The sequence below is a fragment of the Gopherus flavomarginatus genome, chromosome 10 (assembly GCF_025201925.1).
Source record: "Gopherus flavomarginatus isolate rGopFla2 chromosome 10, rGopFla2.mat.asm, whole genome shotgun sequence".
NCBI classification, from domain to species: Eukaryota; Metazoa; Chordata; order Testudines; family Testudinidae; genus Gopherus; species Gopherus flavomarginatus.
Genome location: NC_066626.1, coordinates 40,526,741 through 40,670,919, shown reverse-complemented (window position 1 = coordinate 40,670,919; position 144,179 = coordinate 40,526,741). Strand labels below are relative to the sequence as shown.

General features: G+C 42.5%; 4 protein-coding genes across 17 annotated transcripts; 2 read left to right on the top strand and 2 right to left on the bottom strand.

The window, feature by feature from the left end:
* The first annotated feature begins 15,021 nt into the window (after positions 1-15,021).
* On the top strand, positions 15,022-18,035 carry SP9 (Sp9 transcription factor). The gene is made up of 2 exons (XM_050969035.1): positions 15,022-15,160; positions 15,953-18,035. Exons 1-2 carry the CDS (start codon positions 15,140-15,142, stop codon positions 17,303-17,305), a joined length of 1,374 nt encoding a protein of 457 aa, XP_050824992.1. The 5' UTR covers positions 15,022-15,139; the 3' UTR covers positions 17,306-18,035.
* Positions 18,036-26,189: 8,154 nt separating this feature from the next.
* Positions 26,190-75,118, bottom strand: CIR1 (corepressor interacting with RBPJ, CIR1). The gene is made up of 10 exons (XM_050969034.1): positions 74,958-75,118; positions 64,601-64,695; positions 63,879-63,952; positions 60,946-60,959; positions 60,787-60,842; positions 60,317-60,365; positions 60,011-60,128; positions 31,037-31,143; positions 29,420-29,505; positions 26,190-27,790 (listed from the first exon to the last, which is right to left on the bottom strand). The coding sequence occupies exons 1-10, from the start codon at positions 75,027-75,029 to the stop codon at positions 27,076-27,078; spliced, it is 1,386 nt and encodes a 461-aa protein (XP_050824991.1). The 5' UTR covers positions 75,030-75,118; the 3' UTR covers positions 26,190-27,075.
* Positions 75,119-75,123: 5 nt separating this feature from the next.
* SCRN3 (secernin 3) lies at positions 75,124-88,306 on the top strand. Of its 2 annotated transcripts, XM_050969040.1 has the most exons (8): positions 75,124-75,195; positions 75,714-75,885; positions 78,106-78,287; positions 79,176-79,375; positions 80,148-80,360; positions 83,321-83,483; positions 83,864-84,044; positions 86,423-88,306. In XM_050969040.1, the coding sequence occupies exons 2-8, from the start codon at positions 75,715-75,717 to the stop codon at positions 86,585-86,587; spliced, it is 1,275 nt and encodes a 424-aa protein (XP_050824997.1). In that variant the 5' UTR covers positions 75,124-75,195; position 75,714; the 3' UTR covers positions 86,588-88,306. The 2 variants fall into 2 exon arrangements, with proteins under 2 accessions (XP_050824997.1, XP_050824999.1); XM_050969042.1 differs by lacking the exons at positions 75,124-75,195; positions 75,714-75,885 and adding an exon at positions 78,846-79,002 and having other exon boundaries at positions 78,192-78,287.
* Positions 88,307-90,950: 2,644 nt separating this feature from the next.
* Positions 90,951-142,622, bottom strand: GPR155 (G protein-coupled receptor 155). Of its 13 annotated transcripts, none has more exons than XM_050968995.1 (19): positions 142,539-142,622; positions 138,926-138,988; positions 137,714-137,783; positions 129,615-129,763; positions 127,869-128,380; positions 116,397-116,796; positions 113,336-113,501; positions 111,591-111,746; positions 110,904-110,987; positions 109,132-109,252; positions 106,515-106,599; positions 106,338-106,428; positions 104,397-104,610; positions 103,582-103,689; positions 101,425-101,558; positions 99,433-99,528; positions 97,584-97,648; positions 96,360-96,497; positions 90,951-93,012 (listed from the first exon to the last, which is right to left on the bottom strand). In XM_050968995.1, exons 5-19 carry the CDS (start codon positions 128,332-128,334, stop codon positions 92,790-92,792), a joined length of 2,547 nt encoding a protein of 848 aa, XP_050824952.1. In that variant the 5' UTR covers positions 128,335-128,380; positions 129,615-129,763; positions 137,714-137,783; positions 138,926-138,988; positions 142,539-142,622; the 3' UTR covers positions 90,951-92,789. The 13 variants fall into 13 exon arrangements, with proteins under 13 accessions (XP_050824952.1, XP_050824953.1, XP_050824955.1 ...); XM_050968996.1 differs by lacking the exon at positions 142,539-142,622 and adding an exon at positions 140,710-140,955; XM_050968998.1 differs by lacking the exon at positions 137,714-137,783 and having other exon boundaries at positions 138,901-138,988.
* Between the last annotated feature and the right edge of the window lie 1,557 nt (positions 142,623-144,179).

Genomic DNA, 144,179 nt, shown 5'->3' with positions numbered 1-144,179 from the left:
GAAGCTTTATAATTGGCTCTGAGGTTGTGGTTTAGATATTAGACAATAGTTTGGCTTCAGTATTAAAATACTTAACCATTCAAGCCCTAAATTGGATAGACTTTGACAACAGTTTTAGTTGGGATTTACAGTCGACCTTTTTAGACTTATTCTTATAATTGAAAAGTCTTGATTATTTTTGGTATTCATTTGATTATTTAAATCCAATCCAATTTTGAGACTAATTTGTTTGATTTTATCTTGATGTGATAGTAGTTTTCTTTCCTTTTAAGTTTAGTTTACTATTAATAGCTTAGTTTTGGTGATATGTATATTTTGTTTCAGTTTAATAAAAATGTATAAAAAGATAAACAGTCACATTTATTTCAATAAGCAATGTGGGTCTAGAACCTTTGAAGACTTAGATGGCTAGTAGCTAGTCAGCATAGAAGACTGAGCAGCTCCACGTAATCGGTCTTTGGTTCTCTTTGGCTTCAATCCCATTTAAAGCAATATGAGTTGGAGGCCATTTTTAATACAGGAAAATTTGTGAATTTGATGCCAGCAATTGTGATATTCTGGGAAAATTAAAAAAGAAAAAATCCTCCCAAAATCATGAGTCATGAGATCAAATTATAAGAGTTGGTAATACTGCTCCAGAAATAGATGTAAAGCTAAGAAGAATATACATAATTAGTATGTTTTACTAAGCACTTTTTTTTACTAAACATCCATCCATCCAATTCCCTCTTTTGGAGCTTAAGTATGAGCTCCACCTGAATTTGGAATCAAGCATATTTGGGGATTATCTCACAGATCCTCAGTTAAACATTTTGGTTCACCTCAAAGATGCAGGTCTAGATCTGAAAGCAGAATGATCCAAATATGGATGTATATTTCAGATAGCAGCATACTGTAGAAGGAACTTTTGTATTTTAACCAAGACCGTGCCACTGTTTTTAGCTCTGTCTTCACCAACGGAGAGGATATGTAGATCTGCAGTTCTGTATTTTTTGAAGGATTGTGTAAAATTAGCAGTTCAAAAGTTAAACATGGAAACTGCCACATATACATGCTGTGAACCACTTCACTACACACGTATTTGGCAATATACTATTCCCAGTCTACATGCACAACCAAAACTGATGCCAATAAGAAATTCCTGTGCAGATGGTATAAAGGCAGCATATCATCCTTTGTTTCAAGCCCTTATGCTGTCTCTGGTTAATAAGAACAGTGCAGTTGAACATCATTAATGACAACATATTGTGAATTCACAATGGCCCATTTTTATCAACTGTAATAATTAGCCTAAATTTTGTTTCTGTAATAGAAAAAGCTATTTGTAAAATCCAAATTTGATTCCTGAGTTATTCCAACACAAAAAATGCAACTTACACTTTCCTCTTTGCTAGAACTTAAAAGTGTTTGAAAAGTGACCAAACTATGTAATGAGGGGCAAAGGAGCAGCACTCCTGAATTCCATACCCTCCTGGGTGGCAATGCATGGGATTTTCATCCCCTCCATCCAAAAATGCAGAGGAGATGTTCTGGCCCAATCGGAGATAATAGCTGAATATACTCTAAAAAAAATATTTTATTGGCTTAATGTAACTACTATTTTCCTCCTGCTCAAATAATGGGAGTGCTCCTGTTCCCATTTTTTTCCAAACATGTGGAATACGTACCCTTTTGGCCACATGTTAAAGTTAAACTTCATATTTTATATTATGTAAATTACATGGCACTGTATGTTATTAATCAAACTTTAAATATTTTTCAGACTGTTTATTAAAGTGTTCCATCATCAAAAACTTATAAAACCACAACCTGAAGACACTCAAATGCCTTAAAGCTCTAGAGAACATTTCAAAGAGTAACCCTTTTGTAGAGTTGACCAATGAACATTCAACTCTATTAACATAATGCAACAGTTTTTATTTAAAAAGTTAGCAAGAAGCATTTTGTGTAATTATTTTAAATCATGAGCCTATTAAAAAGTCATGTTAAAGTAGTTAAGATCTACACTGAGACACTTCTCATAACTTTTGAGATGAGTAAGCTGTAAGGAACATGTGTATTATTGATTTAAGAAATATTTTTGGATACCTACAGTAAATTAAACTGTCCCATTTGATGTATGCAGTGTTGTTGTAGCCATGTTGGTCCCAGGATATTAGAGAGACAAGGTGAGTGAAGTAATATATTTTATTGGACAAGCTACTGTTGGAGACAGAGACAAGCTTTTGAGCTGAAGAAGAGCTCTGTGTAAGCTCGAAAGTTTGTCTCTCTCACCAACAGAAGTTGGTCCAATAAAAGATATTACCTCACACACATTTGCTATAATCATTATCAAATATCACAGTAAATGTACAGAAATTAAAACAGTGCCAATAGCTCTACATTTGAAAGGTTTCTTATGGATTTTTACACCTCCTAGAGCAACTTCTGATGACACAATAAAATAGGACTATATTATTAAAGCATATAACAAAATATTTTAAATTGTTAGCTAAATATAATACAGCTCACCCATATTTCTTCATATGCTCATTCAAAAAATATGCAGTATTACAAAGGAACGTATATTACTTGTCATTTTTTTTCAATACAGCAAACTCGTTGCAGGTATCATAGGATCTTGAACTGGGTAACAAAGATGATGCAAATAAAAACTAGTGGGCCAGATGTGAAAATAAAAATTCTTAATATTGTCAGTCATTCTAACTTGCATTAGTTTGAAATGCCACTTCCACTTTTTATTTTAAAGTGACCTGAGTGATCAAAGAGTATTAGATCAGACTACTTACAGCAGTGTTTCTAAACCAAAAAGAGAAACCACAATTCTGGACCGGCTGTTGCTTCTCTACAGCTCAATGTTCTGAAAAGCTGCCATATATTTACATGTGTGTATATTTTTGTAACACTTTGCAAGGATGGGGAGAAAAATCAATTACAGAAAGTTTTATCCCTTCAGTTACACAATAATAAAAACCACCATGCAAAGGAAGAGATTGCTATCCCCCATGAAATTTTAATCTAAATATATAGTTGTGATTATTTCTGCCAGACAGCAGGAACTAAATTATAAAATGTTGCTTTAAAGGCAGACCTTTCACTAAAGTTCTTAATGACCACACCAACAAACCAATGGGCTAGATCTCTGACCTTTACTTATTTGAGTAATCCTACTGAAATCAATGGGCAGATTTTTATCTCTGTTATACTTGTGTAAATCTGTAGTATCTCCACTGGAGTTAATAAGCTTTACTTATATGAATAAGGATTGCATGCTCAGCTGCTAAAAGTGATGGATGGAAAGAAAGTATTCCATATGATATGTAGCGATATATTCTTAAATCAATAATGTAGAAGGCCTAAAAAATTAGCATTTGACTAAAAAGACACACACCCCAAGAAAAATAATATGCCCACACTAGATGGCTATTGTTTATTAGTTTTCCATTCACTAAATCTTAAGACTACCACACATAGCTTACACACCCTTATTTTGTTCTAAGGCAGGGGTTCTTAAACTTGAGGTTAGAACCTTAAAAGTCATTCAGCTCTTTTTTTTGGATGCCATGTCATTTGCAACAAAATTACTTTTAAAAAAATAATAGTTTTTCTAGTACAAAGAGGACTCTCTGAATGTAAATAGATACAATAAGTAGGTTTATTGAATGTGTACCTTTAAGAAAAGTGCAGCTCCTGAAATGTGCAATATGAATGGATAAATTGTGTTTTCTACTTTAAAAAGGTGAAATGGTCAAGTTTGTAGACATAGAATGTAAATGTGAAATCTAATGTGATATTGATCATGTGCGTAATCTGGAGTAAGTAATTTACACCCTGCCTCAGTTTCCCCATCTATAAAATGGAGATAATATTTCAGGGAGCTGTTGTGAGACTTTATTAACTGATGCGTATATAATGTGCTTTGAGATTTTTCAGAAGGGAACTGCTGTGGAAGGGCAAGTTAATTATTATAATAAAATTAATTATTAGGAGTTTAAACAAAAACTGACAATATTTGTCACTCTAGAGTTTGTGTGCCTGTAACAATGCAGTTATCGTGGTGATTATTCCTTATTCAAGTCAATGACTGAACCCTAAAACCCCTGTGAAAATTTTCCAGATCGTATCAGGCAGCCACACTGCACATGTTATTCTTTATTTATTTATTTGGGTTTTTTTTTTTTTGCTGTGACTAAATATACTAGGTGCATTCCATTTTACAACACTTGGTGTTCAGTTGTACCAAATTGCTCTCTTTTACAGCTACATTTATTTCAAGAGTTTAACAGAAATATATTAAATGATAAAGCCTGAGATTACTAGCTACTCTTTCAGTAAAGAGCTCTCCCTCATCTTTTTTTGGCACTCCAGTATATAAGACTCTTATGGGAAAGCATGGGTCTGACTGTTGGGCCTTTGTTTTGGGATTATTTTATTTTGTTGAAATAACTAGGACTCAGATATTTTTAGCTTCCGCCTGCTATCATGGTGGGTATCAAGTGCTTTCGCTGCTATCAAATTAGCAGAATCCCATCCTTATTGGTATTTGCTCCTTGGAGGTGGAAAAAATACATGTTTTATAAAGCTTAAACTGGCTTTAGCAAACAAAATATCTGCTAGATTTGAGAATGACGTGATAGCAGGAGACATCAGTGCTGGCCTCACCAATAAAAGTCACTGCAGTTAATGGAAGCTATTATGAAAGAATTCTGGCAATAATTTTTTTTCAAGCAGATTAAAAAAATTTAAAGAAAAATATATTTGGTTGCTATGGCAACTGTGGTTTGAAAAATATTGTAACAAAAGGGGAGTTGCAGATCGAACTACCAAACTGTTAATCTGACTGGATTTTCTTGAAGAGTAACTAATTTAAAGAGATTTCCCCCCTCCTGATCTAATCATACTTTGTGTCTGTGCATGTGAGGGCGACATTGAGAGAGAGAGAGCGAGCGCTCAATAGCAAATAATTTTCATTTGGAAAGGTTCACTTACAGAGCTTCAAAGCCCTGGGTATCATACCCTTCTCCTACCCCTCACAAGTTCCTATACATACTATCTTGGAATAATATCTAGGTTTATATGATTAGGTACTCTCACACATACAAATAAACATTGGCCCATGGATTCCACTGGCCAACGTAAGCACATGTTAAAGTAAATAGGGTGTGTTGTATTCCCAGTCTGCACTTTTGGCACACTGAAAACTGAATATTTTGAAGGTTTTATTACTTCCCAGAAGATCCTCATTTATTTGCAAATGTTTTATCTAGTTAATGAAATGGTTTTACTTTTGTGTAAACTGAAGAACAAACTGTTGTGTGATAAATATGGTTCCCAAATTATCACAATTGAGCATTAGTACTAAAGAAAATGTGATTGTATACTTTTCCATACCGTCACAATATTTAGTAATTGATGACTATTTAAACTTCTCTCACCCTTTCAAACATTGCTCATGTCTACTCTTGATCCTCCCCTCATTTCAAAAGTTAATCACTGGATTGCAAATTTTAGTGTAGGCCCTAAACAGATATTTGGCCAAGACACTTAAAAAGGTGCGTTGCTCTTAGGTTGCCACCTAGGGATAGCAAACATTTGTGTCTTCTCCCCACTTAGAATTTATAATCATTTTAGTCAACTCCATTAAAACAGGACTAAAATTCAAGTATAGATTGTGTTGAGCACTCTAAATAAGAGCACGCTCCAGGGAACTGAAAGCAGTGGAAACTAAAGTGTCATTTAAAGACCTAAAGTCATATCATTCTACAGAAGGAAACATCTGATGTTTACAGCATCAGTAATGTTATTCTCAACCCCAATTATGTAGCTCGGAGTAAAATTTGGCATTCCTTCTTAGGCTAGTTCAGATGGAGACAGCAAGTTACAAATAACCACAAAAAAAGGACATTTTTGACAAGACATTTCACAAAAATAGTTCCATACAGGAGGATTAGCTGTTTCGTGTTATCCACTGGGTAACAACAACAAATGGCCAGATTTTGCCATCCTTATCCAAATAAAACTCCAATTGTCTTCAATGGGACTTTTACCTGGGTAAGGATGACAGGATCCAACTCTCAGTAATAAAGTAGGACCACCATAGACATGACATCCCCTCCTGTCCATTCCACAAGCCTTGTTTGAAAAGCCTATTTTACTTCATTTTGCAAAAAGTGAAGACCAGCTAGTTCCCATCTGACTTCCTGACTCAATCTCATCTCGCAGTTAGGATCTGCCGACACTACAGTATAACCAAAAAGAACTAGGAGTACTTGTGGCATCTTAGAGACTTACACATTTATTTGGGCATAAGCTTCATGGGCTAAAACCCACTTCATTTTCTGAATTTGGAAACTGAGTGCAAAGGGTGGAATTTCTCAAAAGCGCCCAAGAACACATCTCACTAAAAGTCCATAGGACTCGTGCTCCTAAATCACTTAGAAGTTTGAGAAATCCCACTCAAAGTGATCCTTTAAGGGGGAACCCACTAACCCCATCTGTCTTATGTTACATAATGTTCTATTGATTGTTTAAATCTGAAATAGCCAGTGGGGAGACATTTATGTAAATAACCTGAAAGAAGGGTTGCACTGATAGAGAACAGAGAGAAGTTTATAATATTTCCAAAGCAAATATAGTTAAGAGTTGACAATCAGCATTCATGCCTCAAGTTCTGTCCTAAAAAGGACCAATTCTCCCTCAATACTGTTTCAGCTAGGTTTTCAGCTGCAGTGGGAAATTCTTCAGTTCACCGCTTTCTTAAGCATATCAAACAAAAAAGATGATTTCCTGGATGGTCCCAGACCAAGTTCAGCTATGTAGAGAACTGAAACTGTTAGCGAACGCCTAAAAGCCCAGACATGTTCAATATCTGGTGTAGCTGTAAATTATCACCTTTTCCAGGTCAGAAAGGCCAAAATAATTTCCAGCTCTATTTTTCTAAAAGCCATTTTCATTTAATCTGTCCTTTGCAAATGGTAAATTTAATGAGAACTTCAGGCATAACTCAGACTAAAATGTTTTTTTAAAACCTCAGTGTATATTCAAATATATTTCTGTAAGCAACAACCTGCCCTATTGAAACAGTTCTTGAGTACTGTTGAAATAATAGGTGTATTCGCAAAGGAAACCTGCTTTCTTTTAAAATGACTGTATGCATTATTTCAGCTTCTTCTGATAAAAGCACATTTAATGCCAGGGCAAGATGCAGTCAATCTTTTGTGTGGGAAGAAAGTGTTGAGTTGCACCCCGACGCTTACACTCACCTAGCTGTTTCGATCTGTTAAGCAACCTGAAAGTTCAGCTGGGCTGCTGCTTGGCCTCTGTGGCTTTTTCTTTTTTCCTTTTCTCCTCCCTACCCCTCCCCTTCCCGTCCTTCCCCCCACCCCCCAGTACAGAGACATTGAATTAGAGTGAAGTGAATAGTTGACGTCCTCTGTAATTATACACACATTGAACTCTTTACAGTTGACTTAAGTTACTTGGAGTTGCATTGGTGTGGCCCTCCATATTGATTAAAAGCAGCATCTATTTACCTAAACAATAAATGTGGAGATTAGTAAAAGTTCACTTGATCACAATAAGAAGACTGATCATTACAGGGCAATGCAACCCAGATGTAATATAACTGCCTCAAGCAGCACTTTATGAAGGCATAGGTTGTTTTTTCGCAAGCGAGCATTCAAGTCTGGGTTTAGGCTTGAGCAAAGCACTTTAAGGAGCTATACTTTTTGCAGAGACAAAGTAAGGGAACGATAGGACCTGTCCGGAGAAGTTGGCACAGTAACTCTCCCGGGAGAGGTGTCCAGTACAAAGCTTTGGAGGAAAAAGGAGAGAGAGAGAAAGCGCGAGGGGAAAAAAACAAACATTAAAGCTAAATGACTAAATGGACGGTGTGTGGAAAGTCTTTGAACAGGGCCTCCATGTCCTTTATTCTTCTTTCTCCTCTTCTCTAGAAGAAAGGACAACTTTAAGGTAAGCAGGACACACTGCGGCTTGTGTGTGTTAAGGTCTTGATGGTGTAGGCTCTGTAAGAAAGGGGAAGAACCTAGTTTGGTATTTGTCAGACTCAGCAGAAACACTCCCTCTCTCATTATAGGATCTCCTATTGAGAAGGACAGTTCGCGTCGTCCTATTGCCTCTATTGCTCGGTTTACATGGTAGATGATGCATTTTACTGATCTTTTCTTAAATCAAGAAGAGAAGCCAGTTGATAACTAGATTGGTAAATAAATAGGCTTGAATCTTATAGGAACAAATTGGAAAAACAGATTCTAAATTGATGGTATACAGTCCCTGATTTAAAAAAAAAAAAGGCTCACATCTCTTGATGGGATTTGACACTCTGTCTCTTTGTACCGATGCTGTTGCACTGTGCTTACCTCCTGCTCTTTCTCATCCAATGATGTGATAAAGGGTTACTTTTGACAAGCTCTGAAGGAATTGCTAGCGATTAGAATGTAGAAAACAACAGACCAGACGGTAACTGGCACATGACAAATTAATGCTTAGAATCTCGTGCTAGTTAACATCGTCACTCCTGTGAGATGTTGGATTAAATGTCCAGCCGAAGGGCACATACATTGCCATTGCAATTCTTGTGCACACTTTAACAAATATTTCCACTGGTTACGTTGTCCCCAGCGGGGATAACTTGGGATATTTAAAAGAAAAGCTTAGTTAGTTTGTGTGGGTTTTTTTCTTCTTCCCAGTGTTTTAAATTCAAAGCACTTCATTCAGAGAACTGTGAAAACAACTCATCCAATCACGGTGTGATTAAAATAGAAACATGTCCCCTTGCACTGAGTTCAGAAGCTAGTTCCGTAAACCAGCTTCTGGTCGTTTCGACCTGAATGTAGGCAAAGCCTAACCAGAAGTGTGTTAGCAAGTGTGAAGTGGGTCAGTCCTTTCTCTCAGCCCCCTGGTTTGCAGGCTGTCAGAAACTGGAATGAATTTCCTTGTCGTGAGAAGTTCAATGTGTCTTGTGTTGAACTGCAAACAGACTCAGGCCTATGGGGGGAGGGGGGCTGGGCTGGGCTGGCTGGCTTTGATCGCCGCAGATATTTAGTTATTTCTTCGTTTTAGGTTAGTTGGAATATTTAGCCATTGTAGGGAACGCTGTGGCATAGCCCTTCCTTCATCCGGTTGGGTCTCAGCTCCTTTACCGTTTTAGAACTTCAATGGCTAATGGGTCTGTGTCCCCGCTGTAATTAAAAGGCTACAAAGCTACCCAAACACTTCGTTAAACAAACATGTAACCCAGTGCTTTTCTCGTTGCATTGCCTCTACACAGCAGATGAGGGGATTGCTTAGGAAGCAGTCAGGAATCTCTTTGTTTCCTTCTTTCAGGTACAAGGTGAATTAATCCGTCTGGAACCCAGCATATCTCTTCCTCCCACCCACCAATTCTTCTAGCCTACGTCTCTTTACCAATAAAGAGAAAAACAGACAACGCTTGAATACCTCTCAAGACGAACGAACCGAGCCTGTTTCTTTGCATGTAAGTTTTCTAAATAAATAGCTTTTCTTGTTTAAAGCTATGATGGATAGACTCACGGGGCCAGGTTGGTCTCTGGAACAGTACAATGGATGTAAGAAGGTTTTTTCTTCGCCATATAAATCATTCACATTGTTTAAGGTACATTGATCAATCTAATGGCTTGTAATAGGCTCCTAATTGCCACTAGGAAAGTACTGCAAGCTTGCATTTGAACGTGAAATGGTTCATGATCTCAGCTGAAATTCACCTTAAGCTTGAGATCCAATAATTATAGCACACATAGGAGCACAATGAACGGCTCTCCGTCTTTCATAGTCCTAATACCAGGACAAGGGGAAAGGAGAAAAGGGGAATATCGAGATGGGAGAGAGTCAGTGTATTTTTCCAGATCGAAATCAGCAATTAATTAATGGGCAAAACCTCCTGTAGGATGTATTGGTCTTTGTGGACTGAAGAGCACTTGGTAATGCCAGTCATCTTGCTTATTACATTCCCATATACCTATCGCTACAGCTAGTTTCCTTAGTCACAACCCAACATACTGAGTCATACCTTGCCATAGATGTTAATAAAAAACTAGTCCAATATCAGAAAAACTGTACATGAAAAGATCAGAGATAAAAAAAAGAAACCTTCCCTTTTCACGTGCACTGTTTGAGCAAACGTGTCTAAATGTCGCGTTTACCTGCCTACTTGTGCAAATGCTTGCCCTCACATCTAATGAGCCCTACTAAAGGAAGAAGTGGAAGTTAAGAAATCTGAAAGTAAAGTAATGCTACCGCTGGTATTTAGGCTTGTATATTTAGAAAGCAAAACTAATAAACATGGCCCATCTTTCTCAACTTCGGAAATTTGGTAGCATTTTAAGTAATCAGAGCTTCTTCTTTAACCGACTTATATGCAAAAGGTAGCTATATGCTCTGTAAATATGGGTCCAATCGTTTGCTAATTCAATTCCCTTTACTTAGAAACCCATTAATTTCAATACAGATAGCGCTAAGAACGCTAGCATTGGCTGAGTTTCAAACCTGCTGCGGTCTGATCTTGTCACGTCTAACCTATATACCATAACAGTATAGTAAGGAATGTGAATCAAGAAGATAAAATCCTCATAAAATGTTCCTGAAGCTTTTCTATCGATGCAGTAAACAAATCTATGAAGCTTGTTGAATAATCTTCCAATAATTGTAGTAATTAAAATCATCATACAGTCTACAGTCACCTTCCTTCCTTTGACACTGCAGTCTTCCCTTTAATTGTTAAGGTGTCTTCGTTTGAGATAAACAGAACGGGGAAGGGGCTTAAAATATATGGGTCAAATAAATTTCGCGGAAGAAAATTAGTTTTATAGGCAAATATTTGGAGAGCACTTAACAGACAAATGATTTTTTTCAATGTATCCTGCAGATTTCACAACTGCAGAGTGTATGTGTGTCCCGTTACCTCTAAATAGTGGCACCTGAAAGATAGAGGAAAGATTAAAGCTTCGTCCATCAATTGCTCCATCTTGGGATCTTTATTTATCTGGGTAAGGGTGGGAGTGGGAGTGAGTGAGTTATGTAACAAATATAAAATGAAAGCTCAAGTACAAACTGTCGGAGAGTTCCATAATTTTCACTTAATTTCCATGATCTATTTGATCCCTGTGCTCATTCCCTTTTTATGAACTACAAAAGATGTTCTTCTAATTAAAAGCTACACTTCATCTTTGCCCACGAATGGAAAACTCTACAGCGGAAATAATTCAGGGACTCAACAGGCACCATGGGCTCTCTAGATAGCCTCCCTCCCTTGTTTTAATATCTACTCTTGCATAGAATAGTGGGGAAGCCTTTTCTTAACTAAAGTTATTAATTTATCACCTGATCCCCCTCGGCGCTGCTCTCATAATCAGTAATGGAGTCTGTATCATATAAATGGAAAGCATAATTGAGAGATAGATGTTCCTATGGAAGCACTGATGCTAAAAAATGGCAGCAAGCAATTATTTGTATAAGCGATGGGCATTTTTGCGGGTTTCCCCCCACATGTTTCTTGTTTGGCAGAGAATCTGATTGCTTCTCCTGAACTTGGAAAGGTTTACACCTTCCTCCCTCCCCGCCTCCGTAACATCCGTGTGTAAATTCCGTGTCCGTCCTAGGGTTCCCGGGAAATTGTCCAGCAACCTCACATTTAACTGCTGTTAAATCGATGTATTTGGAAAAATATTTGGCAGCTCTTTCCCAGAGCCCTGTTTGAACAGAAGAACCATTTCATCTGACGCTCTTGAATGTGAACCCATGAGCCTTCCAATCAGCTTTAATGAACGAATTGTTTCCTAGCTTTACCTCCTGAAGACAGCAACTTTAGTAGTCGCAGAGATCAAAAGATCTATGTTAAAGGGAAGGTGGGAAACAATATTTGTTCAAAGGAAGTGAACTGTTTCATTTAATTAGACCATTCTTCTTTATTAGTACTCACACTGAGACTTAAAAAAGATTTATGTTGATTTAGCCATAGTGTATTTATGATGTAAATATATTCCGAGATGAAAACGTCACGGATCAATTGTAAAGGACCCGGATACATAATTCAAAAAAATCAGTTTCAGTTTATATGAGGTTCTCACCCCACTTTCGCTTCTTAGTCAGATTTGTTTATGCAGAATCGACATTTAATAGTGCTAATTGCACTTCAGTTAAATTGCCCTGATTGCAGAAAGGGAAGCAATTTTCGTGCTCTCTGTCTGGGTTTGGAAGAAATTGTTTTATATTCACCTCTTTATAAAGAAGTGGAGATAAGGCACCGAGCCTTTGCACAAATTGCACTTATGGGCTGACTGGCAGCATTCAGGCGCTATAATAGAGCATTATTTGGCCGTTTTGAATAATGTAAAGCGTTTGCTGAAAGCTATTCTCCTGAAAATTGCTCTAACTTTTAAAAGGGTGGTGATTCACTCCAAACCAGGCCTTTGTTACATTGTCATTATCCCCCCAAATGTTTTAACAGTCAGCTCAACACTTTAGCATAACACATTGATCTTTGTTTAAAAACTAGATTTTTGGCGTATTAAAAAAATCTGACAGAAAATTCTTGACCCCTTACAGATTTTAGGAGCGTTTCCCATTTCACTGCAATTCGTTTATTTTCTTAAGTGTGTCTTCTTTTAGTAGATTTCAGTTAGTTTTGTCATTATCAAATTGATTAAAAACTATATGTAACACTCAACCCATGCGTGTATAAAAACAGGGTAAAAAATGTGACTGGATTTGGACACACAAAATGTGAAAAGGCCAGTCGTATGCAGGTGCCTTTACCCTCTGGGTTAAATGGCTGGGTTTTGAACATAATCCCTTTGCAGATTATTTTATTCATTACTTTGTCAGCTTTCCTTACGGAGGGGGGGAAGCCTCGCCAGTTCTCCTCCCTGTGCTGCCCCGGGGTTGCTCAGAAACGCCTCGCTGCCACTGAACAATCCCCCCTATTAGTAAATCAACGGCAGATCCTCTAAACAAACAGGAGCGCCGGCTCCCCCCGTAGGAAAGAGTCACCTGTTGGGCGATTGCTCCCGGGTGCCCCTGTCGGACTCCCAGTCTTTCCTGTGCTCCAGGGCTCCCTCCCAGCCCCACCATCGCTTTTCAATCGCCTCCACCCGAGGAGCGCTACAGCCCCCCCCCCCCCCCCGGTAAAACTGCCGTTTATGATCTGCTCCAGGCAGACCTCTTGGAGATAAGGATTGCAATTCACTCGCTGGCTCTCTGTGTTCAGCGTAAGTCAACGTGCAAAGTATTAGGGGCAGAGCAGTATTTCCCCTGACTTCCACTATTTTAAATATTCACAACGCTAAAAAGGCAAACACCCTTTGAAAATAACCGTACATGTTTAAATGAAAGAAAATCTGCACTGACATCCCTGCCCGTTGTGGTATAGTTATTGCAGACTGGATCATGCTTACAATGTACAGCAACGTGCTATCTTGTCTCGTTGGAACATTTAGAAATGAAATAAAGACAAGCGAAAAAGAACCTTAATCCAGCGTTTTCTCCACCTCGTCCTTTCACAATGTGTATTTTTGCATCTAGTGCTGGGGTTTGAGGAAAAGAATATTACTGCAATCCGGAACAAGTAGCTAGGGTTGCCTGAATGCACTCAGATTTCTGGTTCAGAACCGTAACTTAGCTGCACCCAGGAAGACAGAGAAAGAGGACACCGTAATAATCTCAGCGCTACAGATACAATCGCAATATTTAAAAAGTTGTCCGTCTACTGATCTTTCGCTACACAGTGCGGGTGAGTTCAATGCAATTACTTAAGACGCTTCTAATAATTACAATCAAAGGGACTAGCCTGCAATACATTTAGGAGCCAAGGTTTGGACTTACATTTCGCACATGCAGAGAGCAGGTAAAGTCTGTCGCTCACTGGGCGTGTGGAGTGTGCACAGCGCAGAGGCCACAGGCGAGTGCTGGGGAGGCTTATTTCAGCGGCGCCCTAGCACTGCTAGGAGGAAGCACGGTTGCTGCCATTAGCAGCTCTTAGTTTTCATGCCTTTCTATAAAGCTTGAAAAAATGTGCTCCAGGTTGCAAACTTGACATTCAAAGTCTTTAACCAGGGATTGTTATTAAGATAAAAACCCTTCCTCTCCAGCAAAAAAATAAAATAAAATTAATAATAAAAAAATTGCTCATTGGGCTTCTTTTGGCAGCTATCTGAATATAAAAAGAAAGATACATGTCAGTTTAAAATCTGTTTTTTTGGGGGGGGATATGTAACTAAAAAGCCTCATGTTCTTTCCCCAAAGAAACTAGCAAATATATGTTGCCTCAACATGACGAATCACTTAGTACTTTGACAAAAATATAGCGGAGTAAAATACACTTTGGAATGTGGTTCCTGTTCTCAGACAGAAATTTGTGTAATCACTTTTGGGCATGCATGATGTGCACTGTCTGTGCCTCACCTGCCCAATTTGCCTGATGGGCCAGATTCTAGAATGGCAGTGAAAGGAAGGGCCTGTTGAGCAAATAAACCCTCTCTTTACAAGAAACAGAAATACATATTTCCTGGATCCAGCTAGTATGTTGGATTGGCTAAGTAATTATGGAGGCTATATAATACAGTCGAATAATTTGAATCTAGGGTTAAGCTGGCAAAAGTCAAAGTGAATGCTGACATTCAGCTCCTGCCCTTTTGTGGCTTTCCCCCCTTTTCCCACAACCCGTTAGTTACGGAGGAAGTGTCAACCCTAACTTGGAATTTCCTGGCTTTTGTTGGTTTATGTCACAACCTTAAGGATATTTAAACCCAGGTTTTTTAAAGTTAATTACAGTATAATTTCTTTAGTCCAAAGCACGGAGTTTATCCCTGTGCCTTTGACTGGCACGCGCCCCGAGCCCTGGTTCTTGCACCTCCAAGTGTCTGATTGGCTGTAGGGCAGCTCCTGCCTGCTCTTTCTCCGCCCTCATTGGGTGAGAGACCCAACCAGCGGTACTTCAAAGCAGGCGCGCCCCACACTTAGGCTGAGTTTAGCCCTCCAGAGCCAGGAGTGTACTTAGTGCAACTGGAGTAAAGCGGGGAGCTAGGAGGAAACTGAGCAATCTCTCCGGGCTGAGCGCAACGCAGAGCCCCCCATTCGACCCCATCACCCAGCCAAGGGACGTGCTATGGCTACGTCTATACTTGGGGTAAGTCAGAGAAACATCTCTATACAAACGGCACGTTTTTCGTTGTGGTTTCTCGGTGGCAGGTTTGTTACCCTGAAAAACTGTTGCTGTTGTAGTGCAGTTTCTCGTTATATAAATGACGATGTGCTGCAATTGAAGGACAAACTCGATTAATGTTTCGGAGGCGTGGGGGGCTGATTTTTCAATCGTACCGTTCACATGCAAGACGACATTAATATCAAGTTTATTTTGTTGTGAAAGAAATTAAGTTTTTTTTAAATAAACTTGAGGAGGGTTACGCCTAATTGGAATGGATTTTCTCGAACCAGCCTAGTGCGTGATGCTTGCACCAAAGCCATGTAGCAATATAATTGTTTATGTTTCTGCTGGCTCATTTTGTAAGCTGTAACCCTTGTGCCTTTAGAGCACATCGTTTTTTCGTTTCCCTGGGGATTTTTGCCTTTACAGTCGCACGTTGAAAGAGGAAAGCATTGCCATAAAGTCTCAAACCGCTACAGAACTCTTTTAAGAAATGACGTCTGTGCCATTTTAGAACATCATTGTCGGTCGTCCCCATTATGACTATGGAGAAGTGTATCATTAAATTAAATCGGTTTGTAGCGTTTATTCAAGCACTATAGGTCCCTGAAAACAAGATAGAAATTGCATCAAGTTGGGCAGGGTGGCGTTTTCATCCAAAACGAAGGACAGTGTTACTTTTCGGGCAGAGAGTATTTAGCCACGTTGCTGTGTTTGCGTGTGCGCCTCTCCTGGGCTCTCCGAGGCTCACGGCTTGCTTTGTGTCTCCCTTAGGAAGAACCAAGATTTGGAACAACTCCCCTGGCCATGCTGGCTGCGACCTGCAATAAGATCGGGAACACCAGCCCTCTGACCACTTTACCCGAGTCCAGCGCCTTTGCCAAGGGAGGCTTTCACCCCTGGAAACGCTCCACCTCCAGCTGTAACCTGGGCTCCAGTCTCTCGGGCTTCACAGTGGCCACTAGCCGGGGCTCCAGCGGACTGGCCAGTGGCACGGGCACCGCCAACAGTGCCTTCTGCCTGGCCTCCACCTCGCCCACCTCCTCGGCCTTCAGCAGCGACTACAGCGGCCTCTTCTCCAACTCGGCGGCGGCGGGCGTGTCCCCGCAGGAGCCCGGCGGCCAGTCGGCCTTCATCTCCAAAGTGCACAGCTCTGCGGCCGAGAGCCTGTACCCGCGGGTGGGCATGGCGCACCCCTACGAATCGTGGTACAAGTCGGGCTTCCACTCTACCCTGGCCGCGGGGGAGGTGGCCAACGGAGCGGCCTCTTCGTGGTGGGACGTGCACACCAACCCGGGCTCCTGGCTGGAGGTGCAGAACCCCGCCGGGGGGCTCCAGAGCTCGCTGCACTCGGGCGCCCCCCAGGCCTCGCTGCACTCCCAGCTGGGCACCTACAACCCCGATTTCAGCTCGCTCACCCACTCCGCCTTCAGCTCCACGGGCCTGGGCTCCACGGCCGCCTCGCATCTGCTCTCCACCAGCCAGCATCTGCTGACCCAGGAGGGCTTCAAGCCCGTGCTGCCCTCCTACACTGACTCCAGCGCGGCGGTGGCCGCAGCCAGCGCCATGATCACGGGCGCCGCGGCCGCCGCGGCCGGGGGAGGCTCAGCCCGCTCCGCCCGCAGGTACTCGGGCCGAGCCACCTGCGACTGCCCCAACTGCCAAGAGGCGGAGAGGCTGGGGCCGGCTGGGGCCAGCCTGCGGCGCAAGGGGCTACACAGCTGCCACATCCCGGGCTGCGGCAAGGTCTACGGCAAGACCTCGCACCTGAAGGCGCATCTGCGCTGGCACACGGGCGAGCGGCCCTTCGTCTGCAACTGGCTCTTCTGCGGGAAGCGCTTCACGCGCTCGGACGAGCTGCAGCGGCACCTGCGGACTCACACGGGCGAGAAGCGCTTCGCCTGCCCCGTGTGCAACAAGCGCTTCATGCGCAGCGACCACCTGAGCAAACACATTAAAACGCACAACGGGGGCGGCGGGGGCAAAAAGGGCAGCGACAGCGACACGGACGCCAGCAACCTGGAGACCCCCCGCTCTGAGTCCCCCGATCTCATCCTGCACGAGGGGGTGACCGCTACCCGGGGAGGCGGCGGCAAGGAATCCACCGCGGGGCCAAACGACTCGTAGGGAGCTCGGACGGAACAGCCGCCCTCTTCCCCTGCAAATCCCAGGCCGGGGAGAGGCGAAGGAGCCGCCCCCCCCCCACTGCGCTCAGACTGCAGGAGCGACTGGACTAAAGCGCAGGGTCCAGGGCCAAGCCCCAGAGACACAGCCCAACCCCTCAGCCCCGCAGGACACTGACACTGATCCAGCTTCCTGATGCAGAGCAATAGCGAGACCCAAGCCCGCACAGACTGAGCAGTGGAAACCAACAGGACCTAAAATCGCCCTTGGTGTGGATTACTAGTCTCTAGCTACAGCAGGTCTTGCCTGACGAAATCTAGTTACAGTGACGCTTTTTTTATTTAAAAAAAAAAGAGCATCCTAAAAGAGGCTTAAGGTGAGACATTAAAGTGGAAGTCTGAGACAGTTCCTCTGTAGTCCATAAACATCTGTATAAATAGGGTTCAAAAAAGATTGTGTTCTTATTTTTCTTGTAAGCGTTGATTCTCATAGGGGGTTTATTTTTGTCTCTCTTTTGTCCTTTTTGGTGAATTCCTGAAATTCAGGAAGGTTTTTTTTTTTTTAAATTTCTGATGCACTTTGTGGAAGTCGGTATATATGTAAAAGCTATTTAAAATGTTGAGTTAACATTTCACTCAAACACACGTAAGTTAAGGTCATTTAAAGAAATTAAATGCGTTTATCTGTATGAAAAAATCTTGGCTTAATATTTTCATTTTGGTATTATTAAAGAATTCTGAACACTATACTTACGGTTTTTGTTCTTTTCTTCCCAGCCCTTATATGGAGCAGCTTTTAATGCAAACCCTTAGTTCCTCTCCCAACGCTAGTACAGTAATACAAGTGAATGGGATTTAAAAACAAGAAATGCATTTGATGTCAGGGATCCAAATTAATCAAATATTTTAACGCAAATTTCAGTCGGCTTGTGTCCTATAACTGTGTTTCCTCATTCAAACCCTCATTCCCCGGCCCCCAAGATCTGACCCCACATAAAGAATGTTTAAAACCTATCCACATTTGGAAACGCATTTATGAAAATGCCCCCCAAATAGATTTAACAAACTGTGCAAAGAAACTGTTTTTAAAAAAGCCTTTAGCCCCACAAGGCTTCCTAGGTTGGGAGATGATCTCAGGGGAATAAACAGCTAGAGTCAATACTCCGGAAAAGACATTTCATGCCTAAATGAAAATCTTGTTAAATGTTATTAATTTTGACTTCGAGCACATAGCAGCCCCCAGTGCCTTGTATTCCCTTATTAGGGATTCATGTCTTATCAAATATCTAATTAATCTCCTAGACATCATTTGTTCTGGCCAACTTTATCTCAGCTGGTCCACGGGGACAACTCCGAATATTCTCGGTGACAAAGCTCCCTTGAAGATCCTTTTAATTGTCTAAATTAACTGCACCAAATTTGCATGTCAAACGGTAAAGGGCAACCTGAGATAAAATGTAAACGTTTTAAAAGCCCCAAACTAAGCACTTGATTTGATAACTAGGCTTTTTAATGTTATGGAAGGCAACTGCTCCTTTCCTTTTCAAAGACAGTTGATCTATGCAAATAGTGAATTGGAAATGCTTATGTCCCCATGCAGTCAAATGGTCCTTGCATGTTATTTGAATATCAGTGGCTCTGCTATTGAAAAGGTTCAAGGATGCTCTCTGACTTCTTTGTGATTACTCAGTGCAGCGTCTTATTCTGAAGAAAAAAAACCTCAGGAATAATTAAAGGCTGGGCTAAGGCCTGGGAACACATTTGGGACAGGAATCTCATTTAGACAGGCTCTTTCAAAATAAGGCACAGTTAAATTGACCAGAAGGCAATTATTGAAATGAAAATTATTTTCACTCCCTTTGTCTCCTGACCACCAACTTAACAGCCACAGTGTTGTTTTTTTTTAAAGAAAATGGTTAAATGAGATAATTGTGCTATTTAAAAAGAAAAAGTTAATTTAGTGTAGAGTGGAGGAATAACATTCTAAACCAGTACAAGCTAGAGAGTGCAAATAAAATCAGAAAAAGGATTGTGCTGTCAGTCACAAATCAAAGATTTGTTTTAATTAAAAAAATCTGTGAATATTAATAGACAGTATTTCACTTTCCCCAACACTGCTACAAAACACTAGCAGAACGTGTTCCTACATCGGTTGTTTAAAATGCACACAAGTGTAGCTCAGCGGCGGCGCTGACAGAAGGAATCTTTCTGCACTTTCAATTCCTTTTAAAGACAATCTTGAGTTGATTTTTTTTTCCGGCTTAAATTATTCAAAAGCATCGACTATCTCCACTTTCTTTTCTCCTTTCCTGACCTATTTTTGTCTTCCTTATCCCCATGTTTTAAACTGAGACCGCTCTGTAAGATGAAGGAAAATCCTCTTGCTTTTCCACACCACTCTTTCCCCGGAGTGGCTAGAGGATCTGTACTAGATGTATTTTATTCTAGGGCAGGCGGGGAGAGAGACAATGGGAGCTGGCGAGGATGACACTGGCGGGCAGATGTAAAATAAACAGTGCGCTTGCTGGGCTGCAGGACATGAGTCCCCTGCTTGTCAGTTGTTGGGGTTTCCGAGGAATGCATTCTCCCTGGGTGTTGGGCAGAAGTCAGCTTTGTTTTCAATCCATAATAAAACATCAAAGGAAGTCATCCAGGTCCAGTTTCTGCCAGGCCAGGGTTACAATTCTCAGCTCAATGATCAAGGACCTCTTTGCATTGCCTTTGCCCCTTGGGGTCAGAAAACGTCCATCATTTACAGACTCCCCAGAAATGAAGAAGGGAGCAACGCTGGGCCGCAGAGCCGGTTCGTTTAACCAAGAAAATAGAAAGCATGTAACCTTTTAAAAAATAAATGGCACCATTCTTTAGTACTTGTTGGTGATAATTATATGGTCTGGGGACTACAGAACTTTTGTAGGACTGGATAAAGAATAGACAGTGTGAGAACCGAAAAATAATTCTGATTCACTCTTTTCAATTACAGTTAAATGGCATTTCTATAGTGGGAGCCTGCAAACCCGGGAGCAAAAATAACATTGGGACATAGAGAAACGGTTTTGTTTTTTTTTACGTGTGTCACCGTCTAATGGGAAGGGAGCCAGAGAAGTCGAATGATTATTTAGATTCGTTGCTGTTGCGGCCCCGTTCAAACGCGACTTTTATGACTATAAAGTAATTTACATTTTGCCTGCACGCTTACTTCCAACCAGTACACGTTGCGGGACTTAGCTTCCATACACGATCTTGTAGCTAACCCCACGAAACGAGATTTAAAGAAGATTAAAGATAAAATATCAGAGAAAACTATTGCTAAATGTCATTTGATCACTCTGCTCCTGATTCACCGGAGATGTGGCTCCTGCCCCCCGCCCCCGGGTGTATGATAGTCCTTTAAATAAAATAATAACAACAGGAGTAAAGGTAGCATGAATATTTTTGTTTAAGGAGATAACTCCATTTTTGCGTATGAACAGTTATTTTTTACCCTTGTTTAAATATTTCAATTGAGAAGGAAACTTTATTTATTGAAGCTCTAATTTATTTGCAGCCATTAGCTGATGTAAAAAGATTTTCTGCCACACTCCCAAAATGCAGATGAAGGAAATCTTACAGAAATCCCGCCCATTTGGGTAATTGGTACACTAAGTGTTTATTTTAAGTGAGAATAATTTAGCTACAAATTTTCTTAAGGAATAACATTCTTAACACATTAACAAAAAAAAGGAAAACTCTGATTTGCGTTTATGTTTGACAGTCGCTCTTGATGCCTTTGAAGGACGCTTATAACTGTGGCTCTTTGGCGCCATCTAGAGCTTCAGGAGCACAGGGCGGCACTTGCTTCGCTTCCTATGGCACAAGCCCAGAACCGCTAAGACTTTTGTGCCGGTGCAAGAAAGATCCCTGCTCATTTCGCTTGCCAGAAGGACTCAGCGCCTCGCTACGTGGCGTTCGGGTGAGCCTGGCTGGAGTCAGTTTTTACCTGTGCAAGGCTGGAAATGTTAGACAGGTAAAGCTAAAATAGGCGGCCCTCTGGCAGATAGCTGGATTTAAAATGTATTGGAACTTCCTACAAGGCAGATGGAGGTACCGCAGCAACCCTCCTGGCCCTTCATCCCCGAGAGCAAGGGTGAACCACCCCCAGCAGCCTTGGTTGCGGGCGCAGGTCCCTCAAGGCACACGCCCAGTCTTTCTTTAGCAGCCAGGGGAGACACAAACGACGCGTGTTCAAGTTAGTCCTATTGTTTCATGAGCAAACTTACCAGATGCGGAGGAAAAAAATCGAGCTAGGCTGCAGAGATCACCCACCTGAAAAAGGGACCTGGCTCGGGTCTGGGTCATCGCTCCCGCACCCTTCCACCCCCGAACTGGCCCGGCGCCCAAGCTAGGCAACCAACCGGCTAGGGAACACAATAGAGCCGCTTGCTCTGATCTGTAGCCCTCCCTAATTCAGTGCAATTACTTTATGGACAGGAGCGGCCCTTTCCAATTAGTTCTAGCCTCAAGTCCATACATGTGCGGTTTTTAAACGTCCACCTAATGTGCGGTTTGGGGCCTTAATCCCCAATGGGATCTGCACCTTGGTGCCACTCAGCCTTTGACTCAAGTGCAGAGCTAGGCTGGAGTTAGTATCTGGGAACTCGGTCATCCGTGACCAGGCAAGGAGCAAAATATGCTCCTCAGTAGCAGGCAACTACCTTTGCACTGGGTAATGCGGCTGAATTTGTGTTGGTGTTTTAATACAAATCCCCAGCCCTGCCTGTTTCAGAGATGTGCTAATTACTACTTGGATAGCAGGGCGCAAAGTCCTTGTCCATTTCCTAGTACAAAGTAGGTTGCTAGAAAATTTGAAATTGCCTTTCAGCCTAAAGCTGCCTTACCTGAATGTCATAATTACAGTAATTATGTACATCCAAATTACATGCTAATTAAATTAGAATCAAATCGTTCTAAATCGAAATCAAATGAGGTAGCGAGAATTAATCAATGACAACATAAATAGAGAGCTTCCTTCAGGGATATTTATTGTAACGATCCAAGCAGGAATTTGATCTGAGTCACCTGTTTATTTACTTTCCAATTAGTAATAATTTCTTTTCGTTCGCCATAAATTTCAGCGATCAGTTTTCCAAGCGCCAAGAGCTAAAGGAAAATTTGAGCAGCGTGAAAAATATGATCTAGGTGTCGGTACTCTGAGTTACTCGAACACCAACAATGCGAACTCGATCGTCATCCTAAAATTACAACAAAAATCGACCCATACTAGAGGCTGCGGAGTAGCGCCCTTGCGCCTGTGGCTACTTCCCAGGGGCGAGGGCCAATGCTCCATTTTGACCATAATGTACATTGGCTAATGGGAGCACAATGGAAAACGCCCTGTTTTCCTGCTGATCACTGGTATTCCGCACCTAATTAACACGTTTCCATGACAAGTTAAGCTCTCCCTTGTTACAGCACAAACAGGAGGAGACGTGCCGAAATTAAAGCGGAAGGCGCCTTTCACCTGTGGAATCCGCCGGGCCGCTCACCTGTTCGCCACGCCCCGCGTGCGGCGCTACCTCTCCAGAATCAGGCCGCACCCCAGAGGGGTCCCCCGGCAAGGACTCGCCTGTTTACAGCAGCGCCCCGCGGCCGAACTTCCCACAACTTTTCCCTGAGGCGTGTCAAGGCGCCGTCTGCTCGCAGCCTGCAGGGAGGGGCCCGGGCTCACCCCGCCCCAGAGACGGGATTTCGGGGGGAGCTCCCAGACATGGCGGGCCACGGGTAACACCCCGCCCCAGAAATGGGGCTGAGGGGCCTCCCGACATGACTGGCCCAGGTAACACCCCTCTCCAGAGACGTGATTTCGGAGGGGGGGGTCCCAGGCATGACGGGCCCGGCTAACACCCCGCCCCAGAGATGGGATTTCGGAGGGGGGGTCCCAGGCAGGACGGGCCCGGCTAACACCCCGCCCCAGAGACGGGATTTCGGAGCGGGGGGGTCCCAAGCATGACGGGCCCGTCTAACACCCCGCCCCAGAGATGGGATTTCGGAGCGGGGGGGTCCCAGATATGAGGGGCCCGGCTAACACCCCGCCCCAGAGATGGGATTTCGGAGCGGGGGGGTCCCAGGCATGACGGGCCCGGCTAACACCCCGCCCCAGAGATGGGATTTCGGAGGGGGGGTCCCAGGCATGACGGGCCCGGCTAACACCCCGCCCCAGAGATGGGATTTCGGAGGGGGGGTCCCAGGCAGGACGGGCCCGGCTAACACCCCGCCCAGTCAGGGGCTGCAGAACGCGGGGCGGGGAGACAGCGGGAGACTCGCCCTTTGGCCCACTGCCTTTGCAGCGCCAGTGCCATGATGACCTCGGGGCTGGCGAGCCCCCCGGAGCCCTGCTCCTACCACGGAGCCGAGTTACTTCCAGCCCATAGCGCACGTGCAGCGGGAGCGGCCCGCAGGCTGCCTAGCCCCTGCCTTTCATGGGGCGGGTTAAGCGAATTCGCTGCGGGCTTCTGCACGGGTGGTTCCCGAGGGCTGGGGACTTACCGACCAGCCAGTCATCCGGCGCCAGGGTTAATCCTGTCCCGCGGCAAACGGGAGCTGACATCTCCGGCCATTCGTGAGCCAACAGCACCTCCTCCCGGAGCTGACTCGCTAGTGGCAAATCGCGCCGCTTCCACCATCCCCTGCGCGCGCAGTAGCCGGGGCCCCCGCGCGGGCCGATGCGCTGCCGCGTTAGGGGCCCCGCGCGCGGTGTCTGTCCGGAGCCCCGGGGCGGGAGCAGAAGCAGAAGGTGCCCAGGGCAGCCGCACAAGCCCGCTCCCTCCTCCCTCAGCACGAACAATGAAGGTCTCCTCGTGCCCCGCAGGGGTTGGAGGCCAAGCACAAGCTGCTGCCTCCAGGCTTTCGGCAACAGGCTGCTCTGGAATCCTGGCCCCTTTGCGCTAGGTTTGAGGCACCCTGGCTGCCCTCCTGGAAAAGCTCCATATCCAGGGGTAAGCAAATCAGGCCCTTCCAAAGAGCAGCCCTGCCGAAGGGAGCTGGGGCTGCTCCCAGACCCTCCCTTGGGTTTTCAGTTTGGACTGGGCAACAAGGCTCTTCCCCTGACCCAGTGTGAATCCTTCCCCACTGCCTCTGCTCGCTGCTGAAGGCAGAAGAGCCCTTTAACTAACAAAAATACCGGATTTATCAGCCTGCCCTATGCTGCCTCTTACCCAGATATTTCCAAGATTGCATTGCTTGTTTCTGTCCCTTCCAGGTTGCAGACAAAACAGCCAGCCAGCAGAACAGATACACACCACTTAACCACAAACTAATACCTGCTCCATGCATGGACAAAGACAGTGTCAGATGCTCAGGATACACTTTACCAACTGCCTCCAAACAGAAATCAAACACACATAGCATACACAAATGCCTACTCCAAAGAGTGGCTGAGCCCTTCCTTCTTCTATCTTCACCAGAAAGTTAGTAGCTGTATTATAGCCAAGCTGCAAGGCTGGTAAGCCACTAGTACAGATCCAAGGCACTGTCTGTCATGTGCAACAAAATACACTGTGCATTCATGGAGAGACAGACTGAGCTCTTCATCCTGCTCTTTGTTATTCCTTGTGCCCTTTCAAATTGGGTTCAAAACACACCATTTAAATGATGAATATGTGGGATATCAAAACAGGCCATTTCCACAACCACCCAAACATTGGAGAGAGCGTCCTTGGCTTCTACCTTGTATACAGGCGGCCATGTTTTTTTTTTTCCAGTCTGGTGATCAGTGTTTTACACACCTTTTGAAACAAAGTAAATGCCACTTGGTAGCAAAGGTGCCCGGTTCTGTTGGTGCCTCACCCCCAATATTTAGGTGGATGTGCTTGAGAGTACTTTGTTAATATGCTGTGAGTCAAATGGAATATGCTTTAAAAGGTTACAACCAGGGCCGGCTTCAGGCCAATTCCACCAATTCCCCCGAATCGGGCTCCGCGCCTAAGAGGGCCCCGCGCCCAGTGGCAGAGCCGCTGGGGGGTGGGGCAAGTGGTCGAGAATCCCTTCCCTGGCTAGAGGCTCCTTTTTAATTTTTACTCACCCGGCAGCACTCTGGGTCTTTGCCAGTGGGTCCTTCACTCTCTCCGGGTCTTCAACAGCAGTTCAGCGGCAGGTCTTTCAATGCCACCGAAGATCCGGAGCAAGTGAAGGACCCGCCACCAAAGACTAGGAGTGCTGCCCGGTGAGTACAAGCCCCATGTGTTTTTTGGTTTTTTTTTTAGTCATCCCTGCCGGGACCCCGTCAAAACTGTTTGAATCGGACCCCGCACTTCCTAAAGCCGGCCCTGGTTACAACCTACCACTGGGCAGTCAGACTGATTACAAACATTTCTCCCAACAGTTTGTTTGGTTTATTTGTTAAAGATTCTCCCCTAAATTTATCAAATCTTGCCTCTTGTCCCTTTTAAATGACAACTTTTACAAGCTAATACTATGGATTAATTTAGGGCCCAATTCTTCCACGTGGCGAGTGCCCTCAATTCCCATTTATATCAGCACTGCCAAGGGCCTAAGGGGCAAGCTGGTTGAAAGTATTTAAAGAAGAAAAGCCTGACATGTTTTAAAGGGTGAAAACCCCTGTGTTTAAAGGTCAAATCATTTTTATAGCATTTTAACTCCATATGATATTAAAAACTTCTGCCTGGCAGTTTTAAGATGTGCAGGTGAGACAGTTAAAGAACTACAACCCTCCATTTGTAGTCAAGAGGGGAAAAACTTGCTTGCCTGAGTCTGATTGCATCATTTTACCATTTCACTGCTAACTAAAGCATTTTCCATGTTCTTAAAAACCGTAAAGACACCATTCTCTTTGCAGCAAAAAAGCGTGTGATTTTTTTCCTGCCTATGAAATGACTTAGGACTCTGGAAAATTAGGCGATTCATACTGTTTATAGAAAGTAAGTTTATTAAGGTATAATAATTAATCCTCATGGCATATGACGGGGAAAATCCCACAACTGTTAAGAAAAAATAAAAGTCAAACTGACAACATAAGAATGAGCATTTGCCTTAACTTTCTATTGCACATGAGATATCTTGGAAACAGCTGAAAGGGTGAATATTCTTTTCATCTCTTGAGAAATTCTTGAACAATAACAACACTGTACTGGCACATACCTACAGGGGTTCAAGATGCTTAGATAGCCCTGATTAAGTTAGACACTGCAGGAGGTCAAAAAATGTTGGCTATACACTTATGTGGAACTATATCTGTGTTGTTTTAACACGTGAAATTGCCCTCTTATGTGAAACCTCTGAAAAAGTTTCAGTACAAAAATAGTCTAATCTGAGGTCTGAAGCAGTGATTTTTATCCTGAACTATGTCAAATAATGTTTGGCATCATTATAGAAATCCTGGGACTCTTCCAAAATTACCCCCTGCCCCTCCAAAATTGTTACATTTCATAAGGAAGAAGAAATAATACTCCACAGAATGGTAACACATCATGTACTGGTATTTTACAAATATTTCTGAACAAAGGAAGTATAATTTACAAATGGTCTAGGGCTTGTTACACAAATACAAGAAAAGTTCACCAACAAAAATATTTCTACAAAAATACCATAATATTTATATCTAACATACAAATATCCCCAAATCATGAATGGAGTTGATGCTGTTTTGTAGGACATGACAATTTATAAGAAATGGAAAATAAAAAGTGACTTCTTAGAAAGAAAGCAATGCACGACTGAGCCTTGGTTAAAAGGTATTCAACGAAAAGGAAGATGTGTTTGCACCTGTCACCCACCACACTATCTATATTTTCTGTCTCTCTCTCTGCTTCTACTTCTGCTGTTTCTGCCTCTTTCCTTATGGTCCACTTTACTGCACTTGTCTCCACAGCTCTCTCTGCATTTCTTCTCTCTGTATACATCTGTGCTGTGGCTTCTGGTTTCATTTTTCCTGTGCCACTCTTCACTGGGGCTTCGACTTGGTTGTCTTCTTATCTGCCTTTGCCTGTAATTGCTGTGACTTGTGCAAGAGCTTCTCCCACTCCTCTCATCCTTGCTTTGGCTTCTGCTATCCCTCTCATTTCTTTCAGTTTCTTTCTTGTCTGTGCTCTGGTTTCTGCTTTGGGACTTTCTTTCACTCTTACAGGAGCTCCATTTGTTGTTCTCCCCAGAACTATCTTGTTTTAAAAGTCTACGCTTCTCCCTGTCTTTGTCCTTGTTACCGTGACTACTGGAGGGTACATCATAAAGTTTTTCTTTCTTAGTCTTTGCCTTCCCTTCTGAATCACTGCTGTTAGCCTCTGAAAACTTGTCTTTTTTTCCTTTCTTAGAATACATTTTCTTTTGTATGGATTTGCTGTCAGTCTCACTATCACTGCTGCTTACTGAAGTCTCACTGGAGGAGGAGGAAGAGGAGCTGATCTTATGTTTCTTGTGTTTACGTTTGCTTTTCTTCTTTTGCTGCTTTTTCTTCTTTCTATCTTTCTTCTTTTTCTTCTCCAGACGATCCAATTTCCTTTTATTTTGAAAATAAAAATGAATAATCAAGAATTTAAAAATGTAGCACCACTGCCTTTGTGGGCGGTCAATACTTAAGATGATATTACGCAGTAAACATGCAACAGTTTCTTACAAAGTGTGTTGAACTTTTAATTTTTAAATTTCTGATCTTAAACTAACTAAACTGAGTATTTAAAATGTAGTTCCCCTGTAGCCCTCCCTCAGAATTACTGAACAAAGAAGTAATTTCTAATGGACCAAATTTAGGAAGGCGAGGGTAAGAAATGCGAACTGGGCCTTACAACTGGTAGTGCAACCAGTCTGATTCTGTAATATAACAAGAAAAATTTTCAGTGGCAGAAATAGCAGTTAGTGTCCAACTGCCAATGACCCTCAATGGAAGTTAGGAGCCTATCTGCTATATGTGCCTTTAAAAATCTCCCCCAATGTTAACAGCTTTCTAGAGAACTCTATCATCTATTCAGTCATCAATGGAGGGGTAAAATGTCTAGTCAACAGTACACTGTTCTATCAGGCAAGCAAACACACTCATTTTCATTTCAACTGCTTTTGCCCAGTTCTGTAATTTTAAGCCCTTGGTCACTCTTTATTTTGCTAATTCTTATCCATGAGTCAGCCACTAAATTTTGACATGCTACCTAGACTGCCTTCATTGGATTTAAAACAGATTAAGAAGTTTAAAATCACTGAGGACCTAAACACTTAGCTAAATTGGAGCATTTAAAAATATACGGTAATTTAAACAGTATGCTTGGGACATTAGAAAACCAAACAAAATTATCCAAGGTTAAATTATTGAATCTCTCTCTCTCTCTCTCTCTCTATATATATATATTTACACACACATACAATTATCCTTCATAAATAGCGTAAACTGTTTTCCTTCCTTAAAGTTAATTACATTTTTGGACCTCACAATGCTCACAGAGTGCTCTTTTAACTTTTCTTTAGGTTATTATATTTAAATATGTGTGGTTTATCAGCCAGTGATTCAAAATTGGTTAATAAGGACAGAGAAAATTAGAGAAGAAATGTAAAACCTCCTTTTCCCTTAAGCATATGAAAGCAACAAGGCAGCAGCAGAGAAAATACAGACTTTGTCTGGGAACCACAAAAATATCCTGCGCTCCCTCTGCTGGCTAACCCTAATCCTAGGGCTATGGTAAAATGTAACACCACCATTGATGCTGATGCACAGAAGACAGGTTAAGTGTAGCTCCCTTAGGAACAAAGAAAATATGTCAAGCTTTGCCAAGTGCAAAATCAACAAGGAAATAATTTTAATTTTCAATCTTGGAAGAGGGCATGGTAAACTATGGAATGTAAAATAATATTTTAAAATAGCAACTGACATTGTCCTCTATGATCCAATGCATATACAATGTTAGTGTGTGTGTCACAGCATTCACAGTTAAGTAAAATGAAAATGAAAACAAAGCCATTAAAACTGCATTACAATTGGATTACAAAACGATGGATAAACATGCTGCATAATACAAAGTGTAGTAGTCAAGTGTAGATTAATCTAAATTGATTTTTAGTAGATGGAAAACTCTAGTTAAAAGCTATTGGCTATATTGCTAAACTCATAGGAGTAGGTGCCATGCAACTGCAATAAAATTACCTCAGAAGTTTCTGTTTTTGTTTAGTTGACAGTGATTTTAAAAATTCAACTTCTGGGTCATCATCTCCTTCACTTGCAACAAATTCCTATGAAGAGAAAAAGTAATAAGATACCAGATCCTTACATAAAAATAAGGTGACATTTCAAATTCATGATTCCTGTATTAAAATATTATGAACATTAAAAGGTGTGTAAGAATTTGATTTTATGTATATAAACACACACACATACACCCCCTATATAGCAACCTTGGGAAGATAAGCAGTTAGCTTGCTACAGAAAGGGAATCTATACTGGGTTTAAAAGGAGTTGGGTGCCAGAGTACAGGAACCATATAGCACCATAACGTGAACACTATAATGTTTCCACAGGCTAAGTCATTTAGGGAAAGCTTTCCTGAGTTCTGTCTAGTGTAAGAGATGGAAGCATTGGTTGGTGGATGGGAGACTGCAAGTCCCACTGAGTCACAAAGAAATTTAGGCAAGTGACTTAGCCTTTTTCTACATTAGCTTACTCATTAACTTACTATCTTGCTTATACCCATCCACCTCACAAGTGTGTCATGATGCTTAAATTATCGTCTGTAAAGTGCTATACAAGTACAATATGTTGCAATTGTATTTTCTACCCACAACAACAACAACAATATTAAAAATCAGGTCAGATTTAAATTAAGGAATTTTAAGACCCCCCTTCCTTTCAAATTATATGCATCTGGAATACCCAATTTCTCACTCTTCACATTTTTAATTTTAATAATACATGAGCAATGACAGGGCAGAAACTACGACAGAAGTTCTCCATATGTGACTTTTCTTAAAAAACTAGTGAGAACTTTGCAACACATTTAACACTAATCCCATAAACTAGACTGTCTCCTGAGCACATAATTTCCTGTAAAGGCAAAGAATGCTGCTTATGTGCATAAAAAAGGACATAAGCAATTGTCTGTTTACTCAGGCTTTTTAGGAAGGATTGCGAGGTAGGCTCCAGTCCCTGCCCTGCAAGTCCCGATCCCCAACCCCTCGTGGTCCAGTTATCTTGCTATATGAGTGACGTTGCCTTATGGTGGGCTTGCTATTTTGGATAGTGTATATAAATTGCGTATTTCATATTTTTGTTAAACCACCTACAAATCTGGAATAGGCACTATGTGAAAGTCTAAATAAATACAATTATATATTTAAAGTCTTGTAAATAAAATTATATAATACAAATAAATTAAGATAAAAAGCTTTAAACAGAGAGTTATTTTTTGCATGCTTTCCTCTGGTTTCATCCAAAGCCAGTTCCGGGGTAAGGCTGCAGGCAGCAAGTATCACATCAGACGTATGTTGCAGGTGTCCAAATCATCCCCTCTGGGAGATATTCAATTTCTAGTCATCCGGGGAAGATATTTAATTTATTAAACTGTGGCCTTAAAAAAAATAATTTCAGATTTGTCACTTTGGCTAAAACTAAGCAGCAAAACACAATAAGTTTCAAGATATTTTCCACTGCTGGATCTATCCAGCTTTCCTATGGATATGCATATTGGAAAAATGTTAAGTCGCAATTCACAAGCAATCACATTTAGATTTACAGACATTTTCAGCTTACTGATAAAAAGATCATTACCTGTGATGGATCATTTGCGGTCAAGTTTCTCCCCAGTACATTTTGTTTCAGTGCAAACCCACTGTTTCTCATCTCCGCTATTAGCTCTGAGGGGTGCATTGATGGCCCTGTTCACAAAAATCACAGTTTGAATGTATCATTTATATCTCTCTACCTTTTTTGGACTCCACAGTAGGAATTCAGTTGAAGCTTTGTTAAGTAAAATCACAGCTAAATCAACTCAATAATCTTCTGCTGAGCAAATAATCAGATAGGATTTTCTAAAACAGCAGTCTGGAGATTCAGAATAGAAAATAATTGCATTTTTCTTTAAGTGCAAGGGGATTCTCTTCTTATGTAACTTTGTCATGTTGAAAATAATATATTTAGGTATTGTCTGGTTGTATGCTTTTGATTGTAGAACAAAAAATATAGGAAGCCTAGAACACCCATATTAACTTCAAGATTTTTTAATGCTTCCTCTCTCCAAAAGCAATAAGAAACCACACTTTTAAGAGGACATTGTAGCATTTTTCATAATCGTACAATACACGTTTTAAAACTTTCCCATATATTTTTATGATTTAGTAATTGGACTTCTCTGAAATAATTTTTAAAGAACGCCCTGTACCAAAGACTGTTTTTCTTCTAAAATATAATCAAGACCAGAGTTACATAATATGCATGTACTGATCACCTTGTTTACATTTTCTTTGTTTTGTTTTTTAGTTTTAAATACTGACTGTGGAGAGGTGGGAAACATCAATGTAAATTCTAACTCCTCAGCATTTCTGTGCATACTTGTCACTGTACAGATCAGAGCCAGGGCAACTATGCAATACCAAAAAGGCTATGTACATCCGCAAACAAAACATATAACTATTGCCTGTGAAAGAGCTGTTATAATTTATTTAGGTAAAAGGTAGGTGAATCATACTGATACAGGCCATTCACCAGTAATTCAACATATGTAGCATCTCAGTATGCCATCAAACCTTAAAGAAATTTACTAATAATGTAATATATTTTAATTATACAATCTATAATGCCAGATTAACGATTGGATGCAAAGAGGAAAGATATTACTCTTCAGTTTTGTCTGAAACGCTGTCTATGCTGGATACCTTTTGACTGGCATTTTCAGAGAGATGTAATACCTGAAATGGCAGACATACTCTGCAGCATAATTAGGTGCCAGTGAGACAAATGGGCCAGCAGATGATGACCTCAGAGCCAGCCCTAGGAGGGGTAGATGTGAGCAGACCAGAAAGAGCATAATCTGGTCAAGATTCAGAAGGGATTTATAGGTCAAGAGCAGCATCTTGAGTCTAATTCTGAATGTGACAGGCAGAGAGAGTGTTACAGAGTCAGAACTGCTGCTGTAACCTTGCTCCGCTTATCCATATCTGCTTCTCATGCATTGTCCTGGTACCTGCTTATACCAGATGGAAACCTAGCAACAGAATTTGGTACCAGCTGAAGTTTTAATGATGCATACAGGGAAACAAACAAAAAAGGCACTACAATAGCCTAAACGGGGCGAAACAGTGACCTCAGAATGGGGGAGAGAAAGGCAGACACACCAGGGCAATGGATGTGAAAAGACAGATGGCAAATTTCACCATAGCAGAGAAATCAAAATGTTTAATCAGACTAAAGCCCAGAAGGATACTTCTAAGCTAGCAAATATGAAATGTGGCTATGGAAGAGATACACCAAGTGACAGAATAAAATAGTAAATCTAGAACTCCTGCCTTCTTCAGGATCTCACAACATTTTACACACATTAACGAATTAAAACTAGTTATCCCCAGATGGGAGAAACTGAGGCACAGCAAATATAGATAACGTGTCCAAATTTTCCCCAAAGGGGGGGTGGGGAGAGAATATATGCACGTGCTATTTTGTTTTTTATTATATAAAAAAGTCTGAAAGATTCTTAAGATTTTTTTCCGTTTCTCTTCTTTTGCTGTAGAAATATCAGCAATTTCAAATCTTTGTCTTTCCTATTTTTGCTGGAGAACTAATGAGCTAGAGTGGGAGCTCTCTGAGCCATCCATTCATTCACAGGCTACATAGGGCTATTCAGCCTCTTGCAAAGAGCTCTCTTCTCTCAATTCCTCACCTGGTATTTGAAGTTAAACAGGTGTTAAGGGAAAAAAGAAAAAGGGCAAAAAATCCAGTTTTGAACAATCTGACTAAATATCACCGTAATTCTTTTGGTGCTTGTGATATCATGATTTTTTAGTTACCTAGCCATCCATAAAGCAGCCCACTATAGCTCTCTTTTTGTTGGCTCAGTTGCTGTGAAGTGGCCATAGAACTGGTTTACCTGACTCCTCCAAGGAATATCCTTCTTAAGCGGCTTTTCTGGCAGCAGAGACCTGGTAGCATGATGCCTATGGCACAGGGGCATGTCAGAGATGGGGGGCAGAGATGTGGCTGAGCTCAAAGCACTCCAACTATTCTCTAGACTGGCAGAGTGGCCCATAGGAGGTAGTTCAAAATTGTCATTAATCAGAGTAGTCTTTCGGGGGTAGCTGTCTTATGCTACAGATATGTTCAGGATCTGAGAAGTGCAACAGAGAATTACAGCCCCCTTTCCCTCTCATCTCCTTGATCTCTTTGCGTAGGTTGTGCCTTCTAAGTACTCCTCCTGGGGGACCTTTGCACCACTGCACACATGCAGAATTCATGTCTGGTGCAAAAAAAAAAATTTCCAGCAAAAAATACATTGTGCCCAAGAAGTGCTGAAGTTCTACCTTTCACCCACCACAGGTCGCTGTGGCCCCAGAAGAGCCAGCAGCTGGCTGCATTCATCACAGCATCCTGCCTGCGGAGCCAAGTTAGGATAGACAGAGTGGGGCACACAGGGCTGCTGGGGGATCCGAGGCTGGGTTTCAGAAGGACTACTGGGGGGAACAGATGGGGAATGCACTCATGAGCTAATGGGGTGACAGCATTGAGTCAGGCACTGAATGGGAGGGTTGCTACAGGGCCACAAGAGGGTGCGGGGGTTCAGGGACATGTGCAGATGTGCCTGACTGAATGGGAGAGGCTTGGGATGGTGGGAGGCTCCCCAACTACCTAATAATTCCTCCCTTCTCCCCCCCAAAAATCCTGTTCCATACTTCTCCCACTCACACCAAGCAACTCTCCGGGTTCACTCCCACAGTCCTTCCCGCTCCCTCAGCTCCTTCATTACCCCTGACTCCTCCAAGCCTTTGCACTGCTTCTGAGGAGTGCAGGAAATATGTTTCTGTATTATAGTTCAAATGAATTACTCAAAGTCCTGTATTAATATGCCAAGCAAGGAATCTATTTGTCAAAAAACATTACTTGCATCTTTTTTGTCTGTACTATAACAGACATACATGCTGACAGGTATTTTGAAATAAATTACCAAAATATTTGAAACCAGTGTGATTATATTGTGTTATTTTGCAAATAAAAGTGGCAGAATTTTGCAGAGTTTTTCAAATATTGTGCACAGAATTTTGAGTGTTTTGGTGCAGAATTCCCCAGGGCGTAGAGAGGTACAGCTGAGAACTGGGGCCAGGGTCTTCCAGGAATAAACTTCTTTAGTTTTAAAATATCTCTCTGGCCTTCTTTGCATATAATAATTGAAAAGAAAGCACACTATTTTCTTCTTCTTTCCATAAAAAGCTTATGGGAATATATCTTACTACTGATTTTTGTACAAAGCTCCAATTGACTTTGGTTGAAATTTAAGGCCAGATTTGTTACTTCAGTGACTGCTCAGAATCAGACAAACCCCAAACTGTATTTGAACATCTCTGTTCTCCAAAAGCATGAGAAAACTAGTTGTATTCAGCAAGTTATGAAGTTTGCTGGGAAAAATAAGAACCAGCGGAAGGCAAACCTGAAAAGAAAATGAATTAAACTAGTAAGAGATTTAGACAATTTCTTTTTTTGGTTTTTAAAAAAAATTATGGAGACATGCTTATAGCTCCACCAATCTGTAATACTTTAGGTTGGAACCAGGTTCTACTATAATTATAAGTGCTTAAAGGAGGTAAGCAACATTAGACCTATAGGTATGTTACATTGAAGTTACATCAAAGGTGCCTACAGCATACGGAAAGGTTCCCTTTTTTAGTCTGTATATATTGAAACATATAAAATAAACATGATCCTTATTTCGAGACTCCACATAATTCTGGTGAGCGAAACTGGTTTGACCTGAAATTGACATGTTTGCTCTGAAGACAAAGGAGAATCTTCTGCAAACTTTGAAGAAAACTGGTCAAACAGTTATAAGTCTGTAAAAAAACTATTCATTTGGAATTTTGACAAGCGTAACAGTGTTCTAGATCCCATTAGCTCAGAAATGTCTGGTTAGTACTCCTTGAAATTTCCCATATATTTAAATCTACTGCAAACTTGTGCTCAGCCTATATTTGAAGAAATTGCTTTAAAACTACAAAATGTTACTAACGATGGTTGTATTTCTAATGAAAGGTTACACAGTATGTGTATGACAGAGTGAAACAGGATGCCAGATGTTATGACCTTGGATGGAAATGCAGAACTATTTTGCTGATTTAGCCATGTAGCTAGATGAGGTGAATTTCATTAGAACCAACTAAGGAAGAAAAAAAGAAAGCTGAGTTATTCTTAAAAATGACAGAGCTATGAAGAGGACAGGAAATCTTGTAGAGAGAAACCCTGGGGATAAAACAGTGAAAAGAAGCTTGAGTGAGGGTTAATGGAAAACTGTAAATAGCGTCCAGCCTTGAAGTTTTCTTACATCTGTTATGTTTCTAAAGTTGCAGAATAAAAGCATACCCCAGGAACAGGCATAAATTCTCAACAAGCCCCTACTGTGCATGTGTACTGTGTTGTGTGGGGGAATGGTGTAGGTACCTCACCCATTCACAGTGAGTATGTCACCCAATAATGGCTGGTTAGAGTGAGTATAAGAATCCTCTCTGCAGTTGCCAGGTAATGGAGAGATTTTTCTGTCTTAAAAAAAGGTAGAGACCTATGTTTTTTGGATCTGTAGACTTGGTTCTAGTTCAGGTGCTGGTGGTGTATTTATTTAGTAATTTGTAGCTGTGAGAACCAAAGGCTAATTAAGTGGAGCTTGTCAGGCTTTTGGGTTGACTGACAGGTATCCAGCCAGGTCCTCAAAGGTTCTGGACACATGTTGCTAATTGAAAGAATTGAGAGACTCAGTATCAGTTTTATAAATTTTATTGAAACATAAAAATAAAATGTAACCAAAACTAAACTACTATTAATAATATTAAATGAATTAGGACCTATGTTTTTACAGTGCCTAGCACAACGGAGTCCTGGTCCATGACTAGGGGGTTCCTGGGAGCTACAATAATACGTAAGAAAAAAAAAAAGGCAACACAACTATCAAATCAATATCAAAATCAACAAATTGGCCTCAATAATGGACTGCAATTAAACCATCAATCCTTACAAATTCTAAGACAGAATCTGAGAAGGTGGCTGTTTATAGTTATAAATCCCAACTAAATAATTTAACCAATGTCTATCAGGTTTATAATTTGAATGGTTAAGCAGCTTAATGCTGAAAGCAAATTATTCTCTAGTGTCTGGAACACAATCCCAGAGTTAATTAAAAAGCTTCCTCCTTAGATTTTAAATTTCTGTGAGCTGGCTAACCCTTTCTGCCCTTCCCCCTCACACACTCCTGCCTGGAGATATTAGAATACAGACTTTAACAACACACTCTTGATAAGGAAAAGTTTGAAACTACCAGAAGTTACCAGTGACAATCTCAAGTCTCAGGATTTTTAAACTTCAACCACACTTTAATGAGTAATTTCATGAGACAAAAAGTTACGGCTGTTTCCAGACACCTTCCCCATGTGGACTTTATGGGATATCTGACTCTCTGAGTAGGAGCTGAATCTACAGTTAAGGAGCCAAGCAGTGATATTTTGCTAGCACAGTGCTTCTCGCTAGGAGACCTTCTTTGGGTGCAGGGAGACTGATCAAAGGCTGGAGTGGCCTCTTTGTTGGTGCTTGTGACTTCCTCTCGTCAAAGTTGCTGGCCTTATAGGATCTGGAACATCACTCTTATCCCTCAGGTAGTTTGCTGACCTGAAAGACTAGGGGTGTCAGCTTTACCCTTGATTCTTATGGTTGGCGAGCTTCGCTCACTCCTCCTTGCAACATCTTCCCCCAAGATCTTTGGACAAGTCCAGTGTAAAAGCTATTTTGGAGTCATGCAACTTGATCTAATTACATCTGAATTAGGCCATCCTTAGTGATCATCAACTTGGAAAAGTTCCATTTAAATCAGCAATTTAAAATATATTTGATGTTTGTGTACCAGAGACTGACATCAGCAACTCCTCAAACCACATAAAACAATCTGGATACAAATGAGCACTTTGGAGGAAGTTGGCATGGAAGTTGGGTGTAAAAGGTCCTGTGTCACCAGTTTATGGAAAGTTAGACATAAAAATCCTTTTAAAACAGCTGCTTGCTAGGACCCTTTTTCAACAGTCACTCAACATTCATTCATCAGCAAAACTGAAAATAACATCAAACAATGATCTGTTTCATCATTGCCACTTTCTATTCTTCTTGAAACAAGGCAATTAAAGTACCTAAACTATTACTGAACTGGGCAAACAGCTTGTTGTCTGGAATCTATATCTTAACAGAGATAAGTTACATACAAACTTTTGAAGACATCCATTTAAGGAATAAAAATTGCAAATTTCTATAAAGGTCTGTATAGCCATAAAGGCGGTTGTCCTCATATAGCAGCAGGTCATTGCAGAAGGGTACCAGACTTTTTTCCCCTATATGATGACAATTGGCTAAACTGTTTAGCTTTATGCATAATTAAAATTACATTATGGAATCACACAGAAGAACCTCCATAGTTAAGGATGCATCCAGGGATCCAACACAAGACCCTTATTTTCATGGTCCTAATAACTGTGCAAGGAGAAGCTATTTCCAGCCAAGTCTCCTGTGGTGTGTCAGAGTGACCATGGACTCAGGTATCCAACAACTCTTCAGCGCAAGTCCGACTTATCTCCCATAAAACACCTGCTCTCTATTGCCCTTCTTCCACGCACATCTATTATCCCTCCATTGAATGTCACTGTCCACTTCTGGGCTCCCCCCAATGCTATTGTATAAAGCAAAGGGAGACCAGAATAGGTAAAGGGTTACTTAGAGGGGGGGGCCTAGATTGTGAGCATGTCCTTAGATGGGCTCCAAAGCTACATTGACCCCGATAGCTCTGCTTCGCTCTCTGCCCCCGCCAGCCTACCTTAGAATACTTCCCTGGTTGCTCAGCCTGCCTAACTGGTGAATCACGGAGTCAGGCTAGCAGCATCAAAGAATGGAAATAGCTGGTGGAACTCGACAGTTCTATCAGCTTTTTCTTGTAGGGAATCAAGCAATCGGTTATGGCAAATAATAGAAATAATTCTAACATTTTAAATTAAAACATACAGTGTGGCCTACATCTGAGCTGTCAAGTGAATGAATGTGCTAAGTTTGGGGCAATTGTGATAAAGTTAGTGCAGCCTGAAAACATTTCAGGTGAAATTTCAAAATGGGCTTATTCAGAAATGTTTCTTCTGCTAAAGTTACTATTTGAGAAAAAAAAAAATACAGACATTCAGCTGGCCCAGAAAAAGTTAGAGTATTAAATATGGAAACTGAACTCACTTAATAAAGTGTGAAATGAGGGATTTTAGTCCTGTTTGAAGTACAATCTGAGTGCAACCGTAACAGAGCACTCAGATTTCTCAGGATATTTAATTGCATCAATCTGATGATCTCTATTAAACAAAGGTAAAAAAAAAAAATCCTATATTTTACTTGCTACAGGTCTAATTTACAAGTTCTCTCATTCCTCTTTTAGGCCCCTCCCTTCTCATACACAAGATGACTGGAAGTTATGTCTGAAACTATTTCCTTTTAGGTCCTGTCCACACTCTGGCTGAAGTCACACAGCCAACAACTGTATTTAGCTATCATGGTTTCCACTAACAAATGTGGGCAGGGATTTCTTTTTTATTAGAATAATGCTGACTAAAGTGTAGGCCTACATTAAAGTGGTCTAAAGCATGGTTTTCAAATTATCCCCAATGGCGGTGGAAAATTAAATTAAATATAGCTGTTGCTAGAGTAGTTCAAACTGTAGCATGGACAGAATCAATCTTATGGTCACTAGTGACCACCAAAACGGCACTTTGTTATTTCTCCTATCTGCTCCTGATGCATTGTCTTGATAATGCCTAGTTGGTTGATTGACAAAAGCTTTCATTCTATCAGCACTGCAGAAGACCAAGCTGAGTTATTCTGCTGCATGCAATCAATTAAGTTACCAACTAAGTTTTGATTCTAGACTCCTATGGAAAGTGTTGAGGTAAGAGGCAGTGAAACCACAACTCATTCCCACCAGAGGCAGATTACAGTAACTGATTTTCAGACATCATGTTATGCTTGCATAGTAGCGGCATTTACTGAATCTTCTTTTGAATCATAACAGACAATTTGACAGAGAAGTCACTGATCATAGGCTAACAGGTGTCATTTTTACAGTCACTTTTCTAACATTAGCCACATTTTAGTGCACCCCAGTTGTTTGCATACATTGCAGATTTTACCAAAGCACAAATTGTTTAGATTAGAGATGGACCATGAAATTCAAGTTTGGGAACGGAAGTTGCACAGATCCAGAGTGCTGAACTAGAAACAGACCGGTGTGGCAATGCTGACTTCACACAGGTGAAGGGAGCTGGAATGGGGGTTCTGGTTTGGGACAGTTTCTAGTTTAAATGTGTGTTATTTTTACTCTAAAAGGAACAACTCTAAGATCCATCATTATAGAGCCTTCATAGATGTATGCTGATAGATCTGATTAAGAACTAATCACCTGCGAGATGGTATTCTTTGAATAATCCACTGTTTTGGCAATAATGCTTGGCAAAAGCAAGCAGTCTACTCTCTCCTATCCAAAGAGTACCTGAGACTACATGCTACTGTAATATTTCCAAATTTGCATTTTTCAGATGGAATAAACCTACAGCACTGTTCTACTTTGCTTCCTATGCAGCAATGATTCTAGGAATATGTTCTTATATTTCACAGAGGGAAACAGATGACTATCATCAGTCAAGCTTTAGACCTAGTCCCTCTAGCAACTTCTACAGAAAAGAGAAGGATTTACTAGATTACCTATTCAATGTGAACTCTGCAACCTATGTTTACAAACTAGACAATCCTATTGGTCAAAAACTACATAGGCAAGTATAGGAGTCCCTGAACTGGATTGCAAAGGGAAGAAGTGTTGAGCTGTGGAGGTCACCTGGATGAGTTGTTCATATTATCGTCAGATCTGAAGTCACAAAGTCTTGCTGTTCTGGGTGACTTCATTGACTATGAAGACAAACTCTTCTAGATTGATTCAAGAGCTCTTAACAACTAAGGGCTGTCTCTCTGGTGGGCTTTTGCTGAGTTAGCCCCACACTGGATTTATTTTGGAGTTTGAATAAGAGATCCAGAACACTGCTTCCTATGGTTGGAGGTCAGGGCTCACGGTTTGAGGTGCAAGACCTGTTTTAATTGGTCTGTCCTTGGAGACTAAAGAAAACTAGCTAGACTTTAAAATTCTTGGAGGGAGTATACCGTAAAAACCAATGAATTATTCTACCCAGCAGCTTCTTGGAACACACTTTTTCAGTTTCTACCATTAAATACTCTCAAATGTCCCCCTCCCTTTGTGTCATTGGAGAAAAAAGAAAAATTATCACCAGTGGTGGAAATTACAATCTGAGCTTGATCACAGGACAGAATTTTTGAATTTAGATCATGGCTGTGATGGAGATAAAAGCCGAGCTCTTTTTCACTCCACCGCAAGGACAATGAAGTTCCAGTCAGCAGAAACGTTCCAGGTCAAAACAATCTAATGAATCTGGGCTACCTCCACTAATACAGAGTTGAGCATTTCTCACTCAGAATTTTTCTACTACTTCACAGGGAAGACTGATTGAGTTCAGATGAGATATGCACTTTGATGGAGTAATTTTTATACCCACTGTGGGGGAAAATAGTAAGTGCAACATCTTCTATCCTTGACTTTAAATTAGTTTTATCTTTTGTGGTCCTGGAAGTGCTTCATGAACTTCAGTTTACAGCCTCTATTTGGGTCAGTGTCTCTCATGGGTTGTTAAACTGAGTGGGATGATACTCACTCTATTATTGGTCAGTGCTTCTTTGGGGGAGAGCAGAAAGCCAAAAATTTCTTCAATAAGCAGTTATTAGATGGCTATTGTTTAAGAAACTGGCTCTTGATGCAGAGAATCTTGACAATAATTGCCCTGTATCTAACCTTCTTGTTTTGGGGAAGGTTACTGTGAAGGTTTTAGCCAAACAGCTTTGCCAATACCTTGAGTATTCTGATAACCAAATCTAAAACCAGTTTGAAAGGATTCCAGGGTAAGTTATGGAGGAAACTCTGAGGATTTTCCTCCTGGCAATGGACAAAGATGAAATATCTGTGGGGTCAAGTAGGGACAAGTCAATGGGACATATGTTTCTAACTCACTTCTGAAAATCCCATCCTCTATTCCATTCTCTCAGAGAAGACCCAGACAATACATCGGGCAATAGCTCCTCTGTCCTAAGCATTCTCTTGCATGTGGTGCTGAAGGTTCTAACCTGTTAGGTTTCCAGTTCAATGTGCAAGTAAAATCCCTCATATAGCAAGGACGTTTGGGCTGCGATGACACCAATCTGCTGATTATGCTCAGTTCTTCTTTTTAATATCAGACCTGGACAGGGGAGCGGCTGAGCTCTCCCAGTGTACATCTGAGATTGGGTCCTAGATGAGGCTCAATCCACAGAAGATGGCAGTTGACTGGGGGAAACATCCAGGAGATGATAGAGTTGATTTCTTGAAAGAGGAGATTTGCTCACCTTTTGTCATAAAGACACACAAACTAGGCAGGTGAAGCCCCGCTGGATCTCTGACTGCTTTTACAAGGCCAGGTAACAGCAATGGCCAGAAGTGCTAATTTTCATCTACTTTCTGAGACAGATTTTTCCATTCTGATGCAGACCTTTCCATGATGATCCATGTGTATATCATCTCTAGAATCGATTACTTATCAGCAAAGCTTCCCTTAACTCCCTCTCTCAGATTTCATCCAATATGAAACATGGCTGCCCACTTAGTGGTGCTTCTCACTGGCTTCAAATTTGCTTCTGGATGCAATAAACAGCAATAGTTTGGCTACGAGGATCAATATTTGGTTGTTTTCAAACTGCGATCAGTGTATCACCAGTTATCCAGGGGGCTGACAAATGAAACAGTAACAGAATCAAGCAGTAGAGAATTGTTGGGCTTGGGGAGAGAGAACATTTGCTCTCTTACAAAACAGTAATGAAGATAATGAGAAAGTTAAACCAGTGGTCACGCTTGGCTTGGGTCTGAGTCCTGGTTACCTGAGTGACTACCCATCCTTACTTTATATTATGGCAACTGAGATCAGTTGAGGCACTTGAGCTAACAACCCCCTTGATTTAAATATGAGACAGCTAAAGACGTGGTATTTTCAATGAGGGAACCTCTACATTGCTCACTTCTCCCCCAAGTTGGTTTGACAAGACACAAGGCCAATATAATCAGTTGTGCTTTTGCCAAAGACTATATTTGGGAGGATATTCAAGGTTTCTCTTTTTTGAGGGGCAAGGAAGTGGTCTTACTGACATAAAGATAAACATGTCTTCAGTGAATTAATCCATGCTTTCATAAAACCTAAGTGTATTTAATGCCCATAAACCAAAATATTGAGAATTTTGAAGCATGAATTTGGGATTAATCTAAAATCTGACTGGTGCCGAGGCTAAGTGAAGATTCTGCTGGGATCCTACTGTTTACAATCAAAGTGCTCAACTCCAGATCTTTAAGGAGGGTTTTATTTTCTATGCATTTTCTGATGGTACCTAAATACAGATGACTATTTACACATGGTAGTCACATTAAACAACTTTTTCTTAATAAAAGACTATTCTAGATTAAGTAGAGCACAGAATTAAATTCTGCTTTCCTATTGCATGCTGATTTTTATCTGCTAGGAAACAAAAATTGGTATTAAAAGTACCATATTGTTCACTGTTTTCTGAAGCAATCAGAGTTTCACTTCTCTAGTGATGCTTCTAAGTTTTTAGAAGATATTGAGCCAGTTGTGATTCTTCTGACTATTGCTAACAATTTTCATTCCAAATTTAATATTATTACACTGTCGCAGGTGTGTGAAGGCATCCATTTTCTCCAATGGAATTAAATGCTCATTTATTTTACATGCCATGACCACAGCCTTGAAGTCATCCAAATATGAAACTAACTCTGGTGTTTTATTATAACCTCTTGTTCCTCTAAAAGTAAATTCCATTACCGAACTTATATGGCATATTTTAAATCTGTGTGTACCACTTTCTGTAAGTGACATTTTGGAATGAACAAATATCAAAACATTATGAAATAGTTCCAGGATTATGAACAGATCATTGATGTATTCAGAAATTAAAAGCTGCTGTTTGAACTCCATAAAGCATCAAAAGAACAAATAATTGACAGATGCTGGTAGCTAATTAGAAAAATAAGGGTTGTATAAAATCAAGCAAACTTTTGGCGGCTAGCTGTACTTTTGGGTATAATTATTAAATATAAATACGTATACACACAGAATACCAATTTGTAATCACAACTGATGTATAGTATTGCATATAATTTTTACCTTGATTATGAACCTTAGAAGTTATGCTTGTATCAGTAAAAAACCTTTTAAATCAGCCTAGCCTGAAGAAGCATTTTGATTGCCTAATTTAACTTTGTAAAGGAGTAGTAAATCTTATAGTTGGTCCCTGTAAACCTCACAGCTGGAACATTCTAACACTACCTTGCAGTTTCCAGTGATCAAAGTAAGTTATTTTATATATCAAACTAAGAATTTCATAATGGAAATAATGCAACATCAGGGGGTGCAGTTATCATGAAATAATTACACTCCTGGGAGATTACAGATAAGGCTGTACCCCAGGGGTGTGATTATCCCATGATAACCAACCACATCCACTGAAATTGCCTTATTGCAAAAATAACCTCTATTCACTGGTGAAATATTATTCAATAGGTGATTTTTTTTTAAAGGTTTTTTTTGTTTTTTTTTTAATCTTGAATCACCAACTGAATAAGTATAATGGTCTGCATGCAAAGAAAAATAAAACGAAACTAACTCTGTACTGGGTTGTTATTGTTTTCCTGTTTGCTGCAGCGTAGCCCTACATTTTGGATCTTGAGAAACAGTTGTCTCCTCTCACAGAACAGGACTCTGATTAGGAGACGTGCTTTAATCTGTAGAGGTCTAATCCTGCAGCAATTCCACATGTGGAATTCTCACTGAAGTCAATGGAAGGTCTGTACGTGGAGCAGATACAGTATCCAGCCCTGTCATGGCATAATTCCCCAATCTGAACCGTAGAGTCCAAAAGATGGGGTACTAGCATGAATTCCTCTAAACTTAATTACTAGCTTAGATCTGATAGGCTGCCACCACCCAAAAATATAGTGTTCTGGGGCACTCTGGTCCCCCCAACAACCTTCCCTGGGGACCTCAAGACCCAAATTCCTTGAGTCTCACAACAAAGGGGAATAAACCGTTTCCCTTCCCCCTCCTTTCTTCCTCCCAGATCTTTCCCGCCCTAGGTTCACTAGGAGATCACCGTGATTCAAACTCCTTGAATCACAACACAGAGAAATCAGGTTTCTTCTCCCCCTTCTCTCCCCCTCCCAGGCTTTCCCTCCCTGGGCTATCCTGGAGAGATAGACAGGTTCAAGCTCCGTGAATCTAGAACACAGAGGAAATTCACCTTTCCTCCTCTACTCCTCCTTCCCTTCTCCCACCAATTTTCTGGTGAGTACAGACTCAGTTCCTTTGAGCCTTAATAAGGGGAACAAATTAATCAGGTCTTTTAAAAAGAAAAGCTTTTAATAAAAGAAAGAAAAAAGTAAGAAATCTCTGTAAAATCAAGATGGAATATTACAGGGTCTTCCAGCTTATAAACACTAGAAAGAAGTCTCCTCCCAGCACAAATATCAATCAAAATCCATCCAGCAAAATACACATTTGCAAATACAGAAAACAACCAAAAGACTATAACCGCCTTTTCTACTTAATACTCACTATTCTGAATATATAAGAGACTGTAGCAGGGAGATTGGCAAGAAACCTGGTTGCACGTCTGGTCCCTTTCAGGATCCCGAGAGAACAAAGCAAAACCCAAAAAACACAAACAAAGGCTTCCCTCCACTGAGATTTGAAAGTATTTTGTTTCCTGATTGGTCCTCTGGTCAGGTGTTTCAGGTTCACTGTTTGTTAACCCTTTACAGGTAAGAGACACATTAACCCTTAACTATCTGTTTATGACAAGCCCGAAAGGGCAATGCAAGTCTGTTTGTATGTAAAGAGGAAGATAATTCCAATGCAGGTTCCTTAACATATCACTACCAAAAGGCCCAAATGCTTTTTTGTTAACTATTAAAACAATTTCAGTTTTTACAGGAACGATAGTTATTGTTGTTGAATTGCAACTTAATGTGTCACACTTGCACAGTGCTTTTTATGTACAAAATGTTTTCCAAACATTATTGAATCAGTCCACACAACAACCCTATGAGCTAGGTAATAGGATCACAGTTTTATATAGATGGGGAAACTGAAACAGATTTTAAATGACTTGACCACACAGTCATAATCTCCTTCTCATTCACTTGCAACTCTTCGAGGCTGAAAATAGTTTCAGCCTAGAGGAGCTGCATTTTGGGGTTTTACTGTGAAGGGGCAGCTGGGGTGAAGGATTGGGGATGAGATGTGAAATTCCCATTCACCTATTTTGGGAATGGGGCTGAGGAAACAACTTTTCTTTTTTTTTTTCTCCTTTTTAAACCCCCCTCCCCGAAATTTCTCATTAGTCTGTTTAGACATAAGAATATAAGAATGGCCACACTGGGTCAGACCAGTGGTCCATCTAGCTCAGCCTCTTGTCTTCTAACAGTGGCCGGCACCAGATGCTTTGGAGGGAATGAACGGAACATGGCAATCATCGAGTGATCCATCCCATCATACAGTCCCATCTAGTGCTCAACAAAAAGCAACATTCTAGAAGAGTTATTTATACACACACACACACACACACACACACACAATTCAATACAGGCAATTAAAAGTTAAGTGCACTGTTCTTAAACATCTAAAGAACAAAGTGAGTAGAATTTAAAAAAAAACTTCTAGCAGTAGGCTACCCTAAAACTGTCAACGAGACATCAGAAATAGCTAAAATGTGAGAAATTATGCTTGACAGCAGATCATCATGAAGTATAGCATTTATAGTTCTGCTCATTCCCTGCCTTAGTCTCTTCAACAAGATCCACCCAGCACCGCCTGAATGAAAACTTTTGCCGTATTTAAATTGTAAATAAATAATTTTGGCTTTCAGTGAGATTTAGGAGCCTTAGGAACTTTTAAAAATTTTACCTTTAGACTTTATCAGACGTAGAACTAACATTTCAAATAACATGATATTTGAAACAAAAACAGACAGTCCTCCATTAATGCTATGGGGCATCTTAACATGGTAGTCTAGTCATCAAAGATTTGTCCTTATTGGGAAACAAAATAGAGAGGAATATTTGACTAAGTGCAATGTTCAAAATTTCTCTTAAATAAGGCAAGCACCTTCCCTATGTCCATATAGTAAAAGTTTGGTAGTGATAGGTTGCTACCACTTTATTTGACACAGTTGGCCTGGAAAGGAAATATTTGTCCTGTGTTCAAGAGCCCTTCTACTCTACAGAACTTTAAAGAAAGACTTTAGGACTAGGTTATAATGGATTGATTCCATACACAGCAACATGGTTATCACATGGTTGCTAACTATGTGGATGTAATATGTTTCAATCCTTCTTCGGAGCAGGCTGCAAACAGGTTAACACTACTGATCTACTCTATAGACAGGACAAGGCAGGGCATTGCTTGTCTTCCCATGAACCCAACGTATGTTTACATTTGAGCTGGGAGGTGCATTTCCCAGCTCATGTAGATTTACCCAACCTAGCTCTGCTCAAGCTGCTGGAGAGAGGACTTAAACTGGGAGTTTCCTGCCTCCCATGTAACTGCAAAACCACCAGGCTACAGAGTCACTCTGGTATTTTCTCTTTTGCCCAATGATTCTTTCATTATTCATTCAAAGTGGAACAGCTTCAACATGGGGCCAGATAGCCAGCATGACAGTAACTCTAGCTTTGTGGTTAGAGCACTCAGTTGGGAGGTAGGCAACCCAGAATCCACTTTCCCTGCTCCAAATACTTATTTTATGTTTTTAATTATTTACCCAGAAGGGAACAGCTTCTCCAGAAGAGACTGAGAACACCTTATACCCCAGTGGTTAGGACACTCACCTGAGAGGCGGCAGATCCTTGTTCAAATCTCTCCTACCCTTCAGATGGAGGGCAAACTTACACTGGGAGTCTCCCCTTTCCAAGTGTGCACCCTAACCACTAAAAGTTGCGAAGGAGGTCCTCCAACTTCTCCTTCCCTGGCATTTTGTATAAGCTTCTCTGTAGGATCCAATCAGATAGACAAGGTCCGAGCACATTTACTGGATCAGGAATCGCAAGCACGTTAGGAAAAGCAATACGTATCTTTCCCTGGTTCACGTATCACTCCGAGTCCTAGGCACCTGGCATAGGGCTGCAGCGTGCATGCTCAGAGGCAGATGCACAGGTACTGAGGGAACTTTTACAGTAAAAATTTGGGCACCGGGTGAGTTCAGGTGCCTACAGAATTTGAAGGTAGGTAAGTGGAGGCTTTGTGAATCCAAATGGGGTCTGATTCTAGGATTTCGGCACCTAAAGCAGCGGTTAGGTGTTTAAGTCCTTCTGTGAATCTAGTCCCTAGTGTCTAGAACAGTGGTCCTCATCCTATTTACCACTGTGGGCCGCACATGCAGCTCTCTGTGTGTTATGCGGGCTGCATCCACACAATATGATATCTATATCTGTATACACACACAACCTGTACGGCCCTGAGGCTACCACATGTGCCGCAGCTGTGTGCGGATTGGGTCGCAAGCAGCCCATGGGTTGAGGACCACTCATCTAGAACGTTACAAAATCTTGGAATTAATCCACTCACCCACCCCCAACCCCCAAAAAAACCCCCACACTCCCATAATTCTCATTTAGGGCTTGGGTTAGCAGCCAAAACAAATGGAAGTGCTTTGGACTATTTGTGTTTAATATGGATTTCTGCCAGCTTTCTAAAATTAAAGGGAGATAACATTTATTTGCTATGTACTGAAAAGTCACAAGCTCTCACTTGGATTTTTAACTAGTACTCTCTTCATTAATTGTTCAGGTATTATAAAGAAAGTAGTGACAGGATTTATTGAGCACCTGGATTTTGGAGAAGAGGAGTCAAAAATAACACCAAAGTTATGTGCCTGAGCAGCGGGAAAGACAGTACAATTGTCAATGGATGAGCCAGGACTAGCAAAGGGAAAAAAGCAAGCAAGCCAATGGGGAAAAACAGCAACTGTCATGGATTCCAGTTTAGCCCATGTGCGTACACTAATAATTAACCATTTAGAGTCTGTATAAAAGCTACAGAGCATATAACTAGTGATATCAAATAAAAAGACAAGAACTCAAGAATCAAGAAATTCACTGATGCTCACGCACATCAACTAACTTAAGCCCCATTTTTGCATATGTAGGTGTAAAGCTTTCCTTCTCTATTATGGACAAGGAAAGCCCAGAATGCAGTAGAAACCAGGTGTATTCGTCTGTGGATAGGAGACGGACAAATGTTTCGGACACAGGGAAAAATGCAGGGAACCAATCAGGGGATCTGCAACCTGTGTGTTGCAAAAAATTATGGCTGTCAATTATTCACAGTTAACTCATGCGATTAATTTTTTGAGTTAATCACAATTAATTGCAGTTTTAATTGCACTGTTAAACAATAGAATACCAATTGAAATTTGTTAAATATTTTGGATGTTTTTGCTACATTTTCATATATATTGAATTCTGTGTTGTAATTGAAATCAAAGTGTATATTACACTGGTCTACAATTTTTGAGAAGTCGTCTGCTTCAGAGATAAAATGTGATATTTATTATGCATTTTGATGTGCTGAATTCAAATATGACAATTAAAACAACTGATTGACTACTGTTTCTAAGATATTTAAGTTTTTACATTTTATGTCTATGTATATTGTGTAGATAGTAGAGTTCTAATCATAAATTGTAAACCTAGGTCTTTTCATGTGTTTATGGTTGCTTTACATGATAATATTTCACCTGTCCTGTTTATGTAACACTTTAAAAATCAGCAAAAGGGTTACATAAATAAAATGTATTATGAAACAAAAGGCAAAAAACTATTCTGTACATAGTTTAGTCCTATTCAGTGTCTACTCGGCGCTTCTTGGCTTGTCTCTTGTATTCATTAAATGGAGCATCTCTTGTCACTGTCCAGCAACAGTCTGCAAGCCCTGATGGGCTCCATTTGCCCTGATAGCCTGCCAGGAGATTCCACTGCTGTAGTCTGGAGCCCAACAGCTCTGCCTTACTCTTGGGTAGTTCCAAATCCTTGACAAGGTCATTCAGTTCACCTTATGTTATGTGGTGTGCTTCAGAGGAGGAGGATGAGAGAAAATGTGGGTCCTGTGACATTGATGGTTCAGGACCAGAAGTTTCATCCTCTTCCTCGTCTGACTCAAGTGAGAATGATTCTGGTACATCAGGAACCGGCAGTCCTTCTCCATGGGGTACTGGGCGTGTAGCTGATGGAATGTTTGGATAATGCACAGTCCACTTTTTCTTCTTTGACACACCTTTCCCAACTGGAGGCACCATGCAGAAGTAACAATTGCTGGTATGATCTGTTGGCTCTCTCCAAATCATTGGCACTGCAAAAGGCATAGATTTCCATTTCCTGTTCAACCACTGGCAAAGATCTGTTGCACAAGTGTTGCAGCATACGTGTGGGGCCCACTTCTTGTCCTGATCTCCAATTTTGCAGCCAAAAGAAAGGTGATAGGCTTTCTTAACCATAGTGGTTATACTGTGCTTTTGTGATGCAAAAGTCACTTCACCACAAACATAGCAGAAGTTATCTGCACTGTTCACACAAGTATGAGGCATCTCTGCTCACTTTGGCTAAACAGAAATGTGTCCCTTTGCAAAATCAAACACTGACAAATAAGAGAGCACGACACTGTATGATTTCTAGAGCTGATATACGGCAATTTGTTCAGCAGAGTGATGTAAGCTTCGTTATGATTGCATCATCCATGACTTCTAGGAATAACATGATGCAATTCATATCATGTATGACACAATACCAGCTTCAGATTGCATCATTCATTGTTTTGCCTAAAAAGCAAGTACTGTCCAAACCCAGTCATAGATTTATTCATAGATCCAGTCAAAGATGTATTTTAGTCATTTCTGGTTTAAACTGAGATCCTTTCCCTTTATAACTCACTTATCCTTCGCCATTCCCAAGTCAAGGGTCGTATATACTGACCCAATAGCATATTTTGAAAACTAGAGCCAATCAACAATTTTAAGCATCATTTTTGTTCTCAGTGACCCAGAATTAGTAAAGTTGGACTACATTTATTTCAGAAGCATTTTGGCTGTAGAGCAGTGTTATTTTTGATTAAATATTTGCACTGTAAAAATTATGAACAAAAGAAATAGTATTTTTCAATTCACCTCATACAAGTACTGTAGTGCAATCTGTCATGAAAGTGCAACTTACAAATGTAGATTTTTTTTGTTACACTCAAAAACAAAACAATGTGAAACTTCAAAGCCTACAAGTCTACTCAGCCCTACTTCTTGTTCAGCCAATCGCTAAGACAAACAAGTTCTTATTAACAATGTCACCAGAAAGTGAGGACAGGTATTTGCATGGCACTTTTGTAGGTGGCACTGCAATGTATTTGCATGCCAGATATGCTAAACATTCATATGCCCCCCTTTATGCTTCGGCCACCATTTCAGAGAACATGCTTCCATGTTATAGCATGTGCAGATACAGGAAGCAATTCATGATGAAATTCACTGGGCAAGACTGGAAGGCCTTTCATCCTATCTACTCAGCTGTTTCTAGCCATTGCAAACATTTGAAAAGTCCCTTCTATGTAAAAGGCTAATTCATGCCTACCATCCAGACAGTAGAGAGTCTCTGTTCCTCCTTGTTACCATGTGGTTTTGGATAGAAGACTGGTAGGAAGATATCCTGGTTACTAGGGAATTGCGAGACCACCTTTGGCAGAAAGGCTGGGTGTGGTCACAATTGAAAGTTGTCCTTGAAGACGACTGTGTAAGGTGGCTCCAAAGTAAGGGCTCAAACCTCTGAGACCCTTCTGGCAGAAGCGGCCACTAAGAAGGCCACTTTCCAGGATAAGTAGAGCAGCGAGCATATTGCCAGCAGTTGAAATGGAGGTCTTACTAGACTTGCAAACACCAAAATGACGGAGAAGCTGATGTACCTGGGGATTATACCTGGGGGTATAACTGCACTAAGGCCCTTAAGGAAACGACCACAGATCAATTTTGAGAAGACAGACCGGCCACTCATCCATGAGTGAAAAGCCGAGATTGCAACTAGATGGACCCTAACAGATGAAACTGTTAGGCAAGGGTTCTCAAACTGGAGGTTGGGACCCCTCAGGGGGGTCACAAGGTTATTACATGGGGGGTTGCGAGCTGTCAACCTTCATCCCAAACCTTGCTTTGCCTCCAGCATTTATAATGGCGTTAAATATATCAAAAAAGTGGTTTTATTTTATGAGAGGAGGCACACTCAGAGACTTGCTATGTGAAAGGGGTCACCAGTAAAAAAGTTTGAGAGCCACTGCTGTTAGGCCTTGCAGTTTCAAGTGGACTAAACAATCTAGAATGAAAGGTAGTGTTGACTGTGTAGGCGAAACCCCTTTCTGTGCAGACTAGATTGAGAATCTCTTCCACTTTGCCAGGTAAGTGGCTCTAGTGGATGGTTTTCTGCTCCCTAACAGCACCTTGCAAACAAGCCTGGAGCATACTAGTTGTGCAAGGTTCAGCCATGGAGCTTCCAGACTGTGAGTGAAAGGGACTGTAGGTTCTGTTGATATAGGTGGCTGTGGTCCTGGGAGATCAGTTCTGGAAACACAGACAGGTGGATTGGCAGTTCCACTGAGAGGTCCAGGAGGGTAGTGAACCAGTGCTGACAGGGCCAAGCCTATCAGGTTAAGACGCAACCCATCCCTTCTGACCTTCACCAGGACCTTGTGTATGAGGGGAAAGGGAGGGAATGCATAGAAGAGATGATCCGTCCAAGGGAGGAGAAAGGCATCTGCAAGTGAGCCCAGGCTGTGACCAAGGAAGGAGCAGAACTGAAGACACTCCTTGTTGTGCTTCATCACACAGAGATCTATCTGGAGAATCCCTCACTTCTGGAAAATGCCTTTCACGACATCTGGATGAATGGACCCCTCGTGGTGGTTGGAGAAGGATCTGCTGAGATGATCTGTTACTTTGTTCTGCAACCCTGGGAGATAGGAAGCTTCGAGGTGGAGTGAGTGGGCTATGCAGAATTGCCACAGGCAAAGAGCTTCCTGGCATAGGAGAGAGGAGTGTGCTCCACCCTGCCTGTTTATATAAAACATTGCTGTCGTGTTGTCTGTAAGGACTGACACAGGATATGTCTACACTATGGGATTATTCTGATTTTACATAAACCGGTTTTGTAAAACAGATTGTATAAAGTCGAGTGCACGCGGCCACACTAAGCACATTAATTCAGCGGTGTGCGTCCATGTACCGAGGCTAGCATCGATTTCCGGAGCATTGCACTGTGGGTAGCTATCCCGTAGGTCCCACAGTCTCCCTCGCCCATTGGAATTCTGAGTTGAGATCCCAATGCAAAAACAGTGTCGCGGGTGATTCTGGGTAAAAGTCATCACTCAATCCTTCCTCCGTGAAAGCAAAGGCAGACAATCATTTCGCGCCCTTTTTCCCTGGATTGCCCTGGCAGACGCCATAGCATAGCAACCAAGGAGCCCGTTTTGCTTTTTGTCACTGTCACCATATGTGTACTGGATGCTGCTGACAGACGTGGTACTGCAGTGCTACACAGCATAATTCATTTGCCTTTGCAAGGTAGCAGAGATGGTTATCATCCCTATTGCACCGTCTGCCATGCCACTGTAAATTGGCGATGAGATGAGGGTTATCAGTCGTTCTGTACCATCTGCTGCTGTCATAGGTGCTTCTGGCTGGCCTCGCTGAGGTCGGCCGGGGGACGCATGGACAAAAATGGGAATGACTCCCCAGGTCACTCCCTTCTTTATGTGTTGTCTAAAAATAGAGTCAGTCCTGCCTAGAATATGGGGCAAGTGTACTAGAGAACCAGAGAGCACAGCCGCTCTGTGTCAAAGCCCCAGAGATCCCGCAGAAATGATGAGCTGCATGCCATTCTAGGGGGTGCCCCTGCAACAACCCCACTTGTTGCTTCCCTCCTCCCCCAATCCTCCTGGGCTACCATGGCAGTGTCCCCCCATTTGTGTGATGAAGTAATAAAGAATGCAGGAATAAGAAACACTGACTTGTTAGTGAGATAAAATGAGAGGGAGGAAGCCTCCAACTGCTATGATAGTCCAGGCAGGACATTAAAGGGTGGCCGGGCAGAGGAGCCCAGCCTCCCGCTGCTATGATAGTCCAAGCAGTACAGAATCTTTTCTTTAGACAAGGGGGGGGCGGGCGGCTGATGGAGCTCAGCCTCCAGTTGCTATGATGAAGATGGTTACCAGCCGTTCTGTACCATCTGCCGGGAATGACCAGAAGTCATTCCCATTTTTACCCAGGCGCCCCCGGCCGACCTCACCGAGGCCAGACAGGAGCACTCATGGGCTGCTGCTGATGATGATGGATAGCAGTCTGCCACCAGGAAGGGGATACTGGTATTCAGCGCTACAGCACCCCGTCTACCAACAGCATGCAGTAGACATAGGGTGACAATGAAAAAAGTAGAGAAACGTTTTTTTCCCCCCTTTTCTTTCAGGGGAGGGGAAAGGTGTAAATTGACGACATATACCCTGAAACACCCAGGAAAATGTTTTTGACCCTACAGGCATTGGGAGCTCAGCCAAGAATGCAAATACTTTTCAGAGACTGCGGGGACTGTGGGATAGCTGGAGTCCTCAGTACCCCCTCCCTCCCTCCATGACCGTCCATTTGATTCTTTGGCTTTCCGTTACGCTTGTCACACAGCACTGTGCTGTGGCCTCTGTCTATCATAGCCTGGAGATTTTTTCAAATGCTTTGTCATTTCGTCTTCTGTTATGGAGCTCTGATAGAACAGATTTGTCTCCCCATACAGCAGTCAGAACCAGTATCTCCCGTACGGTCCACGCTGGAGCTCTTTTTGGATTTGGGACTGCATTGTCACTCGTGCTGATCAGAGCTCCACGCTGGGCAAACAGGAAATGAAATTCAAAAGTTCATGGGGCTTTTCCTGTCTACCTGGCCAGTGCATCCAAGTTCAGATTGCTTTCCAGAGCGGTCACAATGGTGCACTGTGGGATACCGCCCGGAGGCCAATACCATCGATTTGCGGCCACACTAACCCTAATTCGACACGGCAATACCGATTTCAGCGCTACTCCTCTCGTCGGGGAGGATTACAGAAATTGGTTTAAAGAGCCCTTTATATCGATATAAAGGGCCTCATTGTGTGGACGGGTGCAGGGTTAAATCGGTTTAACGCTGTTAAATTTGGTTTAAACATGTAGCGTAGACCAGGCCACACACATGCCCTGCAAGTGGGGTTGGAACACCTGGCAGGCGAGGTGCAATGATCTGAGTTTCCTCACGCTGATGTATTGTGAGAGCTCTTCTAGAGACCAGAGGACCTGAAGAACCTCAAGTGAGCCCCCCAATCCCATCGCTGACACGTCTGTAATGAGACATTGATGGTTGGCGCCTCGAGAATGGGACTCCTGCATATATTGCCCACAGGTCCAGCCACCAAAGAAGGGTGGTGATCACCAAAGGGAGAAGTGAGACCACCATGTCCAAATGGTGTTGGCCCGGCGCATATACTGATGCCAGCCAAGTCTGAAGAGCTCTGAACCGTAGTCTCTTGTTTTTCATTACATAGGAACACGATGCCACAAATCCCAGTGCTTCAGGAGGTTTCTTCCCATGATAATGGGGTGATTTTCAGGCTCTCTTTGTGCATCCCTAGAGCTTAGGATTGGGTTTCTGTGAAGAAGGCTCTGGCCTGGACCGAGTCGAAGATCAACCCAATGAATTCTATCCTTTGAACCAGGGAGAAGGTAGACTTCTGCATATTTATCAACAGCCCCAGGTCCTGGAAAGTTGATTAACTTTACAGTTGCCTCCACCTAGCCCTTGATCTGACCTCTGATCAGCTAGTCATCGAGGTAAACCCCCTACCTCCTCCGGAAGGCTGTGACGACTGCCATTCACTTTCTGAACATACAAGGGACCGCTGACAGGCCAAATGGGAGGATAGTAAATTGGTAGTGCATATGGGTCACGATGAATCATAGGAACCTTCTGTGAACCCGAAATACGAAAATGTGAGAATAAGTATCCTTCAAATCAAGGGTAGGATACCAGTTCCCTGGATTCAGAGAAGGGATAATGGAGGCCAAAGAGACCATGCGGAACTTCAGCTTCTTCATGAGTCTGTTGAAGTTCTGCATGTCCAGGTTCAGTCTGAGATCGCCATTAGCTTTCAGGATTAGGAAATAATGGGAACAGAACCCCTGGCCCCTTAACTCCAGCAGAACCTTCTCCACTGCTCCCGCCCTTAGGAGCAACTGTACCTCCTGGGCTAGAAGCTGCTCTTGGGAAGGGTGCCTAAAGAGGGACAGGGAAGGAAGGTGGAAAGGAGGGGAACAACTGAATTGAGTATGCCAGTGCTATCATGCATAGCACCAAGTAATCTGAGGTAATGCAAGCCCTCGCCTAATAGAAGTGGGACAGCTGGTCCACAAAAATTAGGGAAATTGGATCCGTACATCCTGGAACATCATCACCAAGCATCTCATCAAAAGGCCTGCTTAGACCTTGTCAATTACCCTAGGGGGTGCAGGCACGGAGGCTGACAAGGACTGAGATGGAGGCCTCCTTTTATAGCCTCTACTCTTTCTTCTACTGTAGTCTCATCTTGATTGTGGCAGGTAGAAGCAAGCCGCCAGTTGGGATTTATAAAGAAGGAGCCAGAGTATGTAAACTAGGGATTTCAGGGTGGCTTGAGACTTCAGACTATGCAGCTTGGCATCTGTTTATGCCGAGAAGAGTGATGTGCCTTCAAAGTGAAGATCCTGCAATGTCAGCTGCACTTCTTAGAGTAACAGAGGACTGAAGCCACAAGTTTCTCTTCTTAACTACAGCTGAAACCACGGATCAGGTTGCAGAGTCAGCTGTGTCCAAGGCTGCCTGAAGAGACACCCTTGCCACTGATTTTCCCTTCTCAACTAGGGCCGAGCATCCACCCCTGGACTCCTGTGGCAACAGTTCCTTAAATTTTGCCATTGCGTTTCAGGAATTAAAATCATAATGGTTCAGGAACATTTGTTAGTTCACGATCCTGAGCTGGAGGCCACCAGCTGAATAGATCCTTGCTGCCAAAAAGGTCTAGATTTTTGCGCCTTGGGATTTGGCCCCTGCTGCTCCCACTCACTGGCTGCTGAAACCACCAGCAAATCCGGTGAGGGGGTACTTAGGGGTGGGGGTTCCAGGAGGGGGTGGTCAGGGAACAGGGAGGGGGGGGTTGGATAGGGGGTGGGGTTCCAGGGAGCAGGAAGGGTTGGATGGGGTGGGGGGGTCCCAAGAGGGGGTGGTCTGGGGACAAGGAGCAGGCAGAGTTGGATGGGTCGGGGGTGTCTTCCCTACCCGGCCCTCCATACCGTTTCGCAACCTCAATGTGGCCCTCGGGCCAAAAAGTTTGCCCACCCCTGTGCTAGGAGGTGCTTGGCTTCAGAGCACACGAACTGTGGAATTTATAGTGCTTATGTTTAAATGGAAAGTATGTCAGATGTACTAAATCCCTTTCACTATGCTCTTAGCAGTTGCTTGGGAAGAAGCCCTGGGGACAGGTACCTGACTAGGAAAAGGCCTGGCACACTCGGAGATTACTTAGGGTTGATGACAAACTAGTCAGGTTTTCAAGACACTGAAACGTGGCCTTGGTGCAGTTATAAATGGGAAGACAAATAAGCACAATACGGTGTGAACACTTATTTACAAGTGTTTTTAAATTCCACAAGAGTATTTGATGATTATATATGTCAAGATTGACTTCAGCACAAAAATTGAATTTTCTGAGTATAAAAGCATGTCTCACTAGCAATAGCTATAAAGTATATTTCCCCATCCCCCTACCCACACACATATACCAGTAAAACTTTCCAATCAAAATTTCTTCTAAGCTGTAAACAACATTATAAGCCACTGAATACAGAGGCTCAGAAAGACTGCCATCTCATCTACAACTATACTCATAGACACATAGACTCTAGGACTGGAAGGGACCTCGAGAGGTCATCGAGTCCAGTCCCCTGCCCTCGTGGCAGGACCAAATACTGTCTAGACCATCCCTAATAGACATTTATCTAACCTACTCTTAAATATCTCCAGAGATGGAGATTCCACAACTTCCCTAGACAATTTATTCCAGTGTTTAACTATCCTGACAGTTAGGAACTTTTTCCTAATGTCCAACCTAAATCTCCCTTGCTGCAGTTTAAGCCCATTGCTTCTTGTTCTATCATTGGAGGCTAAAGTGAACAAGTTTTCTCCCTCCTCCTGATGACACCCTTTTAGATACCTGAAAACTGCTATCATGTATATATGGTTGCTTTTATGATGGTATGATCTTCTGACAATGCTTAAAAGCAAAGCAGCATGATATACTGTTTCTTGAAGTAAAGCTTTATGGCACTTTTCAATAAAGGAACACCAAATAACTTTTTGAATTAGTCCCTTTAGATAAGACAGATCGTCAACAAGTTGACTATGCAAAAAGAACTAATAGTTATTACATGAAAGCAACATAGTTTAGCTTCTATCCTTGGCCTCTCTGCTCAGAAAGTTAACCAGGGTGCCAATTGTAATAGCGTTCCTGAAGAAATGACTTGAGAATACATTTCATTCTCACACTATAAGATTTGCTATAGTCTGCAGTGGAATGTGCCAGAGCATGAAGACTCCTTTATGTTTTTGTAACACACCTCTTCAGTACAGCTAGAATCACTCTTAGATACTTCATTATGACTGTGAAATTATCACAATCTTGGGTCAAATTACTGAAGACAAAAATTGAATTCCCATTCAAGCATTCAAAGTAAACATAGCATGCTATGTATTAAATCACATGTGCATCTGCTTAAAGGATGGTATGATCTAAAAATAAAATGCAGTGTAAGTGTTTCTAGTCAACAAGAAAGATGACAGAGCAAAATCACTGTTCTTGAAGTAGTGGTAACCTAACACAAGGGGAAAATGTGGCATTTAGAAAACTAAGCCTCAATTACTTGTCTATTAATTTATTTAGGCACTTTAGAGATCTAAGAAATTAAGACAAACTACCCTATGTACTTGATCATAAGCCGGTTTGATTATAAGCCAACCCCCCCCCCAAGATAGATAAGTAAAAATGGAAAATTTTTATAACTCGTTCATAAACCGACCCTATAATTCAGGGGTCAGCAAACTTTGGCGCCTGTGCCACCAGGATAAGCCGCTGGTGGGCCAAGATGGTTTCTTTACCTCAAGCTTCCACAGGCACAGAGGTAAACCTAGGTAAACAAAGTATCCTGGCGCACCAGCTGCTTACCCTGATGGGCCGGGACAGCAACTGGTGGGGAAAGTTTTGGGGGGTGGGGGGGAGAAGCTGGGAGTCAGGGGAGTAACACCTGTGACCACCCCCCACATGACTCCACCCCTAGCCCAGGACCCCCACACACTCCCCATCCCATCCCTTCCTACCTTATCTGGGGAGGGCCAGGGGAGGATGTCTCTGGCCTGGCTGGAGCTGCTCCGGCAGGCTGGGCAGTGCGGCCACAGCCTGCTCCGGCGGGCCAGACCGGGCAGCATGGCCACAGCGTGCTCCACCAGGCTGGGCAGTGTGGCCACAGCCTGCTCTGAGGGGCGGGGCCGAATGGCATGGCTGCAGCCTGCCAGCCCCGGAGCTGCAGTTGCTTCAGAAGCTGGGGGGACAGCAGCCTGGCCAAAAGCAGAGACTCTGGCCCCGCCTCCTCCCTTCTGGCTCTGCTGCCTCTCCTTGCTCCTTCTGTTGTAGGGAGGGGCTGTGTCCACCTCTCCCTCTCTATACCCGTTCATAAGCCAACCCCCTTTTCTGGTGCTTCCCTTTTTTACTAAAAAAAATTCAGCTTATGAACGAGTATATACGGTATGTCACCAGTATGAACTGGTGTTCCCTACTTCCCATGCCCTTATGGTTTGAGTCTGAATTGTGGTTACACAATTTTGATGGTCCATTTAACTCATTAGTTTATCAACACAGAAGAATCTTTTTTCCATTCAGAAAGTAGATGTGAAGTAGACATCACAAGGCCGTATCAGAACTAGATGCCTACATAAAGAGGCAAAGCAATGTCACCAGGACAATGTTCATGGGATTTCTTTTTCACGTATTACTAATTAGATAATTAGATCTTTGGAATCTAAGATATGATCTAGAAATTACAATAGGTACAACATTTAGAATCAAGGATTCTTGTTTCCTATTTCATCTACCATTTGAAACATGATGTTCCTGTACATTCAATATTTAGATCTAAGAAATGCCTTCAAGATTTATAGTCAGTCCTTTCTGAGATAGAACATTTTAAATGCATTTCTAGTGCCTACCTGATCCATCATTGGAAACTGAACTTGCATTAATTCCAGAAAGACCAAACAAAGGACATTCTCGGTCAGTGTTTACATGACCCCACTTGTGGCATTTAATACACCTTACATTCCGCACCTGATGAATAAACAGCATAGACATAATTGAGTTAACAATATAATTTCACGTCTTCTAGTAATTTGCTATGTTCTTAAGTCTAAGGAGGTGTTTTATCTTACTGAATAAGATATAATTAATGTGAATGTCATGTAGTTAGACAAACATTTGAAATACACCTAAGACACTCAAAGGTAAATGTAACTTGCCTGGATACCAAATGGCTGATCTCTGATGTTCATGTCATCCTTAGCATATCTGTTACATGCAGAAAGAAACAGATTAAAGTCTTAAGATTAATACAATCAAATAATCAGAGAAGTTTTTCAAACGATCATATACAAAACTACCAAAGAACATCTCATTGTTAGATGTATAGGATTCATATCTATCTCAAACAATACACACAAGTGGGAGGAATTTCAAATAACTTAAAAGCGTACTTAAGTGTGCAGTACTAAAACAGGTGTTTTCAAATATGCACCCAGAACAAAACCAAGAGAAAAACAGCTGATTGAGGAGTTTTGTGTGTTCTAGTTTTTAAAAGCTTGATTAACCAGACATGACAGAATAAGAGAAACCACCTGCTTGAAAAGTAACAGAAGGAAAGAAAGCACAACAAAATGGAAACTAACTCCAAAAAGAGTGGATTTTATCCAGATAAATAAATAGTTCTTACTTTTCTCGTGGGGCTACTTTCTGCCATTCAAATTTGTACTCAGTTTCTCCCTCTTGCTGTAAAACATAAAATACAAGAATGTTGAAAATCTCATATCAGGTTTGAAAGTTATATTAAGTAATTGTAAAGAAAGTGTTAAGAATTGATGTGCTGGATTACCTCTTTGGTTTCTTCTTTGAAGTACAGAAAAGCATGAAAAAAAATAAGACAGGACATTAATCACGGACATAGCCTGTTGTGGAGATCTACATTGGAGGCAAAACATTTTAAAGATTTATAATATTGTAATACTGCCTTGAAACATAGGTATAAAACTTCCTCCCCTCAGACTTTTTAAATTAACACAACAAAGGAGAAGGAGGACATAGCTGAAGTTATATAGCATTTTTGCACCTTGGTGTTGAGCTCTGCATTCATTAGTAGTAAATACAAATGAAGTTCAGAGTAACAAAACAACCTAATGGGCCAGTATCTAGGGTCTTGATCCTCCTAACACTTATGCACAAGCTTAACTTCACTACTGTGAGTAGTCTCAGATTTCCACAGGGCTACTTATGCCAGTGAAGTCATACATGTGCTTAAATGCTTACAGGATTGGGGCCTACGTTTTCAATTCTTGAGAAAATACTTAAAATAAGATTTCTTAGTGAAACATTATTACACAAAATGAAATTAATGTTTATCATACAAAGATTTTGATTTAAGGAAAAGTCCAGTGATACATTACAGTGAGTTAGATACAACAGTAATATAGGCACAGATCCTTTAAGACTTAAAGTTTAAGTCAGAGACTCTCAACCTTTCCAGACTACTGTACCCCTTTCAGGAGTCTGATTTGTCTTGCGTACCCACAAGTATCCCAAGTTTCACCTCACTTAAAAACTACTTGCTTACAAAATCAGACATAAAAATATAAGTGTCATAGCATACTAGGACTGAAAAATTGCATACTTTATTACCATATAATTATAAAATAAATCAAATTGAACATAAATATTGTACTTATATTTCAGTGTACAGTATATAGAGCATCTGTATGCCATTTTAGTTTGTATTTACTTCGCTAGTGCTTTTTATGTAGCCTGTTGCTAAACTTGGCAACATCTAGATCAGTTGATGTACCCCTTGGAAAACCTCTGCGTACTTCCAGGGGTACGCATACCCCTGGTTGAGAACCACTGCGTTAAGTAATTATCTGCAAATGCTATAACATTAAGAATTTTTTAGGTTTTTCTAAATACAGTCACTATTCCTGGATAACTATTCACCATCTCTCTACAGGGATGCTTTCTTATGGATACAGTAGAACCTCATTAATTTTCACTTAGCTAACCACAAATCTGATTATTCTTACATAAACTCTACCAGCCTCACTCGACATTGTAGCAATTGAACAATAATGCTGTAGTAGGATCTCATATTACTGGTTATCATTACTTTTCCGCTAAACCCAGGGCTGTGAGTTCAATCCTTGAGGGGGCCATTTAGGGATTTGGGGCAAAATCTATGATACTCACCTACATTTACTACTGGACTATGAAATGAAATAAATAATTAAACCTAAACTGTACTTGTCACAAAATTTGTTCATTTATCTTGACAAAGGACTATTCTTACTTGCTAATTTATAAAATGTGGTAATTCACAATCTGTTTCATTAGTAAGGTTCTACTCTACTTCCTAGCAGGGACATAGGTTGCTGACATGAAGAGGAACTCAATCAACCAGTTTTCTCATTAGAAACCATTGGAAATCCATTTCATTGTTACTGTAAGGCAAGTTCTAGTTATAGTAATGTCTTTGGTTAAAAGTACCATAAAAACCAAAACAAAAAAAAACAAAAAAAACATTAATTCAGGTACTATGCCTGTCCCTCAGTCCCTTGCTAATTTTTGTGGTTTTACAATAATTGTAACTTAAAAAAAAATGTTTCTCACTTCAAGGGAAACTGGAACACAGGGAAAACCTATTGACTATACCAGGAAAGAGACAATCCAACTATACACAAAATGCTGTCAGACACACAAAGTAAACTAACACAAAAACTAGAGGAAAACAATATTCCTGTATTTCAGAGATAGTCATTTTAAGGGTTACTTGTAACAACAGTAAAGTTAAAAGATTACATTTGTGTCTAAGATTGTTTAAATTGACAGTCTTTTTAAAAACTCGGTTTAAGAACCTTTAAGTTAAATTATAGAACTTACTTTACAACAAAGAAGCTGTCTCATTTCCAAGGGCTTCTAATGCGGATTCAGATTCTCTCTGGTCATACTGACAAGATGTGGGTTATTTAATTATTCTGATTAAACGTTATACGCTTTTTAGCGATGTACTCTCTTGTAATTAGAAGAAATCTTAGCACGTTACATTAGATTCGTTAAAGTACTACCTTATTCATACTACAAACTCACTTAGAAATAGAAAAAAAATCTGCTAGTGTTCTATATATCTACAAAACACTATTGCAGGCAGGTCCTACTATAGAAAGATTGCCTGACACTTCTCATTATAAGACCCTGTTTCAGTCACTTATAACAACTTTCCCAAACTTCAATCATTTGGGTTAACATTTCCCATGCAAGGTTTCTGCCTCAGGCTGAGATTTTTTTAAGTTTCAGCAAAAAAGCTTAGGGTATTTCAGAGAACACTATTAGGGTAAAAAATGTTGTTTTGCCCAGGATTTAAAATAGAAAAAAAATCTTTACAACCATTTCAGTGAGAAGCTCTAGCACCACCATGCTTTGGAGCAAAGGCTTGAAATTTGGCAGGGGAAACAGGGATCACCATTGTTGGGGATCAGCAGAAGGTACATCTTGTAAAAATATTTATACTTAAAAAAAAAAAGTTTCTCATTCCAGAGAACATTGGGAAACAGTTTTCTTGTGGAAACAATAGTATGTGATCATGTCATAAAAGATTGCACATCTCATAATGCAAGTGCACAAAGGTTGCCTGGGCAACATTAAGTATGTCATTTCCTAACTTTTGAGCACCTGACTTTACAACCTTAAGGTTAACAACATTTTTTGTGCAAGCGCACAACATAGTTAGATCAAATTTCTCACAAGATGGTAAGAAATCAGAAGTACCTTTCTTTGCTCCTGGTGGGGCCTCATACATAAAATTAAGACCATTCTTCACACGTTCATCACCCATAAGCAATCTAAATTAAAAGAACAGTTTAGGACATATCACAGGAAATACACAAATTTACGTTATTTACTAAAAGAGCTATTTTAAAATAGACATGAAAAGCACATAAGAGAATTGTGACAATAATTCACAATTTCCCATTTGTTAGGATAACATTACAGATTAAATATTAAAAGAATATAGAGATTAGTCAATGGCTTTGCAGGCACTGCTACATAACATAATACATGAACGTTTCAGAAGACACCTGTTTCCCTTCTGTGCTAGCAGCATTATGAAAAGCAGACTTAGCCTAGTGCACTTGTACCACACATATTTGCAGCAATCTCTGGTAACTTGTTGCTCCAAGCAGAGACTGCAGTATTGCATTTATATGAATCAGATAAATACTCATAAAACTTTTGAAGTATTAGTGGAGCAAACAGAAAAATGATGGTCCAAAACAAAAGGAGGGACCAAAATCTATATGACCCCTGCTTAAGTAGACTCAAATTTATGAATCACTGTTAAAAATGATGAGAAACATTTAGGACTATGGGACTTATGGAACCAGGTGGTGATGCAACCTCAAGCACCTGAATATGGTCTGTTTCTTAATACCATAGAATACAGAGAGGAAGGAAAATTGAGCTTTTATTAATACTGCGGAAGTTCTCACCTATTATCATAAGATTCCTGTTCTTTAAGGTATTGTTGCATTAGTTCTTCTTGTTTCTTCTTATCATACGATATTTTCTGTTCTGCCATCCATACCTATTTAAAATACACACTAGTTAAAAATTAATCTTAAATGTTCATTACCTATAAGTAAAATCCTGTTATAGCAGAGATGCACATAAAACAATATAGTCTCACAGTCTACTTATATATTAACCAAGGCTGTAAAGCAATTAAAAAAATTAATCACGGTTAATCACACTGTTGAACAATAATAGAATACTATTTATTTAAATATTTTTGGATGTTTTCTACATTTTCAAATATATTGATTTCATTTACAACACTGAATACAAAGTGAGCAGTGTTCACTTCATATTTATTTTTTATTACAAACATTTGCACTGTAAAAAAACAAAAGAAATAGTATTTTTCAATTCACCTAATACAAGTACTGTAGTGCAGTCTCTATCATGAAAGTTGAACTTGAAAGTGAGCAGAGATATTTGCATGGCACTGATCTGGCCAGCATTACAAGATATTTATGTGCCAGATGCGCTAAAGATTCATAAGTCTCTTGATGCTTCAATCACTATTCCAGAGAACATGCATCCATGCTGATGATGGGTTCTGCTCAATAACGAGCCAAAGCAGTGCAGACCGATGCATGCTCATTTTCATCATCATGAGTCAGATGCCACCAACAGAAGGTTGATTTCCTTTTTGGTGGTTTGGGTTCTGTAGTTTCCACATCGGAGTGTTGCTCTTTTAAGACTTCTGAAAGCATGCTCCACGCCTCGTCCCTCTCAGATTTTGGAAGACACTTCAGATTCTTAAACCTTGGGTCAAGTGCTGTAGCTATCTTTAGAAATTTCACATTGGTATCATATTTGCATTTTGTCAAATTTGCACTGAAAGTGTTCTTAAAATGAACTACATGTGCTGGGTCATCATTCGAGACTGCTGTAACATGAACTATATGGCAGAATGCGGGTAAAACAGAGCAGGAGACATACAATTCTCCCCCAAAGAGTTCAGTCACTAATTTAATTAATGCATTATTTTTTTAACATGTGTCATCAGCATGGAAGCACGTCCTCTGGAATGATGGCCAAAGCATGAAGAGGCATATGAATATTTAGCACATCTGGCATGTAAATATCTTGCGATGCCAGCTACAACAGTGCCATGCAAATGCCTGTTCTCACTTTCAGGTGCCATTGTAATTAAGAAGTGCGCAGCATTATCTCCTGTAAATGTAAAAAAAACTTGTTTGTCTGAGTGATTTATTGAACAGAAGTAGGACTGAGTGGACTTGTGGGCTCTAAGGTTTTGTTTGAGTGCAGTTATGTAACAACTGCATATTTGTATATATTTGTAAGTTGCACTTTCATGATAAAGAGATTTCACTACAGTACTTGTATGAAGTAAATTGAAAAATACTATTTCTTTTATCATTTTTACAGTGCAAATATTTGTAATAAAAAATAATATGAAGTGAACACTGTACACTTTGTATTGTGTTGTAATTGATATATTTAAAAATGAAGAAAAAACATCCAAAATATTTAATAAATTGCAATTGGTATTCTATTGTTAGTGTGATTAATTGTGATTAATTTTTTATCACAATTTTTGAGTTAATAGTGTGAGTTAACTGTGATTAATTGACAGCCCTATTATTAACATGATTAGAATTGTGATTTGCTGCTTATGATCAAACATCATCTACAAATTCTTCATATAAACAAAACAGAATAAAAGGATGCCTGTGTACAAAATTATATCCTATAAAATAATGTCCAACTAGGTCTGTATGTGCAGCAAACAATCATTGCACTGCAAAATGATGCAGATAAAAGAGGTCATTTTTCTATAGATGTGCACATCATCAAAAATAGCTGAAAGCAAAAGTTGGACTGTAATAAGAGAAGACTTAAGGCGTTTTAACCCACAGAAATGAAGCAAATAATATTAAATAAACCGTATAAGAGGATAATAAGATGAAGCAATACTACCATCATGCAACTTTAGGTTATTTTACTCTATAGAGATGCCACAGAAATTATAAAAAATGAATTGTCAAATTATAGCTTTATCATCTCACATGTGGCAGGAGGAAGAATGTCACCTGGATTGGGATGGGCTGCTGGAAATAAGCATCTCAGCAGGGTAGGAAAAAGAGCTGGCTGCAATGCTACATCAGCTCTGTGTAGGGGTACTGCTATGCCCTCCCACTTTTCACCAGCCACAAGTGTGAGCAATGGGAAGAGGTGTTGGAGAGGGGCGGCTCGAGGGGGCAGGGCCTTGGGGAATGGGGGCAATGTGAGGGAGCGGGGCCATGGTTTGGATGCCCATGGCCCTGTCAATTTTAGGGACCTTCCATCGTCCCTGACTCTGTGGATCAAGACTGCAGCCTAAAAGTGGGTTTCTGAACAGCAGAATAAATCACACCCATCCTGGATAAGGATAATCGTGTGATAATCACCTAGCAGCACTTGGATCCTTTACAAACTATTAAGTTACTTAATAACAAAAACTGCACATATGCATTTACATGTACAGATATGCACAATGCTGAACTCAAAGCAGTTACTAAATAACAGTCATTGCCTGAGCTCAGTGTTATATTTTCAATGGACACTACCAGGAACACACTTCAACGCTATGGTAAGGAGGGCAGTACAAAAACCTATATAGAATAGAATAAAGCCAAAGTACCCCCCTCTGCACCATTCTGGCCCCAGGGAAGGTCAGATAGTGTTTCCACCCTTTCCCCCGGACTTCTGCCAGTCAGGTAGTGGGGCAGCTCTGACTGAAGCTGATTAAGGGATATAATGAAGCCACATTTTGCCCAACTGCTTTGGCCATACACCCTCTCTCCAGTCAGCACTGCTCACCACTGGGACAGGAGGTCAGGGCTGCCTTGTACTGCCCTGATCCTCTAAACAAACTTTTGCCTGAACAGGCACCTTCTGTCAAGGTCTATGCTCACTTTTATCAATGAATTTGTTCCAGAGTCCTCATTTGTTATTGGTGCAATTTTCTATCTTGTGGCTGTAAGCTTTAGTATACAATTGTCTCATCTTTATGGCTTATGTTGTATATTAGAGGCAAAGTAAGAGGTCACACCTCAGATGGGCTGTTAAATGCAGTTATTTTATACTCATCATACATTGATTTTTAGGTGCAGATTAATCAATCTCACAGCACAATCTTGCGTACAGTCCTTCTCTCAATGAAGCAATAATTAGCTAGCTATAATTTGTTAACAGAAAATGCAGTTAAGTCACAATCTCACATTTAAAAATGCAGAAATAAAGAACATATTTCCAACTTCTACATGTCAATGCAAGTGACTCTTAAAATAAGGGACCTGATCATGCAAACAGATGTGCTAATGTGGCCATATCATATCCGTTTCCCGATTACAGCCAAGATTAGGACCTAACCCTTATGTGCTATAACCAGCCACTCAGGTTCGTCTGCCCTAGTGATTCCCCCCCACACACACCCCATTAACTCAAGGTACTTAACACATTAACTACTCTGATACATGTAAAAGTTAGTCTGGATTCTCCCCAAATGTTTATTACAAATATGTTAACTACCTGGAGTTAATTAGCAAACAAGGTAAGGGTTTGTCTACACATGAATTTATTCTGGAATAGCTAGCTATGCCATGTGTGATAACTCTTATGGATTGTCTACACTTAAAAGGCAACGGCAGCTGCATCGTTGTAGTTCAACAGTGAAGACACTACCTATGCTGACTGGAGGGGTTCTCCCATTGGTATAGATAATCCACCTCCCCAAGAGGCGGTAGCTAGGTTGACAGAATTCTCCTGTTGACCTAGCACTGTCTACACCAAAGGTTAGGTTGGATTAACTGCATTGCTCAAGGGTGTGGATTTTTCGCATCCCTGAACGATTTAGTTATGTTGACCTAATTTCCTAGTGTAGACCAGACCTTACTGTGGATTAAGCTAAATCAGGAAAAGGCATTCTTATTCCAAAATACAAGTGGCCATACTGGAGTCATTCTGCAATATTCTGCTTTAAATTCAAACCCTACCTCAACCCTGAGTAATTTTCATGTACAGAGGAGGCCTAAAAAGCTCTACCATAGACAAAGCTGGGAAAGGTCTACACTCCAGACTTCTGTCAGCACAACCAAGTCGGTGAGCGGTGTATATTGTAGACACAGCTACACTGGCAAAGCTGTTTTTAGCAGTGTAATTTGTTTCAATCATGAGAGGGTGGTTTTACTAAACACATACAAAGCACAGCTTTGTCAGTATAAGCTGCATTCACCCTAGGAGCACTTTGCCAATTTAGTATACTGGTATCCTCTACTGGTAAAGTGTGCCTACTGTTGACATAGCTGCAGTGTGAAAATCCATCCTGGGCAGCTGCTTGATGTATTGTACCTGCCTCTGATAGCCAGGATGGCTCTCCTTCCTTTTTTAATTTTTTTAAAATACTTTGACAATACACTCACTTCTCATGACAATCAAATAATGTGAATCTGGAAAAGTTGAGCAAGAAATTACCCACTTCCTGTCTTTTTAAGAACCAGCCTTAGGGAAAATGGTGCCCTGGGCGAACTTGTATTTTGATATCCTGTCCTCCCAGGTGCTACCTCCCCCATTGCCTGGCCCTCGTGGGCTCCCCAACCCCTGCACCCCCATCCTGCACCCCAACCCCTGCATTGTGCCCCCTCTTTCACCTACATAGGGAAATTGACCTGGATGCATGGAGCAGCTGGCTTTGTTGCTCACTCCCCACTCCAATGCTGCTTCTCCAACACACCCCTAGGAGATTGTGACGGGAGAAGCAAGGTCAGGGCTTCCTGCATCCTGGTCACTTCTGCCACCCGGGGCTGTGTAAGGGGAAGACAACAGAGCAGCAAATCTTGATGCTCACCTCACAGCACAGTTCAGGTGAGGTAAGTGATCTGGATGCACAGAGTGATTGGTGTTGCTCCTCGCTCCCCCCACAGTCCCCTGGGCTCATGGAGGAATGTTGGGGAGTGAGCAGCATCTGTGCATCACTGCTCACCCCTCCCCCATGTTCCTCCACTGGGAGGAAGCAGGGAGAAAACTGGGCACTCCACCACCCAGCGCTTCCCTGCTAACCAGGAAAAGCTTCTGAATCCATCCTGACAAGGAGCACCTCTGCACTGCCGCCCAGTGTCCTCTTGACCACGGTGCCCCTGGGCGGCTGCCCGGGTGACCCACCCCTAAGGCCAGCCCTCTTTAGAGGTACTATTATCTAATATTTTACTGTGCCCAAAGTGTGGTTTGCATCTCATAATACAGACTGAAACCCATTTCTGCCAATGAATCCATGCTGATGGTCCCTAAATCCAGCAACTGGATCAGCATGGAGTTGCATTCAAATACAGGGCACCAGCTCCAAAATGTTTACAATTTAATTTCAGAATTGATGCAAAGCAAAACAAAGCAGTAGACAGGGTATGTGGTGGAATGGCAGAGGTGACATCAGTAAGATTACATGGTTACTTAGGGCAAGCACAAGGAACGTTTAATAAATATTCCGCTGAGTCATGCATCATCCCCTGACTAGTCCCCAAGCTCTCCTGAATGCTGTCTCACCACTCTCTACAAGTCATAGCATGTATGACAGCCAGTTTTAGACATTTTGTTTTCTAGAACAAAGTTGTTACACTCTAAAACTGTCAAACCCAAGTTGCTTCAGGTCAATAACCAGCATGATATGGCCAAGCCCCATCAAAATTAGGACTCCTTTTGGAGGAAAAAAATATATGGCCCAAATTTACCAGAGCGGTTACCCAGGGGGTGGGAAGGAATGTACTGGGGGTCAGCGGCTCTGGCCAGGGTGGTATCAGGGCGTAGTACCAGGGGTCAGTGGCTCCACCCTGTGCAGTACCAAGGGGTTGTACGGGGGGTCAGTGTCTCCAGCCGGGGCCATACCGGGCTGCGGTGTACCAGGGGTCAGTAGCTCCGGCTGGGGCTGTACCAAGGGTTAGTATCTTTGGTTGGGGTGGTATCAGGGAGTTCTGCTGGAGATCAGTGTCTCCGGTAGAGGCTGTACTGAGGGTCAGTGTCTCTGGCCAGGGTGGTAGCTGCGGGTTGTACCAGGGGTTAGTGGCTGTACCGGGGCGGAAGGGGCTGTGGCCGGGGCAGTATCGGGGGGATGTACCGGAGGTCAGTGTCTCCGGCCGCGGGGGTATCGGAAGCCTGTACCGGGGGGAGGGGGCTGTGGCCAGGGCAGTGTCGGGGGGCTGTACCGGGGGGGAGAGGGCTGTGGCCGGGGCAGTGTCGGGGGGCTGTACCGGGGGGAGAGGGCTGTGGCCGGGGCAGTGTCGGGGGCGGCTGTTCCGGGGGGAGAGGGCTGTGGCCGGGGCAGTGTCGGGGGGGGCTGTTCCGGGGGGGAGAGGGCTGTGGTCGAGGCAGTGTCGGGGGGGGGGGGCTGTTCCGGGGGGGAGAGGGCTGTGGTCGAGGCAGTGTCGGGGGGGGGGGGGCTGTTCCGGGGGGGAGAGGGCTGTGGTCGAGGCAGTATCGGGGGGGGCTGTTCCGGGGGAGGGGGCTGTGGCCGGGGCGGTGTCGGGGGGCCGTACCGGGGGGAGGGGGCTGTGGCCGGGGCGGTGTCGGGGGGCCGTACCGGAGGAGGGGGCTGTGGCCGGGGCGGTGTCGGGGGGCCGTACCGGAGGAGGGGGCTGTGGCCGGGGCGGTGTCGGGGGGCCGTACCGGAGGAGGGGGCTGTGGCCGGGGCGGTGTCGGGGGGGCCGTACCGGAGGAGGGGGCTGTGGCCGGGGCGGTGTCGGGGGGCCGTACCGGAGGAGGGGGCTGTGGCCGGGGCGGTGTCGGGGGGCCGTACCGGAGGAGGGGGCTGTGGCCGGGGCGGTGTCGGGGGGCCGTACCGGGGGGAGGGGGCTGTGGCCGGGGCGGTGTCGGGGGGCTCTACCGGAGGAGGGGGCTGTGGCCGGGGCGGTGTCGGGGGGCTCTACCGGAGGAGGGGGCTGTGGCCGGGGCGGTGTCGGGGAGCTCTTCCGGGGGGAGGGGGCTGTGGCCGGGGCAGTGTCGGGGGGGGGCTGTTCCGGGGGATGGGGCTGAGGCCGGGGCAGTGTCGGGGGGGAGCTGTTCCGGAGGAGGGGGCTGTGGCCGGGGCAGTGTCGGGGGGCTGTACCGGGGGGAGGGGGCTGTGGCCGGGGCAGTGTCGGGGGGGGCTGTTCCGGGGGAGGGGGCTGTGGCCGGGGCAGTGTCGGGGGGGGCTGTTCCGGGGGAGGGGGCTGTGGCCGGGGCAGTGTCAGGGGGCTGTACCGGGGGGAGGGGGCTGTGGCCGAGGCAATATCGGGGGGCTGTTCCGGGGGGGAGAGGGCTGTGGCCGAGGCAATATTGAGGGGGGGGCTGTTCCGGGGGGAGAGGGCTGTGGCCGAGGCAGTATCGGGGGGGCTGTACCGGAGGTCAGTGTCTCCGGCCGCGGGAGTATCGGGGGGCTGTACCAGAGGAGGGGGCTGTGGCCGGGGCAGTGTCTGGGGGCTGTACCGGGGGAGGGGGCTGTGGTCGGGGCGGTGTCGGGGGGGCGTACCGGAGGAGGGGGCTGTGGCCGGGGCGGTGTCGGGGGGGCGTACCGGAGGAGGGGGCTGTGGCCGGGGCGGTGTCGGGGGGCCGTACCGGAGGAGGGGGCTGTGGCCGGGGCGGTGTCGGGGGGCCGTACCGGAGGAGGGGGCTGTGGCCGGGGCGGTGTCGGGGGGCCGTACCGGAGGAGGGGGCTGTGGCCGGGGCGGTGTCGGGGGGCCGTACCGGAGGAGGGGGCTGTGGCCGGGGCGGTGTCGGGGAGCTCTTCCGGGGGGAGGGGGCTGTGGCCGGGGCGGTGTCGGGGGGGGCTGTTCCGGGGGATGGGGCTGAGGCCGGGGCGGTGTCGGGGGGGAGCTGTTCCGGAGGAGGGGGCTGTGGCCGGGGCAGTGTCGGGGGGCCGTACCGGGGGGAGGGGGCTGTGGCCGGGGCAGTGTCGGGGGGCTCTACCGGAGGAGGGGGCTGTGGCCGGGGCAGTGTCGGGGAGCTCTTCCGGGGGGAGGGGGCTGTGGCCGGGGCAGTGTCGGGGGGGGCTGTTCCGGGGGATGGGGCTGAGGCCGCGGCAGTGTCGGGGGGGGGAAGCTGTTCCGGAGGAGGGGGCTGTGGCCGGGGCAGTGTCGGGGGGCTGTACCGGAGGAGGGGGCTGTGGCCGGGGCAGTATCGGGGGGGGGGCTGTTCCGGAGGAGGAGGCTGTGGCCGGGGCAGTATCGGGGGGGGGGCTGTTCCGGAGGTCAGTGTCTCCGGCCGCGGGAGTATCGGGGGGCCGTACCGGAGGAGGGGGCTGTGGCCGGGGCGGTGTCGGGGGGCCGTACCGGAGGAGGGGGCTGTGGCCGGGGCGGTGTCGGGGGGCCGTACCGGAGGAGGGGGCTGTGGCCGGGGCGGTGTCGGGGGGCCGTACCGGAGGAGGGGGCTGTGGCCGGGGCGGTGTCGGGGGGCCGTACCGGAAGTCAGTGTCTCCAGCCGCGAGGGTATCGGGGGGCCGTACCGGGGGCGGGGGCTGTGGCCGGGGCGGTGTCGGGGGGCCGTACCGGGGGGAGGGGGCTGTGGCCGGGGCAGTGTCGGGGGGGGCTGTTCCGGGGGATGGGGCTGAGGCCGCGGCAGTGTCGGGGGGGAAGCTGTTCCGGAGGAGGGGGCTGTGGCCGGGGCAGTGTCGGGGGGCTGTACCGGAGGAGGGGGCTGTGGCCGGGGCAGTGTCGGGGGGGGCTGTTCCGGAGGAGGAGGCTGTGGCCGGGGCAGTGTCGGGGGGGGCTGTTCCGGAGGAGGAGGCTGTGGCCGGGGCAGTGTCGGGGGGGCTGTACCGGAGGTCAGTGTCTCCGGCCGCGGGAGTATCGGGGGGGCCGTACCGGAGGAGGGGGCTGTGGCCGGGGCGGTGTCGGGGGGCCGTACCGGAGAAGGGGGCTGTGGCCGGGGCGGTGTCGGGGGGCCGTACCGGAGGAGGGGGCTGTGGCCGGGGCGGTGTCGGGGGGCCGTACCGGAGGAGGGAGCTGTGGCCGGGGCGGTGTCGGGGGGCCGTACCGGAAGTCAGTGTCTCCGGCCGCGAGGGTATCGGGGGGCCGTACCGGGGGCGGGGGCTGTGGCCGGGGCGGTGTCGGGGGGCCGTACCGGGGGGAGGGGGCTGTGGCCGGGGCGGTGTCGGGGGGCCGTACCGGGGGGAGGGGGCTGTGGCCGGGGCGGTGTCGGGGGGCCGTACCGGGGGGAGGGGGCTGTGGCCGGGGCAGTGTCGGGGGGGGGCTGTTCCGGGGGATGGGGCTGAGGCCGCGGCAGTGTCGGGGGGGGGGGGCTGTTCCGGAGGAGGGGGCTGTGGCCGGGGCAGTGTCGGGGGGGGGGGCTGTTCCGGAGGAGGGGGCTGTGGCCGGGGCAGTGTCGGGGGGGCTGTACCGGAGGTCAGTGTCTCCGGCCGGGGCGGTGTCGGGGGGCCGTACCGGAGGAGGGGGCTGTGGCCGGGGCGGTGTCGGGGGGCCGTACCGGGGGGAGGGGGCCGTGGCCGGGGCGGTGTCGGGGGGAGGGGGCCGTGGCCGGGGCGGTGTCGGGGGGAGGGGGCCGTGGCCGGGGCGGTGTCGGGGGGCCGTGCCGGGGGGGAGGGGGCGGTGTCGGGGGGCCGTGCCGGGGGGGGAGGGGGCGGTGTCGGGGGGGCCGTGCCGGGGGGGAGGGGGCTGTGGCCGGGGCGGTGCCGGGGGGGAGGGGGCTGTGGCCGGGGCGGTGTCGGGGGGAGGGGGCCGTACCGGGGGGAGGGGGCTGTGGTCGGGGCCGTGTCGGGGGGAGGGGGCCGTACCGGGGGGAGGGGGCTGTGGCCGGGGCCGTGTCGGGGGGAGGGGGCTGTGGCCGGGGCCGTGTCGGGGGGAGGGGGCTGTGGCCGGGGCCGTGTCGGGGGGCCGTACCGGGGGAGGGGGCTGTGGCCGGGGCGGTGTCGGGGGGCCGTACCGGGGGAGAGGGCTGTGGCCGGGGCGGTGTCGGGGGGCCGTTCCGGGGGGAGGGGGCTGTGGCCGGGGCGGTGTCGGGGGGCCGTTCCGGGGGGAGGGGGCTGTGGCCGGGGCGGTGTCGGGGGGCCGTTCCGGGGGGAGGGGGCTGTGGCCGGGGCGGTGTCGGGGGGCCGTTCCGGGGGGAGGGGGCTGTGGCCGGGGCGGTGTCGGGGGGCCGTACCGGGGGGAGGGGGCTGTGGCCGGGGCGGTGTCGGGGGGCTGTACCGGGGGAGGGGGCTGTGGCCGGGGCGGTGTCGGGGGGCTGTACCGGAGGTCAGTGTCTCCGGCCGCGGGGGTATCGGGGGGATGCAGCGGGACGCCGGCCCCGCTCGCTCACCTTTTTGATGTTGGATTTGGAGGCGGGGTGAAAGTCTTTCTTGCACATGAAGTTGGCGAAGGATTTCCCCATGGCGGCGGCGGCGGCGCTGGGCCCGGGTCAGGCCACTCGCTCAAGTCGCTCTGCTGCGCCAGGCCGGTCCCCAGCTTCCGGGGCAGGGGGCGGGGCTTCCGGCAGGGGGCGGGGCTCGGCGACACCTGCCCCCACACGGAGTCGGGCAGCGGGCCGCGTGCGCCAGGTGAGACCTGCGCGGAGCCTGCCCGGGCCTGACAGCCCGTAGCCCCGCCCCGCCCGCGCGATCCCCATCCCCCCCCCCCGCCAACTCCAGTTCCCGGGATCACCCCTCCCCCCGCTGACAGTTCCGGGTCCCTACAGGATCCCTGTATTCCCCCGCCCCCCCCGCCGGCCCCGGGGCGCGCCTGGCCCCCACGGGATCCCGGTTCCCCGCCCCCTCTTGAGGGGAGCAGCGAGACGGGCTCGGGCTGCACTAAGGGCCCCGCTGCGGGGGCCGGGCACGGGGCCTGGAGTCCCGGCTCCCGCAGGAGAGCGGCTCCCTGGGGGCCATTGCGCACGTCAGCTCTCGGCCAGAGGCGGGTCTCTAGTCTGTGTTTCGGGGACCCCGGCCAGAAGAAAGCAGTCGTTCAGCTAGCGGTGTGATAGCCTCCAGCCCTCGGGGAAATACCTTCACTGCACTCGGCTCCTGTTCATGGCTGCGAAGCACCCCCACCTCTGAATTTTATTGTTATTTATTTCGAGGATGGCTTCGAGACCCACTGAACCGCGCTCCTGTGACACATTTGTGGCGCTGCCTCCAGCAACAGCTGGCAGCCGGGTTGTTTTTGGAAAAAATTCAGATAGACCCTGTGATGAAGTGCAAGAGATAGTCTATTTCCCTGCTGCTTCTCATAAGGCTGGAGACAAGCTTGAGGTAAGAGCAAAGTGCTCGTGAACAGAAATTAACCCTGCTTGTCCACCATATAATAAAAATAGTAAAGAATTAAACATTAGTTTAAAAAAATCTCCTATGTTTCGCCAAGCACAAGATGTAAAATAGTGGTCCTGCCATGAGAGCAGGGGACTGGACTCGATGACCTCTTGAGGTCCCTTCCAGTCCTAGTCTCTGAGTCTATGGCCATGTCTACATCTAAAATTTTGCAGCGCTGGTTGTTACAGCTGTATTAGTACAGCTGTATAGGGCCAGCGCTGCAGAGTGGCCACACTTACAGCAACCAGCGCTGCAAGTGGTGTTAGATGTGGCCACACTGCAGCGCTGTTGGGCGGCTTCAAGGGAGGTTCGGGGAACGCGAGAGCAAACCGCGGCGAAGCTGGTCTCCTTTCCCGGTTTGCTCTCTCGTTCCCCGAACCCCGAGCAAGCAGGTCTCCTTCCCTGCGGTTTGCAGGGTGGTTCGGGGAACGCGAGAGCAAACCGCGGCGAAGCTGGTCTCCTTTCCCGGTTTGCTCTCGCGTTCCGGAACCACCCTGCAAACCGCAGGGAAGAAGACCTGCTTGTTCGGGGAACGCGAGAGCAAACCGCGGCGAAGCTGGTCTCCTTCCCCGGTTTGCTCTCGCGTTCCCGAACCACCCTGCAAACCGCAGGGAAGGAGACCTGCTTGCTCGGGGTTCGGGGAACGCGAGAGCAAACCGAGAAAGGAGACCAGCTTCGCCGCGGTTTGCTCTCGCGTTCCCGGAACCACCCAGCAAACCGCGGGGAAGGAGACCTGCTTGCTTGGGGTTCGGGGAACGCGAGAGCAAACCGGGAAAGGAGACCAGCTTCGCCGCGGTTTGCTCTCGCGTTCCCCGAACCCCCGAGCAAGCAGGTCTTCTTCCCTGCGGTTTGCAGGGTGGTTCGGAGAACGCGAGAGCAAACCGCGGCAAAGCTGGTCTCCTTTCCCGGTTTGCTCTCGCGTTCCCGAACCACCCAGCAAACCGCGGGGAAGGAGACCTGCTTGCTCGGGGGTTCGGGGAACGCGAGAGCAAACCGGGGAAGGAGACCAGCTTCGCCGCGGTTTGCTCTCGCGTTCCCCGAACCCCCCTGCAAACCGCAGGGAAGGAGACCTGCTTGCTCGGGGTTCGGGGAACGCGAGAGCAAACCGGGGAAGGAGACCAGCTTGATTACCAGAGGCTTCCTCAGGTATGCTGGGATACCTGCTTATTCCACGGAGGTCAAGAAAAGCGCTGGTAAGTGTGTATATTTGATTACCAGCGCTGGATCACCAGCGCTGGATCCTCTACACCCGAGACAAAACGGGAGTACGGCCAGCGCTGCAAACAGGGAGTTGCAGCGCTGGTGGTGCCCTGCAGATGTGTACACCTCCTAAGTTGCAGCGCTGTAACTCCCTCACCAGCGCTGCAACTTTCTGATGTAGACAAGCCCTATGAGTGTAAGTTTTGTATTGCTGTGTAATAGCACAGCAGGATCGGAACCCTCCATCAGAAATACCTGCTGACTTAGTGCAGTGAGAGTCAGCTCAGTGCACCCCTTCAGATTCTGCTTTTCAGGACCCTCTTTTATTTAACTCACTCTAAACCCACTTTTTGTGGGTCCTATTCTAAGTCATGCTTGGCCTTTTGTGATGAAGATTGTTAGTAGCATGTTAGTTTATTTATAGATACCCAACATCTCCTACAGCAGATAATCTAGACTCTTATCTAGCTGCAGCATAGAAGTGAGTTTGTGGGCCTTTTGAAATATGTAGCTAACTACCTCCCTATCAGTGTTTAACAACCAATGACCTTGACTGGAGAACTATTTTAAAATAGATGGAGTTTGGGGATCTAAAGTATGTGCGGGTATCCCTTTAATCATTTGAATAGGAAACCAGATATTATTTTGTCTTCCGATGCAAATTAGGAATGGAGAACCCTTAAAGAGAGCTTGTTTCTATTAATTATACTACTTCACTTACATAGTATATACATATATTTCTATTGAATTTGGGTTTTTTAATGGTAGTTTACTATTCTATGGTTTTGTGGGATAAGCAGGGCCAGCTCCAGCGGGGATAAGGAGAAGATACGATTTTGTTGGTTATTGTTGGAAGCTCCTCTCACAAAGGAAATCAGCTGAATGAGAACTTTCAGGCCCTGCATTCATTAAGTAGCATTTTGATTTTTGATTACACTTCTCATGCCATGGTTTATGTTGCAGTGCACTTATATAGAAATTGAGCAAGCAGCAAAAACGTATGCGGTTGTTTTGAGTCGTCCATCTTGGATATGGGGTGCAGAAATGGGAGCCAATGAACATGGAGTTTGCATTGGGAATGAAGCAGTGTGGGGACGAGAAGAAGTCTGTGATAATGAAGCACTCCTAGGCATGGACCTCCTCAGGTTGGTACATACTCTAGTTGTATTTAGATAGATATACTATGTTGAATTTGGTTTTAAGTTATAACCCAGATACATGTTTTTATATAGAAACAAACATATCTCTGAAGGCAAGGACCCTGCCTTCTCTGCTGTTCTGTTCTTGGTTAAAACATGAACACTTCCAGGAAGAAAGGCCTGCTCCAACTTCTGTTAAAGTCATTGTGAATCTTTGACATGGCTGAAGCATTAATGTGGAATGTGCAAATGAAGATATTAGAAATTGTTCTATCAGTACTTCTAGAATTTTTTAAAATATATAATTATGAGTTGAAATTCTCACAAGCACACAATTGCAGTTTGAGGGGTTGGGGTTATGCCTTGTAATGTTCTTCCCCAATTTTTTTTCTGTCACAGTTTTGGCCACAGATCCCCAAATAAAACAAATGTACAAAAACAAAAAAAGTCCAGCTTCTTTTTTTGCCAATTTCTAGTTGGCCAGAAACAAGCAATTAAGAACAAAACTAGTCTTACTATGGTAGAAGTCTCTGCCAATAGTTTAACCCTTTTTTCTTAATTCAGACCAGGCAGTAATTCCCACCTGGGAATGGGGGGTGAATGAGGACACTTCCTGTGAAAGTTCTTCCTCCCTCGCACACTTCCATTTTATTGCATCCTCCCCCATGGAGGAGGCACAGCCAATCAGATATACAGTCCAGCAGCTTAACGAGGAGCTCAGGTAGGTTCCTCCTTTCTTCCCAGTGAAAGGGTCTGATCCCTTTCTGGTTTAGACAGGGACAGGGTACCCACACCCCATCACAGTATTCACTGTTCAGATTCAACTTTAATCATGTTCAAGAATTCTTCTAAAACAAGATAAATACATGAGATAACATCTTAATTTTGTTTTAGACTTGGACTCGAAAGAGCAGATACAGCTGAAAATGCCCTCACTGTCATGGTTGACTTGCTAGAAAAATATGGACAAGGAGGAAACTGTATGGAGAGTCACATGGCATTTACCTACCATAACAGTTTTCTGATAGCTGATAGAAAGGAGGCTTGGGTACTGGAGACTTCAGGAAAATACTGGGCAGCAGAGAAAATAGAAGGTATGGGTAACATTCTTCATTAGAGTTTTAAATCATTCCTCTGCAACAGCATTAGTAATTCCCCACTTTTCATATACAAACTGCTTCATTAGGATGTGGGGGATCCAGCTAGCTTCTGGGTATGTGTGTGCCACGCTGCTTTCATGTCAATAGCAGAAATGGGTCTTTAGAAGGGACTTAATTGTAGGCAGAATGGGGCTTACGGATGAGCTCAGGGAGGTTGTACCATATATAGGGGGCCACAGATGTGACCGTGAAAGCAAACACCGATGGAGGAGAGGACATAGGCAATGTAAAGCATGACAAGAGACTGGCAGAATTATGTAGAGCTTTAAGGGTAGTGACAAGATGTTTAAAAACTGATGTGATAATAGACATGGAGCCACGGGAAGGATTCAAAGAGGAGTGAGCGGATCAAATTGATGGGCAGAGAAGATAATTGTTTGGGAGGCCAGTATAGTAGTTGAGCTGGAATATAACGAGGATCTGAACAAAACACTTGGCTGTGGGAATGGAAATAAAAGTGAATATCAGAGCTGCAGAGGATGCAGCAGCAGCAGAATTTGGATATGGCCTGGATGTGTGATGAGAGGGAGAGAGAAGCCAAAAATATTCCTATGACTGCAGGGGAACTCAGCAGGTTACATGAGAACTTCAAAAAAGCTTTTAAATATAAAATATGTTTCAGTAAGCTAAATGTAAACAAATAAAATACTGGATAAATCAATGCATAAAGGAAACTAAATGATCTCTTTCCCCATTTTATAAACAGAGGGTGTGCGGAATATCTCCAATCAGCTCTCTATAACAACCAAGATCGATCGGGAACATCCCAAAATGAGAGATTATGCTAGGAGCAAAGGCTGGTGGGATGGTGAAAAAGAATTTGACTTTGCTGCTGTATATTCCTACGTAAATACTGCCAGAATGACAACTTCAAGGGGCAGATACTGTGAAGGCTATAAGCTACTGAATAAACACAAAGGTACCCATTATTATTAGACTATAGCAAATCAAATGAAGTATTTAGTATGGTGTGTGCATTTAATTCAAGCGATTAAAAAGTCTGCTGTGGTAGTAAGTACATACACTGGATTAATTCAATAATAATTCAATTGAAGACAATATTAGAGTGACTGGATTTTTAAGGGCTGTTCACTATTTTTAAGTTTTCTAATATTTTTTGCATCTTTCTCAATTGGGTGGAGAGAAATCATAAACAAATTTTATATATTAAATATTTAATACTGCAGCCGTACCTATAGGCCAGGGCTGAGCAAACTTTTTGGCCGTATCTAGGTATGGAAATTGTATGGCGGGCCATGAATGCACACGAAATTGGGTTTGGGGTATGGGAGAGGGCAAGGGCTCTGGCTGGGGGTGGAGGCTCTGGGGTGGGTCTAGAAATGAGGAGTTCAGGGTATTGGAAGGGGTTCCGGGCTCAGGCAGGTGGGTTATTTTCCATCCACCTACTTGCCAGAAAAAAAGACTTCCAAAAATTCACTGCCACCCATACAAGCTTGGGAAAGCTTTGCAGCAGGCCTCTATTAGTACAGTGCCTAACTGAACCCACCTCTGAACACTATTTTCATATGAATATGAAGACATTCTGCCTAATCTAACTTTTTTTTTTTGTTGGACTTCAAGATTCTCATATTAAAAACATAATTTAAAAAATGTTACTGTTAAAATTATATAGTCTAGTAAAACACCCTGTCTGGACACAGGATAAAGGAATTTACAGCACTATCAGAGGGAATTCTTAATTACTGACTTATTAACATAACTTTTTTCACATTTATGCAGAGAGAAACTACTACTTCTCTTCCAACTGCTTCTATGTGGCAGCTTTTAACTGTGTTACATATACGTCAAAATAGCATTTGTATTCACTGTTGCATTTGAAATGATTAAACGGAAATCAAATTCCATCCCTGGGTGCTTTTTGTTTTTTTGAGGCCTGTCACCCCAGCTTTAGCACTTATTCACTGCGTGCTAGGGAATTATCTATAGATAGCTTACTCTGGTGATCATATAAATCTTGCATCCATTTTGGGAACTGCAGGTTCTGAATACTTAATACCTGTATTATAGCAGTGTTAAGGTTCTATCAGCATTTTCACCTAAATCCCCATTTTCAGGTATTCATGTCAGCCATTTTTAAATCACCCTAGGTGATCAGCCTGATATAGTTTCATTTCCTTTAGATTTTTTTTTAAATCCATGCCTTGAAAGTGATTTAATTTAGAGCAGCAACAAAGGCATAGTTATCATACTCTACTCTTCCAAGCTTTTTCTCCCAATAGCTTAAAAAAAAAGTCTTCCAGTCTACTGATCTTTGGTGGGTGGAGAAACTTTTAAAATAGCTATGATATTTATATTTGTAAAGTAGCTACTCAGAGACTATATGGGGAACCTAGGAGAATCAAAAACCTGATCTAGACAAGAAAAATGTAATACATAGTGCCTGCTGGACAAGCTGCTGACCTGCACTTAGTCTTGGTTTGCAATGACTGACCTTGACCAAATATGAAAACTGCCTCCTCTCTTTAGTGTCCTTCATTTGCCTGTCTGGTTTACTGTGATGAATTCCTCCTGCTGGCTTCCTCCAGCCCGTTGTGCCCATACACTGGAGAAGAGTGCACATGGTTAATTAACCATGTGCAATTCTTGAAGCGCCGCATGGGTTGCAACTTGCATCATATAAAGGAAACTTGGACAAGTTAACTTAAGTTTTCTCACTGAGCAGCAGTCTTTTCTTAGAAACTAGAAATCCTAATCCACTGAGAGATGGTATGAGGGAAACATAGCAAGTGTAGGAAGTGTCAAGTTGCCAATATCCCTTTAAAATGGAAAAACAAATGAATAGATTAGCTGTTTCTCTCTTTTATATAAGCACTTGTTCACCTGTAATACCAGATTTGGAGAAAAAATGTCTGTAGATGCCCTTGTTAAAATATTGGCAGTACATCACTAGGCATTCACATAAACCACTACAGTATATATACAAAACAGAGACAGCATTTGAACACTATCTACTTTAAAATAATTTACTTTTAGAATTTTCACAAGAATAGCCTATACCAATGAAGGGGTTCCATTCACCCCATCTCAGAAAGAAAACTATTTTCACAAGGATGCTGAACTCAAGTTTGCCTTATTTAGTTTGGTGCTTGCTGATCAGTATCACATGTGGGTACGTTAGTGTGGTTCCATTCCATTCAAGATATAAAACTGATTGTTCTCTACTGCATCATTTCAGCGGGTTATCTTGAAATATAAATTACCTGGGAAGTAAAATAGTAATAGTCTAATCTCTTCAAGGTGCGTTTTCAAAGAAGTGCACAGGAAATCCACATAAAGTTGTCATTAGTTTTACATTTTCAAAGCTGTCTAGTGGGATTTGTACACAGATAATACCAGTAAGCAATACTGTGATTTGTCTGCTTAACTCCCACACAGCATTTAGGAAGTTTAGTCTTTAATCTTGAACTATGAATTTTCATCTGAAAAGTTATTTTATCTGAACTATTTGCTAGGCTTATTATTTATCATACACTTTGGAAGTCCAAAATACATTTGTTATAGCACTTGAGTCATAATTGCAATATCTCATTGTCATTTCCTTATCAGAAAAGATAAAAATAAAACAGTAATCTTATTTGCTATTTTAAACATGTGGCTTATTCCAGTATGTATGTGGGCTGAAGGATTGATTGCTTTTATGACAGAGCTAAAGTGTCTCTTTCATGTTTTTAACTACCATGTAAGAAACTAGTCTTGATATCCCTTGTTTTGCACCAGTTCGCCTTTTTGCCAACATAGCATATTAACATGAACATTATCTTTGAAAAATGTGAGGAGTAAAGCAGGCAGTTCTAGTGTAGCTGATATTTAGTTGCTACTAGTCTTGTATGTAAATTCATTGTTTTGTATTTTAAACAGGCAATATAACTTCTGAAACAATGATGGAAATTCTTCGGGATAAAGAGAGTGGCATTAATATGGAAGGAGGATTTATGACAACTGGAAGTATGGTCTCTATCCTACCTCAGGAGCCTAATCTCCCTTGTATTCATTTCTTTACGGGAACTCCAGACCCTGACAGGTGATGCAATAACTAATTAAAATGAAAAGTTAGCAAATGTTTTCTAAGTTATAAGATGGTGTCGTTTATTTGCTTATTAGCTTCATTTTTTTATTATTTTAAAACAAGTCCCAAAATGTAGTGAGAGCCAAATGCATAAGTCATAATTTAGGGGTTCATTACCCCTTTACATACATACATAACATTGATGTAAATGTGGGGAGACATCATACACATTTTATCTGAGTAATTACAACAAGGCTAAGAGTTATTTGATACCTTTCTCCAGTGGAAGTAGAGGGGATAAATGGAAGGAAAATACAATGAGGCATTGACTTCTGCTTGGTACTTTTAATAAAACTATATCAATTAAGGATCTGTGTTCTGTTTCCTCTCTCTAGGTCTGTTTTTAAGCCTTTTATTTTTGTGCCAAATATTACTCAGTTACTAAAAACCAGTTCACCAACATTTGGTCATGATGATCCAGTGAAGAAGAAACCACGATTTCTGACTAAGCCAGATCGAAGACATGAACTCTATAAGCAACATGAAAGTGCTGCTGTGGTTATGGAAACCTTCAAGGTACATTCAGTTTCACTGCAAGGTGGTGATTTGGGTAATTCACTCCACTCGTGGTTTGCAGATGTGATACTATTTAATGCTCCAGTTTGTTGGATGGTAAAGAATATTTATGTAGTGCACTTGTGTGCAATCTGTTCAGCCTCGAGTATGTACACATTACAGAAATGCCCAGAAGCCATCAATCCTTCAACTATTTCCCTAGGCTCTGGCATGGTCAGTCAAACGTCTGTCCTGCTCAGCCTAAGGTTCCCAAAGCCTGAAATGGAGCAGACCAGACTACTCTTTCCATCTCCTGTAATTGCACCAGCCAGACCTTGGTACTACTCAACAGCCCCAGCACGGAAGGAATGGCCCTGGTCAGAGCACTCCCAGCCATCACAATTGCTGCTCTTGGGTCTAAAGGGAGAGGTTGGGGTGCCCATTATCACTTCCTTGTAGTGACAGGATTGATTCAAACACTTCAGTTTAAAAGTCACAGACTTTTCTTTGTAAGTCTCCCTTCAGTGCCCCACGTTGGATACCACTGATTAAGTGCATCAATGTGCTCAGCACTGTTTTGAGTTAATATCATAATAGCTTGCGATGGTAGTGCCTGAGCTCCAGATTGCATGTTGAATTATGAGGATTTTAATTTAAATTAGCTAGTGGTACCAAGGACTTGCTGTAATAAATATTAGTGCATTCTTCTTAAGTTGCTGTGACCAATGGTGTATGTAGGCCAGTATGAGGATCACCAGTTACAAAAAGGCTGAGGTTTGGAGTCTGCGTAGACTCACCAGAAGGATTTCAGTATAAAGCCCTGTAACCAATAGGGCCAGGTCTAAAGTACACTAGGGGTTGGTGCACTCTTTGAAGCAGTGTATATGGGAGCAGCAGCAGGTAGATGGGTGGGAAGGGGGCTTTAAAATTGCAACTGCAGCAATGTAGGCAGATTATGGGAGAAGCTGTAGCTAGGTACCACAGTGGACATGGAGGGTGAAGGGGGAGTGGAGAGGAGCTGCAGGGAGCCCCAGTTTTGTGTAAATACAGGGTTAGAAAGCACCACATTCCTCTGTCCCACTGATCTTCTAATACCCCACTCACATTGAAAGCAGGGTAAGTGGGAGGGAGAACATGATTTTTGGGGTTATAGGTGGTCGATGAGTTAGTTCAGCCCCCGCTGTGGGAAGACACTGCAGGTGTTGCTACCTTAGCTAATTCAAACTATAATGATGAAAGGGGAGTAGGGATAAATATTATGGGATGTTTTGACTCTGAGGGAGATGGGGACCTCTGGTTTTCACCAAGTATTATTGGAAAATAGATGCTAAATACAGAAATCCTGGAGTATTTATTACCAAGAATAGTGTGATTGGCTTCTCTCTGGCTGGGCCCTCCCTATCACTCCTGCCAGCTCTTTTGGTCTAATTGCCAAGGATGTGGCATCAAGCCAATCATTTTTCTAGATTTCCTGACTCTTCTGTTTCCTCTCTCTGCTGTTTTTAACTCCTAAATCCAGTTGTCTTCCCTTCCTTTTCATACCATCTTTAGTCAGGCTCCAGTTGTAGCTCCTGGTGACACCGTCCCACTAATACATCCTCACAAGAAACTTGAAGCAGCGGAGCAGTAAGCACACCAGCCACAGATGAGGATATCAAAGCATGCTTACTGCATTAGTACAACGTACAGCTCTGCCACACTGTGACTATATTTACATTAGGAGTAGCGGGAGCCCTAATTTCCATCAGCACAGATAAGCTGATGACAGCAATGGGCAAGGCTGCAGCCTACGGGGGGCTCAGGCTTTTATCACTGTTTTGTTTAAGGCTGCTCAGGGCAGCTCAAGATTATATGATGTGACACAAGCCCCATTTCCTTTTTGTTACCACCTTAGAGAATTACAGGCCCCGTTTTCCTCATCAGCATAATTGCCTATTTTTTGTGGAGCAAGAAGGCTAGTTGCTGACTTCTAAAAGGTCACTGGTTTTGTTGAAGTAGAGCCTAGAATTTATTTAAACTTTCAGTCCAAAAATGGATGCCATCCAAAGACAGGGCTATTCAGAATCTAAATACCCCCCCCCCCCCATTTCTAAAAAGGCACTTCTGCACAATTAAGTTTTGCTGCTGAAAGCACTGAAGAACCTTTTATTTTTACCATTCCAGCACCTCACACTAAAAGTTTGCAAGTTGTAGGTAGATGGGACAAAATACTGTATGAGGGACAGCGCACCTGAGCAAGAACACTATGTAACCTAGACAAACTGGACAGCATTGATTGTTGTTACGGGCACAGGTACAAGAGCCTAAGTAGGAAGATGATTGACTATAGCAAGACTTTGTTTTAAACTGTACAGTGCTGTTAGAGTTTCATTGGGAAATATATTTTTTTGTTTTTGTAGGAAAAGGGTAAAGAGATGCTGGAACAGATACGGAAGTTGGAGAAAGAGAAAATTAACAAGATGGAATCAATCCTGCAAAATCAATGTCTTGATGTTAACCAAGCTGTTAACCTTTTTTCACAGTGTGTGGAAGAGGAAATCAACACATATTGCCTAAGAGTATAAATCAAATACAGGGGAGTTTGGTCTTGGTGATGATCATCCCTTGTAGTTGTATAGCTCTAGAGATCAAATCTTATTTTCCAAAAGTAATTTTTCATTGATTATTAGGCATTTAGCATCTTATACATGCTGGCCAACAGGCTTGTGATAATGATCAAACAAGAAAGATTTTCAAAGGTAGGGAATAGTTTTGCCTTTAAATGACACTTGGCTAAAGAATGACAACTAGCTGACATTCCAGTTAGAAGCAACTTGATTAACAACTAAATAGTAGGTATTGAAATGCTTGGTTATTGTATGATTAAGATTTTAATTCGGTGCATCTTTGATTTGAATAACTCACTCTGTGAATATGCATGTAGATTTTATATTCAAGAAGTGTTACTCAAGTTGGTCATCACAGCATAATTTCACTGTCTGAATTAAAATGGACAAGTGAGGACTCTCTAAAATGGAGAAGCCACTATTACGCATCATTATCCTTTGAGATTATTTTATTCCCTGCAGAACAAATGTCGCAGCACCAATACTTATTTTAACTCTGTTAATAATCCTCCAGTTGTACAGTTGCCACACTAAGAAAAATATTTTACTTGTCAGCAATAAGTTTTCATGACAGTTGTACACTAGGATAGACTATAGCTCAATCTAGTATGACTCTAATAGGATACATGTACTTTACAGTTGCATTGCCACTTCCACAATTATGGATGACAAGTTAACCTTCAAATTAACACATTGAGTATGTGTCTGTCTAAAGTAATCTGCCATTTTAAAACCAAATTACAGCTTCAACTTGACAATAAGTAAGTTGTACTGAAATATGTTAATATAGCTTAGACTTTCAAGTTGCTTTAAGGTAATGAGTGTTTGGTATCTTAGCAATACAAAATTTCCTGCCAGTTACCACAAAACATTTAAGCTTTAACATCCTTATACATTTGCTAACCTTTATTTAGAAAGAAGTGTTTTGGTTTTATGTACTACTCTATGATTACTTTGAAATGAATTTTGCTAGTGCACTTTTCAAGACAGCGCTGGATTGTTTTTCATAATCTTTACTGAATCATTGCCTATTTAACAAGAACAATGAATAATAGGTCTGAGTATTTAAAGAGCTGAAGTGTGCATACTCTTACAGCATGACAGTTTTAAATAGAGATTCTTCAAACTTTTCTTCTTTAGATGAACACCTTGTTATTTGTAACTTGTCTTGCTAAAGCTGCTAATTTATTAAAGTCTTATTTCAACAAAGCTAAATCCTTGATTCTGTATTAAAGTCATGATGAATTTGTAACATTACCTTCATATTCTTGGCAAGAGACTGGAAGTACAGATGCAGGATTCTGACTTCATTCATACAGAATCAAGCAAAAGGTATGGTAGACTTGTAAAGGAGAAAGTACTTAAAAGAATCTGAAGTATAGAATGTATAAAATAACTGGTGATATTACTGGCATACTAAAAATCAGTTTAAATGTTCTGTAACTGGTTAGTAACTGCAATCAGTATTAGCACAGATATCAGATAAATTTATACAAGAATTAAAAAAAAAACACCAGTTTTCCTGGATAAATTTGAAGAACTTTACCTATTTGTATATTTTCTCCATTTAAAACTGTTGCTTTTCTGTGCCTATAACTAAGCCTGTGTAATAGAAATAGAGTGCAGGCCACACTTTCAATTGCAATTATTCATATATATTAAAATTGTATAGAGATAGACTAACATCTGATTATTTAGCAACAAATACCTACTTTAGTCAGCAAAATACTGTGAGAAAACATTCTTGTAATATTTCTTTGTGTTAGGAGGAACACCCCCTAGCAGAGGCATGAAAAATCCAAGCAGAGGAAACCCTCGTATCCCACAGCTACTGTGAATACCACCTGCCAAGTGGGGGGGCTCTTCAACCTTCCCCCATAATGTAAAGTATTTGAAATAACACCACTTCCATGGCAAGAAGCTTTTGGAAGTGATCAACACACTTTTTATAATCCTAAAAATTAAATATACGGTTTAAAATTGTGATCACGATTCTAGCTATGACAGAGCCTCCAGAAAGCCTTACAATAGCTTTGTAGATGCTTCTCTGTGTAGGGGCTACTTCCGATGTACAATGCATACCGGTCCTGAAAGTAGGTTACCTCTCCCTCCAATGTCTCTATACTGGTTTGTTTTATCACACATTAGTAATGTTAACAGAATGAAGTATTGGGTGCATCATCTTACCCTTGTTCCCTCTTTGGTGTACGTACGTACGTACGTACGTACGTACGTACGTACGTACGTACGTACGTACGTACACACACACACACACACACACACACACACACACACACACACACACACACACACTTACTTCAAGGCCTTCTGAATTGCCTTTTGTTGAAAAAACTTAGCAGTGTAGACAGAGTCCTCACCTTTTTATATGAAATCAAGAATCCAGTATGTAGTTGTTATACAAAGAGCTACAGAATTCTAGCAACTGTGTATCACCCCTGCCCCCATCAAAGTGATAGTCATCTTTATGTAGTCCATTTCAAGAACTAAGTTATATCAGATATTCCACCTAATACATTTAGACACCTTGATGATTTGTAGTTTTACAAATCCAGGGTTACTCTTTTGTAAACTGTATCCTTTCCATCATATGTGAAAGAGCCCACAAACAAAAGATGAAATTGAAACTGAGTGGAGTATACAAAGCAAACTGAAAAGATAAGTTTTACATGCAGACTTTTAGGTTTAGTGATCAGAGGCGTTACAAATAATGCCAGTAGGTAAAACATTTTCTATAGAAGTTTGAGTAAGGTGACCGTGACTCTTCTGTGTCTGTGCTAGCAAACACTTAGCCCCCCCCCCCCAAGATTTCCTGAAGGTTCAGTAAAACAAAGAATGGTCATAAACTGTCAAAAGGATATTTTTGAATCAAGTGATTTGCTAAGTTCCATCTCAGCTCCTACAGAATGTGTTTTCGACAGCAAGCCATTTGGCAGTCATACCACTTGGCGGTGATCTTGTAACACCTTCCAGAAAGGCACTCAAATGGACAGCTTGATGTTAAAACTCAGGTAGTGAAAGAAGCTGTTGGGTCAGAACTTAGCTCAAGCCTTAGTCACCAAGACTGTGGTGGGTAGGATTGTGAAGTAAGAACTGTACTTTTCCACATGATAGTGCTTGATTCATCACTACATTAGGCCAAGTCATAAACTGGACTACCTTACTACCTGCTCATAATGAGTGGGGATGTCCCGTTATGTGTGCAGCCTAGATTCCAACATGGCAGTGACATTTTGGCTATTCCCCTGTAGTTTCTATAACGCTTTCCCTTTCCTGGGCTAAAGTGATATGTAGTGTAGATGGTGTGCGAGATTCTGGAGTGGGTGAACTGATGGATATTACTGTATTTTTCTGTCATGCACCCTGGCATTTAGTTTTCAGACAAGACTCTGGCCAAAATATAAGGGAAGGAGAGAAGGAACTATATTAAACTGAAAGCTAAAGTGTCCACTAGAGGGCAACCTCTGCACATACTTTGTTTAGAGACCCCCCCCCCAACTTTCAAACATTAGAGGAGGAAGATTATTTACAAACGATTCACTGAAAAACATTATCTAATATTTTTCTATTGTGAAACCTAATACAAATGCCCTATTTCTCCACTGCTTCCTTTGGAAAGGGCTAGAAACATACAAGAAAAAGTTAGCTATCGGGGTAGCTGTGTTAGTCTGTATCCACAAAAACAACAAGGAGTCCAGTGGCACATTAAAGACTAACATTTATTTGGGCATAAGCTTTCGTGGGTAAAAGAACCTTACTTCTTCAGATGCAAAGAAAAATTTAGAGCTCAGTGCTTCATTCTATAGAGTATTTGAATTATCCTTCTGCAATTTGGACAAACTTCTGCCAAATTATACTGCCAAAGCTGATGTTCACCCATAATTAACTAACCTTAAATACAAAAGAGTACAACAGATGCCATGTTATTAAGCTGATAATGGGCATATTCGGTACTTTAACAAGCCAATTTCTTGAATGGAGAACTCACCAAATTTAGGAAGCCAATTAACAGGACTTCAGTCACTTAAAATATTTCACAGCTAGATTGGCCGCTTCATTAACTCAGGTAGGAGAACAGAACAATAGTCTCCACTTAATTGTTTTCTTTCAACAGTCAACAGCAAGCCCTCCAGCCAATTAAAGTGCAGCATTGGGGGAACTAAAAGATGGCAAAAATTAAGATTCTCAAGGCTCTAGTGTTAGGAAGAGAAGTCCCTCACAAAGAGAGAAAAGTATTTCCTATAGTGTTTGCCCTCTTGAGGTAACCCATGAAATTACAATACATAAAAAATCAGAACCACAATTTAAAATAACTATAGATTTATTGATAAGTAGCAACATTCAGAAGCCATAGATATTTACTGCTTCTACTCTTAACACACACACACATCTATAATTCATCCAAAATAGCTTGACACAGCTGTTTTCAGCTGTTGCAGTGTAACAAACATGCCATCCATTTCACTCACGGATTATGCTAATCCACCGCCTGTTACAAATGTCAGTTTCTTTGTTGTGGAAAAAGAAAATATCAGTTTGTATAGCATACAGTAGGACACTGTCTGCATCAATGCACACGGCAGACTAACGTGCAATAAGACTATATATTTGACAGCAAAAAGGAATTGCTTTCTCAGTGTCAGTCTTGCATGCATGTGGTGCAACATCCACATTGTAGCTACTGTAAAGTCACTTCTCCTTGTATTGTGGTTTATCCTGTTAAAACGACTTTATTCTTACTACTAGCAGATAATGGCCACATAAAAAGTAAAATCTGTGTCTTTAAAAAAAAAGGAGGGTGTGGGGAGCTGAGGGAAATTGCTCTATACATGCAGCTACTCCAGATAAGGAAACAAAGCAGGATTTTGTTCTGGTTTTTTCAATTACACTAGTGATTAGAAATTTTATGGCAACAATTTAGCGCTCTTGTTGCAGTTTTAAAAGGGCAGTAAAAAGGGCTATTCCATACTCCAGGGTTCTGCTTTAGCCATTTCAAATTATTATAGATAACATGGACTCAAACTCTCTTTCAGTACATTCAAGTTAGATATGAATATAACATACAGTATTCAAGTAACTATTTGAACATTTTAGGGAGGTTACTGGGGTTTACTAGAATTTGATTATCTTGTATCCAAGAAATAAAGCTCTGATAAAGACAATTTTCAGATACTTAGATATTCTAAAACCAAATTCAGAAGTTTAACAAGGATTCTTTGGATCATGCATTTTAAAGACATTACACCTAGTTCAGAGGTTTTATGCTTTGTTCAAAGTTTTGGGTTTGATTTGGAGAGGTACTAAATATCTACCACCCCACCAAGAGTAGCAATTGCTTCTAGGGTTTGAAGATGAAGGTGTTATTTGCTAATTACTCTGTCTTTGCAGAGTTACTAACACCTAAGAGAAAATCTTTGGAAAACAAACTACTTAGAATTCATTATATTCTGTGATGTTTCTAGGGTTTTGTTTGGTTTGTTTGTTTTATTAAAAACATCTCTTTAAGACTTGGTAAACTTGTATAAAACCAGGATCTTTGTTAATTGTTCATCTGCTCATTTCTCAGTTCTAATTCCTTGACATTGTGATCATCTTCACAGCAATTATCATCACCACAAACAGAGGACTGTCTCTTCAAGGGAGGAATAAGCAGCATAAACTGAGAGGTAAAACCATGAACATAAAGTTCCTGGTTTTATGCAAGGGTCCTAAGTAACAGGGGTGGCAGGGGAGAATCGTGGTCCCATTAAGTCAAAGGAAAAACTCTCATTTAACTTAAATGGGAGCTCAGGATTTCACCAGGAGAGGGAAATATTCTTAATATAGAATGTTTTAAAGTTTTTTACGTGCCATCAGCAGCTAAGTGCAGTTTTATTGGGGTTGAGGAATCGGTTTATATTGCTTACGTTCAAATTGAAAAAATCACTGAACTGTGAGCGTCTTACTTTGTTTTCCAGTTACATTACTTAAAATAATTAAATAAAAGATTTTTTCATTAGTAAGCATTCAAAGCAGGCCATTTACTACAAATTTTCTTTAGGTGGAACAAGAACCACCAGATTTCATCTGCATTACAAGTGAGAAACACCCAATTCAATGATTTGCATAAGAAAAAAATGCTTTAGACTTCAGTGGGCCCAATTTAGTGGCTTTTGGTCACTGTGGATCTCTTACGAATAAAACGGTAGTACAAGTACTCATCCTGAAATTCAAATTCGTTGGTAATATGCTGGATGACTCCTCCTTTTGCCAGTCTGTCTCCGTACATCACAGCTTCACCACGGTCAGAAGCAAGGCCAACTTGGATAAGCCAGTTCACCAGCTCACAGCCAAAGAAGATGCCAGTCGAGGTCTTTGCACCACACCTGTATGTCAAAGGAATGATTCACCCATATGTTCTGTAAATCTGCTATCACCACTGCATGATGGGGGAAGGCAAGGAAAAAATATGGGGAAACAAGGAAAGACAGCATGATAGTTAAAAGTATGTTAGAAGAGAACCTATTAATTCTGTATGTTAAGGGCATGCACATTTCATTACCTTTTCTTAAACACCTCAATGAAAAGCAAAATGCATGCAAAGTTCTGGTATGCCTGTAAAAAAAACTTTATAGGACCCTACACAGCAATCCTACAACAACACACATACACATACAAATTATTGGATACTTACTTCAAATGTATTCATTAGCATGACCACTTCTGTAACAAAATACTTGATTTAATTAAATGTAAAATGCCAGAAGCATTAGGTACTCGGGCTGCACTTCAATGCTCACCTTTTCTTCAAGTTTAAATAGCCACTGAATAATTGTGTATATTGTAGATAAGTCATTTAATTTGACTATCTCACTGAATCTTTATTTACTAGAGGGAACAATTGAGAACAATATGACACTGATGCAAGACGGAAGTGTTTTGTTTTGCTTTTTTGACTTAGTGATGAGGCAATACTACTAATATTTTCCAGTCAGTAGTAGGGAACTATCACTCAAATTTACCTGTGGTAATGAATATTTCTGGTTATCTAAAATCTGCTCTATGGAACAGGGTTTCTGAAGTTTGAGCAAACAAAGATGATTAACAGTTACACAAGTCAGCAACAACCAAGGAACTTCTTTATATTTTAATTAAAACAAGCAGTAAAAATGAGAGCAAATATTAGCTTATATTAGTGGAGCAACTAAACAAAGAACCAAAATCGTAACAGTAGGATATTAGATACAGTATTATTAAATTAAAGAGAAATTAGATGAATATTTAAATAAGGGATAGAGGGATTGCACACATTTTCTCACAAATGGAAATAAGGTGGGAAAGAAATGCACAGTATATAATATTCAAATATAAAATGAAATACAAATATTTGATATCAGAAATTGGTATTTTTTAAGTACAGAGACCCAAAATATATGTGCAAGCTTATGTTTCACTCTTAAGTCTGATTAATTCTCAAATGAAACAAACTATAAAAGCAAAGAAATAGTAGGGGGGATAAAATGCCATGCACCACAGGCCTCGACTTTTCATTGTGCCAGGGGGTGCTCAAACCCTGGCTCTGCCCCAGACCCAGCCCCCACACCATCCCTTCCCTTAAGGCCACCCCCTTTCTACTCTTGCTCTGCGTTTTCCTGCCCCATTTCACCCCCTCCCCTGAGTGTGCTACATCCTCGCTCCTCTCCTCTCCTCCCAGAGCCTCCTGCAAGTCGCAAAACAGCTGATCGTGATGGACAGGCGGCAAGGATGGGCAGCATGGGTGCTGATCAGCTGGGCCCGCTGGCAGGCAGGAGGCACTAGGGGGAGAGGGAAATACTGATGGGGGCTGCTGGTGGGTGCTCAATACCCACTATTTTTTCCCCATGGGTGCTCCAGTCGGTGCTTATGCCAGGCACCATGTATGTACAAAGTGCACCCCGTTTACTCTGTAAAAATACTTCCTGATGTGCCATGTTTGCTTGTGTGGTAGGAAGCCTGCTACATGAACTGTGTGATGTCTGTACCCCTATGTTCACCCCTTTTACAAGATTATGATAAATTTCTTACAAAATATGCCTTGTGAGGTATCATTTGAAAACTCAATTTGCTGACCATTATTGTCCTGGTAAAATGTGTATGGCAACATTGTGTGTAAAGTTCTAAGATTCTACTGTATGATATTATTAAAACATGTTCCAAATCTGGGGGGCCGTCAGAAACCAGTTTTCCAGAGACAAAACCTAGCCAATGCCTCAGCCAGGTCTCTACAAAATCAAATGGACCATCATCTGGTTAAGTGGCCATTCTCTGGCAGGAAAAAGGATGAGAGTGAAAAGTCTACATCTTGACAAAGAAACAGCATGGAGTTCCCATACACACAGACTTTCTGTCTCCTGAACCTCAGCTGGAAATGATTCTTGAAGAAGAGAAAAAACTACAAGGGAGAGCAGACACCCCAAATGATCTCTCCCTTTCTCTCTATCCAGGGCATCGACAACACTTAAAGAACAAAGGAAGCAGCACTGGACTGGGGGAAGGATCCTGACTGAAAGGAATTCAGCCAGTAAGACTGCTGAACCATGTGGTGAGACAGACCTTTGCTTTGAATTTACTTTAGCTTGTTAAGTTAGGCATTAGTTGTGTTGTACTTTTATTTTCATGTAACCAGTTCTGTCTTTTACAAGTAATGAGGCATAGTCACTGAAAATCTATCTTTTTGTAGTTAATAAATTTGTTTTATTGTTTTACCTAAACCAATGTGTTGGACTGAAGTATTTGGGATCTCCGTTTGGGATAACAGGATTTGTGCATATAATTTTCTATTAATGAAATAAACTTTCTATGAGCCTGTATTGTCCAGAAAAGCACTGGGCAGGACAAGACGTATATTTCTAGGGTAACTCTGGGACTGGGAATTTGCTGGTGTTGCTCTGCAGTGTAATTCACAAGTGGCTGGCTATAGCACTCATACGCTATAACTGAGAGTAAGTTACATGCTGGAAGCTGTGAGAGAGCAGACCAGGAGTGGTTGCTCTCACAGCAAAGCCGTGTAAAAAGGACTCCAGGTTGGAGAACTGAGGGGACAGCGCTGTTCATTAGTCCAGATTATACCCTGGGTAAATGTCACAGATTGCCTTACTTCATCCTTCTTTAAAGAATTACTCATACATCATGGGGAAATCTGAAGCATTCTGATTAGAAAAGTCATTCCTGCCTTTTCTTTATATCATGGGTATTTGCAAAACAAATATTTTTAAGTTATTCTGCTTCTGCTGCTCCTTCTCCCCCACCTTCCACCTCAAACACAGTTTGAGGCATCGATTTGTTTCCGAAAGCTTGTGTGACATCACAAGATGATTATAACTTCATATGAAGAATAAGCAACAAGAATGAACTTGTAAGGGATAAGGATCTACAAATCCAGAATCACATGAGCAATCTTTACAGGCGTAGCCATAGCAAATGCGTGTAAGTATAGGATGCAGGATTAGACCTCCAAAGTTTTTCTCATACAAATACTTTTAGTCACAAGAAAATGAGGTTTAATGTTTCCATTGAAGACAAGTTAACTAAACAAGCTGCTAAATACTCATCTTTCACATTGATGTATACTGCAGTTTGAAGATATTTGCTATGGCTGTAAACACTAATGGAAGTGCTATCTTATTCCCAGCCTGTGATCTCTGAACAGTTAACTGCAGTTTAAATGAACCTCTGTAAAGGAACAGAGCCCCACCTTCTGTCTTTGACAATGCTTCTGACACAGACATCTCTGTGATAATGAACAAACTGTTGACATGTCATCCTGATTTCCTCAGGTACAGAAGACTCTGCATGTTCTACTGCTTCTCTACTACCCCAGAGGAATTCAAACCTGAAAAATAATTAAGCAAGAATTCAACAAAGAAACTGGCAATTTAAAATGAAAGCTGGAAAAATATTATAGAACTCGAGGAAATCCTCCACCATTTCTTTCACCAATTCTGTTATAATACAGTGCATACACTAGCTACCCATGATAGAACTTCCTAGCCCATATACTGTTGGCCTTTGAACACTCAAAAGCTTGATTCTAGCTAAGGCAGAGCGGAGGCAAGGAACTAGATATACTTCCATGATTCAGAACTGCCTGGACCCTGTGCAATTTAGGATTGCCCATGGGTGGCAGTCCTCTCCCAAGCTCCAGCCACAACCTAAGTTCTTCCCACAGCCTGGGGCAGTGTGGGACTTGGGAGACCCAACTTCTTCACATAAGAGGCATATTCAGCTTCCCTGTGGGGAAGCAGCAGTGGCTTTGGCAGTTTCACTTGTACCAGCAGCGAGAGCTCATTTGCAAGCTAAGCCTTAAATGTAATTTCAGCTGAGCTTTTATGTCCCACCAGATTTTCAGTTTGGAACCCACTGACTCTGATTAGCCAGCAGCAGTGACATTAGGGCATGGCCAGAAGATTGCAGCTCACTGCATGCGTCTGTGCCAATCTAACCATAGAATCATAGAATGTCAGGGTTGGAAGGGACCTCAGGAGGTCATCTAGTCCAACCCCCTGCTCACAGCAGGATCAATCCCCAACTAAATTCCCAAATCGCCCCTCAAGGATTGAACTCACAACCCTGGGTTTAGCAGGCCAATGCTCAAACCACAATTATGAGAGCCGGAGCATTGTAAACATGGTTGGGGAAATTAGTGCAATAATATGGTGAACTTTTAAGTTAGCTGCTGCCAGTATTGGTAGCATTCCCCCCCTACAAACCTTTGGCATGCAGTATTACACACCTACATTTTGCATGCCTATTAAATTGTAAATCAATGGGCATTCAGGAGAGGCACCCTGGAAGGTGCATGGATAGAAGAGGAGGTAGGAGCAGCGATGGAGGCAGAGGTTTAAAAGATCAATAACATTATTAATAGTTATCCTTAGCATTAAATCTGCCTAGGTAAGTTTTGAAAGATTGGATTTACCTTCTTTTGAATGGCAGAATGATTAAATGTTTATCCAAACCAAAAATACCAAAGGATATGAAGCCCTGGAAAAAAACCACAACACCGAAAAATATCAGTATTATAAACCTAGAAATGACATTATTTCAGACCCAGGAAAGAAAAGAAAATTAAAATAATCCACTGAATGTAGTGCCATCAGGATTGAATTTTGTGGCTGGGACACTATTACAAAGAATAAATAGGATTAAGGATCCTTTAAATTTTGGACCTAAAGAGACAGACAGAGGCAGGTATGCAATAGGCTGTCAAAGAACTTCTCCAGCAAGGGGTCTGGTAAATTTATTCACGTAGATCGACATCTCATCTGCTACTACAAACACAACAACATCCTTCCAGAGCTATCTGCATGATAAGACCAGCCAAAATAAAGAGGAGAATAAGTTGATAGCAATTTACTTCTGGAACACTTGTCCATCATACAAAATTTGCAAACAGGAGGCATAGCAGGAACAACCTGTGAAGCAGAAAATGCCATGGTAGGCAGCCAAAGAAAATTGGATGAGTGACCTGTTGAAATGAATCACTGCCCCTTTCTAGAAAACTTGATACACCTCACATTTTATCAACCCTCCACTGAAGGTGTCAGCATGTTCTTTCCTATCACTGCTGATTACCAAGATGTCTGTGTGCGTATACACATACACTGAGCTGACTCCTTTCTTATCAGCCTACTCCATGTTCTCAATACATTCAGTGATGCCACATTCCAGCACATGTGGCCTCAGAATCTCATCCAAGGTGATGAAGTGTGACATAAGGATATACTGATTTGTGACAGCAAATTATCAAAGATGGCTGGAAAGGGGAATTTGTCTGTCAATGGAAAATTCTTCAATTTGTGTGCTAGTAAAATGATGACACACACACAAGTGTAATGTTATTTTGATTACACATTTTAAAAAGCTTGCCAGAAGGCATCAGAGGTTTTTTTATGGCTCTGATCCTGCAAATTGCTAGCTTCTTCTGTGAAGTGCTGACCACCCTCAACTCTCATTGATGTGAAATGCTGACTGGCATCATCAATGAGAGCTGAGGACACTGCAAATCCTAGAAGGAACTAGCACCTCGTAGGATTCGGTTCCATTTTGGCTCCAGGATCACTTCATGTTATTTCAGCAATGTTTGCACCATAATATCTGTTAAACACAAGAAGAAAATATTCCCAATTCAATGCTTGGTGTTTTAGCCAAACGACACCTACTACAAAGGGGAAGATTTTCAAAGGTAGTATGGTCCCCAAGGGCTTGTCTACCTAAGAAAGGTGCATATATAACCTGATATAACCCAAACCGTCTTTTAAACCAATATGGTTACACTCATACAAAAGGCTTAGTTCAATGGATGGTGGCTTATTTCAGTTTAGTTTAAGATGACTAGGAACAGGTTTAACCAAACTGAAATAAGCCACCGTTACACTGAAATAAGAGTGTGGCTACACAGCTTTTTGCCCCATTTAACTAGACTGCTGTGAAGTCACACCTTAAGTTAAACTGGGGCAACCTTCCACTGTAGACAAGGCCTAGCCCCCTTTGACTTTCAACAGGCATTGAGAACCTCGCTGCCATTTGTGCCAGTGTAAATCACTCTCTAATGTCCATAAAACACTATGCAGTTGAAAAGACTCTCAGGTACGCAGAAGCCAAAACACTGAAAGTAAAGCATGACAGAAATTGGAGATTTTAGCATAGCAGAGGGACTTCAGCCAACACAAGAGTGCTGTCTTGCTACCAAAACATGCAAAGATGGCAGCTACCAGAGTCAGCAGCCAAGAGAAATAAGTGATTTCAAAGGAAACATTGCTAAGTACCTGACCAAAATTAAAAACAGCACAAAAGAACTGCAATTCCACGTAGAGCCTTCCAGGTTCTTGGTTGAACAACCACCACAAACAGCTGGACAGATTCTGTTAAAAATATAAATTAATTGTTAGAAAATTCTCTCTTCTTCACAGAAGATAACAAAAAAACCTCATTTATTTTCTTTATGCAATAAGTCATCTAGAACAAAAACAGTCACTGAAAAGTAACATGCTACATTCCTTGTGAGGTTCAGTAGCTGTAAATGGGACCCACATATTCTGATCGATTTTAAGGGTAAAATGTACCATCATTGCTGAGGGCCTGCACCTCTAACACCCTAAACAAAGGAGGACCTTGTTCTTTTATGTTAACCTCTATGCATACTTAGGTGATCAATAAGTAGCAAACTTGTCTGAGCCAATATTTTATAAGGCAGAAAGCAAACATTCCTACTGAGCTGAACACAAGCATTTTCTACATTGTTTTTTGCTTTTATGGAAGCTCAAGAGCAGCTGAAATGGTGCTGGTAGGCACTTCAGCGAACATAATCTGGAAAAACAAATGGTATTTTATGTGGGCATAAAAGTGAAATAATTTTTGAGTAGCAAGGGGCTAATAGTTCATTTAATAGTTTCTGCAACTAAAAATCTGACAATTGATTTATAGATAAAACTGGGGCCAAAACTTCAGGTACCTCTTTATCTTATGGGCTACCACAAAAATGTATTTATAATTATTTGAAATGTCTGATATACGATATTTGGAAAAAAGGAAAACTTGCTTCCAATGACCTAGTTCAGCGGTTCTGAAACTATGGGTCAGGACCCCAACGTGGGCTGTGACCTCATTTTAATGGGGTGCCAATGCTGGCGTTAGACTTGCTGAGGCCCAGGGCTGAAGCCCGAGTCCCACTGCCGAGGGCCAAAGCCAAAGCATGAGCCCCACTGCCTAGGGAAGTGGGGCTCAGGTTATAGGCCCCCCTGAAGCCCAGGGCGGCAGGGCTTGGACCGGCAAAGGCCTCAGTCCCCCCCCGGCATGGGGTTGTGCAGTAATTTTTGTTGTCAGAAGGGGGTCGCGGTGCAATGAACTTTGAGAACCACTAACCTAGTTAAAAAGCAGTTCTGCTCTGACTAATAATGGCACTGTGGGGTTCACTAATTCTTCTTAGTTTCTATATCAAATATACATTTGTACTTGTAAAAAGTGTGGTTTTTTGTCAGCCCTACAAACTCTACTTGGGCTCTGAAAGTCAAACTGGGTTGTTTTCTTCTTCTGCATCGCCACCAGCAATAGAGTTTCTGAAGGTCAAATGCTGACTTAGTTACACTCCAGCAAACAGTCTGGAGCCTTCAACATCTCACAGGAGTCACTGATTGGCTCTAACTGGAAGGTAGTAAATAATTCTTTTGATGATGCAGCAAAGGAATAGAGTCTAGCTTACTGGGTGGCTGTGTGGAGTCCACAGGGCTAATATAAAACAGCACGAATAGATTTTTCTGTTTTATTTTATACAGGTTCTTATACCATGTTCATCACCATCGTATTTGTCATCGATAAAGCAACCTGAATTCTGAATCCGCACAGATCTGTTCAGCAAGAAGGAGCCATTTTTAGGTTGCTCCTTTTCGAAGAACTACTGCACGTTTAAAAAGCTGACTATTGTGTAGTGAAGAAAGATATCGCTGAAAAAAGTCTGATGAATTGGCAGACCAATGAGAAGTCAAATTTTGTCCCTCCCCATCCTGTTGTCAGCCCTGACTTGTTCACTGCCATCTGCAGTGTTAATGGTACAGAGTTAGCACAATTAATTTTGTGATGTACTCTTCTGATGAGGAACAGAACGGAGACACACACATTCATTTAATACAGGGCAGACTGAATTGATGTTGACCCAGAAAAATGGGGAACTACAAGCTTTTTACTGGTCTTTCAGGAAACCTATATAGACAAAGTGTCACAAACCACTGATCTAATCAATGTCAGAAAGAGGAAATACTTACAGCAAACAGGCCCACAATGAGAAGTAAACACAGCAACACATGTCTAGCCAGTTGTTTATCTCCACTCTGCAGACGTTGTTCCTCCTGTGCCAATAGGCAGTTTTCAGAACTGCACTGACTCTCACACTGATTTGCTGCAAAACATTAACCAGAATTTATAATTAGGCCTTTTAACTTAAAACAGTGTGACCATTCTGACCCTGCTGTCAAGAAGTGTACTAGCCAGCTTGTACAACACTCAGTCAAAAGCCACAATCTTACAACAATCCTTTAGAAGCAATGAGGAGGAGGAAGTAATGGGGAGAGATGGTAGAAGGAAGTCAACAACAGGAACGTCCACACACAGCTTTCTTCATTTTTGGGACCTACACATTAGTCAGAGCTGAAATGACTGATTTAATCATTGCTGACACACACTGTAGTCTTGAACAACTCAGGAGTTCCTGGCTCCAAGTCCATGCACAAACTACATTATTACTACTTCTGGAATTTGCATGTATAATATCAATTTTAATTTCTGTGCTGAGGCTACATGCACAAAAAGGGAAATTTTAATGTTACCTTTAACTATAAATTCTTCAGACAGCTGTCCCAAAGCAGACTGCTTGATTTGTGGTGGAGATAGTTACTCTCTCCCTAAGCAAGAAAACCTTACAAAACAAAAACTTTTGCTGCCTAAATTACAGCTCTACACTAGTGAAAAGTTTAGTAGTGGTTAGCTCTGAGAAACTGTTCCTGGCAGTACTAAAGAAATTAACAGTTTTGCGGAACAAGTTTTTACTCCGACAATGAATTTCCAGTATAGTGAAAGTATTTAGAAAAACACTGTCATTTCTAACTTGCTGTATATCCCAGCCTCGTTGAGCTACAGATTAATCAGTTAATTTCTTCCTGTTTTTTCCAGTATCAAAACTCTACACAGTTGTTAGCATACAATTCTAAAGCAATGTACCATAACCCCACAGCATTAAAGACAGCTATAAATACCCTTACCGAATGGATATTCCTTTTGTTTCAAACTGCAAGTTACAGGTAGGTTATTAAAAAGTTCTCCGTACTTGCCACTAGATGGCAACAAAAGAACTGCATGAAGAGGACATTAATATGTACTACACACAAAACAGGATACGTGTCACTGCAGTTCGGTAAAACAGTGGGAAGCATGATCAACTGCTGTAATTAAGGTTACATGAGTGTTTCCATTGTAACCCCTATCAGGCTGAAATCATCTCTACTTGATTTGAGCAAATAAGGTTCAGCTATTTGGGGGTAGGAATGAAAGAGGCAACACACATTTACCAACAAAACCCACATCCCTGTGACATTTGTTCGAATGGCCCTACAGCCTAAGTGATTGGGAATAAACTGTGTGGAAATAGCCCTCACTGAAGAGACTTGATTAAGTGTTGCAGTGAGAAATGGTTTGGGTTCCAAAGAGTTCGGACCTGTTGAAAGTTAAATGTGCATGCGGTACGTATGGAATGGAGTTGCCTGTAAAGCGTGCAGCTAAGGAAGGCTGCAGTGTGCATGATCACTTTGATGGCTGTTGAGAAGTAAAGATGTGCATGGGCTGGACCAAAGGTTCTCACAGGATGCAGAAAGTTCATTGTGAACTATTCTTCAATTTCCATGGCTCTTTCAGAGCCCTCAAACACTTACTTTCCCAAACTCCAAATACTTGGAAGGGAATGTTCCATATGAGGGCAAAATACAATCTACAGGGTTAGATCCAGAGCCCACTGAAATCAACAGAAATACTTTCATGGACTTTGGATTAGGCCTTTCATGCCAACCCCAACAGTTTAGGACCAGGAATTTATGAACTGACAGAAGTGCCCGATATCTTGAAAGTTCCATCCCTTGTGTGAAGACTAGTGCTGAAAGATCTGAGGACAAATCCCCTAAAAAAGTTGCATTCTGTGCAGCTTTCTAAATTGTCTGTTACAAATTAATAGTTCTGGACAATAAAAAATGCTACAGCTGTCTCTGATGGCAGAGTGTAAACTATAAGAAGTTACATGACAGCAAAAGCCTTCTATTTTAATTAGAAGTTCAGGATATCCAAGTAGAACAGTTAAAGTCATGACATCTCCCAATTTAGTTTTTGCTACTATTGCAATAGATAGAATATTATATGAGAATACATTATTATTGTACCTGTCTCGGTGGGAGGAGTACAGCTATCATTAGTGGTGGCATTTGACACTGGCTCTTCCTCTCCAGAGCAGCATAACTCACCATTTATTGTTTGACATGAACACCAACCTATTAAAAATATTAAGCATTAAAGATAGTTAGTGTTTCCCTGATTTATAGTAATGTGATGGGAAAACAAAATTATTCTATTCTCTTCTAAAAGAAGAACATTGATTGAACATCTGCAAATATCCAAATTACTGACTGCCTAAAGGAGAAGGGTGTGACAATTCTCTTCCAGCTTCCATTCAGAGAGGGTCTTTTTCAGACTCCTAGTATACTGAAGTTTTCAAACACAACATTACATTATGGGAGCAATGTAGGTGCTCCTGGCTACGTAAACAACGTAAGGGAGCACTGGCATAACTGAGCACACTAAATCCAAATGAGTAGGACAAGGAATAGTTTGTCCTGAAAGAGATGGGTTAGTGGGCAGGGTGCAGATGAAATGGTCTGAGATGCCTGATCAATGAGATCTATCACATGGATACCACATACACACCACTATATTTTTAAATACATACACCCACAGTATTATGTATAGGGATAACTAAGAAACCTCCCTTAAATCATCATATTAAAGTAACTGAGAGAAAGTGCACTATTAAGGTTATATTTTCATGCATCACCATAGCAGCTTAGCATTTCTCAAGAACTGACAAAGACAAGCTTTTCTCCTCCTCCCGCTCCTCCTTCCAACAGGTAGAGGTTAAACTCATGCACAGAATTATGGTTTATCCCCAGCTCCCTGTTTTTTGCACAGCCAGGCACCGTACCTCTTTCTGCAGATGATTCTGCGAAAGGTGGAGAGCCACTGATTGATGTCTGATTCTCCTCATTCCCTTCCCTTTCAGAGTTCTCCATCTGGCCATTATGTGAATATGGGTTCAATACCTCATAGTCAGTCTCCTGTCCATTTCTGTTCATACACAGAAGTGAGATTCCTGATATCAGAATGCTGATGAATAGGGTCACTGCTGTGGTAACCATCTATCACAGGAAATCAACAGAAAAGATATGCCTTCTTAACATAAGAAAATGTAAAAGCGTGTTTTTTGACACATTGAATACTAGTACTTTCTAGAATCCAACCCTCCAGGAGCACCTAAATTTGAACAAACCAAAATGTATTTCTATATTTATGCCACAAGACATAATGTAGCTAAAAGTCCACTCAGCATGCTTGGCTGAGCTGATCTTCCTAGCCTGGATAACCTGCAGATGGTTCTTTTTCTTTGGCTTTTGTTCTGTAGGAACCCTTCTCTCCAGGCAATGAGAGCTCTCACTTACTTCCTGTCCTTTCCCCCCATTTCTCCTTCTGTGATTCTTATTCCAAGGACAAGTGCACTCTCTTTTCCTCCGTTTGCGGGGCTCCATTTTCCACCCCCTGTCCTTCTGCAAGTCCAATTAGCCTTTCTGTCTGACAGATCTGCCATCAACACACAGTATCAATTTGGAAATTGTTTTAGTACTTGTGACAAGTACCAGATTGACAACCCTGCAGACTCATGTCCTCTCTATCCACCAGCAAAGTAAAACTATAGCAAGGGGAGCTTCCTCACATTGCCCCAGCTGTGTACATCATGCCAGAGATGAATGGACAATTTATCAGTAAGAGTGTAGTTCAGACTCTAGGCGCTTTCAGTCCTTGGTTTCTCTGCCAAGACTCCCAACGAGGATGCTAATTATTGCCAATTGGTGTAATGCTCTAGTAGTGTGGACACCTGTCTATAGGACCTTGACTAAGACCACTGATTAGCCATTAGATGGTAACAACTTTAGCTAACTACCAAGCTGAGCTGGATTCAAACTGGTAACCTAGAGCAGTGTTTCCCGAATGGTGGGTAGCAACCCACCAGAGGGTTGCAAAGGAAAATTGTAGATGGGTTACAGGCCCCATGCAGAGAGGAGGCCTCAGGATCAGGGGTTTAGAAAGCAAGCCTGCCCTGTACGCACTGTGCAGTGGCAGCTCCTGTCCCCTGGGGTGGGGCCAGCTCCCCCATTCCAAGCATTGAGATCTGCCACATGGGGTAGCAGTGCCACTCACTCAAATTTGGCTCGACCGCCCTTCCGTCATGACAGAAGGATGGCTGTCCAAACCTGCCTGAAGTGGGGAGCCAAGTCCAGTCTCATGGGACAGGAGCCATTGCTACTGGGTGACTACAAGGTGGGTTTGGCTCATTCTCTAACTTTACCCCCCTTCTGCTTCGGGCTAAGATTAGGGTTGCAGCATCAGGGCAGAGGGTGACGCTGCCCCTTGGCAGGGTAAGGCAGCAGGGGAAGAGAAAAGGATGCTGGCCTATGAGTTTGCCCCTCCCCCCACAAATCTGGACTCCGGGTGGGTTTAAAAAAAAAATTACCAAAATGCAGTTGGTGGATTACCTTAGTAAAAACTTGGAAACCACTGACCTAGAGGACGAGGGATTTACAGCCCATTATCACTCCCAGGTTATTCAGTCTCTGCTTTCTTTTTGTCAGTGTTGCCAAAAAGGCTCCCTGTTCAAATAGTCTTTCATAATTGTTGTTACAGAAAAACAATTTACTACCACAGCCTTCAAGCTGAGTAGAGTCTATTTGATCCTTAGTATTTGCATTGCTAGAACTGTACTTGGAAGAAAGCTCTTTAGTTATATGTAAAGCAAAGAGAGAAAACAAACAGTTTCTCAATAACGTAATGTGAAAGGCAGGTGTCAGAAGGGATGAAGAGAAACACATACCTGATATTTTCCATAAAAAAATGCTGAGTCAATGCTATCAGTATTACGTTCACCAGTTATTAGTAAGATTCCCACTAGAAGTGTTGGGATGCTGCAACAGCAAAATACAAAGTGTGTCAGGAAAATAACTATTTTGCACGTTCTCATTTATTCTACAGGAAACTTTTGCCAACTTACCCCCATCCAGCTAAGATGATAAAGCCAACAGGGATCTTTATTACGTCTCTTTTCTTTAAAAGGAGTAAAGTCAGAGAGAGGAAACCTAAGAAGACAATAGAAATCTCTGCTTTATTACTTTTCATTAAAACAAAAAGTAACAATTGAAGAGTCTAGATACGCTACAACTGGTATCCAATATCACACAGCTGGTAAGATTTTTTCTTTCTTGCTCCTCAATATATTAAGTCAAAAGCTATAAGCTACAATGTTTTTTCCCTTGAGTTTTACTCTGACAAAATTATACAAAAACTACTACCTTCAAAAGTTACATTATAAATAGGTATTTAAAATTTTAAAGACACTTGGGCTCACTGTGCAGTAATGTTCAATTTACAAATGGTTTCTAATGGATTTATAAACATTTAGTAGAGGTCTTAAGAGTTTTAAATATGAGTAGTTTGTTTTTATAGTTGCTAATAAGGACATTAGTAGCAGGTGTTATAGATAGGTGTTATGTCAACGTATTGACCAGTTGGATACTATAACAATTATTGATTAATTAGTAAACTATACATAACCAGAAACTCTGCACATTTTTACATATACATAACAGTGTCTTTGAGCTGGACTTCCAAATTCTATTTTCAGTCCTTCACAACTCAGGAAGTCAGCACACTACATACTTCCATAATTTATGTGAAAAACTGTGGATAAGATTTTTTAAAATGATCAACCAAAGCTGGGGTCCCAAGTGCATAATTAGGTGTCTAAATAAGGGGCTTGATTTTCAACCAGCTACTTCCATTGGGAAATGCCTTGCCTTTATGGAGCAAACCGTATGTGGGTATGAGTGAATGAAATGCAAGTGCAAAGAGGCTGACCACTTAAAACTGGTCCTGAGACACATGTATGACTGAGTAGTACAGGAGGGGCAGGAGGCCTTTCAAGCCTGGCTAAAGTTTCCTCACAAGAAACCTTGTCTGTGCCTGTTCATGTTTTCTCATCAAAGGCCAATGAAAAGCTAAAAAACAATCCATGATGTGGAAAATTCAGATAACTACATGGTTCTACATGGTCATCCTCACTGTCATGGAGGGCCCTGCGTGTTGAGTGGGGCCATCCTCACTGACCCAGTGCGGGGTTTGTACATCCCATCACACAGTCATCGGGACTCCCTGTGGGATCAGGTAAGTACAAGGAGGGCTCGGGACCCCTGGCAGGGCCAAACAGACAACAGACTACGGCTTGTGGGCCTCCTGACTGGGGCAGGCAATAGCAGTTGGGGTTCTGACCCTCTGGGCAGGTAGAACAAATAGTCAGTCTGTAGCCCCTGGGTGGGCAGAGCAAACAAGCAGTAGCCACACCTACTGGCAGGCAGGACCGGCGCCAGGGTTTCTCGCGCCCTAGGCGCACGGCCATTTCGCCACCCCCCGCGCTGATCCTGCAGCTCAGGTGGAGATGGTCCGGTGGCAGCCGACCATCCGCAGGCATGACTGCGGCAGCTCCACCAGAGCCGCGGACCAACATACCCTCCGCAGGCATGCCTGCGGCAGGTCAACCGGAGTTGCCTGCCGCCCCCCGCCCCGGCAAAATGCTGCCCCCTCAATAATCCTGGCGCCCTAGGTGATTGCCTAAGCTGCCTAAATGGTAGCACCGGCCCTGCTGGCAGGTGGGGTGGGGGTTGGAGGGGAACCCAGGCAAATTCCCTGTTAAGAGTTTAAGCATCGGCGTCTATCACGTTCCCTGGGTCCTTTGTATCGCAAGGTGCATCTCGGGCCTCTCTCCGGCTGGCAGTGGCTAAGTGTCCCAGTCAGTCTCTGCAATTGGTTGGTCCTCCACGGTGTAGTCCAGATCCACCGTTTGGAGAGTCACAGGCGTCTCTGCAGGAGCCTGCAGCACACATCCTTCCTCCTCCCCAGCCAGCCCAGACTGAGCTGGGTTGCCTCCTTGTATCTGTCCCTTCCACCTTGAGCATGTGCAGCAGGGGCAAGGTTTGTGGTCTCTTGGGCCCACAGTGATTGGGCAGGCCCTCTTGGCCCCATGCAGGATTGGTACACCCCGTCACACTCGCATTAGGCTATACAAGTGTCCTGCCTCATTCCTTCCACCTCTTTTGGTCTGTTTTGTCCACTTTCATTGCACCCCATAGGCCTAGCAGAGCTTTGGGGAAGTTATCCTATTAAACAGCAATCTGCCACTGTCTCCATCCTTAAGAACCTACAGAAAACCCACACACTGTTTATGAAATGTTAAAAGGCTATACCCCACTGTTCACTCTGTGCTTGCTTTTGCCTTTAAGGCATATTCCTGCAATTTGTTCAGTACAAGCAGGCTGCTGCATCTATGCAGAACTGCACTCAAGTCAACGGAGCTCTGCATAGGCACAGCAATGTATCCACAAACTACAGGATCAGGGCCTTAGTCTGTAAGCTCTTCAGTGCAGGCATGTATGTTTCCGTTTGGCAATGACCTACCACTGTACAGAACTGTGAACATTTATATATTATATAAATGATTAACATACAATGTGAGGAAAGATGACTCTGCAGAGTACAATTACTCTAGAATATTAATTGTATACTACAATACTTATTTTTACCACATGAAAGCAGAAGTTATTCACATTCCAATTTACCTGTCCACAAATAAGTACTATAAAGCGAGCTGTATAACAACATGAACACCAGAATCTGCAGAGTGATGTTTCTCTCTCTAATAATGAAATTCCATATCACCATTCCAATGCACGCAACAACCTGTGAAAGGAGAGTGAAGCTGCAATCATTTTCGTATTGAAATGAAAATATTAGGGGAAAAATACACAGATGGCACAGATACAATAGTTACCAAAAATCCACTCTCCGCAGCCAGACAACTGAATTTTGTTTGAATTTATGGATGCTCAGATATTTGAGAATGAGTTTTCACAGCATTAAAGCAGTGCAATAGAGGCCTCAAGTTAAGGCTACGTCACTGACACAAGTATCTGTTTTTTTAGGGATTTTCTATTTTTGACAACAAACACACTCTAGAGTTAGGGTTCAGAAAACAAATTTTATAAAATGTATTACACACCCTTTTTGTCTAAAGTGTTTTGGGGGCACTGAATAAAACCTGAGATTGATAGAGGTTTGGATATCTGGGAGAATTACCAGGTAAATAATTCACACTTGGGGACACAACCTGTCCAAGGATAATCTTAGTAGTGAAGAGGCCCAGATAAATTACTCTAATAAAATTTTACGAAAAATAACCTTTACAGTTGAAGTTAACTTGCAGTTATAAAAAAAGAAGTGTCCGATTTAAACAAATCGGATTTGAAAAGGATGACCCCATAATAGTCAACAGAGCCTTCCTGGTTTTAATATTTTGTACTATATATTTCTATCAATATTATACTTAAGAAAAAGGTCTGCTGCATATGCACACAACAGGCGCCATCATCATCCCACTGAACTCAATGGGAGTTTTGCAGTTGACTTCCCGGGAAGAAGGTCCTATGTGGTCTTTTCTCCCAATGCTAGGCACATGTAACTCACTCCTACTTGTAACAATGGGAATTCTGTACGTGTATTGAGAGAACAGTCCCGCAACTACGTTTGAATGTATGCTGCATGTTTATGATCCTATCTATAAGTCAGGCAAGAGTAATATGTGCAAAGCATGGAAAAAAAGAAGCACACACAAAGATTCCAGTGAGTGAAGGATGGTTCAGTCTCTTCTTGTCTCACACTACATGGAGAATTCTCATGCAATTTACTCCATTTACGCAAATATTGCAGCAGAGACCTTATAAATCCAAATCTTTTCTGTCAAGTCTGGATCTTAAAGATCCCATGGCTCTTTTGTCAAATACAAGGTTTTGCTCGGTATCCTTGGCCAACATTTCCCTCTCACTGTTGGGCCATCTGCTGGGCACCAGATGTCCTCAAGCGGCTGATATCAACCAAATGAAGATGGCTTCATTTCAATGGTGCTTAATGGATATATAGATTGAGAACATTGGGGGATGAAGATATACGATCTTTAGATATATAATTAACACCACTTAGAATTACACATATAAAACTGAGAAAAGAATGTATTCCAAATCTGAGCTTTCCCTCTGAATTTCCTTTATTTCTCAGTTTGAGACACAGTTCTATCAGAAAGACTTTAATGTCATCATCAATCATTTTATTCCAACAGAATCACAAACAATTGTTCTGTACAGTAAATACTATACAGTCTACTACACAAAATTTCTGAGGCATAGTAACACTGAAGCTATTTAGAAAGTAATGTGTTAGATCTTTTTTCCCTTCATTATATATATTATATAAATAAAGTAATCTCTGTGTGGAAAGCTTTTTCAGAAAAAAATAAAAGCTTGTATCTGAAGTTTTTTATATTCTACATGGTACTGACCTGAGCAATGAGTAAGTTTGTTGTCAGCATATGAGGAAGCTGTTTATATTTCTTACTCAAAAGAATAACAGTAAGAGACCAGATCTGAAATACACAAAAGAAGTAAGAGTTCAATTTAGGACTTCTAAAAATTAAGATGAGCACTCAGGCTTACCATCCCGGAATTAAATATCCAACAAGTCATTTCCTTTTGTTTTTAGGTAACAAAGCTGGAAGAATCAGCTCTATGCCACCTGCTCCCAGCCCCTTTGCCATAGGAGGCATAACCACAGTGCATTCTGTGTGCTTGAGATGGTGTGACTTCTAGGCGGCTGTTGTTGCTGGGGCAAGTCAAGGCTGCTCTATCACGTGCTGAAGGCTGCTTGCCCCTCACAAACAAAGGGGTGGAAAAGATGCTGAAATTAGGGATGCTCAGGATAGGAGGATCTGGCACACGCCCTTCTCTCTAATGCCCTAACCACTGGACCATCCTTTTTTACTACTACTTAGTGTTCATGTTAGCTTTATGGTAGCTTTACCCTACACCAGGGAGCCTCTTTCTTCTCTCCTCCCCTCTCCTACAACAGGAGAAGAGTGATGAAATGACAATTTTGTCTTTCAATTACCTGGCCTGTTGTTTGTCACTACCTTAGTGCCACTTAATGTGTATTGGTATTTCCTTCGCCTTACTGTATTATCAATACTTACCAGGGAGACGAGACTGACAATACTTATATCAAAGCTAACGTTTTGGATTGCAGATGCCAGTGGGTTTGGATCCATAGATGGAATGGTCAATAGCCAAGCAGAAACATACATGATAGGAGCAGACACAAATGTGCTTATCACCATTCCTGAGGTAATCTGCAAACAGAAATCAAATTTGTGACAGTGGAAAAGATATCAACTCTCTAGTTAAATTATGTTTTTACGAAATATACTATGGGCAAAATTCTACCCTAGTCTTAAATACCATATGGAATTCTACTGAAGTCAATGTATTGCATGGTTAGAAGATCAACTAGAATTTGGGCTATGAATTGTAGGAAATACATCCATTTTTTGCAGACAGTTAAGAATAAGATGAATATCTTGTAATGACCATAATCAAAAACAATGTCCATTTGGGAGCCCACTCTGCAAATTCTCTTAAATTAACAGTGCATTCTCACAGGAGGAATCCCGATGACTCCAGTACAGGAATGGGCGCACGCAGTACAGTGTGGTGTGTCACAGCTTAGTCTCTCCCTCCAATGCACAGCTTTATGTTTTACATTAACAAAATTTGGTTGCGCAGATGTGCATTTTCTGTCACTCAAATTCAAGGAGGGGAGAAAAAGCCTGGAAGTGTTTATAAGTTACTTATATTTTGGTTTTCCATGGCTTCCTTGCTTTCAGAATTCACACGGTGGCAGCAGTGGAGATTCTACACACACCAGCCCTCTGACTAAAAAAGGGACATTGCCAAGGCTGGCAGACACAAAATTCAGCCTACAATGCTTTGTTATTGTATCTTTCTTGTACATTTTTGCAAAAATCTGTGTAGTTCTTCTAAAAAATAAAGACAGATGTTTTAATATTATTTTGCCTAGAAGGAACATTGAAAACAATCAAACAGTTATAGATGCACATGTATATAGGGCCAGATTCTGGAACTGTGTGAAATGCCACTCCAAAATGCTGCTAAAAAAGCAGCATCAATGTGTGCCCATGTTCAAGCCAGCAACAACTCCATATATAGTCTATTCCCCAGAGTCTCTCTCTCTCTCTCTCAGCATCTTGAATAATCTACATGGGAAGCTGTTAATAGGAGCCATTTGCTGGGTCTGGTAATAAACATGATGCACCCTGGCTACTTGGACTTTCCACCCTGAAGTGTATGGGGAATACCTGTAAGAATTTGTCTCACTTCATAAAACATCTCTTTTATTTAAGAGTTATTTGTAATAAATCCAATAGATAAGTTGGAGCAGTGTCCTTTGGATAAGAAACAAAAACTACATGTTTTTATCCTAAGGTTTAACCAGAGGGGAGAGTCACTCAAGGTGGGATTTTCAAAAGCTCATAGCAGTGACCTAACTCAGCTCCCACTGAAGCAAGTGATAAAACTTTCATTGGCTTCAACAGGAGCATGTAGAATTTTCCTTACGCTTTAAGTTATTTCAGTCCAGATAATTTTCTTAATCTAGACTCTAGGAATAGGATCTTAGGTTTAAAAAAAATTAAATCTGTTTTATGTGAACAGTTGAAACAGAAAGCAAAAAAAAACCAACAGCATGGTTTAATTGTTAATTTGAAATGTAATTCATATTTTGATCCCTAGGAAGCATAAGAGACCCAGATGTGTTTATATTATGAAAAGCTAACTTCCTCAACAGTTTGTATTAAAAATATCAGTTCAGTAAAATTAAAATCAAAATTAGTGCTGAGTTTGCTAAATGTCAGGCACATACAATCTCTACTTCCATATTGAACTGGTTTGCAAAGATAGCCACGCCAGGTGCTGCTGGAAAGACTCCATAGAGAAATGCATAGTTTGATAAACTGGTGTGGTTGACTAAGCTGTCATTCTTGTCCAACAGTTCCACCATCTCTCTACAGAAAAGTGGCATCATCAGTCTGAAAAGGAAAGAAAAAATGAGTACACATTACTCACTTAAGTGACATTTCCCTGCATTGCTTTCACCTCAAAAGGGGAAATTTCAGGCTTTTCTTTGTATATTTAATACTGTTATTCAGACAAGAGGAATCTCACTTTCAGCAACTGGATACAATGGTATGTATACACAAAATCATGTTCAAAGAAATATATAATAGAACTCCAACAGTAAGTGTAGATACCTGCTAACTATTGCAACATGAACTAATACAGACAGAAGTAGATTCCAATCTTAGAGTCACTATATAAATCCTTTAAAATAATTTACTCTGGTTTTCAGGCCAGTCAATACGAGTTTTGTACCCAGCACAACCAAGATCAGAATCCGGTCCAGAATATTGTTTGAGATAACCAAGTCAGAAAAAAATTTCCACGTCAAGCAGCCAGATGGAGCATCTGAAAACAATCTGGCTCCTGGCATTATTTTGGAGATGCTGTGTCACAGAGGCAAGATATAGTGGGAGCGCTGCTATTTTTAGCATCCTTGTCATCTTCCAAACAGCCCATAGATCAGCAAAATTGCAGTAGGCTCTGAGAAAGCAGAGCAAAGTATGTGTAGGCTAACTGAAGGAAAGATGCCATATAGTGACAACTGCTCCTGAGGGAAATCTGTATTAAAACTGGGGACATCCCACAGGCTGAAGAATAAAGCAGTGGGCAATCACACATGTTTGAACAGCTTGCTGTAAGAGTCCAGTGGTGAGCAAAGAATCTTAGCAGAGTTCTTCTTGCAAAACTGAAACAGCATTCATGGACTACACAGTAAACCTTCCTACTTAGTCACCAAACATCAGAGACAATTTAAAACTGACAAACTCTCAAAGAATTTTTTTATAAGTTGCACTGAGAACTAGAATCTCTTTAGGCCAGTGGTCACCAACCGGGTGGATCACGATCAACTGGTCAATCCTAGAGGATCTCCCAGTTGATAGCAATCTCCAGCAACAGTGCAGTGTGGCTGCCACTGAGGCAGACTCCCTGCCTACCCCAGCCCGACATCGCTCACAGAAGAGGCCACTGCAGCCCTGCGGTCTCTCTCCACATGCTGCTCCTGCCTGCAAGCACTGCCCCAACAACTCCCATTGGCCGGGAAAGCTGTGGGGATGGTGCTTGCAGAGAGGGGCAGCACACGAAGCCATGTGCCCTCCTCCTACCACCCCGCTCCAGAGGCCGCAGAGGCACACTGGCCCCTTCTGGGAGTGGTGTGGGGCCAGGGTAGGCAGGGAGCCTGCCTCAGCCTCACTGCGCCCACCACTGATCGAGAGCCACTGGAGGCAAGTGCTGCCCGGTGGGAGGCCGCACCCCAATCTCCATCTCTGAGCCTCGTCCAGGAGCCAGCACCCCAAACCCTCTCCTGCACCCTAACCCCCAGCCCTGAACTCCCGTCCAGAGCCAGCACCCCATTCCCCCTTCTGCACCCTGAACCCCCTCCCAGAGCCAGCACCCTGTACCCCCTCCTGCACCCCAACACTCTACTCCAGCCTGGAGCCCCCTCCTGCATGCAAATTCCCTCCTAGAGCTTGCACCCCAACCCCCTGTCCCAGGCTCACCCCAGAGCCCCTTCTCACACTGCAAACCCCTTGGCCCCAGCCCACAGCCCGCACCCCCCTCTGCCCTCCAGCCTGGTGAAAGTGAGTGAGGGTGAAGGGGGAATGGAGTGAGTGGGGCAGGGCAGATCCTGAGTTGCCCTTAGATTCAAAAAGTGATCTTGGGCAGCGGTTGGAGACTATGGCTTTAGGATATAAGCCTATTTTGTCATAATATGCTGAGCTGCTTTTTGTGCCAAGTCAAAGACCAAAAGTGGTTGCCTCAAGTTAGTCTCCTAACTCCTTGTTAAGGTATGTAAATAAAAATGTACTTGATTTTCAGAGGTGCTGAGCATCCATAAATGCTCCATGAAGTCATTGGTAGTTGCAGGTGCTCACTCACTACTTTGAAAGTTAGGCAAGCCCTAAATATAGAATTCTGAGTCTATCTTTAGGCATCTAGGTTGGGAAATATTGGCCATGATTTCCAAGCAAGGGGGGCGGGGGGGAGTTTCCCTTAACAATGCTGTGTCAAGACATCATCTTTTTTGGATGCGGGGGGGGGGGGAAGGGAATGGGGGCAAAAAATCCACACAGATGTATATAGCCCTAGTATTAAACAAAAAATAGCATGGACATCAATTAGTTTTCTTTCATATTCTTTTTATGTGTGTCCAATTCACAACTTCATTATCACTGATCTATGTTATGCATGTTAATTATTTTTACTCTGCCAATATCTAAGCTCCTCTTCAGATGATGTTTATATTTCTTTGACTATATCAGAGCAGTAATACTGTGATGCAAATTGTAGCTTCACAGCAAGCAAAGAGTCCACAGTTCAACAATAAGAACATTTATTTAGTCAGGGCAGAGAGATGGCAGAAGTTACTTCACTGGCAAATTGGTTAAACTTTAAAGGGAAACTATCATCTACTGAAAGTCAAAATTTAGATGTAAATAAATAGTTTTATAGTCTAATGTGAACTGAAGTGGGTTTTAAAAATAATGTAATCCAAAATTATTTGGGGAATTTAAATATTGCAGCACAAGAAGTTAAAATGACTCAAAAGCAAATAGGAACCAATAAAGCTCACCAGTTTAGTTTCATTGTTTAAGCTAAGCAAAATACAAAAACTAACCAAGCAGTTTGGAATGAAAAGTAAATTTGTTAAAAATGAAATCTGTTCTAATAATATAAGATATTAGTTGTCAGAGATATGGATAAGTATTAGTAATAGTGACCGTCTATTTAATGCTTTTCTAAATGTTGAGATATACAAAAAATATTGAAACATGTAAATACAAAAGTAAACATGTCAAACTTACAGTTTAGCTGTGATGAGAAGAATCAGTGCAACAAATGCAGTCTTTGTCAGTTTTTTTATTTGTCCCACCATGCTGAGTCCAAGGTAAAAAAGTGCTGAGCCAGAAAATGAACTAGCTAGTCCATCAAGGAAATTTTCAAGATACACTGGAATCTTCTGGCCAAGAATAAAATTTGAGGCAATTCCTATGAAGACCATGAATACTATTGGGTTCTGCAACACTCGAAGGAGAACGAGTCCCACTATTTTCATTTTGTTGTGCGACATTCTGCGATTATCTCGCCATTTCTGGATTTCACAGAAGATAAACCCAATTGGGTTTAGCATCATAAGAGATATTGGAGCCACTAAGTAAATGTACTGGAGATATTCTGGGTAAGTAGTTTGATATAAAGCTTCAACTAGAAAACAGGAAATGGAAAGTGATTATTGACAATACTTTAACAAAAATATATGATTTAATATTAAAATGAATGATTGTCTCTCAAATATACAAAAAGATGTTCATACTAACCATATTAGCCTAATTAACAGCTGAATACTTACAACTAGTGCAAGATGACAGTAAGGATATAAAGAAATACATGGTTAATTGCCATTAGACCATAGATATGCTTTGAAAATAATAAAAATGATAAAAGATTAACTAACCCACGTTGCTTTACTGTACTATGAATACCCCAAGGGCCAGCTGACAGAATGATTCATTTTGAAACAGAGTTCTAATATTGCTGTACAACACCAAAACAATACCACCATATGCCCTCTACTGTAGATTGTTCAGCATTTCAGATAAAATAAATTGTTTTTCCTGCACATTCCAGAATCATGGGAGAGTCACTGCATATTAATAGCACAGTTTGTGTAAGAGTCCGATTTGCAAATTGTTTTTCTTCTTACAAGTCTTTTAGATCTTTGAAATGGAACCAGTGGATATGACAGGTGTAATTCATCATGGTGTATTTATGCTCACTTTATGGCACTCCACATAATAAATTAAAAGATAAATTAGTTCAAAACAAATAAGCAGTGTTCATGTTCTCAGACTACTCAGGTCAGGAGTGGGGATTTAGGCATTAGGTTCTGTTTCCATTGACAACAATTTGGTGTGGCCTTGGATAAACCACTTAGGGCTCCCACTTCAAAGGTACTGAGCACACACAGTTCTCACTGAATTCTAAAGATCAGGCCATTAACCACTTTGTGACTCACTTTACACATCAGTAAAAAGGGTGTATGACATGTATCCTCACAGGATTGCTGTCAAATAATTAAAGGTTCATAAACACTGTAGCTTAGCAATCCTTCCAACCCCTTCTATTATGTCACGTCTTCAGAGCAGAGTCTGTAGCTTCTATATATTCTGCAGATGCCTAGCACACTTCTGGGCACTGTAAAATGACCAGTAAAATACTTTCAGAACCTTGGATGAAAGCAGTGAAATAATTGCAAGTTATTGGGATATGCTGCGCGACCGCTGTAGCCATAGCGTAGACACTTCCTACATCGATGGAAGGGTTGTTTCCATCCATGTAGTTACTCCAGCTCTCCAAGAGGTGGTAGCTACACTGATGGAAGAAGTCTTCCAACAACCTCGCTGTGTCTACAATGGGGGTTAGGTCAACCTAATTCCAACACACAGGGTTTGAAATTTTTCACATCCCTGAGCAATGTAGATAGGTCAAACAAATGTTAAGTGCAGACCAGTCCTTAGTAAGCCAAAGCAGGGATAACAGAGATTGGTGCAAACTGACACTTCACTAGGGCCAGGTCTACACTACAAACTTTTGCTGGCACAGCTTTGTCAGCCACAGTGTGATGGGGATGATTTGTGAATGACATAGCTGTGCCACTCAGTCTCTAGTATAGTATAGCAGCAGAACACTCCCAATATACACCTGGCCTAGGGCTTGATAAACTTTTTAGACATCTGCTAATGGAAGGATTAGACCTGCTAGCCAGAAATAGGGTTGGGAGCTCCAAAAATGAGATCCACGGACACAGCCCCAGTGAGAAGTCCAACCCTGCAAACAAGTGGGAGAGTGCTGTCTTTGGTGCCATCTTGTGCATGAGCCTGCATCATATTTGAAATGCCAGTGTCTCCCTGCAGCAGCCAGAAGCATGCTCTCTCTCCCCTTCCAACAGCCCCTCAGAACTTCTTAGCTACTGTGAAAGGCAAGAGGGGAGAGGCTCCATTACTATACATTTCCACCAACTTCCTGCCTAGTTCAAAAGCAGTGAGAAGAAACACCAGCTCCCCGAGAGTGCCTCCACTGCTGTTCATAAATTTTACCAAGATGCAGCTGCATAAGTTGACACAACTCTTGACAATTTCACTACTACCTACAGCAGCAATGAAAACAATTAGAGGGTTTTTTAATTTATTCTACTTCTGTTTTGCAAACCTATAAGCCATGAGAGCATTTGGAACAAAGACATTATGTCCTTTTAATCCAGGTGTGAGCAAACTTTTTGGACCGAGGGCCACATCTAGATGGGGAAATTGTATGCAGGGACGGAGCAGGGAGTTGGGGTGCGGGAGGGGGTGTGGTGTGCAGGAAGGGGCTCAAGGCAGGGGATTGGGGCAGAGGAGAGGTGCGGGGTATATGAGGGGGCTCAGGGCAGGGGTTGGGGTGAAGGAGGGGTGCAAAGCGCAGGCAGGGGGCTTCGGGCAGGGAGATGGGGGGCCAGGTGCAGGAGGGCTTCAGGTTCCAGTGTGTCAGTGGCGCACACTGGGGCCAGAGAGGCTCCCTGCCTGCCTGCCCTGTCCCTGGCTCCACACCGCTGCAGGAAGAATTGCTGCCCCTGGGGGTAGGTGGGAGTGGGGTGGGAGGGCTCCGTGTGAGCTGCCCTTGCTGCACCTCCAGGTACCTCCCCCGAAGCTCCCATTGGCCGCAGTTCCCTGTTCCCGGCCAATGGGAGCTGCGGAGGGCGGTGCCTGGAGGCAAGAGCAACGCACAGCGCCCTCTGCCCCCCTGCCCGGGGGCCAGTCACTTCTGGAGAGCGGCACAGGGCCTGTGGCACCATGGGGGGGCAGTCCCGTGGGCCAGATCCAAAGTCCTGAGGGGCTGGATCCGGCCCACAGCCCCTAGTTTGCCCACTTGTTTTAATCCATTCACATTTGGGAAGTTACCAGCACAACTCTAGCCCTTATATATTTTAAGTAAATTACAATTCCAGTTTGCAGACATTAAAGGAATTGGTCCCCTCACTTGCTTGGCAAAGCTTCCCATTTCTCAGAAGCAAGTGGATTTTTTCTTTCTTTTTTTTTTTTGAGGCCTGTACTACACTCCACAGGTGACAACAGCCATACCAACAACACTTTGTTTCCAAAAGTTATAAAACCATGAGGATCCAGTGGTCAGCAATGAGCATTCACAGATACTGTGATATAACTTATTCTTATATCTTACCCCTTTCCTAGTTCCTCCCAACAAGTCCAGGAAAGTTACACCTTCTGAAATAAACATTAATCCTTGTTTCTGTTGGCAGCCTTTTTACCTGTGTCCCACCTGAAAAGGCCAACAAAAGACACCCAGCAATTAGCTAGTACTATTTAATGTGCTAGCCAGAAAATTGAGCGCTGAGAGAAGCTGAATTAGTACCAAATATGATAGATTGAAATCCATTTGCACATTTCATATTTGATATAAAGCAGAATTAGTTTTGCAAGAAATCTATGAATTACATGAACCTCATCTCTTTAGCATCAAGGGCATAGCAGACAACTAGCTGTCTGCTAGGCTATCCCTTTGGTTAGGGAGAGCAAACATTATAATATAGGTCAATTATAATAGTAAAAGACTTCAAAATATGCAAAGGGCATTTCATAAGGGATAATGACAACCTCCTGCTCAGAGAGGCTGAGTCAGGGGAGGGAGATGTCTGATTTTATGAACAGACTAGCACCTTCAAGGTCAAAAGGATCAGACGATTGCTGAGGGGGTGTAAGAGGCAATATAAAAAAAATTGGACTTTCTGGCTCTAAATGAACACACACCTGTAAGACTCATTGTTCAGCTATTTACCTCATGGCACTTGGTTAAACACTTCATTTTTTGTTTACAGCTCAATAACTCAGCATATTTAGCATTACTCACAGTACTTATCTAATTAGTAGTGTTTGAAGGGCAAGTTATAAGGACTCCGTTATGACTTATTTCTATATTTTAATAATGAAAGCCAGAAACCATCTGGATTTGCTAAGTCAACGTATTATTAGACTGCAACACCTTTAGAGGATCCTTAGTTTACCTGTCCCAGTTGAATACCGAAAATACCACAGGCCAGTCTAACAATGATTTGCTTTCCTGCATCTGCAGTAGAGGCTGCTGATAGCATTGCATCAAAGAACATATTCTTGATTCGCAAGCATTTTAATTGTACGTGCTATTAGTTCTTCCATATTTATGGAACTTGAAGTTTTAGGGTTTGGTGAAGAGGGAAGAAAGAAATAGGTACACTAAGACAGAGAGTGAGAGAGAAAGAGACAGAGAGAGAGAGAGAGATTCCACAATCTCCCTTGGAAGCCTATTCCTGAGTTAGATACCCTTGTAGTTAGAATTTTTTTCCTAATATCTAACCTAAATCTTCCCTGCTGCAGATTAAGTCAACTACTTCTTGTTCTACCTGTTGTGGACATAAAGTGATCAATTGTTCTCCATAACAGACAGCTCTTAACATATCTGAAGATTTACCAGGTTCCTTCTCAATCTTCTTTTCTCACGAACATGCCCCATTTTTCTAGCCTTTCCTCACAGGTTAGATTTTCTTAACCTTTTCTCATTTTTATTGCTCTGCTCTGGACTCTCCAGTTTGTTCAGCCCTAAAATGTAGTGTCTAGAATTGGACACAGTACTCCAGCTGAGGCCTCACAGTGACAAGTAGAGTGGGACAATTGCCTTCCATGTCTTACACTCTTAATACACCCCCGAGATATCAGCTTTTTTAGCAAATACATCACATTGTCATATTCAATTTGTGATCCACTAAAAGCCACAGATGCTTTTCAGCTGTACTACCACCTATCTAGTTTTTCCCCATTTTGCATTTGATTTTTCCTTCCTAAGTGAATTACTTTGCACTTGACCTTTACTGAATTTCATTTTGTTTATTTCAGATCAATTCTCCAATTTGTCAAAGTTGTTTTGAATTCTAATGCTGTCATAAAAAGTGCTTGCAAATCCTCCCAGCTAGGTGTCATCCACAAATTTCATAAGCACACTCCCTATTCCATTATCAAAGTTACTAATGACAATACTGAATAGTTCCAGACTCAGGACAGACCCTGTGAGACCACACTAGATATGTCCTCCCAATTTGACAGCAAACCATTGATAGCTATTCTTTAAGTATGGTCTTTCAATCAGTTGCGCACCGCCATTACAGTAATTTCATCCAGACCACATTTCCCTAATTTGCTCATGAGAATGTCACGTGGGACTGTTCCGAAAGCCTTACTAAAAATCAAGATGTATATACACAAACACACACTTCCACACGTCCAACACATTACTTGCACTAGATGCCCAAGTCTGACATTCTGTCAGATTCTCCAATTGTGTGCATGCTTGCAAACTGCTCTGTTAAACTCTTGAACCTATTGGTATGAAGAATATCTTTTCCTGTTCAAGAAATGTAAACATTTGGTTTCACTGGCTTTTAAGTAAATAGTGGCAAAACGAATTTCATTTTTTAATTTCAAGCTTATTGTAGAGCACTTCAAGGTATCATAAAAAGGCTCTATGAAAATGTAAGTAGTTACCATTAACTTAAAACACATACATTACACTTATGTTGGATTTTTTTTAAACTTATTGTTAAAAGAAAGCAACATCTACCGTTATTATAAATGAAAGTTTAGGTGGCAAAAATCAGTATGTTTGCATGGTGCATTTGGAAAGCACTTTGTATCTAGTCAGCTTCACTGTTTCTTCTGTACAGTCTGTCACTTTTTCCCGTTTGTGTGGGTCTTTCATACAAAAGCAAGGGAGAGAAAAACATTTAAAAAATAGGAAAACATGGTTATAAAAATAAAAAAAATAATATGGAAATTCACAGGTAGCTTTTGATTAATTTTTAAAACTGACCAGAGCTCATGTTGAAGGGGTCCTTTTAAGTAGTTGCTATTGTAAAGTGCAGACATGTCAACTCCTTAAAATTAAAAAAACAAAACAAAAAAAACCCTTCATCTGCAAGTGCATGGTTTTTAAATTGTGCTTTTTATCTTTAAAGTGCTGTTTAAATGGCCACAGTTTTTCCTGTTAATTTGAACAACACATTACAGGTCACTGTAAGTAAACACACACACACACTTATTTGTACAGTCCAGTTTTCCAGGTATGTTTGGGCTGTGATACGCACTAAATAGTTTTATAAGTGCATATTAGCAAACAAGCAACAAAAACTACAAAAAGTCTGCCTACCAAAAGTGGAGGAGGAGGAGTGGGCTATGTTTTTATATTGTTTGAAATTTAAAAATAGAGATGCAATTACAAAAAAGTAAACAGAATAAAAGTTGTATTCTTGAAGGAAAAAGGGTTTTGTTTTGTTTTTTTTAAGATCCCTACTAGAAGAGAGATTTCTTGTTACACTTGATGCTGAAGGCACAGAATAAGTCTCAAGAAGCTCAGATTTGAAATACATGGTCACTCACTACCATGAGCCGTGCAAAATCTGATGTACGTGCAAAGTGAAATTTCCCCCACAGAACATATGACAATGCATGCTTGATGATCACGTATCAGAACTGAGTCCAAAAGATGCAACTTTCCTCCATCACTTGCTACAGATGCCAGCATGCAAACAAGTGGATAGTTAAATTCTGATTTGAGCAGATTTAAATCTTCTTGAACAAACTCCACAATAGATGGAAACATGCACATTACATGGTTTCCTTATGTTAGGTCATGAGCTAGAGCCAAGAAGGCACAAGGCAACTCATCTATTGCAGCTCCTGAAATCTTATATAAATGTACAATTAAGCTGCAACATCAGGGTTTTTAAGTTTGGGGAGACTCAAGTAGCCTGGACTGGAAATCAGCATTTTTGCCAGGGGAGTGGTAAACCCTTAATTAGCCACTTATAAGAAGAATTTTATTCTATACTGCAATTTCCGGAAACACTAAATAGTTTTGAAACAAAAAGAAAACTAATGTTATAAATGATGAGTCTTTAAAGCCACCTATAACTTTGTGACAACAGTGCACCAACACCACAACTACAGGACAGCGACATCTTATTTCAGTCAAGTCTTCTAGAATTGTGCGTGAAGGTTGGAGGGATGTCAGATCTTTGTGGGAGTTTTGTACTGCAATGTATACTGCTTTACATCTCTTACACACACAGTAAATATTCCTAGTTTTAGGACTCTTTTGCAAGTTTTCAACCCAGAGCTAACAATTTTGATTATTTAAAAAAATTTAAGGGGCATTTATTGCTCACAACTGTCATCAGACTGATACCTCTGGAGAATTAAGTCTTCTATGTACAAGAGTACAGCACAAGCAGCAGCAACACCACAGAATTCCTCAGACTGCCCTGCTAACATGCCTCCACACAGATTCAGAAGGCTCACTCATGTGCATGACACATTAGTCCAGTCTATTTATTTCTTGGTTTCTCTGCAGACACTGCCACCATGGATGTGGACACCAGTCCACTGAAAACCAAACTAAGATCACCATCTCATTATATGTAGACCACCAGAATAGCTAACAGAAAGTAGCAACTTCTTGTCCCCATAGACCTGGGGTAGATGCAAAGTGACAAATTGCAGCTGAAAGACTCTGCATCCTATTCTCTATTCCCAGCACAGTGGATAAAAATCAATGATTTAAATAAAAAAATCAGATTTTTTTGATAAAATATTTTTTGAGGGAAAAAAAACCTATCTAAAGGTAGTTTTAATTAGGATACATTATAGTTCAAAGATATCTCATCATGGAATAGCGATTATAAATTCTAGAGTATGAGACAACATATTTATGTAATGTCTAAGAAAAATTTTGTAAATGACTTCTAATAGTTCATGGATTAGGGACTCAATCTTAGGGGGTTCCAGGGCTTCTCTATAGATTATTTAGGTTAATCTTTCTATCCACCCAATGGGACTCATTGCTCAGTCTAGAAGATACCATCAGAGATGCTTAGTTTTGCAGGTCTCAAGAAAATAAAAAGGAAAGAAGAGAAATAACAGACCTTAACCCTATTGTCCCTCTGCAAATTTGTGTAAACGAAGTCAATCCCTTACCTCTCTCTAAAGTGCAAAGTTTCAAAAAGTTCAATGAATAGAAGATTGTTGGAGGTGGAGTAGATCTGGACAAGAAGAAGTCTGGCGATAAATGTGAGAAGGGAGGGACAGGAAGTAGAAACAAAAGTGAAAATGTTTGAGCAGCATATTCCAGAAGGCTTGAGGTCTGAGTGTAGCCTTCATTGATTTGAGATCTACCACATCATTCTCTCACTAGAAGGGAAAATGTATAATGGCAGCAGGCTGTAAAAGAGACCCAGTTTGGGAATATTTTAATGAAGTTCCTCTATCTGTGGATAAGGCAGGCATGTATGCAAAATGCAAACAGTGCAACAAAGAAATACAAGGCCTGGTTGCCCAAATGAAACAACATCATGAGAAGTGTTCCTTCTCAGGAGGAAGTTGCGTTGAAGATGATGAAAGGAACATATCTGAACATGCAGGATCTTCAGGTTGATAAACTTTTTTATTTCATACTGCTTTCTTAAGGACTGCCTGTCTTCCTTCTGGACTATTCTTGAATTCTCATGTTTGAGCAAAAAATATAGTTGTTACTCTATGGTACTATCATTTTAGATGCAGTTGGAATAAAAAATAAATAGCTGAAATAGGCAGATTTTCCTTTTATAATTTCACCTTTAAAGTAGTACTGAGTGTCAGTGAATGCAATGAGAAATACTAAATGAGTAGTATGGTAATAATAATTAAATAACTGCATTGACTTATTTTGTTTAGGAGAATCCATCCTCAGCATACAGGATTCTGAAGACTATTCACCTTCAAGATCATCATCATTTTCTACAGTTTCAGAGTTATCTGCCAATGATAGTGTTTTAGTCACATCATGTATGTCACATAGCCACAGTATATCTATCACCTGTAGCAAGAAGAAAAAAAAAATCTCCATCATCCAGAAACAACCATAGATAAGCTTGTAATAAGAACCAGCAGATTAACAAAAAGAAGTAATTGATGAAAAAATTGCCCCATTTGTTTATGAAACAAACTCTCCTTTCCGTATGATTGAGAACCAACACTTCATTAACATGGTTCAGTCAAGACCAGGATATAGTCCACCCAACAGAGCAGATGTCACAGGCAAATTGCTGGATAAAAATGTATGAAAGAGAAATTGAGCAGTGTGCAAAAGGTCTAGAGGGTCAAATCGTTAACCTGAGTCTGGATAGGTGGAGCAATGTCCACAATGATCCTGCTGTATGTACTTGTGTGACAACAGAAGAAGGGAATGTCTTCAGAAACAATTGGTACATCGGGAAATGCCTACACAGCAGAATACTTAAAAGTAGTAGCAGCAAAAGCTATAACTGTGGGGAAAAAAAATTAAAATGTCAGCATGCAGCTTGGTCACAGACAATGCTGCAAATGTATCCAAGATGAGAAGGAATTTAGAAGAGAGTCCCAAGCTAATACAGTACGGTTGCAGTGCTCATGTGATGCACTTCCTAGCCAAAAACTTCACTGTTCCAGAAATAAAGGCTAATGTTGCTGGAACTGCAAAATACTTCCGTAACAACCACTTTGCAGCAGCTGTTCTGAAAAAAGTGGAAGGAACCAAGCAAACTCTCAAACAAAACGTGCGATGGAACTCAGTAGTGGACTGTTTTGAGCACTATATCAAGAACTGGACTAATCTGATGACAGTTTGTGAACAAAATCATGAAAAAATAGATGGCATTGTCACAGCCAAAGTTCTCAACATTGGGCTTAAGAGAAATGTTGAACACATGCTGAGTACTGTGAAGCCTATTTCTGTAGCCTTGAACAAAATGCAGGGAAATAGCTGTTTTATTGCTGATGCTGTTGAAATATGGAAGGAACTGAGTGAGATCTTAAAAAGAGAAATATGCAATGACGGAGTTAAATTACAAGCATTAAAAAAACAAATGGGACAAGCACTATCTGCAGCTCATTTTCTTGCAAATATTCTCAATACTTGGCACCAGGGTCAAACCTTAACTGCCAAAGTAGAGGAATTGGCTATGACATGAACATCCAGCAATCATCCCTCCATAATGCCAACTATAATAAAACTTCAGAGCTAACGGTGAACCATTCAAGAAATATAAGTTTGCTGATGATATTTTAAAGAAAGTCACACCAGTGAACTGGTGGAAGTCACTTAAGCACTTGGATTCAGAAACTGTTGAATTGATAATCTCACTTTTAACAGAAGTAGCTTCTTCTGCTGATGTAGAAAGAATAGTTTCTTTCTTTGGACTAATTCATTCCAAATTGAGAAACTGTTTGGGACCTGAAAAAGCAGGAAAGCTTGTTTTTCTTTTCCAGATTATGAACAAACAGGAAAATGAAGATGAAGACGTCTGAGTTAGCTGCAGAAGCCAATATGTTAAGTTTCTCATGTTGACCTGGCTGACATAGTTGATTTAATTTTTGTTTTTTTATAAAAAATATTTCATTTAACTACTTTAGTTAAAAAAACAAAAACAAACCTGATTTTAAAAAACTTGAATGTTTAACTAAATTCAAAAATCCATATGCTTGTTTTGTTAAAATATCATATGCCTGCTGCTGAAAAAAAAAATCCAGAATACGTAACATTGATGTTTTAAATAAAATAATTTAAATCCTGTCTGAGGATGTTCTCCTTCGAATACAGCATGGCAAGAAAATCCTCCCAATATTAATGATTAACCTGTTTAATTGGAGATAGTTCACTTCTCAATGACTTCATAAATATCTGCTTCAATTACCTTTGGTAAATGAAATAACCAATCATTCATTTTCTGATATAGCTGTAAAACTAATCTGAAAAGTTTTCAAAATAAATCACTTAAAAATGTATAGTGTGTACCTTCTAAAAATGAAACCTGAGTTGTGAAGAATATGTATTAAGATTATAAGAACCAACAAGAATGCACTATGTAGAAATCCATGATTAAATTGAGTCTTCCTGACTAGTGATTTAAATCAATTTGATTTACATCAAATCGACCTGATTCCCAGAGCCATCCAGTCAACACATTTGAAGTCATAAGAATGTCTCTGTCCAAGTAAACGTATGTTTGTTCGTTGACAACTGTTTTATACAGCCTAAGATTTCAGTTCAGCAGAATGTAAAACAACTCTAATTTAGAAGCACAAGACTGTATAATCACAGCATATAGTAAATGCCTAGCACAAGGAAAAATAATGTTTAACACAAAAGTTAACAAAAACAAGAAAGCATAAGCAGTTTCTTACCTATAGGATATCCCAGTGCAAAGTCATTGCTTTGTGTAGCAAAAATAGGGAACAGTCCTGCTTTGCTGAATCGACTTTCAGGATTGGCTACCAATAATGTTAAAATACAGACTAAGAAAAATACAGAAGCTTTGGCAACCAGGATGCTGCAAAGGAAGGACCAGTTCACATTGGAAAAATTAAGTACCACCATGTTTTTGAATAGTAAAGCTGGAAGTGCAAAACAGGAGACAAAATTTCCCAGTCCTTTGGCCTGACTTGATGTGATGATGTTGGCTCTTCCGGCTATATATCCACAGAGGATGATGCCGAAGCATTGTAGCAGGGCTGGGAAAAGCCTGCTTATTGACATGGAAGGAGAATGGCTAGTAACATTGAATTGGTAGTCCAAACGGCTGGGCAGGGAATGTGACATATTGGCTGAAGAGGAGAGGTTCTTTGCAGTGAAGTCTGAGAAAGTATCCATCTTCTCTCACTGCTCGTTTTAAAAGTGGAGTATGCGATGTTCTGATCTGTAAAAATAAAAGAGAACGAAAGAGTGTTATTCAACTTCTGAGTGGGCGTGCGTCTCACTGATTATTTTAAAATGCACTTCCAAATCCCTCCCACAAGTACTTCTATCTGTCACCCGGCCAGATAATGGCAGCTACTGAGAGAGAGAGAAAGAAACAAAACTGATAAAATAGAAAACTGTAAAATCACTTGGGTGGATCCCAAATACACATTCTTCCCTCCTTAGCTAGTTCTCTCTTCTGCTGGTAGTGGAAAGTACACAAAACTCACCAATAGCACAGCTGTACAATTAGTACAAATACTAAAATCCACCTGGGTTTCAACTTTAATTCTAGTATATATGTCAAGTGAAACATTAAAGCTAAATGTAACTCATGAGCTGAAACAATGAAAATCTGTTGGCATGGAAAGGGATGCGACTTGAGGATTTTCTGCTGTAGCCTCTGGTATCTAAAATTTATTTAAAATAAATAAAGGCACTTTCAGCTCTTCTGGTTTAAAGAAAAATAAATCACTAAGCTATCACAGAGTAAAGCTAAGGCATTTGTCTTGTTGGGCCAGGTCTGAAAACTAGTTTCACCTAACACGGCCATATCAGCCAGCGCACACAACATTTTTTTAAAAACAAACTTTTAAACAAACTTTGTTTCATGTACACCAACTGGCAGCACCATTTTAGCTGAAATGAAATTTAAGAGCTTTCTTTAAGAAACTGTTTCCTAACATCATGAAAAGTGAATGTGAGCAGGGCCAGAAAGATGGAAGTTCCATCTATAGCAGGGGTTGGCAACCTTTCAGAACTGGTGTGCCGAGTCTTCATTTATTCACTCTAATTTAAGGTTTCGCGTGCCAGTAATACGTTTGAACGTTTTTAGAAGGTCTCTTTCTATAAGTCTATAATATATAACTAAACTATTGTTGTATGTAAAGTAAATAAGGTTTTTAAAATGTTTAAGAAGCTTCATTTAAAGTTAAATTAAAATGCAGAGCCCCCTGGACCGGTGGCCAGGACCCCGGCAGTGTGAGTGCCACTGAAAAATCAGCTCGCATGCTGCCTTTGGCACGTGTGCTATAGGTTGCCTACCCCTGATATATACTAAAAAATCAAGTCGGGAGAGCCTGTTACAACACCATTAGAAGCTGTAGAGTAAAAAGAAGCTCACTGTTACAATACATGCAGTTAGGTCTTACATATATGTTACAACTTGTAAGGAGGCTAGGGGAGAAAGGTACTGTATTTGGGTCTGTCACAGGTGGAACTGTTCCGTAGCAACCCAGTTTAGGGCCAAGCGTGGTACTGCAGACACCTCCTGGCTTAGTCCACAAGTTTTGGCTGCCTGCTTACAGGAGGGTAGTCTGTGCCATAAGCTTGACTTCAGTATCTAAACAGTTAAATAAAAATAAACTCAGAATTTGGCTGCCTGCACCTTTAAATAAATGAACCTCAAAGACAAGCACTTGGTTGCAATGCTTGAAAGCAAGACCCTGAGGTTCTGTGCTAGCAGAGTTCCTTGTCTGTCCCAGTCTCATCCAGAAGCACTGCCCTGAGAAAAAAGGGGGAAGTCTTTTTAACTGGTCTGCTGGCTCCTGATTGGTCAAAGTCTCTTCCTAGCCATTCTAGGCCTCTGGAGGACTGTGTCTTGTTAGTAGCCTGGTCTGGTCATTGGAGCCCTGACATCCCCTGTTCAATGCCTCCAGCAACGAACAGAGAAAGACTGATAATGAGACCCTGTCACAGGGTCTCATTACTAAATTATAGTTGTAACGTAGATGGGGGAGGGAGTCTGCTTAAAAAAAAAACAAAACAAAAAAAACAACAACAGTGAGCTTTCCCCATGCATGATACCCTCCTGTCAAATCTGAAATCTAAACTATTTTGAATGAGGAGTTACAAGCAGTTTCAGATACCACACCTGCTCCCAAGTTCCTCAGTCAATTTTTATTGTTATGCAGGAAAGTCTCATCTTAGGCGAGGGTTCGGTTCCACGGTTATCGCGTAAGGCAAAAACTGCGTATAGCCAAAATTATATCCCCAAACCCTTTAAACCCCGCCCGCAGCTCCTGCAGCTGGGTCGAGGGGGCATTTAAAGGGCTTCACCAGGCTCCCTGCTGCCCTTTAAATGCTGGCCCCAGCCCCACCGCCGGAGCAGCGGGCGGGATTTAAAGGGTTCTGCCAGGCTAAAATTTGGCTAAATAGAGCCAAAATTGGCTAAATAGAGCCAGTGGGAAAAGAGAGGAAGCTAGTTCCTTATTTTCTGGTCTGCTTGGTGCTGCTCTTACATTTTAATACCATAAATGTCCGACAGAAAGCAGCTCACTCCAAAATATGTATTAATATATTAAACTGAACTGTGCTGTCCCTGCCTGACCTCTAGGACATTTTGGGGTGGACGGGGCATCTTACCAACTTGCTAATTTAAAAATATAGAAAAAAAGCTCTCTGTATTTCACCACCACTGCCTAATGATACTCAATAAGATGCTACAATAGAGGAGAATTCCAATTCCAATCAAGAATAAATTCCAGTGGCCACAGAAGAAATCATGTCCACTGCTACCACACCAAGAGGAAAAAAAAAAAAAAAAGTTTCAGATCACCATTCTAAGTCAATTATCCTTTCTAACCAACCAGACTTTCTGCATCATTCATCTGGTTAAGAACTCAAGACAAAGTGTTATTTTTATGCTGAGAGGTGATGGTGGCTGCAGAGATCACAGATCTGGTAAGTACCTATGAAGGAACCATTAAAAAAAGGGAACTTTGTTTAGTACTAATAAACAATGAAAACCACCACTCAGGGGACAGACCAGCATGATAAGCCTGGGCCACGCTGGCCCAGGGCTTTCCCTGAAAAGAACTGGGGCAGGGCAGCTGTGTGCGAGAGAGAGACAGAAGGGAAGCGCCAGAGCAGAGACCAAAGTAGCCAAGAACATAGGCTGAGCAAACCCTGCGACCATGGCCCAGGGGAAAAAAAAAGGAGGGAATATTTTGGGCTGAGTGGTGGCCGAAAGGGGCTTGAAACTACAAGCAAAGAAACTCTCTCTTGCTGTTTGATTCCTCCTGTGTTCAAGGAAACAGGACTTTGTACATTCTTGAGAAGCAAACAGGTTTGTATGAAAGACGTGCCTGGCTCCATCATCAATTTCTCCTTCCAACTGAAATCACCTATAGGACTCTGAATTTCGTCTAAGGGCGCGGGTAAAAGAGGGTAACATTCCTCCTCCTCCCTCCCAGAATAACCACGGCAGATGCACTAGAATTGACATAACACAGGCATTCTTTACCTTAGGTAGACAACACAATGGTAAAGATACCAATTGCTGGTCTACACTAGCATTCCCATCATCACAAGCAGTGGTGATGCTGCAATGATGCTGGATTAAGAGTTGGAGAATTTCAGAAAAAAGCTAATGTACACAAGGCCACAGAGATTGTGCTTTTCTCCTGTGCCCCATTTCAGACTGAGATGGAGACGACCTTTCTAATTTCTTCAGTTGCTATGGAAGCATGGCCACAAAGCATGGCCAAGAAAGTCACAAATTTGTTATGTACCTTTTAAAACAAAAACCACAATTAACAGTTTGTTTCTCCCCTGATTATAAAGACAACCTTCATGCTTTGATTACTTTGTGGCAAGTGTGACATATGCACTAGTATCAACAGCAGAAGGAACTCTTCTCCAACTTCTTTTTGAAGACACTGTAATAGAGGCTCAACTTAAATGTATACCCCAATTTAAAAAACATAGTAAGAGAACCAAAAAGAGCCACTGTGGTTAAACAACAAAGTAAAAGAAGCAGTGAGAGGCAAAAAGGCATCCTTTAAGAAGTGGAAGATAAATCCTAATGAGGAAAATAGAAAAGAGCATAAACTATGGCAACTTAAGTGTAAAAATATAATTAGAAAGACCAAAATAGAATTTGAAGAATAGCTAGCCAAAGACTCCAAAAGTAACAGAAATTATTTTTTTAAATACATCAGAAGCAGAAAGCCTGCTAAACAACCAGTGGGGCCACTGGACAATCGAGATGCTAAAGGAGCACTCAAAGATGATAAGGCCATTGCGGAGAAACTAAATAAATTCTTTGCATCGGTCTTCACTGTTGAAGATGTGAGGGAGATTCCTAAACCTGAGCCATTCTTTTTGGGTGACAAATCTGAGGAACTGTCTCAAATTGAGGTTTTATTACAGGAGGTTTTGGAACAAACTGATAAACTAAACAGTAATAAGTCTCCAGGACCTGATGGTGTTCACCTAAGAACTCTGAAGGTACTCAAATGTGAAATTGTAGGATTACTAACTGTCATCTCTAACCTATCATTTAAATCAGCTTCTGTACCAAATGACTGGAGGATAGCTAATGTGAGGCCAATTTTTAAAAAGGGCTCCAGAGATGTCCCTGGCAACTACAGGCCAGTAAGCCTCACTTCAGTACCGGGCAAACGGGTTGAAACTATCATAAAGAACAAAACTGTCAGACACATAGATGAACATAATTTGTTGAAAACTGTCAAACTGGTTTTTGTAAAGGGAAATCATATCCCACCAATCTACTAGAATTCCTTGAGGGTGTCAACAAGCAAGTGGACAAAGGAGATCCAGTGAATATAGTGTATTTAGATTTTCAGAAAGCTTTTGACAATGTTCCTCACCAAAGGCTTTTAAGCAAAATAAGAAGTCATGGGATAAGAGGGAAGGTTCACTCATGGATTGGTAACTGTTAAAAGATAGGAAACAAAGGGTAGGAATAAATGGTCAGTTTTCAGAAAGGAGAGAGGTAAATAGTGGTGTCCCCAGGGATCTGTACTGGGCCCAGTCCTGTTTAACATATTCATAAAAGATCTGGAAAAAGGATAAACAGTGAGGTGGCAAAATTTGCAGATGATACAAAACTGCTCAAGATAGTTAAGTCCCAGGCAAACTGTAAAGAGCTACAAAAGGATCTCACAAAACTGGGTGATTGGGCAACAAAATGGCAGATGAAATTTAATGTTGATAAAACACAAAGTAATGCACATTGGAAAAGATAATCCTGACTGTACATATACAATGATGGGGTCTAAATTAGCTGTTACCACTCAAGAAAGAGATCTTGGAGTCATTGTGGATAGTTCTCTGAAATCATCCATTCAATGTGCAGCAGCAGTCAAAAAAGTGAACAAAATGTTGGGAATCACCAAGAAAGGGATATATAATAAGACAGAAAATATCATATTGCCTCTATATAAATCCACGGTACACCTACACCTTGAATACTGTGTGCAGACGTGGTCACCCCATCTCAAAAAAGATATATTGGAATTGGAAAAGGTTCCGAAAAGGGCAACAAAAATCATTACGAGTATAGAACTGCTTCCATATGAGGAGAGATTAATAAGACTGGGACTTTTCAGCTTGGAAAAGAGGCGACTAAAGGGGGACATGATAGAGGTCTATAAAAACATGAGTGGTATAGAGAAAGTAAATAAGGACGTGTTATTTACTCCTTCTCAAAACACAAGAACAAGAGGCCACCAAATGAAATTAATAGGTAACAAGTTTAAAACAAACGCAAGGAAGTATTTTTTTCATGCAACGCACTGTCAACCTCTAGAACTCCTTGCCAGAGGGTGTTGTGAAAGCCAATACTATAACAGGGTTCAAAGGGGAGCTAGACAGATTCATGGAAGATAGGTTCATAAATGGTTATTAGCCAGGATGGGCAGAATGGTGTCCCTAGTCTCTGTTTGCCAGAAGCTGGGATTGGGTGACAGGATCACTTGATGATAACCTGTCTGTTCATTCCCTCTGGGGCACCTGCCATTGGCCACTGTCAGAGAACAGGATACTGGGCTTGATGGACCTTTGGTCTGACCCAGTATGGCCGTTCTTATGTTCTTAATGGCACATTAAAAACTTCAAAGCTTTGTTTGGATCATTTAATAGGCTGATTTTTAAAGAAAGTTTTCCTAACCCAATTGAATTATAAAACGTTACACGTTAATCCAGAGTACCAATGTATACTAGTGTTCTTAGAGTGAGCTCCTTCCCCGCCCACAGTTGTTATATTTTATATTGTACATGCATTTAGAATGCAAGTTCTTTGGGACACAGACTCAGTATTTGACATCCTTACCCAGCTTGCAGCATTGTGTACACTTACCACACTTGATCAACTGCGATGAAAACGGCCTATTTTCAAGGCAACCAGTCCATCCTTATCCCATACAATACATTTCCAATGTTGTGCCCACTCTACACTGTAAATCTTCCAAGCAACATGGATTCAGCACTTCTCTTGAGCAAATGCAACACACTTGACTATCAGTTAGTTTTTCCGGATGATCTAACTAAATTTCACCCCATTACTCCAAGTTATTCCCATGTAATGTGGTCTACAAACCCCATACTGAGCACCGGGGGTGGGGGGGGGGAGAACCTCTTCATCTTGATCACACTCCCACACAGCTGCCAGAGCTGCCAATCATGGAGACAGATGCCCACAGCTGCAACTAAGAGAGGAAACAAGGCCTGAGAGTAGAGTAGACAGATGGAAGAGGCGGCAAAAAAGCATGGGACAGCAAAGGACAGACACCAGGATGCTTTCAGGAAAGTAATCAAGAGAGTGAAGTAGACTGTAAGCCCTAAAACTGGAGGACTGATAGCCTTAATTAGAGGTGAAGGTCCAGGAACTCAACTCATTGAAGACTAGCTAAGGAGAGTCAACAGGAGAAACTGGGGCCCCTTGAAAGACCACACAGGCTTCCATGTACCAACTTTGTAAATTCCTCTTTCTTCCTGGTATATACACCTTTCAAGTATTTGGATGGAGGATATGTTTGTTATGTGCCCTCTGCATTTGTAGCTAGGGATCTGGATCAACATCTTCATTTCCATCAGGGAATACTGGCTTCAAGACTAAGCTTGATAAGTTTATGGCGGGGATGGAATGGTGGGATAGCCTAATTTTGGCAATTAATTGATCTTTGATTATTAGCAGGTAAATATGACCAATGGTCTGTGATGGGATGTTAGATGGGGTGGGATCTGAGTTACAACAGAGAATTCTTTCCTGGGTGCTGGCTGGCGAGTCTTGCCCACATGCTCAGGGTTTAACTGATCACCATACTTGGGGTCGGGAAGGAATTTTCCTCCAGGAAAGATTGGCAGAGGCCCTGGAGGTTTTTTGCCTTCCTCTGCAGCGTGGGGCAAGGATCACTTGCTGGAGGATTTTCTGCACCTTGAGGTCTTTAAACCATGATTTGAGGACTTCAGTAACCCAAACATAGGTTAGAGGTTTGTTACAGGAGTGGCTGAGTGAGATTCTGTGGCCTGCATTGTGCAGGAGGTCAGACTAGATGATCATAATGGTCCCTTCTGACCTTAAGTCTATGAGTCTACTCCTCAGTTTAACTGATGTTTAGCTCAGCCATACACATTTAGCTCTTAAACTTTCATCCAGCCCACAGCTTAATTTTTCTTGCTCACTCAAAGCTTCCAATATCGTTCTGATGATAAGACACCCAGAACTGAACACAATATCTCAGGTATGGTTGCACCAGATCCACACAGAAATTACTACCTCCCTGATCCATAGCACAGCTAGTTGCAGCCCACAGTTACATTGGCTTTTTCACTGCCATATCACATTGCAAACTCAGGTCTAATTTACTGCTCATTCTCACCCATAAGGCTCTTTCAGCATCGCTGCTTCCCGGGTTTTCCCTTCCAATGAACATCTCTATTTGACTATTTCCCACTAATTTATTAGTGGAGAGCACTTTTCCAAGCTAGTTTCTTAGCGCAATGATAAACTCTCAGTCCTTCCCTCTGCACTCAAACAGCCCCAAAGAGGATACAAATTGCATAACCACACCTGAGAAAGGTGTATATTTTGGCCTCTGCAGATAGTAAACTCTAAATGAACATGAGGCAGAGTTACAGAGTCCAGGCTCTCAGCAGCACTCAAAACTTGGCCTGCTTCCTGGCCTACCCTGGGGCCTTCCTAGCAATAACCTCAATATCTGGCTCCTTCATCCAAAGGCTTTGCTCTGATCCACAGCAGCAGCCTGTGTCCCATGCCTTCCCATATAAGACCACATCTACACTAGAAAGCTTTCAATAGTAAACTAATTGTTTAGGGGTGTGATTTCCCTCCCCAAAAACATACTTCTAGGCCAGCAAAAGCCCTAATGTAGATGTAGTTATACCAGCATAAAAGTGTTCTTGCTGGTGTACTTATTTTGCTCAGGGAATTGGTATAAACTATACTGTCTATAGCTGGGATGGGGGATGGTGGTAGAGGGATGTCAGTATAGTTATACCAGCAAACCTTTTCTAGTGTAGACCTGACCTAATATACTTATATGGCCTTCAAGTGACACAGATCTGATCGCCTCACAATCTTGAATATATTTATCCTCACAACACCCTTGTGAGGTAGGGAAATACTATTATCCCCATTTTACAGATCAGGAACTGAGGCCAGGTCTACACTTGTAAAGACTTGCTGGTATAGCTATATAGTGACAAGGGTGTACTGTGCTGGCAAAGCACTCCTACCATGGACCCAGGTTATGCCAGCAAAACTGTGTTTTTGCTCATGTAGCTTAGTCTAGCACCTCCCTCCCCCACTATACTCACTCAAATGAAATAAGCTATCCATGCAAAAGCAGTTTTACCAATATAAGTGCAGCTGCCCTTTGAGTTTGTCCTAGCACAGCTGTCAGTCACAAATGAAGCCTGACTGGCATAACTACACCGTCTGACGTTTGTAGTGTAGGCCTGGCCTCCCACTTTTTCCCCTTATGCCAGAGAAAGGTGAAGGAGAAGTTAGTCACAAATGCACCTATTTTTGAGGACCTGCTGACTAATTCATGACTCTTTGAGAGAGTACTGCCTAGGCTGCCATTTGTGCTACGGACAGCTGCACTGTAGCCACTGGTCACAAGGAGGGATAGCTCAACAACAAGAGGAAGTCTGGTCTAGTAGTGGACTAAAAAGCAGCAGAGCATAAGGACCTACTGCATTCTAAACCCCCACTCTAACACTAACTTAGTACCCTATCCGTAAAACGGAGACAATAAAACTTACTTAGCTACCTTTTCACATGAGTGGTGGGTGTATTGATAAGTATTTGTAAAGCACTAACATTTACCAAAACACAAACCAAACTCTCCAGTTGCTAGCAATTAGAGCAACTCCCAGATCCCTGCTTTGATCACAGTACTGTTTCGTGGCCTGGTCTACACCGGGAGGGTGTGTGTGTGTGGGGGGGGAAATCGATCCAAGATATGCAACTTCAGCTATGAGAATAGCGTAGCTGAAGTCAATGTATCTTAGTTCGACTTACCTTGTGTCCTCACAGCACGGGGTCGATTGCTGCGGCTCCCCCGTCAACTTTGCTTCTGCCTCTCGCCGAGCTGGAGTTCAGCAGTCGGGAGAGCGATTGGGGATCCATTTATCACGTCTACACTACATGCGATAAATCAATCCCCGATAGATCGATCGCTACCCGCCAATCTGGGTACCCTAGAACACTCTTCTAAATAATATATGCCATCATATGCCAGCAATGCCCCTCTGCTATGTACATCGGCCAAACTGGACAGTCTCTACGGAAAAGGATAAATAGACACAAATCAGACATTAGGAATGGCAATATACAAAAACCTGTAGGAGAGCACTTCAACCTCCCTGGCCACACTATAGCAGACCTTTAGGTGGCCATCCTGCAGCAAAAAAACCTCAGGACCAGACTTCAAAGAGAAACTGCTGAGCTTCAGTTCATCTGCAAATTTGACACCATCAGCTCAGGATTGAACAAAGACTGTGAATGGCTTGCCAACTACAGAACCAGTTTCTCCTCTCTTGGTTTTCACACCTCAACTGCTAGAACAGGGCCTCATCCTCCCTTATTGAACTGACCTCGTTATCTCTAGCTTGCTTGCTAGCATATATATACCTGCCCCTGGAAATTTCCACTACATGCATCTGAGGAAGTGGGTATTCACCCACGAAAGCTCATGCTCCAAAACGTCTGTTAGTCTATAAGGTGCCACAGGATTCTTTGCTGCTTCTAAATACTGGCAACTATGCCTAAACCCTAGCACAAGCAGCTGGTTCCACCTCTTGTGCATGAAGATCCCCTTCACTCTTCCCTCCACTTTTAAAGGAAATGCCCAAAAATTCTTCTTACTGACCCTCCCCAAAATTCCCAGAGGGACTCTCTACCAGAAAAATGCTGATTTTGTTGGAGAGATTCTGTAAATTGTTAATGGATCCTGAGATCATTCTCACAGAGCAGATCACCTCATTTACAACATGCTGCAATATAATGATGTCCTGATGGTGATGAACACATTATAGTTCTGTTGGACAAACTCATTTAAGTGGAAACCTTGAAAGAAGGGGCAACATCTATCATGAAAGAGTTCTCATCTCAGGTGCTCACATTAGAAGAATACTGAATAGGTTTGACCACTTTTAAAATTGGCTAGAGTAATAAAATCACCAAAAAGAGGAAGTTAATTGCATCACCATAGTGCTTTAAATTAAAAGATACTGTAATGGTGAGAAATGATTGGTACAGATCCCACTCCTGTACATTGCCATTCTGTCTTCTAGCCTAGGGAGAATAAATGAAGAGCAATAGTGTAACCTTGGGCAAATCACTGAAAAGGGACACCATTAGTCTGAAATCTAGTCAATTCTAAAAGTAGTTTCAGGTACCAAACCTTCTCCTTTGTCCCCCTCCACATTGTTTAGGGTTTTAAAATATTTCCTATTTTTAATTTTTTCCCTGCACTGTTACTGTGTGAAAGTGCCTAGATGCTACAGAAACAACAACTACTAAGAAAACTGACTACACAAAAGAAGCAATGAAATGAAGGCCCTGGTCTACATACAAATTATCACTGATATAACTAAAAGGTGTGGCTTCCAACTAAGCCCACGTCCAGACTACCCCGCCGTATCGGCGGGTTAAAATCGATTGCTCGGGGATCGACATATCGCGTCTTAGACGCGATATATCGATCCCCGAGCGCGCTTATATCGATTCCGGAACTCCACCAACCCCAACAGAGTTCCGGAATCGACACGGAGAGCCGCGGACATCGATCCCGCGCCATCTGGACAGGAGAGTAATTCGATCTTAGATATTCGACTTCAGCTACGTTATTCACGTAGCTGAAGTTGCGTATCTAAGATTGATTTTCCTCCCCTAGTCTGGACGAGCCCTAAGTAAGTTAAATGGGTGTAAATTCTGTGTGTAGAAAAGCCCTGACAATATGCAGAAATGTTGCCAATTGCACAAAGTAAACAAGAAAAGAAAAATATTCCCCCTACTCTCTTTTAGTTATAGTAATTTGATGTTTTATTTGTAGATGTGATCTTTGATGCCATAACAGTCAGTAAAACATTTTCCACACAGAAGTGAGATTTTTAGATTCAGCATCCCTTTAAAAGGAACAAAAAACCTTCAGTGCCTCAGTTTTCCCACTTGTAAGATCATCTAAGATACAATCACTCACTTTTATTAAATTATTTTAAACATACAGTGAAAAGCAAAGCCTTATTATTGGTACTTCATATTTATTTTCTCTGAGTGCCTACTATGCTCCTTCTGTGTCTGAGTAAGCATATTCATGATCGGGAAATGTCTGTGTTTGAGAAGTACAAAACTAATTGCACGGTGCTGTATGACAACAGACTTGAGGAAAAAGCTGGAAGATGAAAAGGAAAAGGAAGGCTAGATGGGTTTCCTAATTGTTTAATTTGGTGGTGTGTTACTTTAAACTAAAACTACTTTAACAGATATACACAGCAGATACATGTCAAAATAGACCAAGTGAAGTATGAAAATAACTGATGCAAAAAAATAAACAAGTCAACGCAAAGACCAATGAAACACCGATTCGGCCCCTACACAATCAGCCAGTGGCAAACTGTACCAGAGGTGTTTAGAACAACACTGAAAACACCCTGTAACCAACACTAGTTTTGGAAGGAGATGATGTTTCCCAGTAAATACGATGTGTTGGATAGCTCTGAGTGAATATTAACAGGTAAATTACACACAGATAATCTCTCTCTCACACACACACTGCAAAGCGCCTACTGCAGCCACAGTTGTTAGGTGTTGCAGAAGTTAGGCAGCTAAAAACAAGCACAAATTCTCCTTCCCGTGAAACAGCCCAGGCATCCGCACAGACGATCTCGCTGTGCCCAGCAATGAGATGAAACACCCACACCGCGTCCAGCGCAGCCTTACGTAAGGCAGAGCACAGTGGCGCAGGGACCGGCTGACACCCCTCTGCACGCGCCTGACCGCCCCCCAGGACATACTGATTTCGGGAGATCTCCCCGCGACGGTCACAGCCCCAGCGCGGGACCGCACATGCCGGCTCCGGAGCCCCTGGGTGCTGGGGCCCCCTCAGTGCCCGGCCACCGGCCGCTGCCCCGGGCCTTCTCTGCTCTGCGAGGTGCCCTTCGCTGCCTCTGCCGGGCGCAGGACTTGGCCGCCGCAGGCTGGGGCCCGTCTCCAGCTCAGCCCCATGGAGCGCGAGGCGCGGCGCTGCCGCCCCAGGTCCCTCGGCAGCTCCCACGCGCGCCAGGGCCCGGCCCCACAGAGGAGGCGCCCGAGTCGAAGTGCCCGCCCTGCGTCGGGTGCAGCCAGGCGCCAGCCCCAGCCGGGGGAGGGGGAGCAGGGCGCGCATCGCCGCCAGTCCGCGCTGCTGCTGAGCCGGGAGCGGGGAGGGGGCCGGCAGCCTTCAAGATGGCGGCGCTCGGTGGGCTACTGCCCACGGGACCTGCCCTCTCTGTCTCAGGGAGCGGCTCCTGGGAGGGGGGACACAGAGCAGCCTCCAGCTCCTCTCTCAGATGGGGGGGGGGGTGTCACAGACACCCCCCCAGCTCCTTGGGGGTATGGGTCTATCTCCCCAGCACGCCTGCTGGAGGGAGGGGTTACAGACTTATCCCCGCCTCCTTATGATGGGGCTGCAGAGCTGTCCCCTCCTATCCTTACTATTGGGGGGCTATGGATGTGTCCCCAAGTTTCCTTAGTCTGGGGGGTTGTAGCTTTATCATGCACCTCAACGTCTCTTGGAGAGGGAAAGGGAGGCCTCAGACCTTATCCCTGCATTTCCTTGCACAAGGGGGATGGGAACTATAGATCTGATCTCAAGTCTTGGCCCTGACCCACCCCTTCCAAAATCCTATCTCAAAGGGGGGGAAGGTGGACAAAGGACCTGCCCTCAGCCTCCCCACCTCATTCCCTGTGACCTCACAGAGCAGAGCAATGACCTCCCCCAAATGAGCCAGAGTCGCTTTTCATTATTAGAAGGAACAGAGCTGCTCACAGCCTTGGGAGGAAAGAAGGGGTTGTAGATTCTGGCCCCCTATTCTCCCAAGGCTGAGAGAGACTCCATCTTTGGGTGTTAGTTCTCAACAGCTTTTGGAATCAATTCTTGGAAGCCTGAAGGAGTAGGGAGTGGGCCTTTCTCTGAGAAACTTGCTGTATCATTCCCTTAATAGTGTCACAGTGGTGCATGAGCAGGTGACACATTTCACATCGTGAACCAGATCTCAGGCCCACAAAGCTTTGGCTCTATAAGCCCACAGAGTCCGGGGACAAACGCTCCAGGGGCTATATGCCTATGGAATCTATGTATATACAGCCATGGATAGGGCCAGTGTGTATATAAAATGTAGATGCTAGGAGCCCCACCTCTAAATCTTCAAACACTAACAGCAGGGCATAGAGGTGGAAACTTTTAAAGTGAATTTGCTACTTTAGTTCTAGTTTACTTAGAAAAGAAACAAAACTAGAAATTAAACATTACCCATGTAATGTTCCACAATAACAGAAAGAGACAGTTATCATAGAACTAAGAGAGATCAGTCAGGAGGTGATAGTTTTCTATATTTGTTGTCACTTGTTTAGCACATCCTATGAATGTTCTAGTAATTTAACTAGAGTCTTGAGTTTCCAAACTTTGTTAATATATAACCTGCAAAGGCTGGCCTTATAATTAATTATGCCCTACATGATAACTTAAATTGGGTATTTAGAATCAATAGTCGTGATTCTCTTGCTGCTGGAAAGGGGAATCAGACTTTAAGTTGCCTCTTCTTAACCCACTATTGGAGGAAGGAGAAATCAGGTCATGACTTACCCATTTTCCACACGGCTTGCTGGTGGGTGAGCAGGAAGGAACTAAGTCATGTGTTGCTTCTGCTCTGATATCACTGCCATCTGTCTGAACGGGAACAAGAACTTTAAAATGAAAGAGAAGTTCTACAAAGAAGGCAATCTCTGTATATAGGACTTCCAAAAGCTCAAAGCCCAAAACAGCTTGTTTTCTGTGTTCTGAACACTTGAGACACACATATCTGTGCCATTAGCCCTCCTAACTGGGACAGTGGAACTTACAGGCAGGGGAGTTTTCATAGTTTCTTCAGGGAGTCAATTAAAAAACCAAACCAAACCTGGGGACTTAAACTAAATAAACAAGAATCTCACACACAAGAAAAAGACTTAATACAAGCTTTTGGCATGTAGCTAAACCAGAGAGGAAAACAAAGAAAGAGACTGAGCACCAGCAATTGCAGAAGAAAAAGGATGGACACATGACAGACAACTTAAAAAGAAACTTTACTTTTTGTCAAAAATTCTCTCCCCCAAATGGGTCAGTCTTGGCTCTTATACCCCTCAATCTATCAAATCTATATGGGAAGTTGAAGGGAACAAATAGGATGTTATATTTTAAGAAGGCGGGAGGGGAGAAATAACATGAACAGAATACTTAGGGCAAGGATAATGAAAAGATTTATGTAAAAAAAGAGATATAAAAGCCCTTAACCAAAACCGAAGGGGGCATTGAAGGAACAAAAATGTTTGGAAAAGGAATTGCAGGAGACTTTAAAGTGGCACTGCATAATCTTTCCCACCTCACCAGTAGCTACCATAAGGGATTGTCTCAGTGGTGGGGGTGTTCCTTCTGTTTGGAGCATGGTAGTCAGATGCACATCCCTAAATCCAGGAAAGTGCTCCTATCCTGAGTCTTAACACTTCTGTTTTTGAGGTATTGTGGGGAACACCATTAAAGGAGGAGTGGAGATAAAAGAAAACATTGATAGTAATATAACTTCAACTTCCATATTTTAAAGTTCAGTAAGAGATCACAAGTTGGTAAAAAGGTTGAACACAATTCATCTGGGATGTGACAGTCTTAAGCACCACTGAAAGAAAAAAAAAAGATAAGAGAGGAGAAAAGAATAAATGAAATGGGAAAAAATCAGATTTCTACTTAGAATACAGACTTATGAAAACAAGTATTTTATGATTGATACCCCTTGAATATCAACAACAGAAAAATAAACAATAAGGACATACAAGAAATAATAATTTGCACTTATAAAACATCTTTCTTCCTGACTGGACTGAAAACCCTTTACAGACTAAATGATGGAGGGACAAATGCACCACTTCTAGGATGAAACATGGTAGATATTCTGGGTCAGTAACACCACACAACAGAAAGAGAAAAGTAGTTTCTCAATTTGAAACTATAGGGGAATTTAGATAGAACATAAATACCAGTGGACAGGACACCAGTGTTAGGACCCTTACTCTTGTGTAAATTGCTGTGAAATCTTCCATTAAGTATAAGTTGTCTCAAAGCAGCACCTTCAGCAACACAGTGCTCTGTTGCACCACGCGAGGTGACTGGTTCAGTACTGATTTTGAGGACACTGCTTGTCTATCTTTCCTCTGTTCCCGGCAGCAGATAATTGTATTGGCCTGTGTCATTGAT

What these genes read in the sequence shown, in the direction of transcription:
- GPR155 (XM_050968998.1), bottom strand. Translation starts at nt 128,334, where the DNA reads ATGGATACTTTCTCAGACTTCACTGCAAAGAACCTCTCCTCTTCAGCC. An exon ending in TGCACTGGGATATCCTATAG is followed by an intron (nt 116,797 to 127,868) that starts GTAAGAAACTGC and finishes CCTGTTTTCTAG; the next exon opens with TTGAAGCTTTATATCAAACT. An exon ending in TTTTTTATGGAAAATATCAG is followed by an intron (nt 104,611 to 106,337) that starts GTATGTGTTTCT and finishes TTCCTGTGATAG; the next exon opens with ATGGTTACCACAGCAGTGAC.
- SCRN3 (XM_050969040.1), top strand. Translation starts at nt 75,715, where the DNA reads ATGGCTTCGAGACCCACTGAACCGCGCTCCTGTGACACATTTGTGGCG. An exon ending in GGCAGCAGAGAAAATAGAAG is followed by an intron (nt 79,376 to 80,147) that starts GTATGGGTAACA and finishes TTTTATAAACAG; the next exon opens with AGGGTGTGCGGAATATCTCC. An exon ending in GGAACTCCAGACCCTGACAG is followed by an intron (nt 83,484 to 83,863) that starts GTGATGCAATAA and finishes TCCTCTCTCTAG; the next exon opens with GTCTGTTTTTAAGCCTTTTA.
- SP9 (XM_050969035.1), top strand. Translation starts at nt 15,140, where the DNA reads ATGGCTACGTCTATACTTGGG. An exon ending in TGGCTACGTCTATACTTGGG is followed by an intron (nt 15,161 to 15,952) that starts GTAAGTCAGAGA and finishes TGTCTCCCTTAG; the next exon opens with GAAGAACCAAGATTTGGAAC.
- CIR1 (XM_050969034.1), bottom strand. Translation starts at nt 75,029, where the DNA reads ATGGGGAAATCCTTCGCCAACTTCATGTGCAAGAAAGACTTTCACCCC. An exon ending in CCAAATCCAACATCAAAAAG is followed by an intron (nt 64,696 to 74,957) that starts GTGAGCGAGCGG and finishes TATTTTAAATAG; the next exon opens with GTATGGATGGCAGAACAGAA. An exon ending in AAAGTAGCCCCACGAGAAAA is followed by an intron (nt 60,366 to 60,786) that starts GTAAGAACTATT and finishes TGCATGTAACAG; the next exon opens with ATATGCTAAGGATGACATGA.